Here is a 114,750-nt window from a genome sequence, read left to right on the forward strand (position 1 = left end):
TGCTAAAAGTGTGAGCACAACAAAAGGGAAGACGGAACAATACATATCGGATTATATCTGGAAAATTTTTTTGCCACATACGTAAGTCATTTAAACTTTTGCATTAGTTTATTTTTACACATACAGACTGATTCTATGCCGTCAATCAGTTTTGCTGTTCATGACACTCTTTCCTTGCTTGCATAGCACTGATCGCAGGTTTTTGGCCATATTTAGACGAAAAAACAGTGCCAGAAGTCAGAAGAATACAGATCAAAATTATGTTGTGTTAATATGAAGTTACAGATTCACAACATGTGAATTACACTTACTCAGAGCATTCAAATATTGCAAAAATTTTTTTTTTCTTACACTTGCAACTGTACACCTTAAAACGTTCTGTGGGCATGCAATTTTTACGCTTGTAACTTAATTTATGCTTTTACATGTAAGTCTTTTAGGCACAAATGTACCTGTATATACAGTATATATATATATATATATATAAGTATTTTAAAGCTTGTCTCAGGAAATACTGTGACTGTAACTACATATCTGCTACTGTTAAGATTATGACCTGCAGGTGTCCTTGATGGAGGCTCTCTGCAGAATGACTTCACCGACTCAGAGGAATGAATTTGCTGACTGCTGGTTTTCCATGACGTTTGTGTCCGCTGCTTTCAAGAAGATCAAGGATTCTGAATTTGAGACTGTGAATATGGCCCTCACATGAAATAATTTTTGGTTGTAAATGATATTTTAGAGTATGTTTTTGTATGTGTTTGTTCTGTTTTTGTGACAGGACTGCAGGAAGTTTCTAAATATGGTAAATGGAATGCAAGGAGAAGGGAGAAGGTACTTCCCCAACCTCTTTAGCCAGTTTTAATATTTTTTTTTTTTTTTTTTTTTTCAGATTGTTTAACATATTGAGATATATCTTCTTACAGTGTGTACTCCTATCCTTGTCTGGAAGCATTTTTGGACAAATATGAGGTTAGTTTTTACACAATAATGGTAGCAAGAATGAGTATTGGAATATACAGTATACCCTCTCTACAGTACATTTTGTGTAGTTTGAACCACATACAGTCATTGAATGGCAACTGTAATATTTACAGCTGCTCATGCCAGTGGATGAGAACCTAGAAGCGTTTTGGATTGACTTTAACCAAGGAAGTCAGAGCATTTCTTTTTACTTTTCTGTGACTGATAAGGATGCCCAGGTATTGGATCTTTACTTTTTCAGTCTAACAAGCTATCTATCATTTGGAGACCTTGAAATATAATTATAGAAAATAATAAGAACCTATGAACATAATTATGCTTCAGCTCTATTTTGCAGGGTCATTTAATCAAATTTGCCTCTTTTCTTAAAGATATTTAGTTACCCATAGATATTTTAATAATGTGATATGAAGGGCCTGGGTAGCTCAGTGGTAAAGACGCTGGCTACCACCCCTGGAGTTCGCTAGTTCGACTTCAGCCAGGTCTCTTAAGCAGCCAAATTGGCCCGGTTGCTAGGGAGGGTAGAGTCACATGGGGTAACCTCCTCGTGGTCGCTATAATGTGGTTCTTTCTCAGTGGGGTGCATGGTGAGTTGAGCGTGGATGCCGCGGTGGATGGCGTGAAGCCTCCACATGCGCTATGTCTCCGTGGCAACACGCTCAATAAGCCACATGAGAAGATGTGCGGGTTGACAATCCCAGACGCGGAGGCAGCTGGGATTCGCCCTCCGCCACCCAGATTGAGGCGAATCACTACGCGACCACGAAGACTTAAAAAAGCAAACTGGGCATTCCAAATTGGGTGAAAAAAAATAAAAAATAATTATTATGATATGATGCTGATGAAACAGAATGGAGCTAATTGAGATTGTTAGAATTGTGAAAGTTAGCTGTCTCTTTTTCCTTTCAGGATGGCCAGTGGGACACTCTTTGTATATCTGAAAGTGAGGTTCACAGTTACACAGTGGAAGGTAATTCAGTCAGTGTTTCCTCCTCTCTGAGATCATATCCCACAAAAACAATCAACATCTGATGATTCTGATCAATTAAATTTGTAGTGTTGATTAATACAGATTCATTCTGTGGTCAGGATTACTTTTAAGCTGTATACAAAACACATATCTGATGTGTTTTGCACATATATTCCTCCACAGTGGTGAATGGAAGGAAGGTTCTTCTTCTTACTCTGAATGAGTTAGTCAGCATTGGCAGCTTAGAGGGCTCCATAGTCACCATTAAATTCAGCTCTTCTCTAGACATCCTGCAGGCCACTGAGAAAGTGTATGGTCAGGCTAAAAACAGGGTGAGTAATGTGTCCTTTTTATGCTGATGTTATTTTAAAAGATCATTAGATGTGATGACCCATAAATGTACATCTCAAAGTGAAGAGGTTGTACTTGCAAGGCAATAAGGAATAAAATAAAGCGCAATCTAATATTGATGAGATAGTCTTCAGTGAAGCCTCTAAATGTAGTTTATATTTTATAGCTTGGCACCTGAGTAATCAGTCTAAAATTAAATTAATGGTTTGACATGATGACATGCTGATTAAATGCATGTTTTTATGTGGTCATTAGGATCTTATAATTTACTTGATAAGCCATTGATGAGAGTTGAATTGGAGAAGTTTAAACAGCTTAAACCGATAATTAAATCTGCTAAAGAGAAGGAAACAGTTGTATTAAAGGTGTCATGAATTGGATTTTTATTTTATTTTATAATGTTCCTTGAGGTCCACTTATAATCTTAGTGTGATTTTTTTCATTAAAAGTAGTCATAATTGATTTTCTATCCAGTTTTGTGCCTCTGAATCAAATGCTCCCTTTTTTGGGGGTGTCTTTGCATGTAGATAAGTATAAACGCCCCCCGCCATTACGCGCGTGTGGGGTTGTTTTGAAAACTTCGGATGGTTAAAAAATGACAACCGGAGGAATTCATCCATACATGTTTGAGCCAGAGTCTTATCCCAAATTTGAAGAAAATTAACCCCCTCCACAAATACCACAGATACTACAGTATGTGACAGCGTAGTAAGTAATCACTGTAATTTAATTGTTTATTTGTGTGACAGGTATTACTTTTATTGTTGTTTAAACCAAGATGCGACACAACGGTGTGTATCTTGTTACATAGTTGGGGCATTTTCCAACGGTGAAACATTTCCGTGTTTTACAAATGCTGAGTAATGCATGACAGTACCAAATAAAGTGTAAATACATGGTGCTATCACATTTATAACTGTGAAAGGATACACTTACTGTGCAACATGTAAACGTATACAGGATACATTCACCAGTGTTTGTCGCACTGTCGTTCATCATATAATCATCTTTCATCATATGTTCAGTGTAGTGACAAACACATATGTTGTTCATTACAATGAGTCATGTTTTCATTAAAAAGGAAAGAGATTGCGTAAATATATTGATATCAATACTCTGTAGGTGCAGCTGTGGCAATTGTGCCATCATGCCAACAGAACAAGAAAATACATGCTGCATAGAGATCCCTGTGCATTAAAACTAATACACGAGCATCTAAAATCACTAGGATCAAATCAAATACTCAGTACACATCTAACAGCCTGTAACATATGAAGCAAAAAAAAAATAATGTGGATACTCACACTTGTTTGTTGCGACATTACTATCGGGTCCAATATAGTTGGCACTGCATCAACTTTTAATTTGAGTCTCTCTGTAAAGCCTGCTTCGAACTGTGTCTTGTTTGTAAAAGAATCATCGGTAAAATGAAGCGAGCAAACAAACATGTTCTTACCAACACGATCCGGGACTTCATTAAAAATAAACATCAGCCACTCTTTCTTAATGTTAGAATCCTTGGGAAGCAAATGCAAGAAATCTAGTTTCCCACAACCTGGCACTGCACAACATCTTGACATCTTCGTGGCCATCGTGACACCTCCTGTTGCTCCAAATATAATCTCACTGCTCTAACCGCAAGACCGGTGGGCGGGCCTAAGCAGTGTCGACGATAAAGTAGGCATTGATCTGTTTATGCAGAGGCTGGCCTGTGCTGATGTAATACCTCACTATGATGTATTAGTGAGGAGGAAGTAGAGAACAAGCCATTTTGGCACCTAGGTTTCAATAAAGCCTTTTTTTGGACTAACGAAGAAGTTTTCGGTTCTGAAATTTACAGGATGTTTTTATAGTGCTATGAACTCTTTCAGGGCTCAAAGCTAAGAATTTTTTCTACTGACCCGGTTGGGCCTGGTTGGGCCAGTGCTTCAGATTTTTACTGGCCCTGCCAAAATTTTCACTGGCCCCAACACAAAATGACAAATAGCTGTTTTTACCATCATGGCTTTAAAAAATATGTCCGAAGATAATTATTTTTTACATATCTTATGTTTTTAATACAATGTCCCCAAGGGGCCTAGGTAGCTCAGCGAGTAAAGATGCTGACTATCACCCCTGGAGTCGCGAGTTCGAATCCAGGATGTGCTGAGTGACTCCAGCCAGGTCTCCTAAGCAACCAAATTGGCCCAGTTGCTAGGGAGGGGAGAGTCACATGAGGTAACCTCCTCGTGGTCGCTATAATGTGGTTCTCGCTCTCGGTGGGGTGTGTGGTGAGTTGTGTGTGGATGCCGTGGAGAATAGCGTGAAGCCTCCACATGCGCTATGTCTCTGTGGCAACGTGCTCAACAAGCCATGGGATAAGATGCGGTGGCAACCGAGATTCGTCCCCCGCCACCCAGATTGAGGCATGTCACTACGCCATCACGAGGTCTTAGAGCACACTGGGAATTGGGCATTCCAAATTGGGGAGAAAAAGGGGAGAAAAAATATAGAAATACAATGTCCCCCAAAATTGAATCACATTTATAATTTGCAAGATATGATTTATGCTTTATGTAATCCCATATATGCGCTTTACAGATATAAATTCATAAATACATCATATTAACCTCAGCCGTCCTGCCACTTACACATGTGTTTTTAAGCCAAGAGTTCTGTGGAGGAGATGATGAGTTTTCGGTCACCCGTTTAGTCATGCTGTCATGCAGCTTTTGCCCATGTGTAGTGTTTTCACAAGAAGGATCAAAGATTATTCACTGAGTTAAAGATCTGATTATTGGCTGAGTGAATAGACTTGCTACTAAATCGGTTGTGATGTGTAATATACAGTAGGTAGATATTAGGCCTAATCTGAATTAAGAATGTGTATATAACATGAAATCAGACAACCCAAATAAGACCAACACTGACTGATATACAAAGAACAAAAACAAAAATACCTGTATGGTCCAGAAATGAGACATGTAACAGGTGTTTTATGAGGATGATATGAAGTAGACTGTTTCAAATATTCATCTTCACCCAGCAGCTGAACAGCTCTGATAATAATAGCCTAATAGCCATAGTGATCTTGCTTCTTTTCATATCAAACACCATTATCATGATGAATTAACGTTTACGTTTTGAAACATCACCTAATTAAATGTATACTTACATTTTGGATACTGAGCAGCTCGTGATTTCCAGGCACGTGTATAGCTGAGGTTTAACAAAGTTTATTACGTCTCATTCGGCGCTTCATCTCTAAAGGCGAATAAATGAGAGAAAATGTGTTTGTTTTTTTACAGTGGGAATAAAACTTGCGCTCTGTCCCTTTACAAGAGCACATGCACGTTAAACAGTCTACGCTGCACGGGGAGAGATGATGATGAGACATATGCACGGAGAGGCATGGATTTTCAGTCCTATTGAAAGAAACTGTTGATTTCTTGTGTTCCAATGTGTGGATTACTAATTCTCACCAACATGTAAAAACGAAAAATGTGGGGATTTCGCACACTGTGAACACGGAATGTGCAGGGATACTTAAAGTGTTGCACAAGACGTTAAATCCCACTACGAAATTCATTAAGTGGGTTTTTTTTCCTGCTATTTTCTACACATTGGTAATAACTGCTGCTAAGACACTTGGAAAAGAGCGAGGACAGTGCTAGGAGAGTGCGCTCGGTGTCTGCACGATCTTGTGTGTGCATGTGACTGTGCCTTGGCGCGTCCAGAGTATATTATGCATTTGCGTGTCTTTGCGAGATAAATATACTCGCGCTCGCTCCTCGGTTAGAAGACTTCGTTCGCTCCGTGTAATTTTTGTGCTCTCCCGCTTGTTTTTTGCTTGCACTAATGTTAAAAATGCAGCACTGGCCTGATCGGGCAAGTAACAGTTCTAGCAACTGGCCCGAATCTTTCTCACACTGGCCCCAGGCCATCGGGCAGTCCTTATTGTCGAGCCCTGTCTTATATGTCAAGATATCATGACAACTTTGATTTTCCAGTTCATGACCCCTTTAAATGTGTAATCGCTCCTTTTATGCATCTGTCTCTGCATTGAAGACAACAACATGTTAATAGTCATGTTTTTATACCTCATTACATTGTCAGAAGTCTGTTAGGAAGCCTCCTTCTGTTGCGAAAACACCTATTCAGGTCAACCTTAGTTCACAGGACAGTTCACAGGTGAGTCAGGCTCAAGGTGCAGTGAATTCCGGTATTCCAGATTTACATTCATAGCTAATAGGTATGGGTTTAATAGCATGTAATTGTTTGTGTTAAACAGGTTCTTGTCCTTGAAAGTCAGGCGTCCCCCTCTCAGCGCACTGATGGAAGAAACATATCATCTTTGAGGCTTGGCATTCCCTGCCAGTCTCTCACACATCCAGCACCAGATACAAACAATCTCCAACAACAGGCAAGACCATTTCCCATTCTCTACCAGACGCTGAAAGCAAAAACTTCTTTTTAAAATTGAGTTAAAAATGTCCAAAAAAGTTGTGCGTAAGCCTGTAGATCTTTTATGGCACTTTATGATATTTTGTGAAAGTTTTGAATAGATAACATTATTGTCAAAGCTGAATATTGCTCCCCATCTAGCCATTGGTGAATTAATCAACCTTCTCGTATGATTAAAGTTATTTTCTGTTTTCTATTCCATCAGTTAATGTTGCCTTTTATTAAAAAAATAAAAATTATCTAAATGATAAATATCTTGGCTTCAGTGCTAAATTATTATAATGCTTGTTTGTTATCTTATCCATTTATGTTAAATTTGATGACCTATATAATTAACCTTGGTGTCATAGTAAGTTGTCCTCATTTACCTTATTAAAGTGACAATTCTGTATCTTGAAGTCTGTCTTGCTTGAAGCTTCTAACTGATGAGATATGGTGGCATGCATTGTCATTACAGCTTTGTGTGTACAAGTTAATAGCATCATACATAGCTGAAGTGGTCAGGAGTCTCTTGTTCTTCTATTGATAGAGCTAAGGGGGCAAATCTCTTTTTATTTTCTTAGATGGTAACCCCTATAAAGATGAAGGTATCCGAGTCTTGCATGTACATCTCAGGCAGTGTGGGGCGTAAACAGGGCAGCTGTTCCTCCAGCTGTGTGCTGCCTGCAGGTAGGTCCATTAGTTTTTACTTTAACCTCCTGCGACCCAAGCGTGGCTGCTGTGTGCATTTTCCATTTCCCTTTTTGATTTGTAAGTAGTAGCACCTAATAAACAAGCAATATATATATATATATATATATATATATATATATATATATATATATATATATATATATATATATCCTAGAGCAAATAGTTTTCCTAAAAATATATGTCCACATATGTGGAGAGCAGGACTAAGTTGTGAAATTTTAAATAATTCCAAGCTATAGTAAGTCAGATTTTTTAAACCAAATTGTTTATTATGTTTCCAGGATTGTTGATTATTCATGTTTTTGAGACGTTACAGACATTACAGCTGATTTTCTGTAAAGCTGAATAATTCATTCTGATTCAAAGTAATGGCCAGCATCATCCAATCACTGTCAATCATGTTAAATAAAAATGTAGCATTATAAAAATTCTGAATCTATGTACTGATTATCATTGTCCCATGCCAAACATGTTGAGTGAACCAAACATCATCTGCAGCCTGAAACTGAACTTTTAGTCAGATTTTAGGAGTGAATGCACTTAGCTGCATAGAGAGATAAAGGATGCTCCCTTGCTCCCTATTTAGTGAATGACTTAACCTCCAGTGTGCTGTCTGTCTGCACTGGTCTCAGAACAGTTTGAAATGCACCTTATTTTCATTCTAACTCCGTATAAAGTCTCTGAAAGCAAAATTTTTCAGCTTTTGGATGAGCCCACTGATTCCCAATGTGTGCACAGTAAATTTAGGAATGCATTTACTAATGTTAATGAATAGAATCATATTGTACAGTCATAACAAAATAAAATATAACAACATTTATATTAAAATGAAGCGCAGTAACCCACAGATTTGTTAATGTGAAAAGTTATTTAAAATAACTAACATGTTTTTTCAACTTTTGTGGGAATAATGTCCCAAAATCCATGTATGTGGACATCATGTTATCATTGTACTGACGAAAACTACGAAACTAAAGATGCTACTCTTTACACACAAACAGGTTTCAATGAGCAAACTTAAAGACATTTTTTACCAGAGGCACTTTTGTTGGTTCTGTGTCCATAGAAGCGCTTCATGGAAATTTACCCCATGCTTTTGTGTCACGTGACTCGGTGCATCAGAAGTTTAACCCTTAAATGACAGTCTCAAGTGTTGTGAACTGTATTTAGATGGTTTAAATTAATTTAAATTATATGTTGCTGTAACAGTTAAAGGATGGGCAAGGAGGATGTGGGAACCAGCTGAACAGTCAATATAAAGGTTTAATGTAAAACTCAATTTAAAACAACATAAAACATAAGACGAACACAAACACATGCAGCGCGGCCACATGCGTCTCTCTCGAACTTTATCCTCCTCCCGGCTGATTAGCCCGATTCAGGGCCAACCGTGTGTCCTCAAGGCCTGGCCCTGCCCTCCTCCTCATTACACTCCTCCATCGCCCGACTCAGGCCAAGGAAACCCCCAGCATGACACACTCCCTTCTGGCCATGCCTGCCGGCAGGTCTTCCCTACCTTTCTGGAGCCGTGGGAGAGATGAGGGGAGAGAAAACTGGCTCACTGGTCCCCGGACATGCTGTCGCCCGGCCCTCAACTGCTCCTCCGCCCTCTGGCAGACAACAGCTCGCTCCTCCTCCAGCAGATGGCAGCGAGACCTCCGACCTTTGGCAGACGGAACCGCTCCTCCCCTTCTTGGTGGATGACAGTGGTTCGACGGCAGCGGCAAAGACTCCGCAACAGCGCATCCCGGCAGAATAGTCAACGTAAACTTTAATGACAGACATAAACTTAAAACAACATAAAACAAACATAAACACACACACAGCGCAGACACGTGCGTCTCTCTCTCTCGAACTGGCGCCTCTGGCTCATCTTTATCCCCTTCCCAGCTGATTAGTCCGATTCAGGGCTGGCTGTGTGTCCTTACGGCCCGGCCCCACCCTCCTCCTCGTCACAGTTGCGTATAGCGAAGCCAAAATACAACATACATGCATGTGAATGCAGGGTCGCATGTTAATCGGTAAAGAATCTGTCTGCAGAAATGCTCTCCACATTTCTCCAGGATTGAAAAGCTGTCATTCACAAAGTTCTACTCCTGCCCCTTTTGTGTTTTATATTATTAAAATATGTATTAAATATTTTGGCTTACAAAGTGCTTTCAGCTACCAAATTCTCAGCTCTGTTTAACATGCTTTACAATGTTTAAAAGAACTTTCTGGGTTCTGTCAAGCTCTGTGATTACCACATACAATAATTTTGTCTCCCAGGCATCTCTTAGTTTGTTAAAACAGACAAAATCACACTAATAGTAACAAACTTACAATGGAAGCTTGTGGTTAACTGTATCCCTGTTGTAAAGTCACTGTGACACACTGTATCTTGTGGCATATACTTTATTCAAGGCAAGTGCCTTGATGCTGTTATTTTGGTCGTACCTCAGTGTCAATGCCAAAGGTGAAACCAGCTCTTCAGATGATGAGTTCTTCAGAGAAGAAGCAAGAGTTTCAGCTTAGAGAGCTCATGATGTCCAAAACATCTTCCAATGTGTCTTCACTAAGTGTTCACTGCGAGACCAAACAAAAGCAAGCCAATGAAATTCAAGCACAGGTACAATATCGGTAGACACAAGTCTCAGATACTTCAAATATACTGTTTTCTTGCTAGCTGTTTGCCATTATCCACTTAAAACCCCCAAGTTTACACTGATGTACAGTAGACAAAAAAAATAATAAATTGATACAAAGGTGTATCAAACACAGTTAAACTAATAAAGCCACTAGCATACATGGTTCCATTTGTATTGGTAAACACAGTGAAACTTGTGTGTGTCTTGTTTGTCTACCCCTGCTGCTCAGAATTTGGACCAACAGCGGATTCAGAAAGGCAAGGCTAAAGCAGAGAAGTACCGCAAGGTATTCAAATTTACAAATTAAAAAATATTAGTTCAATATTTTTAATAATTTGTTTCGTTTATATATTTGTTTTTGTTTATGTGACCTCCTCTTTCCCTCTCACTTACTGATGTCTAACCCTGTCAAAATATATATATATATATATATATATATATATATATATATATATATATATATATATATATTATTTTTATTTTTCCTGCAGCACATTACTGTAGACAAAGTGGTAAAGATGGTGCAAGCTGACAAAGAACATGAAGAGGAAACATTTGGTATTGTACTATTATAGATAAATAGATAGATAGATAGATAGATAGATAGAATGACAGACAGATAGATATATAGATAGATAGATAGAATGACAGACAGATATATAGATAGATAGATAGATAGATAGATAGACAAAACGACAAACAGACAGATAGATAGACAGGCAGACAGACAGATAGACAGGCAGACAGACAGATAGATAGATAGATAGATAGATAGATAGATAGATAGATAGACTGATGATAGATAGATAGACAGGCAGACAGATAGATAGACAGACAGATAGATAGATAGACAGACATACAGACAGATAGATAGACAGACAGACAGACAGACAGATAGATAGATAGATAGATTGTTTAATTGTTTGATTGTTTGATTTATTGTTTGATTGATTGATTCCACTGCTGATAATCATTTATATTTGAATGCTTTTATTTCTTTATGTGAAAGATAACAGCATAGTCCCAGACACTCAACCTGTTGTGAAAAAGGGATACTCCTTGTGAGTGCATTTCAATTGCCAATTCAGTTACAGTTGCTCAGCTGCTTAAAACGGATTAGAAGAATAATATGTATTTATAAGGAGGATTCTCTGTGCAAATGCATGTGCATCTTTTCAGTTCACCAGGTCTCTGGAGCTTAAACTCCAGCAAAAGAAGAATCTCTGTATCTGGATCACTGGTGGCCTTGCAGAAGAACTGCTCTAAGAACAGTTTTAAATCAGGTGAGTGAGTGCTATATGAATAAATGTAAGTTAAATAAAGATATGTAAGCCAATTAGTATGTAATATGTTTCAATCAGTATTGACCTTATATTTGAAGACATTAAACCTGCAACTGGTTCTTCCTAAGAAGCCTAGTACTTCCTTGCTGCATCCTAGAACCTTATAAACACAACTGATTTTTGGCAGACCGATCAAATTTGTGCACCTGATTTTAGAAAGTTGCAAAGTAGCTAGCCAATCAGTTTGGGACTGGCAATTTTTGGCACCTCTTCCCATTTTCTGTGTGCAATAGGCTGTGACTAACCTAAATGTTAGTTAAATATTAACCTGATGTTTTTAAATGATTTATTAGTGATCTGCAAGTGTTTTACATTAGAGTACTGATATTTTTCAGTAAATGAATCAGATGTTGCTTTGTGTAACCTTGAATTCTGTGTAACCAATCTCCAGATGGTAGCTCTCATCCCCCTCCTCAGCGTCTGTCCCCGGCCCAGCATGGATTCAGGTTCCTTACCCAGAAGCAGATGCATGCCCAGCTCACTCAGAGACTGGAGGATGTGCTGAGGGAGCAGCAGGGTACAGATGGCCATGCAGCCCAGCGAGCCCCAGAGCGGAGAGGCTCCTCACTAGTGCCCAGAGCTGCAGGTCAGGGGAAGGAGACAGTGAAGATGTCAGTGAGGTCCACACCTGCTAGACCTACACAGCAGAGACTGCAGACCCACGCAGTTCAGGACAGTGCTTCAGACACAAATAAAGACAATGTGAGACTATTTTAGTTGGAGCATATGTCTGTGGTTAATAAAAAAGATTCAACATGTGGGTGATGTAGGTTTAAATCAGACCTGTATCATGTCCTGATCCCTCTTCCCTTCACATTTCCCCATGAATAAAAAACTTTTAAAAAAATACAAGGCTCATTATGTTAAACTGTACCTTTGTTGTTATTCTTCTGAAGATGGAAAATGCAACGGACAGTATGGTGAAGATGATATCCAGTCATTACAAGAAAAGTACCAAAACTGCATCCCCTGAGCCAGGGGCCCACTTTAACATCGCACCTACAAACAGGTGACAAACTGACCACTCATTCAGCCCCACTTTTTCCTTTGTCTTTACCAGTGTCAGAAATGAATTTTTATATTAAGGGGCAATATTTGATTTTCAGGGGCATTCTTTACCTTTATGTGGGTATATAATTTCTAATCATTAACAACGTTGTCAAATACTTCAATTAAATCAATATATTAACATCAATTCTCAAACAGAGTAATTATATCTTATGTTTTATGCCAAAATATTTATGCCTAGAATAGAATATAAGACATATATCAGATTTTACAAATAAAACACAGAAGAAGTTTAGGGGCATTTATGCCCCAAGCCCCGCTAATTTTTGATCCTGGTACTTGCATGCAATCACAACTTATATGCTCTTCTTAATTTCAGATATCTGTTCAATAAGAGCTGGTTACCATCATCCACTGTAAGTCAACTCATAATTGAGTCATAATTGTATGTAGACTTTTAGAGGAAACTGTACAAATGTTGTGCTGTCTTAAGAATTTTTTTTTTCTGCTTGATGTTACAGGAGAAATCTTCCAAGAATTCAGGCTTGCTCAAAACACATGACACATCCAAGAGTGCATTTCAGGAGAATGAGTACTGCATTTTACTGACTCCAAACCTTTAAATAGGGCTATTTAAATAAAAAAAATGGTTGTTGTAAATCATTGAATTATATTTTATCTTTGGTTTCCTTAGGGATGTTTATGCATTTAAAGAGGACACACCAAAAATCAGAGTGGTAAGGACACTCATAATTCAATATGTAAGGTGTTTAATACTATATAGATATGATAAATTGTCATTAATTAGAGGTTATTTCCTTTTCAGAAAAAGAGTGTGAAATCCTCTGAGACATCCAGAGTTGACAGCAGGTAAAACTTTTGATTTATAAAAACAGCCCCCTCTAGTGTTTAAGGGTGAACCTAACAGCTGAGTTCATTATAATAATGCTGGCATGCAGATTCACTGCATGAAACTCTTTAACATTAGCAATTTTGTGGATATGTGACTGCTTATTAAAATATAATGTATAATTACAATATATATATATATATATTTTTTTTTTTACCAGGTATATGATCATATATTTGTTTTATCTTTTTCAGTGCACCAAGGAATTCTCCAACTCGATCCAAGTTTGCTAAGAAACCTCAGCCTTCAAAGGTTTGACATTTCTTTAATTATCTAGTGAACTGCCACTTAATCAAGATGCAGATTTTTAATTAACATATGCATATAATAAATCAACACTTTATACTTGTGTGTGTTTGTGTTGCTGTATTCTAGGCTGCTCCTGCAAATGTGAAACAAAATCTGTTCAGTGATACAGACACAGACAATATGACAGAGATTAGCTGGCTGAACTCAGCCAACAGGAAACCCAAACCTAAAGTAGCAGACTACAGCAGGCAACCAGTAAAAACCACCAAGCCACCAGCTGACTCCACATGTAAACTACACAGATCTCACCTGGATAACTGTTTTACAGATGTTTTAACAGAATATATTATAGATGACAAATGTCTTACATCCCCAGCAATAGTATTTTAAACTCTGGGTATCTATATAGGAAAAATCCACAATGAGAATGGATGGCATATTTTTAATCAAGGACTACATGCATTTAATGGACCATTTACTTTCTTCTCCCTTTTTCATATTCTCCTGGAATTTCTTTTATTGTCTGTTTTAGTTAAATCACCATTTACACCTTTGCCTTCACCAATGCCAGTGAAGGAGCAAGTTAAGCCAAAGCGGGTGAGGCAAAGAGCTCTATAATTTTACCAAAAAGTTGTAAAAAAAAAGATGTCTTAATATTCTTAATATTCTAAATGTGTAGCATTTTATTATTTTACAAGAAAGTCCACATATAATGCTAGTCAACGTTAATTGCACCAAACATTTTAGTTGCACATGACCATTTTCCACCCTCTCTCTGACCCTTAGAACTAAACAAGTTGTATCCTTATAAGTGTACCTTCAACAATTGACTTTTATGATTTGCTAACATCTTTGCATGAAAAATGAGTAACAAAACTCCCACCAAGTTGCTGCTTATACTAAATAGGTGTTCATGTGTAAATGTGGGCAGTCATATGTTAATGCGCTCATGTTTTCTTGGATCAGTAGTATTAAATGTCCCTACACTCATATTAATATTGATCATTCACTTTTCTCCTGGACTGGGCGAGTGATAGAAGAGGCAGAAGAAAGTGGCTGAACAGAAAGAGAATAAACAACAGCAAAACATTACAATTAAGAAACCCTCAGGAAGACCTCAGAGAGTTGCAGCCTTGACCAAAACCTACAGAGAGCTGTCTGGCTCTGACAGCCTTTCTAGCCAATCAGAGAGCGAAAAACCACCACCACCTAAGGCATGTTATTTTTCTCTAAGCACAACTTGTTCACAAGGATCTTTTTTTAGTATTAATGCCTGTGCTGTAGACTTCTTTATTGCATAATGGTAAGAGTCCTGATAAGGTCTGGGTATTGTCCTTCTCCAAACAGAAAAAAACAATTGGACGACTTGAGAGAATTCAGCAGACTGTCCCAGCTCGAACCACAGGACAAGGACAAAAGGGAGAGACAAGCTCTTTAGACACTGCCAAAGGACAAAGCGAAAACAGTGAAAAGAAAAAAGCAGACAAAATCATTGTTCAAATTCAGCAGGATCAGAGATATGATAAAGGCAAGACAGGTTCTAGTCCAGAGCATCTTACAGTGAAGAAGTCTTCATCTGTTCAGGGGTCATCCAGAAGACAGAAAGAATCCTGGGCCGCAAGATTATCTTCAACTTTGGCCTCGCCTCCCTCCATTGAGAAGATGAGATGTAAGATGAACCGCCATAAATTAATTATTTGCTGAACTAAAATGTATGGATAATTGTGCAATTTATGTTCCATTTCTCCCTGTAGCAAACGAAAAGCCAACAACCCAGTTGCGATCCCATACTACACCCCTCCGTTCTCTGTCCATCTCTCCAATTGAACCTGACTCTTTGCTAGAACGTCTCAGCCCTCTTAAAGAAATCCAAGCCTCCTCTTTCTATAAGACAGCAGAGGTTAAAGATGTTGTTAAACCTCCCTCTCTATCGACCATAACACCTGTTTCCACAACCTCCAGAGGCTCAAGGCAGAAGCCATCTTCTGCTCAGGTAATCAGGAAACAACCATAGGACAGATTTTTAAAATCACATTTAAGGAAAGATCAAGTACTAATGACTTTCATTGGTGGTTCTGATTATACAATATTTGGAAACTTAAGCCACTCTTATAAATGTTTGAAATTCATTGCCGTGGGTAATAAAATATCAAACCAAGTTGCATCTGCAAACCAATTATTATAGACCTTCTTTCAAAGCTAACTTCACTTTTCTTAGCCCGTAGTGCAATTACTTTTAACCAGATGGTGCCAGTATTATTTTATTGGATGAATGTAGTCAGTTCACACAGGTGCCCTAGCAGAGTTGTATTTTTCCGGGTCACGCTTAAAAACATCTTTATATGAAATATTTTGCTTGAAAAGTGTGCTTGTGCTTTCTTTAAAATAAATGCCATTTGAGTGGACATTTTGTTATCAAATACAATGACAATCATGCATTTTGGCTAAAGTGCTCAATTCTTTCTGGGACCATTGTAGGTGCAAATAACACCATATACCAGTGCATGCTTTGATAACATTCAGCCTGTTTTAAACATAAAACAACTGCTCAGATGTTTTGATTGAATTTGATCTGTACATCTGTATATTGGTGTAATGCAAGTTCACCCCATGCCAGATCTTACCCTTCCTCTGTCGCACTCCAGCAGGTTGAGCTGAGTCCGGTCCACTCATTACTGACCACAGCTCAGCCCCCTTTCACCTCCACAGGCAGGGAGAAATCCACCCTGCCCTCCCTACTCATACCTGCCGACCTCCAGAAGGAGCAGAGAAGTGTCATTAACAGGACCAGCCCAGCATCTTTTGACAGGAAATCTGTGATTTCTGTGGCGACAACGACCCAATCTTCTCTCATATCAGTGAGCAACATGGCAATGATCTGCACTGAGCTAGAGGTATAGGGATTTCACAGTGTATTGCTGACCACCATTACACTTTCGATAGTAGTACATTTCAGTAACAATGACATTTTTGTGTTGCTTTTAATAGAAAACACCAGCATGCCATCAAGAAAGTATTGAGAGAACAGAATTTAAGTCTGGTGAAAAGATTTTTAATTTACATTATTATTTAGTTTGTTAGTGTTTACAAAAATAAGCATCTATGTATACTTCTTCTGCATAAATTACCAATCAGGTCCAACAATCATCCACAAGCATCCGAGCTCATGCCTCTCGGCTAGTCTTTCAGAGAGAGAGGAGGACAGTGACGAAGACAAAGAGAATAAGCCTCCCTTTCCCTCTCAGCAAGCTATGAACATGAAGCCAAGAAAGCTGTTCAAACCTAATGATAAACACTGGCCTCCTAATAAAGGTATTTATCACATTTATTGTATGTGAAATAACCATCAATAAAAACACATTTAATGTTTAATATACACTCACTGATGACTTAATTAGGAACACCTGTACATCTACTTATTAATGCGATTATCTAATTAGCCAATCTTGTGGCAGCTGTGCAATGCATAAAATCGTGCAGATACGGGTCAGGAGCTTTAGTTAATGTTCACATCAACCGTCAGAATGGGGAAAAAATGTGATCTCTGTGATTTGGAGCGTGGCATGATTGTTGGTGCCAGATGGGCTGGTTTGAGTATTTCTGTAACTGCTGATCTCCTGGGATTTTCACACACAACAGTCTCTAGAATTTACTCAGAATGGTGCCCAAAACAAAAAACATCCAGTGAGCGGCAGTTCTGTGGATGGAAATGCCTTGTTGATGAGAGAGGTCAACGGAGAATGGCCAGACTGGTTCGAGCTGACAGAAAAGCTATTGTAACTCAGATAACCACTCTGTACAATTGTAGTGAGCAGAATAGCGTCTCAGAATGCACAACACTTCGAACATTGAGGCGGATGGACTATAACAGCAGAAGACCACGTCGGGTTCCAATTCTGTCAGCCAAGAACAGAAAGCTGAGGCTGCAGTGGGCACAGGCTCACCAAAACTGGACAGTTGAAGACTGGAAAAACGTAGCCTGGTCTGATAAATCTCAATTTCTCCTGAGGCACACAGGTGGTAGGTCAGAATTTGGCACCAACAGCATGAATCTATGGACCCAACCTGCCTTGTGTCAACAGTCCAGGCTGGTGGCTGTAGTGTAATGGTGTGGGGAATGTTTTCTTAGCACACTTTGGGCCCGTTAATACCAATCAATCATCGCATGAATGCCACAGCCTATTTGAGAAGCGTTGCTGACCATGTGCATCCCTTCATGACCACGATTTACCAGTCTTCTAATGGCTACTTCCAGCGTGATAATGCACCATGTCACAGAGCAAAAGTCGTCTCAAACTGGTTTCATGAACTGTTCTTTAGTGGCCTTCCCAGTCACCAGATCTGAATCCAGTAGAACACTTTTGGGATGTGGTAGAACGGGAGATTCGCAGCATGAATGTGCAGCTGAACATCTGCAGAAATTGTGTGATATAATTATGTCAACATGGACCAGAATCTCAAAGGAATGTTTCCAACATCTTGTGGACTCCATGCCATGAAGAATTGAGGCTGTTTTGAGAGCAAAGGGAGGCCCTACCCAGCATTAGTATAGTGTTCTTAATAAAGTACTCAGTGAGTGTATAGCCATACAGAATGAAGCTGAATTTTGGACCAGTAATATTTAATTATGGGAGGTGTTACCCAGTGCAGCATGACAGAATGTCTTTTCACTTGACACTTGTGGCAGTTGTGGCTGGTTAAGACAAAAACTAAATAACACGGAGGAGATGTGATGTATTGCATGACACTGTGATTCTGCATCTCATTAACTGTATGGGCCAATTTCCTGGACCAGACCAGTCGTGATCCATCTACCACTGGTATTGGTGATTCTCCTGTAATAATCTCTTGACCTTTTCTTAACTTCTGTTTACTAAGAAACTGGCCCAGGTATTGTATTGACATTGAACTCAGTTTGATTCTGGGAATGACTTCGTTGCTTTGCCTCAGGTCCCAATGTTAAAAAGCCTATAAATGATCAGAGCAGCTCCGAGATGGAAGAGGAGGAGACAGATGCAGACAATGGGAGAAGAATGAAAAGTTGCCAGAGAGGCCAGAATAAAAGGACCAGAGCAACAACAATATCCAGTAATTAGATTTCATGGGCAGAAAATTAAGACTTGATTGATATGAACATGCTACTACTTATATTTGCACATATAAAACTGTTGAAATCACATACAGTTGTGCTCAAAAGTTTGCATACCCTGGCAGAAATTTTGAAAATTTGGCATTGATTTTGAAAATATGACTGATCATATTTGTCTTTTATTTAAGGATAGTGATCATATGAAGCCATTTATTATCACATAGTTGTTTGGCTCCTTTTTAAATCATAATGATAATAGAAATCACCCAAATGGCCCTGTTCAAAAGTTTACATACCCTTGAATGTTTGGCCTTGTTACAGACACACAAGGTGACACACACAGGTTTAAATGGCAATTAAAGGTTAATTTCCCACACCTGTGGCTTTTTAAATTGCAATTAGTGTCTGTGTATAAATAGTCAGTGAGTTTGTTAGCTCTCACATGGATGCACTGAGCAGGCTAGATACTGAGCCATGGGGAGCAGAAAAGAACTGTCAAAAGACCTGCGTAACAAGGCAATGGAACTTTATAAAGATGGAAAAGGATATAAAAAGATATCCAAAGCCTTGAAAATGCCAGTCAGTACTGTTCAATCACTTATTAAGAAGTGGAAAATTCTGGGATTTCTTGATACCAAGCCAAGGTCAGGTAGACCAAGAAAGATTTCAGTCACAACTGGCACAAGAATTGTTCGGGATACAAAGAAAAACCCACAGGTAACCTCAGGAGAAATACAGGCTGCTCTGGAAAAAGACGGTTTGGTTGTTTCAAGGAGCACAATACGACGATACTTGAACAAAAATGAGCTGCATGGTCGAGTTGCCAGAAAGAAGCCTTTACTGCACCAATGCCACAAAAAAGCCCGGTTACAATATGCCCAACAACACCTTGACACACCTCACAGCTTCTGGCACACTGTAATTTGGAGTGACGAGACCAAAATAGAGCTTTATGGTCACAACCATAAGCGCTATGTTTGGAGAGGGGTCAACAAGGCCTATAGAGAAAAGAATACCATCCCCACAGTGAAGCATGGTGGTGGTTCACTGATGATTTGGGGGTGTGTGAGCTCTAAAGGCACGGGGAATCTTGTGAAAATTGATGGCAAGATGAATGCAGCATGTTATCAGAAAATACTAGCAGACAGTTTGCCTTCTTCTGCACGAAAGCTGCGCATGGGACACTGAATATGAATCCCATAAGAAATAAAAGAAATGTGTTTTGCTTGTTCACTCATGTTTTCTTTAAAAATGGTACATATATTACCAATTCTCCAAGGGTATGCAAACTTTTGACTGTACAAAGCCTCACCTATACGTTTAAGCTTACTCTTAATATCTATGCTTTTGAATGTGCTGAGATGTTTGACTCACATAGTTGTGTATGTGTGCGTTGCCTGCAGTTGGGGATGTGGAAACTGTATCGTCTTGCATGAGGTCCAGTCATGGGCAGGCCATTGTGGAGACAGACATAGACCTGACCCAACCTGAGATCCCACCTATTCAGGAGGTGGGATTTATCTGCCATCAGTTCAGCTCAGAGCTTAAGAGAAAGATCCAGGTGCTTGTCATCTCACTTCACACCGTTTGAAGATACTTAAGACCTATTCGGACGGGATTAGTTTTATATGGGGTTTTATATGTCAAGTGTTTGACATAAGCACGTTTTTTTTTTTTTTTTTTTTTTGCAGAGAGTGTGAAAATTGTGTTTAGCCCTGCATTTCGGAACATATATTCCAGAGGGACAAATAAAATGACATTGTGAAGGGAATTTCCTTTTTTTTTTAAGTCAAGAGTAATATAAGATAACAGGATTGTTAATGTCACCAGTTCTGTTGTATTTGGACAGATATTCCAATCATTTATTTCTAGTAATCACAGATACAGTATATGCTCATGTTAAATATTTCCTGCATTATTAATCAGCACAGTGTACATTTTCTAATAGGTCTCTTATGTGTGACAGCAGTGTGTAAATGCTGTAGAGTAGACACGCCCATCTCTGCGATTTTTACTGACATCACTTGCGAACACGTGCGAATCGACGGTAAATATTACAGATGTCCCGCAATAATAATTACTTTACGGACATATGTCAGGAAAACTAATACATTCCAAATAGGGCTTTAGTCTGCATCCGGGGGAAAGACTACAGACTGCAGATTAAATCATTCAATGGGTATTGAGTAGCCCAGCATCTTATTTGCATTTTCTACAGGACTCCCACGGTCATGGAAAACCTAGAAATATCCATGAATATTTGTGGAAATATACCAAATCGGGAAAGTAATTAAAATTTCTCTACTGAACATAAATTTTTCTAGCTATGCTCTTCTCTAAAATGTTTAATCGACTAGGTTTTGCTCTTGTGGAGAGTAAAACCTGGTCATAAAACAAGCCATAGTGAATCTAGTGATGCCCTATTCCTGAGTGAATAATTTTTTTATTTTCAATAAATCAGTCAAGGAGGTTCACAAATGTGTCTGAATGATTCATTACTGAGTCTGAATAAAACAAACAAATATTTTTTTCAAAATCTGTATCTAGTAACAGTAAACAACAGGAAAGGTAATTGAAATTCGTTGGTCAAAAAGCGTGGGAACCTTGTCTCTAGTAACTTGTTTTGTGTGTTTGTCAGAATCGCTCCGGAAGAATGGATCTTTACACCAAACAGTCTATAAAGACCTTTCAGCAGCACATGTCCTCTTTTAGTGACCAATTGCACCAGTACAGGTGAGACATAACAGAGGTGATCCTTTCTAAGAGGAGTTCAGAGTCTCTGCCCTATAACAGGTCTGATCTTTATCTCTTTCCTGTCTTTCTCTCCCTTAACATAGTTTTCAGAAGCTGGAAAAAGTTAAGCAAGTTCTGATAGGTGAAATAAAAAGCCTTGAACAAGATGACATTGCTCTGAGGAGCATGGAAGAGGAACTGATGGTAATTAGTTAACCTATTTCCCCAAGTACCAAATGCAAATAAAAATTGACTTTGGAGAGTAAATATAACAAAGAATTACAAAAGGATTGACTGTTAAGAATTGCAAAAATAATGTATTAATTATGACCAGTCCTTAGAAACCACACAGAACTGAATAAAACAAATTTAATGTCAAATTAGGATAACGTGTTAACTGCTAACATTATTATTCTGATAATTGTATTTATTAATGGCCTAATTACACTTTTTTCTCAGACATGCTGGAAAAAGCAGGCCCTGGCTTTCCACACATACCAAGAGAAAGGAACCAAGAGGTGAGAACACACCAGCTTCTTCATAAACATGCTATTGATTTCCAAGGTCAAGTGTAAATGGAACTAATTGGTCCTTGATAATGGTTCTGTACGCATAATCATGTGTACAAGATGTCTGTTGATGACCATGAAAAGATCTGTGGGTTCTGGGTTGCAGCCACCAACAGGATTTTCCAGCCATCCGTAACTAACAAGATGTAACAGAAAAAGCAAGGTTTATGTAATGCTGCTGTTTACTCTCTCTGTAATGTTATTATGGCAAAAATCATGTGATTTCTGCTTCAGAGCTTTAATGAAAGGACCTTAAGTAAAGCCATTTTAATGCAGTCAGTTCAGACACATTTTATAATGTGAAGTGCACATGCACTGTAAGGCATATTTCTGAGAATTTGGCCTATTTCTAGATCCAAACAAGGTGCACTTTGCATCATGTGGAATTTGCTGAATTTTTCTTGTATGTGTTTGCTAAGTTTTTTGGTGTCTCTGTTTCACATAGCATTTGGAATATAACCGCTCAGTTTGCTTGTTTTTTTTTCTTGTGTCAGACTACAGCACTTGAAAAGCAATATCAAGACGGATGTGTGTGATAGTCTTGAGTATGAGGAACAAATCTTCTCCTCTGAGGTGAGGACCTAAACCTTTTCCAGAATAGTTTAATAAAATAGTTTTACTTTGTATCTCAACTAGTTTTTAGCCTTTAGTGTATAGTAGTACCATCTTGTTTACCACTGAGTAGTAAAACTTCCATTTGAAACAATGTGGCTTCTGTTGCAGATGTCTTTGATGAAGGAAAACATGAAGTCAGTTCAGGACCGTTTCTTTAATGAAATGGTGAGAAAGAGCAAAGTCATGCCTACAAGCACAAACAGGGCAAATATTTTACTCTCAGAGTCTTCTAAAGAACTCAATTCTAGTGACGTTTTTTTCTCTTTGTAGCAAGAGGAAGAGTTGCTGAGTGTGCGAAGAGGACTGCAAACCTTGTTCCTCCCAGACGCATCCAGGTTCTGAGTTGAGGAAAAATTGCCCTTTTAAGGACTGCTATATTTTGGGTATTTTTAAAACATGTTTGTGTGCTTGGATGTTACTAATGTTAGGTTCTTTTAAAACAATACAATTTAAAAGGGAGTATATTTGTACTTTATGTTGCTTATTCTAGTCACCTTTCAAAATGGTTTGTTGTACATGGTTTTTGCACACATATTCACATGTGACTTTTAATATTAATAATGAATAGCTGTGAAAAGCCATTTCCTCTCAAAATAAGTAAATGTTAAAACAGGTTACATTTCAGAACAAGAGCATTTATTTAAATTGTTAACTAATAATCTACACATTCAGATTTATGTGTGCTGAAATTCTAAAAGAAAATTTTAAAAAGAAAGTCAAATATATTCACAGCAGCCGGGATTGGGAGCCTTGAGTTTTCTTGAATTCATGCTTAATTGTTTTTAAAAGTGGATTCTGGATTCCGAACTACCTGAACTCATTAACTTTCTTCTCATTTACCAGTAAGGGCCTGATTAATCAAAGCTCCTGGGGATCAACTTACAGGAGAGTCATGTTGAAAAAGAAAGGGCATTGTTTTGTTATTTTTACCATCAGTTAGCTTGTACTCATTTTACAAATATAATTTAGGTAATGTCTGCATAAAATAATATCAGCTTGTGTGACTTAAATGCATATTTTGGCATCCATGTCCTCTGTAAATGCCACATGAAATAGATGGTTTTATGTTTGTGAGAGGAGGCAACTTGCACCATATTCTGTACTACTTTTCGGTTCACGGAATTGAATGGTTGAGAATAACCTACGGACATGCTACGATGTTATCCATATTTACATTATCTAACATTTATATTTATTTACGCCATGTTTAGGACAACTGAGAATAAATATATATTTAATATTTCTCACAGTTTGAAACACTTTTCCTCACTAAAAGCTTTGTCATGTGACACACAGATCGTGACTTCTATTAATATATCACAACTCTCGCAGTCAGTGGGGCCTGCAGCTGTACGGCTAGATGTACTGTGCGTACCATGAGCGCCCCACTGACCTGAGAAATATTTTCACTAAGAATATTTCAGCAATCATGACATGTGTCCTGTATTTCTGTCGGCTGTGTAAAATCAGACCTAGCAATGCCTGATTCGAGAATGAATCACTTTTGAATTGGTTCTTTTCAGTAAATAGGTTTGCAAAATGGCCTGAATCGATGAATCGATCGTGACTTAGTTAGGTTCGGATTGCATATTCACTAAATCAATTGGAGCGTTTTTTTCACTTAGTAAAAAAGTATCAGGGTACAAGAACGCAGAGAACAAACAAAGTGCTGGATGTTGGATATTTACCTACAATCGATTGAAACAAAATACTTTTTTAAGAGATAACAGAGAAACTGTGTCATGTAAATAAGGGTCCATTCACACCGAACACATTTTGACATCCGCCAACGCTGTTTTTGAAATCTTTTCCTATGTAAACCTGTGCTAGATGGATGTTGTTGACTACTACACCACGTTTTGCTGTATTTTCAACATATCTCACAGATGTGCTGCATTTTTTTTAGAGGCCGGGAAAACATTTCTCACAGGGGACCTCCAAGGCTAAAAGGGTACACTTTTTTACTTGGTCAGGTTTCTGTGATACTCTGAGATGAAATCCTGCATGCACCCCTGTTAGCAGTTAACAATGAATTGGCAATGCTGACATTAGCTGCGTCCAAATTCGTGTACTATAGTGTATGTACTGCATTTAATGAAGAACATACTTCTCTGCTGTTAGGCATGCAGGTGAGTAGTATGAATATATTCCTAGACATAATTCATCTGAGAACATGTGCATTGTACCATGACATGAATATATGACGTACTGTAGTAGCAACAACCGTGAACAGTGCAATTTAAGCATAAGGAACCACTTTCTTGGTATATAAAGGGCTTGCAGTTAAGAGCCATCTGACTCATGGTTCTCCACCATTTTTTGTAACACAGCATTTTGAATATGACGTCTCCAAAGCTCCTGTGGGATGATAGGATAGTAAAGTTTTCAGTAGTAGGTCATCCGGGTATTTCCTGCATACTCTTTTATGAATACTAAGGATTCAAACAATACTACAGTGCTATGCTGCTTTTGGCATACTACCTGTATATACATTGATGCATATCCAAATAGGGAAATGTCATTTTACTCCTGCATACAGACAAAAATACTGTACCTATTGTAGTAAATCAGACTTGTGTATTAAAAACACAACACAGGGAGTATTTCCAAAAGTTTTGTATTTTAAAGACAAGTAGTGCTTTCAAAGTTTTTCCCCCCCCAAATGATGATGAACAACCCTGTTCAAACTGACTTTTGTACAGTAAATATGAAATTCATTTAAAGCAGGCTTATTAACCCTCAAGGTTTTTTTTTTGTTAGTTTTTCCTTTTTCCTTTTTTTTTTTTTGTTACTTTTTGAACCTTTTTCACAGCAGAGCTGGTTACATGTACACAAACATTTACCCAGATCGGATTCATTTTTTCTTAGCGGTCAATGAAATGCAGTCTGGTTCAAAAACATCAAAAACTTAAGTCTCCTGCTGCTCCCACTCTATCAGCTTCAGGTTAAATGTAGCCGCAGGTGTTTCTCAGGTTTCTCCCGGCGACCACCCGCAGTGGAGACAGCCTCCAGCATTAACCACACCCAAACCTTGGCCCAGGGCGCTGGAAGAATAAGAGAACCCCATGGACAATGCCACGGCTCTGGAAGAGGTACCTCCAGGATTTTAATATGAATACCACATTCAGTAGTTTCTTCACAGAAGAAAACCCCCTCTTAGGGCCTGTGAAACCTGGTTGAGAAAAAATAAATCAACAAAGGAACATTTCTTACTTAGGACCATAATGTGATTGCACAATGCCTGACTGTAGTGTTATTTTTTGTGACATGCATGAGAGCTCTAAGGGACACTAGTTGTGCAAAACCTTTAGACACAAACCATTACCATTACATATGTGAAGTTACCAGATCCCTGTCATTTTTGACCAGACTGTGTATATTTAGCACTGGACTTTGTTGGATCTAAAAATAGCACAGGCACATCTGTTAGAGATGGCCACACATGCATACTGACCTCGTTAGGTGCTTGCTTGAAGCATGTACCTCCATTTCAGTGCTTTTAAACTCATTCAACTCTTTGCGGATGGCCGCCTGTGGAATCGCAAATAAAAGCCACTTTATTCTCCAGTAAGACAGTCTGCTGAGAGTAAAACCAGGGCACTGTATGATCAGTAAACACACTGATGTCGGCAGGCTGTTTCAGTTTTAAAGGAAGAGGACTACTGAAACTAAATCTACTGCTGTTTATTGATTTACAGTCATATTAGGTTTACCAACTACTAACGACTGGGGACAAGCTTCTCTAGTTTTGGAGGAGCTTCTGAAAACAAAAATAACTTCCTCTGTGTTGTCTTATTGAATAAAGACAAACCAATGGCCACTGTAAAGATTTGCTGACATCAGCTTGTAGTCATGTACCTTGTCAGCTGCAGACAGTCTTGTCCAGGGTTTGTCAGCTCTTCTGTCATAATCCTGGGCTTTGGCCACCTCGACATAGTCACTGAAGCGGATGAGAATCTTTCTTTCCCTAAGTTCATCGACCGTTGGCCTCTGGTTGAGCTATAAGAAAAAAAGTTAAGTTTGTAATGTGGCTGTCAAAGTTAACCTGAACATTTATGAGATTAATTAAAGTGCTGTTCATCATTCTCCTAATTTTACAATACAACTCTTTTTATTTTGTTCTGTGATTTCTAAAGGTCAGAATAAGAGCAGTAATCACAGATCTCCTTGTTCAGTAAACGCACAAAATCAAATAACCAGGCATATAGTAGTGAAGGATGGAGAAAGACCTAAAAAAATTATGCTGATATTAGACGGGGGAATTCACTAAGAATGAATTGTGCCCGGTAAAAGCACTGTTTACCTGCATGCCCTAGCACTTGATTCACTAAAGGAATTATGCAGATCAGGCAATGGCACAAACGTGGCCAAAAACATGTGTGCTAAATGCAGTTAGCAAGTGAAAGTTAGAAAGTGTGCTTGACTGCACAGCGCATCTGTATATATGCCAGGTTATATCTTTCTTCTGCATCATTTAATCATTACTGAATGAATTACTGCTACACATGGATCTCTTTGTGTCTGTTTTTTTGATGAAATAGTGCAATTTCTTGGGCAACATTTTTAAAATAAAACAATCTACTGTAGAATGAGCCTAATTCACAAAGAAATGTGCCGTGTTTGGGCTTGAAGTAATGACAATGACTTGATTTAAACTAGTTAGGTGGTTAGTGAATAAGAAACAGCTTTTTGCACTGAAATAGTGGTGCAACTGTTTAGTGAATTCACCTCAGAGAGTCTTAAATTTGGAGTCGGTGTGGCAGATATTTGCCTTTTGCATTGCACCACCTATTGTACCTGACATAAATTAGCAGATGACAAATATTTGTGTCGCTTTTAGTGTGAAAGTGCCATTTGTCTGCAATTTGTCTCGCTTTTTCATGTCACGCTTTGTGTGACGAGCCTTAGGGTTTGCCCAACAGTAACCAGCACTTAGCACTTTTTTTTTTTTTTAAACATCCTTCGATGTAAACTGCAGAAAAAAGAAAATGTTTTATCGTAAAATAAAATGACACTCCCAAGCTATGCACACCTATTTATGTATTTTGATTTACGCTACCCATGTGTATTAAAGTAAATAATATGTAATGTATTGCACATTAAAAAATTACCGAAAAACGATACAATTCTAAAATGTGATTTGTAAAGCCTATATTGTTTACAATGTACACAAATTAAAAATCATGATCTTATGATGAATATCAATTATATTTACAATTTATTCATTTACTTTTATTTGTACAAAACTCAATATAGACAATGTTTTTTTTACCATTCCCTGGTTCAGCTCATATTTCCGGCTGTCACATCAGTGAAATCAGATCTTTTCTCTTCAAACTCTGTGGTCTGAATGTTTTAGTAGATGCACTTTCAGTATTGAGGGACAGAGTTGAAGGATTCTGAACATTAGTACACAAAAATTAATTGCTTTCCCTTTCTAAAATCTCTACTTTTCCTTTAAGAGTGCATCTTTATGAAGCTTTGTGAGTGTGGACATCACTTTACCAACCAACAGCTTCATTACATTCAGAGATCGTGACTAGTTCAAACAAGAAATGAAATATTGAGATGTTTACCTTTCTGTTTAGCCTCTGTTTGATCTCTCTTCTTTCCTCTTGCTCTGTCTGGTCGTTTCTCTCTGAAAGAGCACAAGAGAAAAGATGAGCAGAGAGACACAATGAGAGTGATCTAATCAAGTGCAGTATGATGCTCTGTTAGTATTCAGATAACTAATTAATTACGTTTTTACTTCAATAACAACAAAACATGTTATTTCTAAGATAAGAACTGAACTGAAAAAATAAAATAGAGAATATGATTAATATATAAAGTTTAAAGAAATGGTACTTGGTGTAAATTACTTCGAAATTTATTACATAAATAAATTAGCCTACTTAAGCATAATAATAATACAATATTTATTATATCACCTAATTGTAATATTAGTAATTGTAATATTGTAACAACAATAATACATAAATAGTATAAAATATAAAAATAGTTTTGCCTTTTTTACTCAATATAAACGTAAATATAAAAAATATATATATATATATATATATATATATATATATATATATATATATATATATATATATATATCAGATTTAGAGTCACACTCACGTTTTAAAATATTTCTGCTCTCCAGCTCTTCAACGGCCGGCCGCTGACTGAGTCTCCTGCGAAGAAACACCAGAATCACGTTTTGAACCATACTGCTGTCCCTTGTTCAGAGGCAGCTCAATGAGATTCTGAAAGGAAGCTCAAAGTCTCTCCGTCCTTTGTGTTGTTCAGCCTGACAGTTACTACTGCACTCAAGTACGCTCTTCATCTGGATCAACAAACGCGGCACCTTTTAAACACCTTTATCTTACTATTAAGATGCGGTGCTGGTGCGCTTAAATGTCATTATGAGAAAGTGCAGTCACTGCATAGTCCGCGAGAGAAGACTCGTGCTCCTTGTTGTCGTTTGTATACGGGCACGCGCTCTTTTGAAAAAACCTGAAAGTTGCTGCACGCGAGCATTGTAGTGCGCGCTCTCTCTCTCTATCTCTCTCTCTCTCTCTCTCTGCCTCCACTCGTCTTTGTTGTATGATCATTTGGTTGTGATTCCTTTTTATGATTTGTGAATTGCTCATTTGAATACAGTCTGAGGGCAAATAGCGTGATCACAGCAACAACTGGTTCATACAATGCATAAGCTCCTGTACATTTTCATTTATCGTCTTATTATATAGTAAACTCAGGATTTTTAAAGTTTGAAATCATGGCTGGCTTTCTTTACCATAACATCACAATTATGTGAAAATGCGGGTGCATTTTGATAACTGCACAAATTTTGAGCGGATGTTGCCATTTTTGCCAAGATTTAAAACTTCTCAAAACAAATACTGTCAATTTATTAAAAAAATATTCCAGGTGTTTATAAAAAACATGTTTACTTGGGAATATGATGTTGTATTAATTGGTAACCAGTTTATAGTTTTTTTTCCCCTACGTGCTGTATGTCCTCAATATTACTTCCATTGTAGTCTTTTCTCTAATTCAACTTGACACCCTCATGTAAACTTGTAATATCTCATTAAACCATTTTTTACTTTAGCTCTTTATTTCCATCCTGTTAGTCTTGCCATTATTAAAGGTGTACTCAATAATGTTTTCCTCATTTAAAAAGTTTTACTTCTGAAATTAATTGATATTTTGAAACATGTATAAAATCATGAGCACTCACATTAAAATGAAGACTCCAGTCATATCAGTAATCTTATTAAAGCTGTTTTACTCTACATGGAGAGGGTCCACACATGGGGGCTGCCATGTTAGAATCACATTCTGTTATTTGACACTTTCACTCATTGATTAAAGTAATCGTGGCTGACTGTAAATACTACATTTCTACAATGATATCTGAAACCGAAAACTATTGATTTTAAATCATGCTTCATCCAAGCCACTAGGTGTCAGTGTAAGTCCAAGATGACACAAAGACAAAAGTTACTGAGTGCACCTTTAATTATAATTTGATTATTTACTGTACATAAAGTTTAAGTTTCTGAGCTTGACCAGAGCATGTTTCTGAAAGTCTGGTATACCTTTTTATGCATTTTCATTTTTAAACATTCACAGAGTTAAGGAATATTCCAGGTTCAATACAAGTTAAGCTCAATCGACAGCATTTGTGGCGTAATATTGATTACCACAAAAAATGTATTTCAACTCGTTCCTCCTTTTCTATATATATATATATAAAAGCAAAAATCAAGGATACAGAGGCACTTACAATGGAAGTGAATGGGGATAATTTTTGGAGGGTTTAAAGGCAGAAATGTGAATCTTATAATTTTATAAAAGCATTTACATTAATTCTTCTATTAAAACTGTATTATTTGGGCCTGGGAAGCTCAGTGGTAAAGGCGCTGGCTACCACCCCTGTAGTTTGCTAGTTCACTAGTTTGAATCCCAGGGTGTGCTGTGTGACTCCAGCCAGGTCTCCTAAGCAACCAAATTGGGTAGAGTCACATGGGGTAACCTCATCGTGATCACTATAATGTGGTTTGTTCTCAGTGGGGTGTGTGGTGAGTGGAGTGTGGTTGCCGCGGTGGATGACGTGAAGCCTCCACATGCGCTATATCTCTGTGGCAACGTGCTCAACAAGCCACATGATAAGATGCACGGGTTGACGTCTCAGACGCGAAGGCAACTGGGATTCGTCCTCTGCCACTCGGACTGAGGCGAATCACTACGCGACCATGAGGACTTAAAAGCACATTGGGAATTCCAAATTGGGAGAAAAAGGGGAGAAAAAAACTGTATTATTTAAGCTGCAAATTTGTTTAAAATGTCATTTTTACAGTTGTTTTAGGGTTTGTTGACATTACATCATAATAGTAATGAAGTTGTAAAATTTGCTGTAACTTTACACAGAAAAGGTTAGAAAGTGATTTATCACACTAAAGTCATCCACACATATCCTTTATGTCTTGTGGCTATACTTTTGAAGAAGTGAGTATTTTAACTTAAAAAAATTGGCTCCCATTCACTTCCATTGTAAGTGCCTCAATGGAACCTCGATTTTTGCTTTTTTTTAAAGAAAAAGAGGAACGAGTTGAAATAAATTTTTGTGGTAATCAACAATATGCCACAAATGCTGTTGATTGAGCTTAACTTGTATTGAAGCTGGAATATTCTTTTAAAAAGGCACTCCATAACAGGAATGACCAAATTTGTATTGAACCATACAGGGAAATCTTGTGTGGGATAAAATTACGCTCATAGGCTCTTGGAAATTTGCTGTACGACTGTTTTCAAAGTGCTATAAATCAGTAATCACGATATTTGTATGAAATACTATCCTATGCCAAGATTTGTATAACAATTTTAAAAACACTGTAGAATTCCACCCATACGTAATCTGGCGGTGTAACACTGCTGTCACTCATATAAGTGGAGTAAGACGGGATTCCAGCAGATGTGGTGGCATTAACATTTCATGAAGTGAAATGGAGATGTACTCCCAAAGCCCCCTTTGGAAGCTGTCTGGATATTATTGACCTGTATCATGAGTTGCCTCGCAACAGCAGCTTCTCTTTGAATACTGAAAACAAAGAAATCTGCCCGTGCAACACTGGAAGCCACTGCATTGGTCTACATTAAATATAGGTCATTAATCAGAAGCATTTACTTAGCAGATGGATGGCAATGCACTTATTCTTACCATTTTTCCATCAATTAAGAGATATTGCAATATGTCCTACAGTAGATTATTACTGTACTTTGTATTTCTGGTGCACAGCAGCATGCAGGGTGGAGATGGAGGAGGGGAACATGCACTAGCATTCATTATTCACCAGTCTGAGCTCTAAAAATAGCTCCTGCCGTGTATTTCTTCTGTGGTAGAGTAGAGTATGGCAAGCCAAAGATAGGAAGGTCATGACATACTGCTGCAGCAAAGTGTCATTGTGCTTATATGTAGCTCAGACAGCAGCCTGTCCTGCAGGTGCAGTGACCGTCACGCTTTTGTGCTGACCTAGTTCAAAATATCAAATGGATTTTGCCATGTTATGCTGACTAACACTAGCTGTAACACTGTTAAATCCTAGCTCAAACCTTTTAATTAAAGATAACTTGTCATTATTCACTGAATCTTTCCCTGCCCCAAAGCTTGCATCTAGCCCGAATTTACTTCATCTTCAGCTTTGTAAATTTAACAAGACTCCTACACTAAAATGTAATAGTCACTGACATACCAAGCACTGAACCCCATGATTCAAATTATAGGATGTAACATGAAAACAAGGATGTTGTTCAAGTGTTCAAGATTGAGTGTAACCCAGATTGACTGACCAAAAAAATAAATAAAAAAAATGGCTAGACCTCAAAGATGGCAAAGCGCTGCAAGAGGTTTTTGACTTTTCTCAACTTTTGACCTAATCCCCTCACTAAAATGCTTAGATTTTTGTACAATCACTTTCATAATGAATAATGTTGCTGTTTTGTTACCAGTTTGGGAGTTCCTACAGTAGCATGCACTGTGGCATTCATACATTTTTTTAAATTTTTCCCTCTGTTTGCCTAGTTTATGACAAAATTTGGGAAAATATTATTGTTGGTCTAACCAGCTTTTTGTATGATTTTGTATGGTTTGCAGATTAGAAGTTATGGATTACATTTCCTATTACCCTTTTAAAGCATAAACCTCATTAAGCATACACATAGCAGCAGTGTCTGATTACAAAGTAATCTGATTACAAAGTAATTAGTAAAGTAATCTAATCACTTTTATTTAAAAAGTAAACACTTTTATATTTAAATTACATTTAATTTTAAATATTTTAATTGCGTTACATCTATTTCTAAAAAAATATTAATGTAAAGCACATTTAAAGGTGCAGTATGTGACAATTTTCATGTAATATTCAATGTGTGAACGGCTTGTAATGCAACTTAAAAAATGAGCCTTTCCCGGACTTCCTAGGTTTCCTATTAAAGCCTGTAGACTGATTTTCATGCGAAGGGAGTGGGTTGCTTTTGCCGGGAAAATCCAAAGGATGTGATGTTTATGCGCGCTCCCGAGAGCCTTATACTGAATCCCATCTGGCTAAGCGGGAATGTGATCGTGGTCGAGTGAAATCTAGAGTGAACATCGGCAGGGCATTTGATTCTAGGAGGGACCTTCGTTCGGTTTTGGGGATCAAAACCGACCCTGAATTGGCGTTCTTCTTATTGGACAGGTAAGCTTACATAACTGCAAAGCATGTGAAATATAGTGCCATAAGGATTGATCTGTGTCATTTTAGATAACTTGATCTTGCCTGCTAACGCTGATGAATTGCAAGCTACCTTGCTTCGTAACTTTCAAATAATTTCAACGATCTTCTCTTTATATTAAAAGTCAGGTATACAGGATCAATTTAAGCAAATACGCTGGTTTCTTGATCGCAGTACAACATATGACATACAAAACATACAATAGTGCAACATAACAGTGCAGTGCAACAGTAATCTGTCTGGTATAGTTCGGTAGTATGTAGCTGTATGTGTGTATCAGTATGCTATGTTAGCTGATAAGTAGTTTCTTTAGTCTCAAAGTTTGTAGTAAAACAATCTTAACTGTGTAATTTTAATTATGCTACCTCATCCGTCAGCATGATGCCGGTGGATCACGTTCAGTCTCTTTGTACGTTGCGTCATTGTTTTGGCAGATGCTCGCTCGTGTCCCTATGGAGTGTGTGCACGAGCGCAAGCACGAGCAACAGGTAGCTGGCTGCAGTTCACTTAACGACAACAGGTGTCATTTATAACAAGGGTTCCTGAATCTTACATACACCTTTTGCACCTTTAAACAAATTATGTTGAGATGTACACTGGCGGCCAAAAGTTTGAAATAATGTACAGATTTGTTTCGGAAGGAAATTGGTACTTCAATTCACCAAAGTGGCATTCAACTGATCACAAAATATAGTCAGGACATTACTAATGTAAAAAACAGCACCATCACTATTTGAAAAAAAGTCATTTTTTATCAAATCTAGACACGCCCCATTTCCAGCAGCCATCACTCCAACACCTTATCCTTGAGTAATCATGCTAAATTGCTAATTTGGTGCTAGAAAATCACTTGCCATTATATCAAACACAGTTGAAAGCTATTTGGTTCGTTAAATGAAGCTTAACATTGTCTTTGTGTTTGTTTTTGAGTTGCCACAGTATGCAATAGACTGGCATCAAGGTCAATATTAGGTCAAAAATGGCAAAAAAGAAACCGCTCTAGAAACTCGTCAGTCAATCATTGTTTTGAGGAATGAAGGATATACAATGTTTGAAATTGCCAAAGATTTTTTTGTGATTAACATTTTTTTATTGATTCACACATCAAACATAGAAAAGCAAAACAGAATCAACATTTAACCTCCACTACCACTCCTCCCCCTCCCAATCCCCAACCCCACCCCGACCCTCAACAAACACCCCTGTGGTCACACATGATCACATACACACACACAAAAAAACAACATAAAATATTATAATCACACATATTAATAACTACACCTCTCTCTCCACTTCCCCACCCCAAGAGCCCTCCAAGAATGCCAAATATTTGCCCTATTTCCCAACAAACAAATCCAAATTCCCCAGTTTCTAGATGACCCTTCTTCGAAAGCCGCCACCCTCCCCTTCTCCGAGCACCACTACTGAAATTGGGGAGCTCCAGCCGACATACATTCCCTTAAAACAACTTGTCTAAAATAACACTGGTTGGGACCCAATTTGTTTTGTGTTTATTCCCTATATTGATGACCGCCCCATTGCCTAAAATACAGAGTCTAGGGCACAATGAAATTTGAGTGCCCAATACGTCACACATAAAACTTTGAACTTTCAACCAAAATTCTTGGATCTTAACACACCACCAAAACACATGGGTTGTGTCTCCATCTTCTGAGTGGCATCGCCAGCAGGTGGGTGTATCTTTAAGACCAAGCCTATACAATCTAGAGGGGGTCCAATAGAATTGATGTAAAATCTTGAATTGCATAAGGCGAACCCTTGTATCTCTAGATGCAGAATTAATGTTTTTTTGGAATCCTAGCCCACACTCCCTCCTCCAATACCAGGTTTAAATCTTTCTCCCATAATCTCTTGACAGAAGTTAAAGCTCCGTCCCCCAGACTCTGAATTAGCAGGGAGTAATACACTGATACCTCATGACCTTTTCCAAAAGCAGTAATCACCACTCCCAGAGTATCTGCCACTTTAGGGGGGTGTATGCTATGCCTAATAATAGTACAGAGTAGGTGGTGCAGCTTTTAATACCTAAAGAACTGAGATCTGGGAATCCCAAAAAGTTTAACCAAATTTTCAATGGATCTCAACACTCCACTCACATATCGGTCACCGAGTGTATTAACCTCCCTCACAATCCACTCTGTCCAGCAGAAAGAGGACTTATTAATACATAATTTTGGGTTCAGCCATATGCTTGAGGCAACATTTAAATAAATGTCAGAATTAAACACTCTGGACACTTTTGTCCATACCGAATGAAAATGCGAGATAATGGGGTGTAACTTAACTTCTCCGATTAGTTTAATAGAAAGGCTTTGCAATGGCGTAATAGGGGCAAGAACTTCCTGTTCAGTACAAAACCAGGGAGTGGCTCTCTCAGGTGGAAGTGACCAATGAGCCAAATGTCTGAGACCGAATGCATAATAATAAAACAAAATTTTGGGTAGGCCTAGCCCACCTTTGTCAATCGGCCTATGCAACTTACTGAAATGTAATATGGGACGTTTACCATTCCAAATGAAGGACTTCGCTATGCTATCAAATTGCTTGAAATAAGAGAGGGGGACATCTATAGGGAGAGACTGTAGCAGGAAGTTGAATTTTGGAATTAAATTTATTTGAATAACATTAACCTTCCCAATCATAGTGTAACACAGTTCAATGGAAAGGAGGAGGTGAGAACCGGCTTGACAATATAAATAATATTTTAATAATGAGCTTAAACCAAAAGACAAACACACACAGGTGTCGAACAGCTGTTCGTAACTCTCTCTCTGTCACACTGCCGTCTCCAGTCGGTCTTTATCCCTCTCGGGCTAATCAGCCTGATTAGGGACCGGGTGTGTAGAATCACGACCCGGCCCGCCCTCCACCCTGCCACATTCCTCCCCCATTCTCTCAGGCCGGGGAGCCCCCGGCATGACGTACAACCCCCCCCCCTTTCCCTGGGGGGGGGCGTGCCTTCTGCCCCATCTGCCGGCAGGTCATCCCCGTCTACCTGGATCAGGGGAGGGGACAAGGGGAGGGAAACAAAAAAAAAAAATGTGGCACCTACACGCCATAACGGCGATCATGCCAAATTAACAAAAACATTTAAAAAGAGAGGGGAAAGGCCAACAAGGAGAGGCAGCAGGAGAGAGAGAGGAGAGAGAGAGAAAAAAATAATTTACTTGCCGGTTTCCTATACACCATAGCCTGGTTCTCGGCCACTCCTCCACCCTCTGTTGGATGACAGCCGCGCCTCCCTGGGTGAATCAGAGGCAGTCCTCCGGCCCCTGGTGGACGGAACGCCCCACCACGTTTTTGGTGGACAGAAGGGGTCTCCCCCACCCCTGGCAGAGGTTCTCCCGCTCCAGGCGGTTGGCCAGGAGACCCTCCCTGTTTCAGCAGCTGGTAGGGATCTCCTCTGCCTCTGGCAGCGGCCCTGACCACTCCAGGCGGTCGGTTAGGAGCCCCTCCTCCCCTCGCGGTCGGCGGCCATTCCTCCGCTTTCAGGCGGCCGGGCTCCTCCGTCCCCCGGCGGATGGCCACGGCTGCTCCGTTGGGGTGGATGGTAGTGGCGAGGACTCTACTACAGCACATCCCTACTCCTTCCCAGATTTCGGCACCAGTGTAACACAGTTCAATGGAAAGGAGGCGGCGAGAACCGGCTTGACAATATAAATAATATTTTAATAATGAACTTAAACCAAAAGAGAAACACACACAGGTGTCGGACAGCTGTCCATAACTCTCTCTCTGTCGCACTGCCATCTCCAGTCGGCCTTTATCCCTCTCGGGCTAATCAGCCTGATTAGGGACCGGGTGTGTAGAATCACGACCCGGCCCCGCCCTCCGCCCTGCCACACATAGATAAATGTAATGAAGCCCACCTGCCCACATCGCTCGAAAAACTTTTTATTAAAGTGTCAAAATTAACTCTAACTAAATCACACAAATTTGCTGGGAATAAAATACCCAAATACTTAATACCCTGTTTGGGCCACTGGAAGGCGCCCGGCTGAAAAGTCGTTACCGGGCAGTACGCTGTCAGAGCCAAAGCTTTGGATTTAGACCAATTAACTCTGTATCCTGAGAATTTAGAAAAGGAATTAATAATTCTGTGGAGGGAAGGCATAGATCTAGTAGGGTCGGAGACGAATAATAAATATAATGTGCATACAGCAAAAGCTTACACCTCCCACCACCACCCCTGGAAAATCATCCTCCTTTCTTATCGCGGCTGCTAATGGTTCTAGGGCAAGACAGAACAATAATGGGGAAAGAGGGCAACCCTGCCGGGTGCCCCTATCCAGAGTAATATAATCTGAAATTAATCCATTCGTTTGTATCGCCGCTACCAGGTGTCTATAAAGTAACTTAATCCAACCAATAAAAGTATTCCCAAACCCATACATTTCCAAAATCTTGAAAAGATAATACCATTCTACCATATCAAACGCCTTTTCGGCGTCAAGTGAGATGGTAGCAACCGGAGTCTGATCATTCGCCACTGACCACATGATACTGATGAAATGCCTAATGTTATCAGAAGAGCTATGGCCCTGAATAAACCCCACCTGATCTATATGTATAAGAGATGTCATAACTTTACTTAATCGGTTAGCCAAAATTGTTGACAATATTTTAACGTCTAGCTGGATCAGGGAAATTGGACGGTAACCCTTACACTCGCTTAGATCTTTGTCCTTTTTAAGAATCAGACTGATCCGGGCTTGCATCAGAATCAAGAGAATTATTTTGTTCAGCCGTCAGTTTAGGAAGTTCTAATGGTACCAGAAAGTTTCTAATATCCTCATCAGTAGATGAAGATGTGGAACTATAGAGATTAAGATAGAATGTAAACATTTCACCACCAGCAGATTTCACTGAGGGGGAATGGTGGGAAAAGACTCTCTCTGCTTTATATATCTAGCCAAAAGCTTCCCTGCTTTGTCCCCTGACTCAAAGTATGACTGTCTTGCCCTGAATAGCCAAATCTCCACCTTCCGCGACAAAATTGTATTATATCTGTATTTAAATCGGGTCAATTCTATGAGGCCATCAGATAACATTCAGCATATCAGATCTGCCTCGGCACTTTTAATATTCCCTTCCAACTCCACGAGTTCTCGTGCTTTGGATTTTTTGGTGAATGAGGCATACTGTATGATCCGGCCCCTAAGAACCACCTTAAGTGCCTCCCAAGCCATGCCCACAGAGGATACTGAGGACCAGTTGGTCTCCATATATAATTTTGATTTCAGCCTTTAACATTTGTTGGAATTCAGGATTTTGCAAAAGGGATACATTAAAGTGCCAACTATATGATTTCCTTTTCTCCATATGTGGCAACACCTCTAAACTCACCAGGGTGTGATCTGAGATTAAATGTTTCCAATTGAACAATCAACAACAGATGAAATGAGGGACTTAGATATAAAAAAAAAAATCTATTCTAGAATAAATCTTATGGACTGATGAAAAAATGTATAGTCCCTACCAGATGGGTTAAAAATATCTGTAAAATCAAGATTTTTACACATCCTGAGAAGCGTCAATGTTGCTCTAGGGGTCTTAAACACTTTTGCTTCACTATGATCAAGGAGTCCATCAAAAGTCTCCTCCCAATATTATATCATGAGGGGTGCCAGCGGCTTGCAACATCCTTTCAAGATCTATAAAAAAGCCCTGATCATCAATGTTAGGTGTATTATATTAGCCAAAATAAGACTTTGTCCCTGAATTTCTGCTAAAACAATAATGACTCTTCCTAATTTATCTTTAATCTCTTTGAGACATTTGAATTGTAGATGCTTACTTATCAATGTAATGACTCCCCTGCTCTTACTTGAGCCAGCACTAAAGAAAACATTTCCACCCCATATCTTCCCAAATTTTTCAGCTTCCTGCAAGGAAAGATGCATTTCTTGAAGAAACACTATATCATATTTCTTATGCTTAAGAAATAACCTTCCTTCTTTTTATGGGGTGCCCCAACCCATTAGCATTCCACGTGGAGAGCGACAATCCACTCATATTAACATTTGACATTTTGACATAATAGAAAAAACAGATTGTGTGTCAAAAACAAAATTATAAAGACCATTAGTGCAACAATCAAACCCCAAACTTTCCCCTGAACCAAACAAAGAGAAAAAAGAAAAACATGTGCATTAACCCTGCGCACGACAGCGCCAACTGGCGTCCATCCCTCTAAACTCAAACAGTCCATGTATGCCTACAAGAGCCCCCGTGACAACTCTGCCGTCGGACTGGTCAAGTCCGGTGTTTCTATACAAATTTTGTGAGACAGAATTACACAACAAAAGATAATCTTTAAAACAAACTCCAGCCAATAGGCTGAATAAACACATAAGAATGTGTAGATTCACCCACATAACTGTCCTGAAGGTGTGTTCCTCCACAAAACAAACTCCAGCCGCTAGGCGGAACCAGCAAAAAAAAATAAAGAATTCCGCTCAGTTTCGTCGGACAGTCAAACGAATGTTCAGTGAACTGACCCATTTGGCTGCTACATGAGTGCAACAAATGACCTAATCACTCCAGTTACTAGCAAGAAATACTCCACAAAATGAACTCCAACCGCTAGCCGTAACCAGCACAAAAAGAAACAAAAAAGGCACTTAGTTTCCTCAGACAGTCAAGTGAATGTTCAGTGAGTCGGTCCACTCGGCTGCACCGTGAGTACCACAGAATAACTTACTCCATTGACTTTATGAAGGACATCTCTAGCTGGGGACATGTGAATGTTTTACGGCCAACCTTAGCATCTATTCTCAATTTGGCCGGGAACATCAGTGCAAAAGCGACCTTCTATTGATGTAAGAGTTTCTTGCATTCCTTGAATCGATCACGTTTCTCTCTTGTCGAATTCGCAAAGTCTGGGAACAAGAAAATGCTGTGGTTCTTCCAAGAATGACTTCCTTTATTCCTCGCCTCACGTAACACGAGATCTTTATCAGATGATCTCAGAAATTTGGCCAGAATTGATCAGGGCCTGTCTTCCTCAGCGGATCGCCGAGCCGGAACCCTGTGACCTCGCTCGATTTCCAGTTTATGGCCTGTTATGTCGAGCAGACTCAGAAAGAGCCCATCCAGGAATTTCACCATATCCTGACCCTCTTTGACCTCAGGAATTCCAACAATACGGACGTTATTCCGCCGGCTACGGTTCTCCAAGTCCTCCAACTTCTCACAGACATGCTCCAAATCCACCTTGGTCGCTAACGGATTAGCAAATAATTCCCTCTCCGATGACTTCAGATAATCGATCCATTTCTCGATATCCCCCACTCTTGTAACCACCTCAGTGAATTTCGTCTCCATGGCAGTGATCGATCGACGTATTACAGCAAGATCCTCCAAGTCAGCAACGACCTTCGTCAGCACTGCCGACATGTTCGAAATTTCTCGCCGAATTTCCCTCATTTCTCCGACCAAATCGACTCCCGGGCTCGGGGCCTCTGTGGGGTGTCAGATTGAGCACGTAAGTGTCTTTTAATGACTCCAGAGCCCAAGGATTTTGAATTCTTTGACATATTGTCCTCCTAGAACAGTTATGGAACAGAGTGTATTGAATCTCACTGGTTTATGACATTAATAGTGTTAAAACTAGCAAAGTGCACAGGGCTTGCCGTTCACACGTCTGAACCTCGCATGGCGTCACGTGTCTCTGATCAAAAACTGAAGATTTCATACAAAGGTGTACACTACAGTCTTCAAAGACAAAGGACAACTGACTCTAACAAGGACAGAAAGAGATGTGGAAGGCCAGATGTACAACTAAACAAGAGGATAAGTACATCAGAGTCTCTAGTTTGAGAAATAGACGCCTCACATGTCCTCAGCTGACAGCTTCATTGAATTCTACCTGCTCAACACCAGTTTCATGTACAACAGTAAAGAGAAGACTCAGGGGTGCAGGCCTTATGGGAAGAATTGCAAAGAAAAAGCCACTTTTGAAACAGAAAAACAAAAAGAAAATGTTCGAGTGGGCAAAGAATCACAGACATTGGACAACAGATAATTGGAAAAGAGTGTTATGGATCTCAACCCCATTGAAATGTTGTGGGATCAGCTAGACTGTAAGGTGCGTGAGAAGTGCCTGACAAGACAGCCACATCTATGACAAGTGCTACAGGAAGTGTGGGGTGAAATGTCACCTGAGTATTTGGACAAACTGACAGCTAGAATGCCAAGGATCTGCAGTGCTGTCATTGCTGCACGTGGAGGATTTTTTGATGACAACTCTTTGAAGTAGTTTAAGAAGATCTGAATTGTAATCTTTCAAATTGTAATAGTAATTTTTCACATTTTTAATGTCCTGACTATACATTGTGATCAGATGAATGCCACTTTGGTGAATAAAAGTACCAATTTCTTTCCATAAGAGCAAAATCTGTACATTATTCCAAACTTTTGGCCGCCAGTGTACGTCTGGTTGCATTTCTATGATGGCTGAAGGGTGTGCACCCCCTAACAAGTCATTGTAAAGGAAAAACGAGAGTGTGACTTGCGTGAAAAATGAACGAGGGAATATAGACATTATTTTGAATTCATTAAGCAGAAAAACGAACAATTTTCTGTTGTGTTTTAGAAAGAAACTTCAAAGTAATTAGTAATGTTATTACTTTTTGTTGAAGTAATCAGTAATCTTGTTACAATTTTAGAGAAGTAATTAGTCATTTGTAATGGATTACTTTCTTTGAGTAACTTACCAACACTGCATGGTAGGCAATTGCTCTTTTACCTAGTGTGACCCTGCATCCACATGCGTGCTTTGCTATATGCAACATATCATTTAAATTAATTTAAACCAACTGAATACTGTTAAGGGTTAAACTTCTGGCCCACTGAATAATTCAGCTTTACAGAAAATCAGCTGTAATGTCTGTAACGTCTCAAAAACATGAATAACCAACAATCCTAGAAACATAATAAACAATTTGAATTGACAACTTCCACATATGTGGACATAATTCTTTAGGAAAACTATTTATGCATAAATCCATAGAATCTACTGTATGTTGCTGTACATTTAGCGGGAAACTGTAAACGCAAGCTCGTTCGAAAAGATTTCACAATCCGCTGTGTACAAAAGTTCAAGTTTGGTGAACTCTGACCTGCGAATCTGGATGGCGAGAAGATGTGTGACCAACAGAAGGTTGAAATGTCACACGATGACCTCTATGCTCAATTCAGAGAAAAACAATTCAAAGCTGCATGTTTTTATTGTTGCAAGAAAGTGAGTAAACTGAATATTTTTTCTTAACATAATATTATTCTGTATTTTTTATGTATTATTAACTAAAACCAGAAGCCTTCATATGACTTCATATCCTGGTCCATTGCGTTGTCCAGATTTTTTTTGCAAAGCCTAGTGTAACCGCCCCTTTAATATTAATGTATTAAATACCTGTGTCAGCACATTGCCTGAGATTCCTTCACATTTTATCTGAAACATATCTTCCTCTTTTGCAAACTAGTTGTAGTTTCTGCATTACATAACTTGCCATGGACACTTATCATGGTATTTGCACATTGCTTAAGACATTTTAGCACCTTGTATCTATCTCTGGCACCTAAACAATTAAGTCTCAAAGCTTAAATTAACCTGGACATAATGTCTGTTTCTTCTAAGAATCAACAGAGGGCCATTCTTACTGGTGAGAAATACAACAGCTGATTGTGTAAGAGTTACTCTGACAAGATCGCCAATTGCCTGAGGCACGTCAACCCACCATTCTGCATGCTTTCTCCACGCTCAACTGTTTTTTCTCACACTTTGATGCAAAGATCAGATATTACACATTACATTGCTTCAGTCAGAAGTCTCTTATCTCAGCTTTATTTTGTTTATATTTCAAGTTGATATTAGTATACTGTATGTTTAAATTCTAAGCCATGATGATCACAGCACACCTAAATAATGTTAGACGTGTGTTTGCATTAAAAAGGAAAATTCTGTTACCATTTACTCATCCTCATGTAATTCCAATGTAGTTGTATGAGAAATATAAAAAAATGTGAGCACAGTACTATGTACTAAAATCAACGTCTAAAAGTCAAAGGCAGGTAACAGTCCCCACTAAACAGCCTCTATAATCAAATATAATCTAATGAAAGTAATAGTGGGATTATCCAAACAGATCAACTCAGATCCACACTCACCTCCGCTCTAAACCCAATCTCCACTATTTACCTTACATCACTAATGCCGAGATTACGAGCCATTTTACGCATAATGACACTACCAGATAGACCACAGCACCAACCTGTTTATAAATCTGTTTCATGATACATTATCCACCATTGGGCCACTTGTTGACATGGATTTGGAGAAATGCATGGGTTAGGGTGTCAGCTGACAGCGAGTGTACATATGCGACTACAGATTTGTTTGGAAAACAGTCATTATTTAGCAGGCACCAAGTCATTCTCATGTATTTCCAATAGAGTCCAGAAGAGGGCAGTGTAATATTTGATAAACACTACACTGTAAAAACATATATTTATGACTTACTTGGCAAGCTTCATTTCGATCTGCTGACGGATCTCCTGTCTTTCCTGGTCACTCCGTGTAGGGAAAATATTCCTGTCCTCCAGCTCCTGTTTGCTGGGGCGGTTCCGAAGCTTTACAGCCAGCAGCTCCTTCCTCATCCTCCTTGGCAATGTACCTGTATACACAGAGATTTTTTGCCATTGACTTTATAACCATATGGCACTACAATCTACCGCAATACATATTTACAGATAGAAATTATAAAGACAGATCTTTCATGTCATGCCACTTATGAAAGAAACATGAAAAATCACTGTGGACAATGATATGGTGCTTCGGAATCTCATCTACTGTAAGTAATAATGATTGCAATGATTGATGACATCTCATATGTAAAGAAATTACAACATACACTTTGATTTACAGAAATATTCTAGATTCAATACATATTAAAATTTAGCATCCCTTAATATTTCAACTCCTGTCATGAGCGTGTAAAGCTGGTAAACACAGTAAGTTTCACAAAATCTATGCAGGGACACCAAAAGGGGACTCTTTACATGGAGAAAATAGGAATTCCCATAGGAACTACATTGTTTACACATAACCAGAAATTCATCCACCTAGAAAAGTAGTCCCAACATATAAATCATGGTTTAAACAACTTAACCGATCAAATAACACACATTAAAAACAAGCGTTTTAACAAAATATGAGTTTCACCTTTCTGCTTTTAAATTCTTTGTAATGTCTTGCCCCTATTTTAAGTGCATTTCTGTAGACAATTTTTGTAAATGGGACAAGTCCAAATAATTTTCTATGGTAACCAACAGCATATCTCAGATGCTGTCCATAGAGTGTTAGGGAAATTCTTTTACTAATATTGTATAATAACACCATCCCTGGTAAACCCACCAGAAATGACAGATTCATTCCAGCTGTCAATGTCATAAATTATTTCTGAAGCATCAGTGAAGCAGTGGTCCTGTCTAACATTTTCCTTGTTTTCGTCTGATTCCTTTCTGTTCTCAGGTTCTCCACTAGACTCCCGCTCGATGCTATAGGCCAGAGAAGAGGGAGAGAAACAGAAACACTGTAAAATGATGCAATAGTATTCATTTTAAAAGATAAATATTGTGTAGAAAAAAAATAAACACTGGAATATGGCGCATTGGAAATATTTTTTTAAAGAAAAATAATTCTTAAACCAACTAAAAAGAGAGAAACAATAAGAAACACTACAACATTTGACCCACTTTATATTAAGTGTCTTTAACTATTATGTGCTTAACATTTGACACAATATACTTGTTATGCACATATGTGTTGTTGCTTTGTACTTACATTTAAAGTACCTGCATTTATATACATCTCTTAACCTTACCCCTAATCCTAAACCTAACCCTAATCCTAATCTAAACCCTAAATTTACCCCTAAACCTACCCGTACCTCAACCTCAGTAGTAGCAAATTTGAATCTTGTGAGAATTTTGCAGAACAACATGTTGCCATACAACAAGTACATTGTATTGTATGTATTTTAATGGTAGTATATATTTAAAGACACCTAATATAAAGTGGGAACTGATTTATTTATATAAAAAAAAATATTCTTAAACCTCGTATAAAGAGATAAATTATAAGAAACACTTTAAAATGATAAACTGGTAATAATTGTTTAAGAAAAATCATTCTAAAACCTAAAATAAGAGAAACCAAGAGAAACATAGTAATACAATGCATTTGTAATATATATATATATATATTAAGAAAAAATCATTCTTAAACCTCCTAAAAAGAGAGAAACAAAGAAAAAAAAACTGAATATTTGATATAATGGTAATACATTTTTAAGAAAATAATTCAATGACCTCCTGAAAGAAACAAAGAGAAACATTGTAATATAATACATTGGTAATATTTCTAAAGAAAAATAATAAAAATAAAAATAAAAAGAGAAACTTTGAGAAACACTGTAATATGACACAATACTGAACATATTTGTAATATTTTTTAGAAAAATAATTATTATAGGAATATTCCAGCTTCAATACAAGTTAAGCTCAATCGACAGCATTTGTGGCATAATATTGATAAAACAAAAAAAGGAAAAATCGAGGTTCCAGTGAGGCACTTATAATGGAAGTGAATGGGGGCTAATCTGTAAATCTTAAAATATTCACTATTGCTAAAGTATATCCACAAGATGTAAACAATATGTGTGTAAACATGATTTTAGTGTTATAAAAGTGCTTACTAACCTTTCTGTGTAAAGTTATAGCCAATTTTACAACTTCGTTGCCATGATGATGTAATGTCAACAAACCCTAAAACCCTAAAACGACTGTAAAAATGAGTATTTAAACAACTTTACAGCTCAAATAATACATGAGTTTTAACAGAAGAATTAATGCAAGTGCTTTTATAAAATTATAAACTTCACATTTCTCATTCACTTCCATTGTAAGTGCCTCACTGGATTTTTGCTTTTTTAAAACAAAAGGATGAACGAGTCTAAATCAATTTTGCGGTAATCAACATTATGCTACAAATGCTGCCAATTGAGCTTAACTTGTATTGAACCTGGATTATTCATTTAAGCCTCTGAAATAGAAGAAAACAAAAAGAAACATTTTAGTAAGATAAGAAAACTAAAACCTCATCTAAGATCATGAGAAAGTAATCATAATAGCTTTAACATCCTCACCTTTCTTGTCTGAGCTTTGTGGCCAGGGCTCGGTGCAGTTCCTCTATTATACAGCTAGGGGGCAGCGGAGGATGTATGCTGCCTATCTGTGGTGAAACCACAGCATTACTAAAAGGCCCTCTTAAAACCACAGGACTGGGGCCGTCAGGGACTCTAGGCAGTTCTTTTGTGAGAAAAGAGTTTGACTGAGGCACAGTTGCGATGATGACTTTACCCATGTCTGCGAAGACAAGCAAATAGTATCACATTCACAATATCAAAGTAGCTTCTGTCTAACTGTCATTATGCAAAAATGAACACACCTTCCTCAGTACTAAGCTGAGAGACGAGATTGCAATGACTGCTTGGAGGAGACTGTTCCTGCGGTTCCTCATCCTCATCTGCCTCTCGGTCCTCTGCATCTTCTTCAACATCCTCATTCTCATTTACACATGAAATGGCCTCCTCCTCCTCCTCTTCCTCTTCCTCCTCCTCATTTGAATTTGGCTCTTCTGTTGCCTCGTCATCCTGTACTGAATCTACCACTGACAGGACACATCGTTTAAACTATTGAGAACACATTTCAAGGCTGAGGTTCCTTGGTATTGCTGTGTACCGTGTACTGTATGCTATGAAGAAATCCACACCTGTGTTACTGAAGTTACTCACCTGTAGGGAGATTGTCTTGTTCTGAGCTGAGGCACTCCATGCTACTGATGCTGAGAATGGGCCCCTGACAGCCAGGCAGCTCTCCCATGCTCTGGATGGGAAAGCTCAGGTCTGGAGAGTGAAGTCCACGGGCCAAGGCCACATCTACATACAGAGGAATATAGTTCAGTCAAGACCACTTCTGTCAAATTAATACTTTCACTCGAATACCTTAAATGAATACTATTCACTTTAAGTAATCTGTTGGTGTTGGCGGTATGGTTCTGTTCTGGGCAAATTCCCTGCCCATCCATGCAGCCATGCAGCGAATAATGAGGAGAAGTTGGTGTAATACATTTCGGTCTTGGTTTAGGGATTCCTAAAAACCCCTGAACAAACTTTGTAGAATAACAGTATGTTGGCTTTGCCAAGCCAACACAAAAAAAGGAAAAACAAAGTATTGTGTTTTTTTAATGACATATAGAAGTAAAACTAATAAAAATTCATGGTTTTAACATGAATATAACATTTAACATCACTTTAACATGTTCTGTTAGGGTTTATCAGAAGAAGGCGATCTTAAAATGACAAATAAGCTACTATACGTTTGTACAATTAAACAATTGATAAATGAAAATAAATATTTGTAGAAAAATCTGCATTAAATTCTCTTTTTTTCGATAAGTACAGTATTGTTTCAACCCTATTACCTTTCTGAAAGCACAATGATGTCCCAACATATATTGATATTTAGCTTGAGATGGTACAATGTAATTTATTACAATTTAAACACATTATTTGTCTGACAGAATGTTTAAAAATATCTGATCATTTAGGGATGTCTGATGAAGGCGGCCAAAATGTCATGAGATTTTGAATCCAATAAATTCACGACTCTCTTTTTCATATAGATTCGATTTTCTTTCTCAAAAACCTTTTTCCTACTTCTGACTTGTTGACTTTTCAGCTAGCACGTTTAAAATCTAACCAAAACAATTGCTTTCAAAATCACCATATCAAACTGGAAATAGCATCTGTTTCATAAAATGACCCAATAGTGTTCTCATCCTTCAAAGCTTTTATCAAATTACTCATTTCACAAACGTTCATCAATATTAATAAGTACACACAACCAGTTTCATTCACACACTCACTAGGCTCCATCTGTGCCAACTTCCAGCTAATGAGATGTGGGTTGGTGTTTGTGACTTGGTGATTCAGGGATGTTATTTTTGATCTTTATGGGGTTCCATCAACCTTGTGCGACCTGCATTAACATGCATGGATGTTGCATTTTGGCTTCGCTATACGCAACGCATAATTCAATTTAATTTAAAACAACTGATCTCAGTTCAGAAGACTCTGTGCTGTCAGAAAAGGGTTAAAATTTCATGTGAAAAAACAACATGGCGCCGATCACAGCGGAGATTGTCTTTGGGAGAAACACCAACAAAACTACATCTGGTAAGAAACCTAATTATGTTTTTACATTAAAACCTGTTTAAGTCAAGATTAGAGTCTCTAGTTTCATCCGATATGCCATTTTTAAAATTGTGCTATTTATTGAGAATCGCCACGCTGCTAAACACAATGCACATTAATGTGCACATTTTTTTCTTTTCTTTAGAAATCCTATATTTATTTTGCATTATCACATTGAGAATCAATGGATGCATACAAAAGCTAGAAAATGTTGCTTTCAGAGGCTTTATATGAAGTTAGGATAAAAAATACGGTGCATTTCGAACTGTTCTGAGACCAGTGCAGACAGACAGCACAATGGAAGTTGTCATTCACTAAATAGGGAGCAAGGGAGCATCTTATAGCTCTCTATGCAGCTGCACTCACTCCTAAAATCAAACCAAAAGTTCAGTTTCAGACTGCAGATGATGTTTGGACCACTCAACGTGTTTGGCAAACATGGGACAATGATAACCAGTACAAAGATTCAGAATTTATAATGTATAATTTTATTTGAACATGACCGTGATTGGTGTCACAATTTGTAAGGAATGGACCCAAATGCAGAGAGGCAACTGTAACAGGGCTTTATTCAAGAAAAACAAAAATACAACTGAAAACGCTCACAACAGGTTAAAACAGGAACAAAAACTCAGCAAACAAGCAAGCAAACTGACTGACTGACTGACTGACTGAGAAATTGGCGAAAACAGGAACCAACCAACCAACAGGGTAACACCCATAAAACAATCTGGCAGAGACATGAGGTAAGAGGGCACAATAAATAGACAGGAAGGCAAATGAGGAGCAGGTGAAACTATTTAACATAACAAGGACTCAACTAGGGAGAGTGATGAGGGAAAAAAAGGAGGCAGAGTTGGGGAAGCACATGGCAGAAAACAGAACATCCCAAAATAACAAAAACAACAAAAGTGTCAGGATCCTGCCACAAAAGTAAAAAAACAAGACTAGACTGCTGACAGGATCTTGACAGATTGGATGATGCTGGCCATTACTTTGAATCAGAATTAATTATGCTAATTGCTGATTTAATGTCCAACCAACACTCCTGGAAACATAAACAATTTGACTCTAAAAAAACTTTCTATAGCGTAATACATTTTCTCAACTTAGTCCTGCTGTCCATATGTGGACATACATTTTTAGGAAAACCATCTGCTCAAGATGGTGCCGAGTATGGCTGCTGCGTTGCGAGCTCCGACACAATATGGTAGTGTTTTGTTTGTTTTGTTCACAATTCTTATGTTTTTTGTCTTGGATGTTGTCTGCCTTATTGTCTACGACAGACAAACACTTCTGGAAATTGGTCCAGCAATTTCACACCATAAACCGGACTTCAAATTCCACAATGCCGACCCGCTGTTTACAAACACGAAAGCGGAGCCCTTTGTCTGCGCTGCTCAGCCGCGGAAACGCAGGAGGAAAAGGGGAAACAACCGGTGTTCTCATCAGAGTAAGACGCCGTGCAAATCGACCCCCGCTACCCAGTATTCTACTGGCAAATGTTCAGTCTCTGGATAACAAGCTCTGCGAGCTGAAAGCACGGATCTATTTCCAACGAGATACAAGGGACTGCTGCATTATCTGCCTAACAGAAACTTGGATGTCTGCGGAGATTCCAGACTCAGCCATTGAACCCGCGGGGTTCTCCGTGCACCGAGCGGACAGAGCGAAAGACCTATCAGGTAAAAGCAGAGGTGGTGGTGTGTGTTTTATGATCAACAAATCCTGGTGTGATCAGAGGAACGTACATTCTATCAAGTCTTTCTGCTCTCCTAATCTGGAATTTCTCATGCATCTGTGTCGACCATTCTGGCTACCGAGGGAATTCACAGCGGTCATTATCACAGATGTGTACATCCCCCCACAAGCCGACACAGACCGGGCACTCAAGGAACTGTATGGGAGTATAAGTGAGCAGGAAACCGCGCACCCTGAGGCCGCGTTCATTGTGACCGGGGACTTTAATAAAGCCAGTTTCAAATCAGTCGCACCAAAATACCACCAGCACATTAGTTTCAACACACGAGGGGACCGGGTTTTGGACCATTGCTACTCTCCCTTCTGGGATGGCTACAAATCCCTCCCCTGCCTACCATTTGGCAAATCGGACCACTCTTCCATTCTGCTTCTGCCCACTTACAGGCAGAAACTGAAGCACCCACCCTCAGAACGATCCAGTGCTGGTCGGACCAATCAGACTCTACGCTACAAGACTGTTTTGATCACACGGACTGGGAGATGTTCCGGTCCACCTCTGATGATGACATCGAGCTTTACGCTGATAGCGTAATGTGTTTCATCAAAAAGTGCGTGGAGGACGTCGTTCCGACCAGAACAACACGGATCTATCCGAACCAGAAGCCATGGATAAATAGCAATGTTCGCGCGGCACTTAATGTTCGGACCTCCGCTTTCAATTCCGGGAACGCGGAGGAGGATAAACAAGCCAGTTATGCCCTCCGAAAAACAGAACAGCAAAACACCAGTACAGGGACAAGATTGAAGGACAGTTTAACACCACCAACTCTAGAAGCATGTGGCAGGGAATTAATATCATCACGGACTTTAAAGGGAATAAAAACTCCGCCATGAACACCACAACTTACTATCAACCGACAGCCTGAATGTCAATACAGTCCAATACAACCTACAGTACATTCTATATATAATATATATACTTTTTTTTAATAATGTGTATCTATATTGTGTGTACTGTATACTGTACAGTGTATGATATTATTTGTATATTGTTGTGTGTAATTATGTGTATATTAGATTTTAAATTGTGCTGTGTTAATTTGATGTTATTGTAAATTGGTATATGTCTCATCACTGTCACGACTGCTATGTTGATCGGAACTGCACCCAAGAATTTCACACACCATTGCACTTGTGTATATGGCTGTGTGACAATAAAAGTGATTTGATTTGATTTGCTCTAGAATTTCTTTTTTTTTTTTTTTTTGCATGTTTATTTGGTGCTACTAGTTACAAATAAAAAAAGGGATATAAAAATGCACACAGCAGTCACGCTAGGGTCTCAGGAGGTTAAGGCACTTAGTTTCGTTGCCATATGTACAGTACATTAGGACTGTTTGTTAAATGTTTCTCTGCATTACACATTACGTGGCCTGTTATTCTCAGCTAGATTCTGCAGCATGTGACCCCTGCAAGGCAACAGTTTGGCATCTGTGTTACATCCTTCACATCTGCTACATCACTCCACTGCCATTGCGATTCCCTCTGTCTGGACTCAAAGGGCAGGCATTCATTATCATGCAGCATCTACTTCATATCGTGGAATAAACCTTAGCTTTGAGAGGTCTCTAGCTTAGGATAAATATCGATGTGAGATTACAAGAACTGTGTATCGTTACGAAATAACTGTGCTATAATTAAATACTGCCGCAGTAAGAGACTTGTCTATAGACAAAATCAGAGATGAAAACCTGGATATGCTTTTGCTCATTGAAACCTGGCAAATACTCAGGGGCATTGCGGCTCGAGCCCCAAATGATTTCATTCTATCCCCAATCATCACCAAAACCTAGACAACCCAGACATTATTAGCAGCACTGACGAGGAAAAGCGGCAATATTGTTCCATAACAAATACTATAATTAATTTTTTAGAAGCATTTACATTAACCTAACCACAGTAATAAGGAGCCATCTATGGTCATACATGTGCTTATGACATTGCACTGCAGATACAGTATAAGGGCAAGTACATAAATGGCTTTAAAATCTGGACCTCCAAGACTTGTGGAGAAATGATGGACATTTTTTTCCTCCTGTGTAATAAACTGTATGTTCTACTCTATGTTTGTTAAAAACAAAACTGGCCTTGTTTGCCTCTAAATGTTTCTTAAGATGACTTAAATAATTGAGAGCTCATTTACATTAACTACATGTTTAAATGGTAAAAAGGATTAAGTCATCTTTAAATCATTAAGAGCCTGATCAGTAAACTCAGTAAAGCTGTCTACAGTCAGAATATTATAACTAGTCCTATAGAAATAATGTTTATTACTGTAAATCAAATTTAGTTTGATTTTCACATAGTAAAAAAATCTGTCAAACTCAAAAGGTTACAGATGCTTAAATATAACAAAAATAGTGAGGTCAAGTGAACACATGCAATTCTAGAGATGCTTTGATCACATGTTTACATTAATGCTACACAAGACCATTTTAAAATGCTGCTTCCAGACACCAGAATCACATGCTTTGGTGCTGTTCTTGTAAAAAAAAAAAAAAATCTTCCAAAACAAAGCATAAATTACACAGTTCTTACAAAAAGCATGCTCTTTTAGTTTTTTTATTATTATTATTATTATTATTAGAATGTTTGAACATAAGTGTGAAGCCCTTTTAGTTTGTACTGTATGTTTTCGATGACAGCTTCACACCTCTGGAAAAGCAGGTTGCTACATGACCCATGCTGCGTCCGAATATCCATACTTCCCTACTATATAGTATGCCAAAAACAGTATGCCAATGGAGTAGTATGTCCGAATCCTCAGTATTCATAAAACAGTAAGCAAGAAATACATGGATGACTTACTATTTCTGTCGAGAAATTGAAGTGTGAACCGACTGGACACTTTACTGTCCCATAATCTCTCAGGAGCTGAGGAGACATCATGATCAAAACACTGCATTTAAAAGAACATCTGTGAACCGCAAGTCGGATGGCTCTTTTCAACTGTAAGTGATATCACTTACAGTTGAAAAGAGCCATCCGACTTGCGGTTCACAGATGTTCTTTTAAATGCAAAAGTTTGGAATAATGTACAGATTTTGCTCATATTGAAAGAAATTGGTACTTTTATTCTCCAAAGTGGCATTCAACTGATCACAAAGTATAGTCAGGACATTATTAACATGAAAAATTACTATTACAATTTGAAAAAAATGTTCAGAACTTCTTAAACTTCTTCAAAGAGTTCTCATAAAAAAAAATTATTCACATGCAGCAATGAGAGCTTTGCAGATCTTTGGCATTCTAGCTGTCAGTTTGTCCAGATACTCAGGTGACATTTCACCCCACACTTCCTGTAGCACTTGCCATAGATGTGGCTGTCTTGTCAGGCACTTCTCATGCACCTTACAGTCTAACTGATCCCACAAAAGCTCAATGGGGTTAAGATCCTTAACACTCTTTTCCAATTATCTGTTGTCCAATGTCTGTGTTTCTTTGCCCACTCTAACCTTTTCTTTTTGTTTTTCTGTTTCAAAAGTGGCTTTTTCTTTGCAATTCTTCCCATAAGGCCTGCACCCCTGAGTCTTCTCTTTACTGTTGTACATGAAACTGGTGTTGAGCAGGTAGAATTCAATGAAGCTGTCAGCTGAGGAGATGTGAGGCGTCTATTTCTCAAACTAGAAACTCTGATGTACTGATCCTCTTGTTTAGTTGTACATCTGGCCTTCCACATCTCTTTCTGTCCTTGTTAGAGCCAGTTGTCCTTTGTCTTTGAAGACTGTATTATACACTTTTGTATGAAATCTTCAGTTTTTTGGCAATTTCAAGCATTGTATAGCCTTCATTCCTCAAAACAATGATTGAATGACGAGTTTCTAGAGAAAGCTGTTTCTTATTTGCCATTTTTGACCTAATATTGACCTTAAGACATGCCAGTCTATTGCATACTGTGGCAACTCAAAAACAAACACAAAGACAATGTTAAGCTTCATTTAACGAACTAAATAGCTTTCAACTGTGTTTGATATAATGGCAAGTGATTTTCTAGTACCAAATTAGCAATTTATCATGATTACTCAAGGATAAGGTGTTGGAGTGATGGCTGCTGGAAATGGGGCGTGTCTAGATTTGATCAAAAATGACTTTTTTCAAATAGTGATGGTGCTGTTTTTTACATCAGTAATGTCCTGATTATACTTTGTGATCAGTTGAATGTCACTTTGGTGAATTGAAGTACCAATTTCCTTCCGAAACAGCAAAATCTGTACATTATTCCAAACTTTTGGCTGCCAGAGTGTGTGTGTGTGTGTGTGTGTGTGTGTGTGTAAATATATATATATATATATATATATATATATATATACACATACATACTGTATATGCACCAAGAAAGTTGTTCCTTGTGCTTAAAAGGTGCTTGTTTAACAAAACCAGAGTAGATTATTTTTGCGGATCCTGAAGCTCAGCTGGTATAGCATGGCTCTAGCAACACCAAGATCATGGGTTCGGTTCCCAGGCAACACACTAACTGAAAAAATGTATACCATGAATGCACCGTAAGTCACTTTGGACAAAGTGCAATTGCATAAATGTAGATGTAAATGTTATTAAGTCACATATTTGGGTCCCGGGTCAATACCTACGTCCCCGGATGAAGTCTGTCCAAATTCTATTCATACTACTTGCATGCATACCTAAAGAACATACTGCTTTACCAGCCGAGTGCATCCTTCATCAAATACAGTACATACTCTGTCAATACACAATTTCAGACGCAGGGCCAGTGTGATTATTAAAACACAAAAGGATGTGATTTAATTAAATAAATATATAGTCTTTACGTGCTGTGTGCTGTAGAGTGAATGCTGCTCTGCTCTCTGTCATATACACACAGAGCATGCGTGATGCTCCTGATAAGGTGTTTTCAGTCTATGGGCAACCAGCTTCACACATTCACTTTGAAGCACGCAGCACATGCAGACTGTATATTTATTTCATTAAATCGCAGCCTTTACAGTTTAATAATCACACAAGGCCATATCGCGATTTTAATTTGTGCACTGAACATTCGTACATCAGATGTATCAAATTTTGGTATCAGACCATTTTTATGAGTACAAGTACAAGTACATGAGCCCAGTATCCTAATTAAAACTGTTTATGAATGTAAACATTTCAAAATCACTTGAATCACTGGCTGCTCCGGGATAACTTGCTAACTCCACCTGAACACAGTAACCTGGCCAACTAAATGGCATCCACCCAATTAAAAGCCAGGCATGTTGGTCTGGCTGCTGTGTGTCATCACAAGCGTGGAAGTCTAGCAATCCTGCCTTTTTCTCTGCTGCCATTTGAGCATCTATCATAACTTCCTCTACTGCATGATGAGATTCTCTCATTATGCAACTAAACTGTTTCTAAAGATATCTATTACACCCATTTCTCACTTGATTAACAGATCTCTTGCCTGTGGCACTCTTTCATCTAAACTAAAAAAAACTGCTGCTGTCAACAATCCTTAAGAAACCTTGTCTTGGTCTTTCTGTGTTGAATAATTACAGACCTATCATGAACCTGCCTTTCTGAAACAAAATTGCTAAAGTGAGATGTTGCCTTTCAACTAGATTTACACTTAGTTTCTAATAATCTCTATGAGTCTTTCCAGACAGAATCTTGTCCTTAGCATAGCACTGAGACAGCTCTCCTCAGAGTCATTAATTACCTCCTCCTTTCTGCTGACTCAGGAGTGCTTAAATTTCTACTCCTCTTTTTGGCCCTTAGGTCTGTATTTGGCCCTTAGTTCTGTATGCTTTACATACTTTTTTCTCCCCAGCTTCACCATTGGTATCAGTGCCACTGGAAAATCTTTTCTGATTCACTTATTCTCTGACAAACAGCAGTTTGTTTCTTTTCTGAAACACAAATCATCCATCTCTCCTGTTGGCTTGGATGTTCCCCAGGGGTCAGTTTACTTTTCTCAATGTAATAATCTTCATGCATCCTCTTGGACACATAATGCAACATCAATGTCAATTGTGTCAACCCTCATTATAGAGCGCTAGAGTGGTTCGGGGAGAAAAAAATCCCATTAATTTTTTTTATATAGGCAAATTGATTTTTAATGATACCTTATAAACATTTAAATACTGACCTACCATGAGCTCAAAGGTTGTTAATCGATGGTATACTGTATGCTTCTGATGAAGCCATCAGTCTGTGTTATTTCAACTTAAATAACGGCTTTGCATGTATGCAAATGACCTTCTAGAAAAGTGCAATATTAATTACATGTCTTAATCCTCTTAATTAAATGACTCAACTTTCCACAGAATATTTATACATACATATTCATCTGTATTACTAACACCACCACATCCACTGTAATATGAGACCACCAAATTAAAAGGCAACAAAGCCCTGCTTGTCTCACCTGTAGAGCTCTGTTTCAGCTTTTCGTTTTTCTTTTTCCTCCATTTCCACGGCCTGAAAATGCGCCCCAGCGTGGCTAACTTGCTGTGGCGACGGATGGGAGGGGTGTGGACTCCACTCACCAAACAACTGGAGCAAAGCACCTTTTGCTGCTCCATCACATCTGTAACACACAAGACAGAGACTGTCAGCATTAGTGAAGTCCAACAGGGCTAAATACATGCACACAGTTCTGACAAATTATATTGATTTATAATGCATCCATAGATGGATAGGGCTCACGAGACTGCAACTTGCTGCTTCATTTAGAAATAAGCACCTAGTTGCTGCAACAGATACCGGGCTATTTGTTTGTGCATTTATTTAGCCTAAAGGAATAGTTTACTGAAAATGTACAATTCTGCCATTTACGAAAGGCTGTAACCATGTCTTGAATATTGGGGGGGACCAAACCATTTTGGGGGTGGGGGGGGGCAGGGGCGTTGAGGATAGAAACATAATGGTCCTCTTTGGTCCTTTAAAATGGTAAAGGCGCAGAATGCAATAATTTCTGAATTAAGGCTTTAAATGCCCAAATTTTGATAAATTTTTGTTTTAAAAGATACATGTTTTTTTTAAGTACAAGATAAGCACTGTGTCTGCATTTCTAGCAATTCAGTCATCTTTTCTTTCTTTTTTTTGTGCTGTCTCAAAGAAAAGACGAATATAATTATAATTTATTTTCATCACTGATGCATCTGCAAAATTACATGACATCAGCTGGCAAAACAAAATTATTTACTGCCCTCAAGTTGTTCCTCATTGTGTGTACCTCAACCTAAAAACACAATGGAAGCAACAAGTCACAGGTCTTACCATGTTCTAGTTCTAATCTGTGGGTGATAACACTCTACTTTGTGAGATCATTTTCTTAGACAAGTGAATTTTCTAAAAAGCTACTTTAAAAGCCTGCCAGACAACCACATTCATTCAATTCCTCTACAATATACACACATTCGCTCTTTGTCTTAAGCCTGATATGCTGAAAACTGCTTTGTTAATGTTTTCACATTCACAAGTATGAATGACATACAAATCAGGTTCTGTACATGATATATTTTAAATTCAAAATGGCGAATTTTGCCAAATCGTGAATAGTTTGCACCCTTGGAAATCTATTTTGGTCTGTACAACATTTCAGTCATAAAACAGTGGTCAAATATTGCATGTTTAGTTAAATACTTACATCATACATGACACTAACACTCTTAACCTGAACTGCCTGCTTATGCGTGGCGCTGGGATAATCCATGAGGTTCCGCTCAGCTTCTTCAATTTGAGTCCCGCCTTCATCGATCTCATATGACATTGACGAGCGGTGTTAGACTACTGAGCACGCTAAAAATTACACTTTTTTTTTAAACCATAATGTTATTCTTGCAACAACTTAATGACAATTAGACAGCGGAGCATAATGGACAGTAGCAGATCAGCAACAAGGATATCAGTTATTGGGAGGGACATTTTGGTCATATCTGATTATGGATTGGACTTGTCCAACTTGGCTATACACACCACAAGCACTCAGGGGTGATCAGCGCTATATCATCTTTTTCTCAAGTGCCGAACACACTTCATTTCCTGCTCTATACGTGTTGCCTCTCTCCCTCGCTATATACACGAAGCATCACATAATGTCTGATTAGGCTACGTAGGCGCGGTTATTTTAACAACAACAGCGGAGACATAGTGAGCAGCAATGTAGATGGAGACTGGCATCTTTCGCTAAAACACACTGCAGAAAATGAGAATAAAGCAAAGTGAAACTATCTTCATCTGTTTGATAAATGACTCGGATGGTTCAGCTAAAGCAGGTTTGTGACAGGAAAAGTTCACGTGTCACCTTTTTAGACTAATGTCTTTTTCCGTCTAAATTTAGCTTTATTAATCAGCATGTTACGTGCCTTTCATGACAAACAGTTTTTTGTTTTAATTTTGTGAAAATTAATTAGAGATGTCATCATCTCTGATTATTAGTTATAATTAACAGAAATGATTAGTTAGCCTGGGTAGTACAGTTCTCTGCTTCTGATGAGAACGTTCCCATTGTTAAATAGTCAGCCTATTTATAAGCTTTTGCTTTACACAGATGATATTTTATTATACGTCTCCGACCCTTCTAGATCTATGTCTTGCCTCCACAGAATTATTCATTCCTTTTCCAAGTTCTCAGGATACAAAGTCAATTGGTCTAAATCCGAAGCTTTGGCTCTGACAGCGTACTGTCCAGTAATGGCTTTCCTGCCGGGCGCCTTCCAGTGGCCCAGACAGGGCATTAAGTATTTGGGGATTTTATTCCCAGCAAATTTGTGTGATTTAGTCAGACTTAATTTTGACCCTTTAATTAAAAGGTTTTCGAGAAATGTGGGCAGGTGGGCTTCATTACATTTATCGATGATTGGGAAGGTTAATGTTATTAAAATGAAATGTTTTCCAAAATTTATCTACCTGCTACAGTCTCTCCCTGTAAATGGGAGGGGGACTCTCTAATTTCAAGCAATTTGATAGCATAGCGAAGTCCTTCATTTGGATTGGTACAGTAAGCATCCCAGATTACATTTTAATAAGTTACATAGGCTGATTGACAAAGGCGGGCTAGGCTTACCCAAGATTTTGTTTTATTATTATGCATTCGGTCTCAGACATTTGGCTCATTGGTCACTTCCATCTGAGAGAGCCCCTCCCTGGTTTTGTATTGAACAGGAAGTTCTTGCCCCTATTTTGCCATTGCAAAATCTTTCTATCAAACTAATCGGAGTAGTTAAGTTACACCCCGTTATCTCGCATTTGCACGCGGTATAGACAAAAGTGTCCAGAGTGTTTAATTCGGACATTTATTTAAATGTTGCCTCAAGCATATGGCTGAACCCCAAATTATGTATTAATAAATCCTCTTTCTGCTGGTTAGAGTGGATTGTGAGGGGGGTTGCTACACTCGGTGACCTATATGAGAGTGGAGTGTTGAGGTCTTTTGAAAATTTGGATAAAAATTTTGGGATTCACAGATCTCAGTTCTACAGGTATTTACAGCTGCGCCACCTGCTCTGTACTATTTTTGGGGGTAGCATACACCCCCTAAAGCGGCAGATACTCTGGGAGTGGTGATTACTGCTTTTGGAAAAGGTCATGAGGCATCAGTGTATTACTCCCTGCTAATTCAGAGTCTGGGGGACAGAGCTTTAACTTCTGTCAAGAGTTTATGGGTGAAAGATTTAAACTTGGTATTGGAGGAGGGAGTGTGGGCTAGGATTCGAAAAAAAGTCAAGTCTGCATCTAGAGATTTGCCTTATGCAATTCAAGACTATACATCGATTCTATTGGACCCCCTCTAAATTAAAGACACACCCACCTGCTGGCGATGCCAATCGGAGGATGGAGACACGGCCCATGTTTTTTGGTGGTGATGTTTTTTTGTTTGTGTGTTTGTTTGCTTTTTTGTGTGTGTGTATTTACTCATGTGTGACCACGGGGATGTTTGTTGGGGGTTGGGGCGGGGTTGGGGATTAGGAGGGGGAGGGGTGGTAGTGGGGTTTAAATGTTGATTGTATGTACAGTATATTTGTTTTTGCTTTTCTTTATTATTGTAAGAATTAATAAAAAATGTTAATTACAAAAAATTAAATTAAAATAAAATGTAAAAAATTTAAAAAATAGTCAGCCAATTTATATTTAACTTAAGCAAACAGTATTTTTAAGATGTAAATCGTAAGTCTATTGTTATTAGATTCTCACGTTAGTAAAATATAAAAATGGTCCATTCAGACTTACATTTTCTAAATTTCACTCAGGGCTTACCCCTGAACCCCCATACAGTAACTATGTTTCCTCAGTCAAAAGTACTCCTATGACCCATACATAGGTATCTGAATGTAAAAATAATTAAAAATAAATATTCAGAATATAAAAATATTCGAATACAAAAACTATACTGCTGTCACCCAGCTTGAAAACAAATGTTGATCTTATCTTGTAATATTAATATCCAAGTGACCTTGACTAATGAACTCTATGAAATACATTAGCCTAATCTTTTGGTAGAAAAGATCTCTCACACCCCACTGCTTTGGCTTTGTCTCTGGGCCAGTGTCCTCATCTCTTCTTTGAAGAGACTATTTTAACTCTAACATTTTTTTATTCTTTTACAAAGTACTATTGCTGCCAATGTGGAAAGTCATAATAACTATTCCAAAAAAAACAAAAACAAACATCATTTCAAAGCCATAATGACTACTGACACCGTGCAAGTTATTATTTTCCGGACCTTTGCTGGGAAGGAAATTTAGAGACAGGACCTCTTGAAAGTTATGTTATTCCAAACTCATATAACTTTCTTACTTCTGTGGAACACTAAAGAAGATTTTAGGCAGTATGTCAGGGTGCTTTCACACTTGGTTCGATTGCTTGGACCGAACCGGAGTTTGTTTCCTTCCCTCTCCGCTGCCCCTGCTGGTCTCTGTTCACATCATATTATTTGGGTCTGAACCATTGTCCAATTACATCATCAACGTGAGTACAAGTGGCAGATGTTTACCACTGTAACTAGGTAACAACTTGAGAAGACTTCACTGTGTTAAGTGAAGTATTAAAGTTTGTCTCTATGGATTTACCATGAAAACTTGCCATGCCAAGAACAACACTTGTAAACACAAGTCTGTCGTGGATGCACTGAATGTGCAATGATGTGAAGAATGTTAGCGTTTGTCTGTCGCGAACCCGCGGATGCGTTGCAAGAGATGTGAAGAATGTGAGCTGCTCTCTGAACGGGATGTATTTGGACAAAAGCAGGTATGAGAAATGCATTATACCATAATAATTGCGATCACGAGCCTGCAAAGACGCAATTTATACATCATCACAAGCGGTTCACTTCTGCGATTTGTTACGATTGCGTTCATATCAGCTGCAAACCATATCCGATTTCACATGAACCGTACCCCAGACCACCTTTTCAAGCGGACCCGGGCAAGGTTCGCGGGTGCACACCTGAGTTCGGAAAACAGCGTTCACATTATCAGAATGAACCGAACCGTGACGTCATTCGACCCTAGCTGCGCAGCAAAGTGCTAGTGTGAAAGCACCCTTAGTCTCAGTCACCATCCACTTCTATTTCATCCATACAATGAAAGTGAATTGGTGCCTGAGACTGACACTCCTTTTGTGTTCCATGGAAAGAAGAACATCATGCGAGTTTGAAACAACATGAGTAAATGATGACAGAATTTTCATTTTAGGGCAAACTTAAAGGGTTAAGACCATTCTAGTTATTTAAAACTACAGAGCAGATTATGAAATGGACGGTGAAAGATTATCACTAACCATCTGATGCATATTGCACACAAAACTGGAAAACACTTTCTCGATGAAACTTCAATGAGTAAAAGCACACAGGACTTTTTTATCAGTCCGCCTGGAAACATTTGTGTTCACAAGGTCCTCAAATCCTAGTGTTCTCCTAAATGTTGACAAAATGCTTTTAGCAAATATACATATTTAAATGTCTTTTTCTTTCAGGAAAGGAACTCTTCCAGGACCCCTTTTCTCTTCCATGAAAATGAACCAAAAATGACTCATCTTGTTCACAGGGGCGTATACACATTTTTGTCTGCTCTCTAGAATGAGAATGTAACTCCCTTTAATACCACCTGCTTTAGAAATTGCATGTTTAAAATAAAAAAAATTCAAAGCTGTGGTGTAAACAATTGCCTATTTAAGAATGTCTCACCCCAGCTTCCTTTTTCAAAAAAAGGCCAACACAGGACAGAAAATTGTGTTTGTGAAACAATTTCATGGGGTCTTTATGGTAAATACTATGAATGTAACTCTCAGAGCTTCAATACATTGAGAAAGAGGCTCAGAGAGTTGTTGGTATTTTTAATAATTTTAACCCTTAAATGCATGGGTTTTTCGCCAAACATTATTACAAACCTTATCAGAAAATAATAGAAGTATATTCAGTATTCTGTTATGTTTTGATGTTTTATTTTTCATATATCGAAGAGATAATGTAACAAATGATAGAATGGGATTCATTACTTGGATAAAGAGAATTTTATGAGACAACTGGCTTTCAAACACATACTGAGCAACACATAAGACACATAACACATAAGCTACACATATATATTTTCTCTGGCACTTATTGAGTCTAAACAGATAGAGAATTTAAGTAGCACACCTAAATGGCAATTGCCATATTGTACTGTTCATGTGTTGTACTTGCTATAGTTTACTGTCATGTTGCTTCGTCAAATAGCAATGTCAAATGTAAATCACTGAAACAATAGCACCACCTTGAGTAACAAATAGCATGTATAAGGTGTATGTGTACATGCATATGGGATACTGATAATTCACCATCATTGCGCAGGAAATCTATAAGATATAGTAGTCATTTGTATGAATATAGCACTCGTTTGTCTTGTAATAAACAAATCAATAGATTTTCTATGATAGTAAACTTAAATAGATGTGAAATAATCATAAAAATGTGCAAATATACATTGCGACACTATTACATCTCTCAGGTCTCCAACTATACACTTTTGTTAATTAAGCATTTTTTATTGTTACACTATTCATAAGAGAAAGGTTGAGGAAAACTTAAGGGTCATAACTCCAAAAAATTAATGAGGTAAAGAGGGTAAAATGAGGTCCTGGGTCACTCTAAAGACCATTTAATGGTTAATCTTCCAGTTTCAATTAATCCTGTAAAGTTATTGGAAATATATTACAAATATGTGTACCTACATATACACACACATTTGTATAGCTCTGAATTAGTCAGGAGTGGTCCATTATCAAAGAACAATTGCATGTTTGGATATACAAAGCCTAATACAACACCCACAACAGCATCATATCCTTTGGCAGGCTAGACCTGATCCTTTTAAATATTCACACAGAGGAAAAGCTCCATTCAAAGAGCAAATGAGTCAACCCTCAGCGAAACACTCTGCTACTGAAATAGTGCAGTGTGGGCAGAGGCAGCAGGCGAGTGCCGTCACAAAGCCAGAGGCGTTACACTGTACCACGTGCACAGAGGTCCTCTGATCATTGACTATATATGAGAAGAGAAGCAGGTCTATCGACTGAGTGTCTCTGCCCAAGTAACCGGCAGAAAGGAATCCAGGTCAAGCCTGAAAAACAGTGTGGTGAGACGAGTCAGCGGAGCCAGGGTCAGCGCCTAGCTGTTACCATGGTTACTGCTCCTCCAGATGCAGTAGCAGCAGAGCAAAGCCCCCTTGGAGGCAGAATTTGAGCGCTGTATGAGGGGCTGCCTGCCACTGTCTTAGGAATGAAGGGAGGATGGGGGAAACAGGGTGGGGTGTGTAGAGGGGAGGGGGGAATGGGGGTATGTTGCTATACGGAAGCGTTTGCAAAAGACCCAAAGCAGCCAATCAGGACCCAGTCTTTCATAACATATAATGTCAAGCATACAAGCCTTTCTTCAATCCAGGGAGGTATGTTACATAGGGCTATATTGGCTGGTGTTGCACTGTACAGTCTGTTGGCATTGAAAAAGGAATACAAATTTAAATGTATCTTATATGATATCATCAAACAGGTAACTTCAATTGCTGTATGCGCAGAGAAAAATGCGTACTACTAAAAAGCATACACTAAAAAAATGTTAATCTAAAAAATGTGCTTCATGTGGTAACTAAATTAACTGGTTTTATTTAAGTCAAAAATATCATTCAACATCACTGAATCAACCGGAACACATTAGATTACACCAACAAAACAAATCTTAAGGGTTAGATCAGGTAGAGTAGAAATAGGTCCTTAAAGGAATAGTTCAATATCATATCAATAGTGATATGATAAGTGTGGGTGAGAAACTGATCAATATTTTAGTCCTTTTGTACTATAAATTCTCCTCCCTGCCCAGTAGGTGGTGATATGCAGAAAGAATGCAAATCGGCAAAAACAAAAGAGGAAGAATGTGAAAGTGGAGATTGATAGTAAAAAAAATTACAATGTTACCATGGATATAACACGTACCTACCTACTTTCAGAAGATCGAAAATGTCCCGACCAATATTTGGGCAATTTTACCACATAGAAAATACTTTTACTTTATACTATGTTTTTATTTTTATTTAAATGACTATTAAACTTTCTCAGTATCATTACTAATGTGTAAATAATTGTCCGACCTCTTCTGAAGCAGCGAATACATGCACAAGGGGAGCATTGTCACGTGACAACTGTTCCTTTTCTCAGCACTTTTCAGGCTGCACCAATCACAGTCACTTGTCATTACTGCGTAAAGATTTTTTGTAACTAATTTCTGGAAGAAACACGGGCGTATATCCATTTTATGATGTACAATCCTCGAAATTAATAGATTCAAACACTTTTTTTGGTTAAAATTTTTCCCATGTAAGTAAAAAAAAAAAAAACGTCCTGAGTTTTGCATGCAGACCATTTAATGAAGGATTCTGCTTTTAAGGCCGGTAAGAGCCATCCTAAGGAAGACGCCTTTGAATTTTAATGACTGTGCTAGGTATGGGGTGGATGGTGGTGAAAGATGTTTAGCTGCTTGTTTAACTGTGCAGAGAACTGATTGCAACTGATTGAAATTACGAATATTTTGCTGAGTGACTCCAGCCAGGTCTCCTAAGCAACCAAATTGGCCTGGTTGCTAGGGAGGGTAGAGTCACATGGGGTAAACTCCTCGTGGCCACTATAATGTTGTTCGTTCTCGGTGGGGCGCGTGGTGAGTTGAGCATGGTTGCCGCGGTGGATGGGGTGAAGCCTCCACACGCGCTATGTCTCCGTGACAACGCACTCAACAAGCCACGTGATAAGATGCATGGGTTGACGGTCTCAGACGCGGAGGAAACTGGGATTCGTCCTCCGCCACCTGGACTGAGGCGAATCACTACGCGACCACAAGGACTTAAAAGCACATTGGGAATTGGGCATTCCAAATTGGGAGAAAAAGGGGAAAAATCACCCCCCCACCCCCCAAAAAAAAAAATTACGAATATTAGTGATGGTCAGTAAGACTGTAAAGATGCAGAAAGCAGAAAACACTAGGCACACTTCTGTGTGTGTGTTCCTATTAGATTGCCTTTCAGCTTGTTGCCGATTTCTCGTATTATGTGACGGTCAAATATGTACTCATGCAATAGTTTTCTATCATGAAAAAAATTGCCTTGACCTACTGTACTCTTCAATTGGTTCTATAAACTAAGCCATCTTGTTTTTTAGAAACCCTTTATCTCTTAATGTACACTTAAGGTGAAGTTTTCCCAACCTTAAGGTTTACATATAAAAATGGCACTTTGGGGCTTTATGCAACACTTAACTTGTTTTAAGGGCATTCTTAGGTAAAAAAATAAATACTTAAGGGAAACTGAAAGGGATTATGACGTTTACTTGTAACAATTAATGGTTATCTTCTGCAACTCCCTTAAATTTCAGGGAAACTTTAGGGTGTTCTTCAGGGAAAACTACACTTAAGGTGCTTTATGCAACTTTATGCACTGGATAATTGTAAAAAGCATTTTAGTGCAATACAATCCCACACTGAACACATCTGACAATATTTTTATGAATATATGTAAAGTTGTTGATGAAGCACAGCATTTTATGAACAGAAAGCAGCCAGCACGTTGCACTGCATGCTGGCTTTGTGCCAGACACAAATCAACACAAATCCTGACAAATTCCCACCAGGACCTCTACATCACACATACAGTGTCTATTACTAAAACACATTACAAAATTGTAGAACAGAACACACCCACTTTTACTGTTGTAGTAATCTTGAAATATTACAGTGTAAAAGAGAAGATCCTCAAATAGATTCTACAATTGTATGATTTCACTGTTAAAACAATCTTTTGCATGTACATTACGATAACATTAGGCAGACACCCTTTTCCAATCAGATTACATTGTATTCAAGCTATACATTGCATGTCCTTGTCATTGCTAACACCCTGCTCTACCAGCTGAGCTACAGAAAGACAGCTTTATTTATTTCTGTTTATCTGATCAACGACAGGGGCGTATTCAGAAGACCATTTGAAAACAATGTTAATTTTTTCAGTTCGGTGGCGCATAAATTACACACATTAACATTAACAAACATTTCTATTACTTATTACCTGGCACTCTGCAATAGTCAATACTAATTGGTCAATTGCAGAATATAGCTGTCTGATATTTCTGAAAAATGATTGCACATCCAGGCATAAAGTTATATCAGACCAGTCATCCGGGTATTGTGAGTCATCTTACTACTCTCTACTACCGCTATGACTCTGTGTTCTCTACAAACAAAATAATATAATTATTTCAACTCAAATCAATATTTTATGTCTAATTATTTATTTATCTGGCCAGTAGTTGTGTAATAAGTGGGATAATGAGCAGTCAGATGGTCCTTTTCACAATGTAAACACCAACAGAACTCCAACGCAAACCAAAGGTGGAATTTAGCTGTTTCTGGAGACTCTGTGCTCTTTCTTCTCACATAACGTAGTTTCAACTATAATCATTATTTCCTGTGCATTTAATTTAATTGTTTAGAAGCCGTGTAATTAGTGATGTAATATACAGTCAGTTGGTGATTATCGCAAAATAAACCACTTACGGTGATACAAGACCCCTCTGCTCCGCGTCAGGGTCCTGACCAGGGTTTATTTTCGATAATGACTGGCTGACTGTAGATTATCACTTACATTACTACAATGCTTAACAGATCATTAGATTATGTACATTAAAGTAGTTAGAAATGTCATGAAACTGTTACTCAAATATATATATATATATATGAATGTACATGAACTAATGATCAGTTAAGCATTATATAATGTTTATTAATGTCGTTACTGTTACCTGCAATTTGAACTGTACTTTATATCATATAATTATCAACATATACAAATGCTGAATGAAATATGTAATACATAATGTTCACTCATTATCAAAAAATAAACCCAGACGATGTAATCAGCATGATCAGGTGACTTTACGTAATCCCACTTACTACATGACTATTTTTTTATTTTATATTTTTCTCCCCTTTTTCTCCCCAATTTGGAATGCCCAATTCCCAATGCGCTCTAAGTCCTCGTGGTGGCGTAGTGACTCGCCTAAATCCGAGTGGTGGAGGATGAATCTCAGTTACCACCGCGTCTGAGACCATAAATCTGCGCATCTTATCACGTGGCTTGTTGAGCATGTTACCGCGGAGACATAGCGCGTGTGGAGGCTTCACGTTATTCTCCGCGGCATCCACGCTCAACTCACCACACACCCCACCGAGAGCGAATCACATTATGGCGACCACGAGGAGGTTACCCCATGTGATTCTACCCTCCCTAGCAACTGGGCCAATTTGGTTGCTTAGGAGACCTGGCTGGAGTCACTCAGCACACCCTGGATTTGAACTCGTGACTCCAGAGGTGGTAGCCAGTGTCTTTAATCACTGAGATACCCAGGCCCCCCTGCTACATGACTATTAACCAAATAGATAAATTGATGACTTGAAATATTGATTTGAGTTTAAATAATGTTATTATGTGAGAAGAAAGAGACCACAGAGTGATATGAGAGACATGAAACTAGCACAGTTTCGAATGCCACTACAAAAAATGTGACCAAATAAATCTGCTATTGACCGTTAAAATCAAGTATTCCAGAGTGTAATAAATATAGATAAAAGGAATAAAACATTAAATGAAATAAAAAAATCAGTCTGGTATCACCCCATGATTTCTCTATGCCTAAACATTTTCAAGAACATGTGGTCCATAATACTTCCTTTGTGGCTGCTTTTAAAATGTTTTTATTTTCAGCCCCTGGTACATGATACATCTAGAGTTTTATACCTGTTACACCAGACAAAGCCTTTCATGTTGAAATTCAGGTTTATTATATCAGATGGAAGCTTTATTTAATAAAGTTCTTTGGCATTGGGAGAGACCTTAAATAAATGTACATAAATGTAACGGAGTTGCTAGCTGTCTGTCCTAAGAGGCTTGTTTTATCTAAAGCATTCAATTGAGTCTTGAAGAGGCTCGCCTCTTACAAACAGGCAGCAGGCAAAACCCATTTGTCTGCAGCAGATCCTAAGAGCTTGTTATTGTAATGTCACACCAGAGATGAAAGTAAGAGATTGAGAATATTATTCAATTCATCAGTGCTTGCAGACTAAAGATGCAATCATGGCAGCTACGGTGAAGGTGGCCTTCATTGTAAGTGGTTAGGCCAAGGGGGCTCTGCAATAAAAGGTGTTGGTGGTGCTTAATATTAAGGGCTGATCTGAGACCGATTTAGCTTTCTTTTATAGCCAAAGTAAACTGACAAATTTTTCTAATGCAGATTCTCATAGAAAATGGCCCTAAACACAGATCAAATCACAGAGACCAGTTTTGTGTTGTATCATCTTGTTCCTTAATTAAGGTCATCAGGTATCTGATCTGTGTTCAGGGCCACTCTCTGCCTGAAGCTGCTGCAGAAGCTTCCATGGTTTTATGGTCTAAATTTTAAGTGAGTTATAAGCACTGGTTACACTGCATTTCTTTGTTTTTAGTTTTTTGCCTGCCAAGGATGAACTGACCTACTGTAGAAAGGTCTAAGGAAAACCTAGTCTCAGCCACAGGAGGCACGCCCATGGACCACCCACAGTCCATTCACTGACCGTCTAATACCTTTTGCACACAAAACTGGAAAACACTTTCTCAATCTGGCAAGATCTAATCCTAAGGCTTCAGGCAACTTCTGGGAGTCAGTGTGCACAGGTGTTTACCAGTTCTCCTGGAAACAGCAAGGTATCGGGTTGCTACAATGAGTGCATGTGCTTTTGAGGAAGAGCTAATCAATGGATTTGCCAAAGCTGGCCAGGTTAGTGTCAGCAAATCTTTGGAAGATTCTGAAATTTTAATTTGAAGGACTATAGTAAACTAGAGATCCACAAGCAGTTAATTATAAGTACAGTATAATCCAACTTGTTTTGTGAAATATGTCTGTCAGTAGGTTTACAAGCACTTTAAAAGTTCAGTTTTAGATGGACTGAAATAATAATTTGTCTTTTTAAAATGTCATGTAAATGGTTTAGTCCATACGATTTAATCGTAACAGTTCGAAACAGTCAGACTAACACATCTGGACAATGTGTTTGTACACATTACACAATAATTGGACATTGGTCATCAGTAGGCCATTTTTAGTGGGGAAATAACTGCTGTGTTTGGCATGCTTTTTTTTACACTGGTCAACTATTGTGGTATCAACTATTTCAGATAAACCTGCCCTTAAACCACATAATAAAACAAAACAACCTGGGCACTGTTTCCCAAAAGCATCGTTAAGTCGAGATTCTAGAATCTATTGTACGATTCATCTTATTTTTACAGCAGTTTCCCAAAGCCATGGTAACTTAAGTAGTACTTAAAAACTTTGACTAATTGAAAGAACTAGTCTCCCCATAGGTTGCAATAATGAATACAGCAATCATGCAGCCGCGTTCACGATTCACGTCAGGGCGTCAATTCCAGCGTAAAGCGCTGCTTTGAACTCCACATGAAAAGTGCTTTGAAACAACGTATCAATCATGATAGTTTTTTTTTTTCCTCCCTAATTTGGAATGCCCAATTCCCTATGTGCTTTTTAAGTCCTCGTGGTCGCGTAGTGATTCGCCGCAGTCCGGGTGGCGGAGGACGAATCCCAGTTGCCTCCGCGTCTAAGACAGTCAACCCGCGCATCCATTGCCACGGAGACATAGCACGTGTGGAGGCTTCACGCCATCCACCACGGCATCCACGCACAACTCACCACGCACCCCATCAAGAACGAACAACATTATAGCGACCATGAGGAGGTTACACCATGTGACTCTACCCTCCCTAGCAACCGGGCCAATTTGGTTGCTTAGGAAGCCTGGCTGAAGTCACTCAGCACACCCTGGGATTCGAACTAGCGAACTCCAGGGGTGGTAGCCAGCATATTTTACCACTGAGCTACCCAGGCCCCTAATCATGATAGTTAAGACTTGAAATGCTTCTGTTGTAATTAAATTGTGCATGACAGGGGCTGCAAAGTACTTGAATTATGTCCAATTTGGGCTTGTTTTGTACAACAAATAGTGTTAACAAAATAAAACTAACAGACAACGTGTGAAAACTAACAAAAACTAAACTAAACTAGACTGACAAATTTAATATAAAATAGAAATAAAAGCTAAATAAAAATCTACAACAACCCTGCTGCCAAACACTCTATGCCAACATTATATCAGCATTACCATAAAATGAAGGGATGAATAAGAGTGGAGTAATGCAGAGACCAAACGACTGAAATACTGAAAATATACTGGTTCACCAATCCGTCAAAGAGTGTCACAAACTATTAGTATAAAAAGCAAGGTAGTAAAATATGCCAGGTACCAAAAAAACATGCTTTAGCTCAGCGCCCTTTAACATACTGTAGCAGGATTTGTGATTTTGCCACTGGCGTACCAAAAAATTTTTTTTTCAATTTTGGAATCGACTGGTACGGAAGAATCAGTACTTCTGACATCCTTAAAGTGAAGTCATCCACAGTTTATCTTGAAAGTTCCTTAGGCCACACATTTACCATTTAAATACAATCTATTGGTGTCCACCAAAGCGGCCAATGTTTGCCTGGTGTGCATGGACCCGGTGTCCACCACCACTGTGGTGGTTGAGGAGAGTCCCCTGTTCACTGTGTAAAACGCTTTGTGTGTAGTGTCAGAAAAGCGCTATATAAATGTAATGTTCATTCATTCATTCATTCATTCATGGTCCAATTAGGCCCTTGTGATAGATGCAGTAACTACACAGTTCTGGGGGCAAAATGCATCTTTCTCTATTTACAGCCTTTCAACCGTAGTAGTGTATTCTCACTTGATTTTTAAGCTTGAAATGGACTTATATTTCATACTTGTTTTGCTGGCTACCATGTCACCCCTCAGGATAGTGGCTAGTGAAGGGCTTGGGACTGTGCACATTCTTGTGGTGCCATTTTTAGCCATATCCATATCTTGCAGTTCCGTTCATTATGCTTACAGTTGTGTGCAATGCAACACTATTTTTACATTATTTTGAATTCAGTTCTTTAATTTATCATTAACAACCCACATCATTATCTCATCAGTGCCTATCTGTGAGAAATTAACACTCAGTGTTTTCTGACTAAAGAAACCCCATAGTTTACCCCCTGGCTCTACAACTGTGCAGCCATCTGTCAGAAGACAACTGCCTGCGGTGTAGCCTCCTCAAGATGCTAAAAGTGGAACGCACTAAACAACAAGTCTCTGACGAGGCTTAAAGGGTACTTGAGACAGCTCAAAGCTTTGGCCAGTGTTGTTTGGGAATAGCAAATGTAGCTTCATTCACATACTGAAACTGAAACACAAACTGGCTCCTGACATCAAACAGACCTTTGCATTTTCTATGACATCAAGGCTTTGGATGTACTCTGAGACTGTGACTTAGAAGATCAAGCTGTGATGATGCAATGTCTCTGAGATAGAAGGTATGAAGAGCTCTGAGCAGTACAGATAGCTGAAAGTATCAAGTGATGCATGCTGGGTATGAGTCTGCGGACATTGTTCTTTGACATTTTTCATTTCTCTCTGTAATATAAAGCTGAAGGTATTACATTGGTTCAAATAACTATTCCGAGTATATCCCAAAGAATTTCTAGGCATCATGGCCTACAAATACTGCCTTCCACACCTACATTTATTTTTCCTTCATTCTTTTGTAATCAAATGATTGTCTCCAAAGTTGAGACTGGTTGCATCTAAAATTTTTAGTTGGCTTATTAAATTAGTTTTGTAAATTAACGAGTTTGAGTTGTGGTGACAATAATATTATGTGGGCTCACAAATACATACATATTTGTGTTTTTGCATCTTTGAGCAGATCTTTAACAAAATCTGAAGAGCAGTGCAATAAATACATTCATGAATTTGGCAGATGCTTTTATCTGAAGCAACTGACAATCAAGTTACACATTTTATCAGTATGTGTGTTTTCTAGGAATGAAACCCATGACCTTGGTGATGCATGCATCATAAAGGTCTTCAATGGAGAGTTTTGCTAAATGTATTTCCTATTGAGCATGCTCATTATAGTCAACATGTCCACTCTTGCTCAGCAAATATAGATTTTTGTTCTAAATTGTGCTGGTAACTGACTAATAATTAAAATGAAATGGGGGGAAAAAAATATTGGTATTTTGGAGGCAAAAATTACATAATGATAAATAAAACCTATTTTCCTATTTTATGACAACTGTTTTCATACATCATATTGTGCTAACATTTCTGTCTTTTTATCCTGTACATTATAGTATGAACATTGTAGTTTAAACAGTTCTGGCAAGCAGACCTGTCAAATGTAATGTTTAGTTTATTCAAATAATTTAAGAGGAATGGTTATTTTTATGCAACTTTTTATGCAATTCCTTCCTTAACTGAATTGTGGATTCTATCATTCCAACTAGGGATTAAGACAAAAAAATCTTTTTGTCATCAAGTAGGCATACTTGTGTAGTAAAGTAAGAAATAATGACACCTGTTTTTCTCCATTCAACAGTTTCTTTCACATAATCCTCTAAAAGGTCAATAGCAATTTCACTTTCCTGATTTACATGTCACAGTCATAGGTCAAGTTCAGGTCATCCTGCTCTCCATGGCTTATATCACAGATTTGTTTTATGTAATGGAAGTCAACTTGGAAATTCTTCATACAATTTGAGGCAGCTAACCTTGACAACACTAGACAGGTTATTGTTTTGGAGATCTCACATTCATGATCATCTTATCAAGATAATCCTTCAACAATTTATTCAAATCAAATCAAATCACTTTTACTGTCACACAACCATATACACAAGTGCAATAGTGTGTGAAATTCTTGGGTGCAGTTCTGAGCAACATAGCAGTCGTGACAGTGATGAGACATATACCAATTTACAATAAACATCAGATTGACACAACACAATTTAAAATCTAATATACACATAATTACACACAACAATATACAAATAATAACATACAATGTACTGTATACAATACACACAATATAGAATACACATTATACAATAAAAAAGTATATATAGTATATATAAAATGTACAGTAGGTTGTTTTGTACTGTATTGACATTCAGGCTGTCGGTTGATAGTAAGTTGTTAAGAGAGAATATAATATAATAATAATATAATATAATCAGTCAAGTGTGAGATGTAAGAGTAAGAGTAATAAAGTAATAAAGTGCAGTGCTGATATATTTTGATCGTGGGAGATCAAGAGTTCAAAAGTCTGATTGCTTGGGGGAAGAAGCTATCATGGAGTCGGCTGGTGCGGGTCCTGATGCTGCGATACCGCCTACCTGATGGTAGCAGTGAGAACAGCCCATGGCTCGGGTGGCTGGAATCTCTGATGATCCTCCGAGCTTTTTTCACACACCGCCTGGTATATATGTCCTGGAGGGAGGGAAGCTCACCTCCGATGATGTGTCTGGCAGTTCGCACCACCCTTTGCAGTGCTTTGCGGTTGTGGGCGGTGCTATTGCCGTACCAGGTGGAGATGCAGTCAGTCAGGATGCTCTCTACAGTGCAGGTGTAGAACCGTGTGAGGATGTGGCGGTTCATTCCAAACTTCCTCAGCCATCTCAGGAAGAAGAGGCGCTGATGAGCCTTCTTCACAACGGCTTCAGTGTGGATGGACCATGTTAGTTCCTCAGTGATGTGGACACCAAGGAACTTGAAGCTGCTGACTCTCTCCACTGGTGCTCCATTGATGGTGATGGGACTGTGTTCTCTATCTCTTCGCCTGAAGTCCACCACAAGCTCCTTTGTCTTACTGACGTTGAGGGAGAGGTTGTGCTCCTGACACCAGTGTGTCAGAGTGTGCACCTCCTCTCTGTAGGCTGTTTCATCATTGTCAGTGATCAGACCCACCACCGTCGTATCATCAGCAAACTTAATGATGGCATTGGAGCTGTGTGTTGCCACACAGTCATGTGTGTACAGGGAATACAGGAGTGGGCTGAGAACACAGCCCTGCAGGGCTCCAGTGTTGAGGGTCAGTGATGAGGAGATGTTGCTGCCTATTCTAACCACCTGGCATCTGCTTAACAGGAAGTCCAGGATCCAGCTGCACAGCGAGCTGTTTAAGCCCAGAGACCAGAGTTTCTCATCTAGCTTGGAGGGCACTGTGGTGTTGAATGCTGAGCTGTAGTCTACAAACAACATTCTCACATAAGTGTTCTTTTTTTCCAGGTGGGAGAGAGCAGTGTGTATAGTAGATGCAATGGCATCATCAGTGGAGCGGTTGTTGCGGTAAGCAAACTGCAAAGGGTCTAGTGAGGGAGGCCGCACAGAGCAGATGTAATCTCTGATTAGTCTCTCAAAGCATTTGCTGATGATGGGGGTCAGAGCAACAGGACGCCAGTCATTTAAGCAAGTTATTTTGGATTGCTTTGGAACAAGCACAATGGTGGACATTTTAAAGCATGTGGAGACTACAGACAAAGAGAGGGAAAGGTTGAAAATGTCCGTAAAAACACCAGCCAGTTGGTTCGCGCAAGCTCTGATGACGCGGCCTGAAATGCCGTCTGGACCCGTGGCTTTGCGGATATTCACCCGTCGGAAGGATCGGGTTACATCCGCTACAGAGACAGAGAGTGAACTAACCTCTGTAGCTTCGGCCGCAAGAGCTCTCTCCGCTAGGGCGGAGTTATTTCCCTCAAAACAAGCATAAAAAGTATTTAGCTCACCGGGAGAGAGGCAGTGGTGTTCACGGCGGAGTTTTTATTCCCTTTAAAGACCATGATGATGTTAATTCCCTGCCACATGCTTCTAGAGTTGGTGGTGTTAAACTCCTTCAATCTTGTTCCTGTACTAACGTTTTGCTGATCTGGCTTGTTTATGCTCCTCCGCGTTCCCGGAATTAAAAGCGGAGGTCCGCGCATCAAGTGCCGCGCGAACATCGCTATTAATACAAGGTTTCTGGTTCAGATAGATCCGTATTGTTATGGTCGGAATGACGTCCTCTACGCACTTTCTGATGAAACACGTTACGCTATCAGCATAAAGCTCGATGTCATCATCAGAGGCGGACCGGAACATCTCCCAGTCCACATGATCAAAACAGTCTTGTAGCGTAGAGTCTGATTGGTCCGACCAGCACTGGATTGTTCTGAATGTGGGTCCTTCCTGTTTCAGTTTCTGCCTGTAAGCGGGCAGAAGCAGAATGGAAGAGTGGTCCGATTTGCCAAATGGTGGGCGGGGGAGGGATTTGTAGCCGTCCCGGAAGGGAGAGTAGCAATGGTCCAAAACCCGGTTCCCTCGTGTGTTAAAACTAATGTGTTGGTGGTATTTTGGTGTGACTGATTTGAAACTGGCTTTATTAAAGTCCCCGGTCACAATGAACGCGGCCTCAGGGTGCGCAGTTTCCTGCTTGCTTATAATCCCATACAGTTCCTTGAGTGCCCGGTCTGTGTCGGCTTGTGGCGGGATGTTCACAGCAGTGATAATGACTGCTGTGAATTCCCTCGGTAGCCAGAATGGCCGACACAGAAGCATGAGAAATTCCAGATCAGGAGAGCAGAAAGACTTTATGGAATGTACATTCCTCTGATCACAAAGAAATTAGATAATAAAATGCCAACATCTAGAGAGCAGGGTGGACAATGGGCGATATAATTCAGATACTTCATAAAGGCTACCTAATGCAAATTAATGACAACAAATTAGACTTTTTTGCCCTTCTGTTTTTGCAAGCCTTTTTAGTAATTGCACAAAGTCATATTGCAATTTCAATCTTAATTCAGTCATTCATGCAGCATAATGAATATCATACCGATGTCTCAAAAGTCAAAGTCTGCTGGTTTTAAAGTGTTTTAAAACTATCACATCCTTTTGTGGTGTTTTTTCAGCATTTACATAGAAAGAGAAATGAGAAATAATAAAAATGTAATATTACATGTTCTTAGGAGTGCCAACCCTTCTACATATTGTGGCAATTATTATTTCTGTATTGTGCATTTGAATTCACAGAGTTTTCACAAAGACTGTTACTAATAAATTATAAATAAACCATACATTTTTCATAATTAGTGTTTTCATGCTTATTACCGATATGCCGATAGTTTAAATTTGGTCGAAAATTGTCCGATAAATATCGGCAGCCGATACATCAGTGCATCCCTTAATTGGCCAGGCCAACATGATTAACGGGCGATAATCAAAAATGTCCTCGCCGATATATTGGTCAATCAATAAATAAAACATTATAGTAAACTACTAAAGAAAAGTCACCAAGTTTTGTACAACCTTACCTTTTTTAGTATTCACAATCAGGAACACTCATATCTTCATTATTTAGCATTTATAAACACGCCTTTATAAATTATTTTTTAACTCTTACTTGTTGCTCATTGGTAACTGAAGCAAGTGAAATCAGGTGGTTTGCCTCTTGTGTACGACATCTATTATTTATCACCATAGTGAACGGAGGCACTTTCAGTAAATACTTAAAATCAGATTTGCTCAATTTATGTTTTGCCTCAAGTATACTCTATAATGAAACACTGTGTCTCGCTATCTTAACTTAGCCTGGAACGAATTCAAACACAGAAAGCAATGAAATGCAGTTAAAGACATTAATTAAGGGCACAAAATCCACAAGAGAGAAGCAAGGGAACTGTGTACTAGATGGTCATTGTGGAAAGTGTTTTATCTCTTGCAGCTGCTGAGCCTCTCTGAACACAGTATTTGTGGCAGTAATCTGGCCCTGTGTGTCGCTCTCTATGGTGCTGAATACATCACTGCTTACCCTGCCATACAGAATGAGCCTTCCATTGGCCCATATTATCCACAATACACATCTACTGCTGCATATACATCAGAATTATTTACAGTAATAACAGTACAGGCCTGTGTTTTTAAATGCTAAAGGTGTATGTAAAATACAGAGATTTATTCCCTATATGCATAAAATGTTTTGTGCTCAAAACAAGTTAAGCTCTATCAAAAGCACTTGTGACATGCTGTGAATTGGCACAGACAATAATTTTGACTCATCCCTCAGATTATAAAAACAATACAGAAACTGTGTTTACGGAATTGCACTTACAATGGAAGTGTATTTAATGGAAGTTATTCTTCAGGGCTTGTAACAGCATTTATATCAATTGTTCTGTACAAAAATGTGGTTACTTGAGCTGTAGAATTGTCTAAACCATCCTTTTAGTAGTGGAACTACTTTTCTAGGGGGATGAACTTCCGTAGAGTACTGTATGTTTCGACCTTTAGAATTACAGCTGTTTCCCAAAACCATGGTAACTTGGGTAGTACTTGAAAATCGTCCTAGATTTACGAGTGCTATGGAGTAATCGTATAGCGCATAAGAGCATCATAAGCAGAGTTGGGGAGTAACACAATACATGTAATGGGATTACGTATTTAAAATACAAAATATAAGTAATTGTATTCCACTACAGTTACAATTTAAATCATTGGTAATTAGAATACAGTTACATTCAAAAAGTATTTTGATTACTGAAGAGGTTACTTTGCATTTTATTGTCATTTGTTTCATTTAATATTTAGTCCTTTCAGATGGAAAACATTTATACATATAAATGATGCGATCCAAAGTGCATTTGAACAGCAGTGAAACACTTTCTTATGATGTGTTACATTCATACGAGCAGACAGAGAAGTAAGTTTGAAGTAAGTTTGGAGCAGGAGAAATAGAAATAAACCTTGTGTAAATTGTAAGCTTTACGCTAAGATAAAATGCTATTTCTAGCCATTTACATGCACATGTTACCAGGCACGATCATAATTTTTTATCAAGAAATTTCACATTGGAACATAATTTCTTTTTTTCTAGGAAGACCTTTGATGTTAGGGCAAAAATCATATTCTTGATGATAATTTTTGTATTGTTTTCCTGTAAAAATATCTAAAAATCCTTAAAACAAGATCAATTTGATTGATCTTGTTTTAGAAACAACACTGCATAAGATATTTAGGTTTTTCAGAGAATGTATTTTTAACATGTGTATTTTGTCTTACTGTACTGGCAGAGTTTTTATAGTCAAAACAAGTGAAAAAATCTACCAGTGCTGAAGAAGTAATCCAAAGTATTTAGAATACGTTACTGACCTTGAGTAATCTAAAATTACATTTTACAGCATGTATTCTGTAATCTGTAGTTGAATACATTTCAAAAGTAACCCTCCCAACCCTGATCATAAGGATACAGACTTGTGCAGTCACCTGCAAGAAAATCACGAAATTACACTTAATACAATTAATAGTCAATGAGATTCTTACACTTTATGCTGTAGAATACAATGTGACCACAATACTTTATTTTTACATTTGTATTTTATTTAAATATAATATAATATAGGTCCACTTATCATTTCAATTATATAGGCCTATTTTTATTATCTAATGTATACTCCTATATAATAATAAAATAATAATATATGTTTAAAATAAAGGCAGATAATAGATTTATTATTAAAATAATAAAACAAAAATAAAAAAAGAAATCCTGAATCAGTAAACTACCTACATGGATTAGTGTACACAGCAGCATGACTGTTTTACAAATTAAATTCAGAGGTAATGGAGATGTTATATTGTAGTCTATCTTGGTTCGTCTTCGCACCTTCCTCCCTCAATTAACTCTTCATCTTCCTCTTAGACACCGAAGGGCGCTGTCGCCCGCAACGCAGCATTGTTGGACAGCACTGATGTCACCATTTTAGGAGCAAACATCAGACCACCTCTTGATCAATGAATGTATGCACATACCCTACATATAAATGCTCTACCGCTCTATTGTGCACTTGCCAACACTGTAAACATTGTACAACTCAATATCATTGTCATTCACATTCTCTGTGGATAGCCGCTCCCATTAACACACTGTATGTCACTGATCCTGCTTGCACCTCGAGCCACAGATGAATTTGTGAAAACATTGCAAATGCAAAAAAAAGCAGTGATTGTGTTAAAATAATAAATCATTCTGCACAAAATTATTACAACTATACATTTAATAATTTAGTTAATTTTCATGAGTATTTAAGGGAAAAACTTAAATCATTTCCAAGCAAGGTAAATAAAAAGTATTTCTAAAGTTACAAGCAAAGCTATATTGAAATAACCATGATGAGCAATACTATACGGTCACATTTCAGCACTTCACTACTGAACAGCGACTATTCAGTAGCACTTAAAGTGCATCAATGCGCATTCTGCAATTCTGGGAAATGCACATGAAAATGGAAAGAACGTTCATAACTTTGCTTGTAGAGAACGCTCGTAAGAGCTAAGATCCATTGTTATCTGAAAACATAGCCCAGTTTAGTAAGCAATTTTAGGTATTCTAAGACTTGTGGCTATATATTCAAAAACAGTGTGTATTTTAACATTTATGCCCGATTCAATGCCCCATAGTCTCAAGCCCCATGTGCATTACTGGGCAGTGACGTGATGCTTTTTTCTTCTTTTTTTTTTGTCCAGATCTATTAAGTTATTCAAAAATGCATAAAAAATGCAAATCACACAAAATGTTTTTTTGAATACACCACCTAATATTATAAACATCTTTAAAAAAAAATACGTTCAGTGTCATTTTGTCATTTGGCTTAACGTAAAGAATGTCTAAGTGGTCTAACTGTCTGTCCGGACACATAAAAATAAATAAATAAATAAATAAAAATCATTAAAAGATGAAATTCATGAAAAAGTATTAGTTTGGAATAATCTTTTATTATTATTTCTTTAAAAAAAAAATAAGCATTGAACATTTTTGTTTTAACATATGAATATTTTATACCCTTTTCTCCAACCATCAAATCAAAGTCAGGTGGTGTAACCAACATGCCATTCTGTTGTCATGTGAGAAGAAAACCATAAAACAGAATGATATTTTGACATTTTTATTAAAAGGCACATTTTGTTCATGTCAAATGAAGTGACCATAAGATAACGTCCTGATATTCCTGACACAAAAATTCATCATATTTTTAAAAGATATTTGTTTTCCTTGAAAACTGTGTTTGAAAACATTTTTGAAATTAATGATTTAGTAGTGTATATGTGAAAGGAGAGTATTTTAATACCTTTTATTTGATGGTCACACTACTTGACATTTTTAAGTCATTCAAAGTCAATCGATTCTTTTAGTAGAAAATGCTATAAAAAACAAAAATCTATGAAACAAACATAGACACAAAGATAACATTTTAACAAGTATGACGCGTGTGTTTTAAACTAGATTTTTTTTTTACACTTTTTTATTTAATTTTATATTTCATGAAATATGAAAAAGTTCATATTTATAATCTCGGAAAACCTTTTTTATCAATGACCCAAAAATGATTCCTGTTTGGTTTTATCATCCAAATGACGAGTTTGAATAATTTTCTACGGTAATTGACAACATGCGACAGATGCTGTCAGTAGAGTGTATAGAATATATATACAGAGTGTAGCCTTTACAGAATCACAGAATGACGCAGTGATAAATGTATCACAACCACATCTCAAAAAAGCAGTTCTGATTCTGATGTGGGTATGTTAGTAATGGTTTAGAATAGAAATATACCCCTGTGTTTGCATTGAATCTCCCCAACCATATATTTGCTCTTTAAAGATTCTACATTGACTCTCTGGTGTCATATCTAAGTCACTTTCACCCCTCTGTGTCTCTTCATTGTTGTTTTTTTCACCTCCCCTCCCCCATTTCCCTTTTCTCACTCCCACTCAATCTCTCTCTTACTCTATCCCTCCCCTGACTCCATCCTATTGCCTATAAAACCGCATTACACTCAGGGTTTCACTTACTGTTTAACACAAACAGACATTTAAGTAACTTTGTCTCGTCAGGCAGCTCTGAAATTCATTGAATCGCAAACGGCACAATAAACCCTGGCTCAGTTGAGCAATGCCTCTCTCCAAAGCAGTTATGCTCGAGCTTATGAATGAGAAATGAGGTTTCTGAAATATTTCAGATGGTTCTGGTATGCTGAATGTGAGCATTCCTAATTTCCTATTCAATATTAACTACATTTCCTCTCCCAAATGCTCAGCAAAACTCACTACAAGCAGAGCCAAGATACTCAAATCTGCTGACTGCACAATACATGACAAAAGTGCAACGATCAGGATTTGTGTAGGACACTCAATAGCCACATTTCCACTGTCTGGCAAAATGAGGGTGTGCTAGTGTGTGCCAAGGCCAGTTGTGTTCCCATTGTCACTTCTGGGGCTTTATCATGCCTTCTCGGGCCTGCCGATTACTCTTGGGCCAAAGAAGGCCAACTGGGGATTGAGATGTGGTGGTCAATGTCAAAGGCAAACGTTCACTGAGTCAGGTCTTGCTTTCCACCAAGCAAAGACCAAAATAAGCAAATATACGGCAGCTTCTGTTTCCACCATGTTGATTTCTAGGGTTAGCTACTCTCCAGAGTCTGATACCTCAGGTTGAGTTTCCCTCTTGCTTGTTAAATGGGTGGAGTGTATGACGCTGGCACCAGGGCGGCGTATTAAGGGTGGGTTTTAGATAAATGCTTTAGGGCTAATGGCTGATGGTGGGAATGCAGATCAATTCTATTCACATGATCAATGATGACTGTGATTCGGATGTTTCATTTTCGCAAGATTACATTTTTACTTACTGAAGACTAGGTTTAGGGTTGGGGTTTGGGTCAGGGGGTAGAGTTAAAGAAATACATGTCCTGTATGCTATGCACTCCTGTTGACTGTATTACATAATTAACAACAAAAAATACAGTACAACTCGCTTTTGGCGCCCCTCTGTGGACATTTCACATGAAATGGTCTATTGGCCCCGGCTGACCAGCTGATAGCCCTGGCTCGCACTGACCCGATAGTGGAAACAGCTATTGACTCTTATATTCACTTCCGAAGGTCTCACGCCCTGCTCCCACCCTCTTTAAAAAAGTTGGATTTACTCAAGACTGAATCAGTCAAGCTAATTCAAGGACTGCCACAGCAGTAATCAAACTATGATTGACTATGATCCTGACTGTGATGTCTAAGCTTTGTACAAATTAAACAGTTCTGCTTCCTTGCGTTCCCGCTCACACACACAAACTCCAAAACATTTAACTTTTTACCTCAGACATATACACAACTAAAAAAAGACACCCTGTCAAACGCCTAATCTGCTTTCTGTTCTATCTCTTGGGAGGCCGTTGAGCTTGTTGCTGTGTTTTGTTTTCAAGCCTGAGGAGAGCTGGAAGCCAGTGAACTGTGGTTGACAAGGAATGGCACCAAAAGGATTTCTGTAAAGGCAGAGTAATTACCGGAAGCATTGATATGTGCATGAAATAAAGGTAACCACGCTGTGGTTGTTTACTATGGGGCCGTTTACACGACAACGTTTTCAACTAAAAATGGAGAACTTTTTAAGCGTTTTGGCTGTTCGTAAAACGCAAACTTTTGAAAACAGGTTTCAAAGTGCACGTTTTTGAAAACGATGCCGTTATCGTCTCGGTGTAAACATACAAAAACACAAATTTGTGAAAATGATGACGTCATGCGCACGCGTATTACGTGTTCGGTCTATAGGCATGTGCACGAGTACTTCAAAACAACGCGCGAGACATTCAAAACTACAATGGCAGACTACAGGACTGTGTTTGTGCTGCTCAAGACTTGTAGTAATAAAGCAACATCATCGTATGTCCAGACAAAATTGCTCGATACTTTCACCATCTTCATTGTTTGTATTCACCGCTCTGTGGAAGAATGCTTATATGCGCAGGCACGTAGTGTTTCTTTACAAAGTGACATCGTCAACTACTGGCCTGGCATCCATAATACAGCGTTTTTAGTAGTTTTCGCGGATCCGTGTGAACGGGGATTGTTTTAACAACGTTGTCGTCTGTACGAGAAACTTTTCAAAACGCAAAGGAAAAACTTTTCTGTTTTTAGTAGATCGTTGTCGCGTAAACATACCCTAAGGCAAGCATCATTATTACTATTGCTCATACTTAAGGCCAAAGTATACTTGGGTTTTCCACTTTCCAGACTGGATCGCACACAGTATGCGTGATGTAAATTTTGTCATCAGCACAGTCTGAGCGGACTGCCTGCTTTTGACTACTAAAAGAGTATCACAAAGCACTCGTAGCGTTCATATTCGCTCGCAGTCAATAGAGTATACTTTTAAAGATGATCCGGCATGCGAAAAAATGAAGTATACTGAGCCTTTAGGTTAGGGATTTGAAAAAATTGTGTGTTTGTCCAATTTTCAAATAAGTTTGTAATGTTGCGACTCACCTCAGAGCTGGATGGTTTGGTTCATGGCTTAGAACTCTTTTATGAAACCCCTATGTAAGACATTAATGGGAAAAATACTTCTGGACCCAAGATGACTAGACATATGGACAGGCACTGTTGCACTCTATCAGTCAATTCTAAATTCTCATTCTGTGCAAGCATGTATATGATGCATTATCATTAAAAAACATATCCTGATGGTGATGTTAGTAATTGTTCAAAGGAAAGTGGAATGAAAAACAAGCACATTCCTAACAAACTTCTTAATTATCTCATGCTTTTATTGCTACATGGTATGATTCTGCCTTTAAAACACTTAGGCCCTAAGATCTCAAATAACGTGTGCTAATTTGCTTGTGCAATATATGAAATTGAGTGTGCGTGTCATGGCGTTTTGCGTGTGATTTACTAAGAAAAATCGTGCAAATATGTTGGACACACTTTCCAAAAGGAGGCTTTTGCATGTGGTACTTGCACCAAATGCAATTACAGTTCAGCTCTCACTAAATATCATTTTATTTATATTCAATATGGCATTTACACGTTTATTTATAGGACTGTATAAAATCCCTGCTATTTAACAAGTGCAAGAGTAGTTGATGAGAATGCACATGAAATGTACATGAAATGTTCACTTGAAATGTTCATAATTCACAAAGAAAATACAATAGATTATGTACACGTGAAGCCATTGCATCACTGATATATACTTAAATTAAATCTGAATTTCAAACCGCTATTATCTTGACCATGGCAAAGTTAGCAGCACACAAGACAGACATGGGAGCTCCATGGTACAGAACTTGCGCTCCCTGTTCGTTTCACAGGATCAAGACAAAACCTGTTCAGTGTACACGTGCGTATTGACCAGCCTACTGGAAAGAACCGGCACTTAAAATATTTCCAATATTTCGGCAGTTAAAAACAATGTTTAAAACATTAAATTACGACATAATTTGGGCATAAATTGTCAGTAGGCTTATGATGTTATCAGTTATGATATTTAGTTTTAAAATAATCAAATAAAACAATTTTGTCATGAGTATTAATTTAATTTCACATTTATGTGTGTCAATAAAGCGTGTTCTATGTATTATCTGTTCTCAAAGTCTCTTTTTTGTTACAATGACAGTATGATGCACAGTGCAAATCAGATTAATACCTGCCTTTCATTCATATTAACTTGCTCTCGTATAGTTTCCAACTCTGAAATGACTTTCAGGCTTGATAAATCACTTTGCGGATGCAATTTGATTCATTTGCATCTAGATGAATCTTATGTGCATTTGGAGGCCCGCCTCTAAATTGCATATTAATTTCGGGGAAACATGCAAAAATTGCCAAGATATGCTATTTTGCGCATCTGAAAGACGCAATCTTTCAAAAAGTAGAAAAGACTATGTTAGTAAATCAGGAGGTTGAAAATTCTTGCTGAAAACAGTCTGTGCTTACTGAAATTTGGACCACTGCCCCCAGAGGCTGAAGCTGGAGTGTTGTTGAAAGTATGGGCAAATGTGAGCTCCAGTTTCCATGTGAAATGGCCACAGAGGGGCGCCAAAAGCGAGTTGTACTGTATTTTTTGTTGTTAATGATGTAATACAGTCAACAGGAGTGCACAGCATACAGTACATGTATTTCTTTAACTCTACCCCCTAACCCAAACCCCAACCCTAAACCTAGTCTTCAGTGAGTAAAAATGTAATCTTGCGAAAATGAAACATCAGAATCACAGTCATCATTGATCATGTGAACGTGATAACTTCGTGGTTACCACTGGATCAGAACCCAGATCTCTGAGGCTGCTCTCGCAATGTGTTATCAGTCACGCCACAGAAAAAGGGAAACACATTTGAATTGATGCAAAAAGGTCTGATGGTAGATGGCGCTTGTCAGTAACTCGGCAGAATGGAGTCGAAGTCAGGGTACATGTCGCCTTGTGTGATCATTTTGATACAAGACAGCTCATATTAGCCTGACAGCATCCCTTAACAACTCATATCATCAATGACAAAGCCAATAATGAAAGAAGCTTTATTGAAACACTGCTACTGCCCTTCAAGCTTGAGAGAAAGCCAAAAGCAGAATTCAACCCTTTAAACGTACAAGCTGGCCACCATCTTCAGAAGAAACAATCACAATCTAAAAACTGATATTTTACGCACATCCTACTAAAGACGCAGAAGATGCATGAAAGCATGAAAGCAAAGAAATATCAAGGATATTTATGGGCCAGACCCTTTTCATCAGACACTCAGGCACTACACAGAGCTTGGTGAACAAGTGCTCGCACCAGCCAGTAAAAGAGAAGCTGATGAGTCATAGTCGACCTCAGAAAGAAGAACTTTGCACGAACCCCAGTGCAATGCTGTGTGTTATGGATATACTGTAGCTCAGTAAGAGGAAGAGATTTTAAATGTCGTCATAGTTGTGAAGTACATTTTTTTCTTATTTTACTATTAAAACAGTAGTGCATATTCTTCACTGGTAACACTTTACAATAAGGTTCAGTTTGTTAACATGAACTAACAATGAACAATACTTTTACAGCATTTATTAATATTGATAAATGTTCATTTTAACATATACTAATACATTTTTTAAATCAAAAGTTGTGTATGTTAACATTAGTTAATGCACTATGAACTTACATGAACTAACAATGGGCAATTGTATTTTTATTAACTAACATTAACAAAAATGTATCAATGCTGTAAAAAAATACATTGTTCATTGTTAGTTCATGCTACCCAATGCATTAAATAATGTTAACGAATGGGACCTTATTGTAAAGTGTTACTGCTTCATTCAAAGGGCATAAATAAAACTTAAGAAGCCATTTAAAGAAACTATTAAAATGTGGTTATTTCGGTAGTAAAGACTTAATTAAAAAAAAAAAGGGTTCATTTTCATTCCTTTTATCAGGGGCAAGAATGTTATGCAAACTGAGAAAACAGTTTAAATGTGCAAAGAGGTGTGAAGTGATTGGGGCATGTGGTACATCAAACTGTAGACACCCAATTTAAGGCTAAATCAACAGTTATTGTAATTAACTTAATTGCTACACTGTGTTATGGCGAAAACCTGAAGGATAGAGAGCCTCGAATCCATTTATAAGGATCAAATCACATTCATGATTACAAATATCTTCCCGTCTTCTTATTCAGACATAGTTCGGCAGAGCTTTTAAGTTTAGCTCAACTCTGTGAGCTATGAGAAGTGTACATAGAGAATTATATGTTAGCAGTATAGACAAATTAGTTAACCCTTTGATGCATGACATCCACTTCAATGAACAGATATTTCTATATTCAGGCTGTAATCCATCCAAACCACAATCAGTGATTATCAAAGATAATTCTATTTGACTGTCCTCATTACATGCAATTTTGTTTGAAGTACAAAGAAACATTCAAGTTAAAGTGTGCAATGTTTTATAAGTTAAAGGTGCTGTATGTAATATTTTTACTGTACTAAATCATAAAATGACCATATTATGTCTTTTTTTTTTCTTTTTTTTCTCCTCTTTTTGTCTCCAATTTGGAATGCCCAATTCCCAATGTGCTCTAAGTCCTCGTGGTGGTGTAGTGACTCACCGCAATCCGGGTGGCGGAGGACGAACCTCAGTTGCCTCTGCGTCTGAGACCGTCAACCCACACATCTTATCACGTGGCTTGTTGAGCGTGTGGAGGCTTAACGCTATTCTCCGCAGCATCCACGCACAACTCACCATGCACGCCACTGAGAGCGAACCACATTATAGCGACCACAAGGAGGTTACTCCATGTGACTCTACCCTCCCTAGCAACTGGGCCAAATTGGTTGCTTAGGAGACCTGGCTGGAGTCACTCAGCATGCCCTGGGATTCAAACTCGCGACTCCAGGGGTGGTAGTCAGCGTCTTTACTTGCTGAGCTACCCAGGCCACCCATAATATGTCATCTAGGAAACATGCTAAGTTGAAATACTGGCTTCGCCGATAACAATGCTACAGCCAGTAAATTCTACTTTGAAGTTTCCATTCCAGGCCGGAATTTCTGTTTATGTTTTGGCCTGTGTGATCCTGCCCACTGCCCACTCACCAATAGTATTTCGACAACGCCGGTTTGCCAGATTTGAACAAGTTTGCAGGCAAACAACACTGCGTGCTGCAGCCATGGAAGCCAGCAAACGAACTGGATCAGAGATAACAGATTCCACCCGACCTAAAAAGCCATGCCATCCGTCTAAAAACCACCATGACCAGAGGCGTAGTAAAACAAGGATAAATACTGGAGATGCCTTTGAAAGATGGAGACAGCTTAAAGCCCAGAAATCCTTTAAAACAGATGCTGAGTTGGCTAATTTGCGTTAACATTCTGGCAACCCGCATGAGCTTCGAGTCTGGGGCAGGGCAGACAACTCTCCAGTATTTTGAATTTGGACTGCAGTACCCATTTCAAATGCTTGTTGTCAATCTTACATATAGCACCTTTAAAATACCTGAATACTTTCTTCTACCCCAGCTTAATATGCACTCATAAAAAGAATTATTGCTGCATGTTCAATTTAATGTTCTGTTTTATTGGTATTTAAAAAGAGTGTCTGTTATGCTGGAGTTTTGGGGGTTACCGTTGTGATGAAGAATGGCTCTTGTGCTTAGTTTGAGGATGGATGTTCACTTTAAATTGACAGTGCAACAGTTTCACTGTTCTTACAACTTGTTCACCTGGCATATGTTAATAAAATGTATTAAGTTGGACCAACAAACCAAAATGTATTAAATAAACCTTAGTAAATTGAGTTTGACGAACAAGATGAAGTTGAGTTAAATACTATACTACTATAGTTTTACAGCCCGACACAGCAATGTTGACTCAACCAATAGCATGAGTTTGGGATGGGACTATCTGTTTACTGACCAATGGCAGAGTGGGGAGTGTTAGGGAAACCTGTTTGAAAAAATAATTATTTTTGCAATTCCATTTGGTGAGGCTAGTGGCATAGAAAATACACACTTCAAGCTTTAAGATTGAATAATTCATGCATCATAGGGTTCAATTAAACAAATCCGTCCATGACATTTAGATTTCCACAAAGATTAACAGTGCAATGACAAAGCAATGACAGATCATCTTCTGGAGAATCAAGGTGCGAAAACAGCATCAACACAATCCAGTGTGTTAACAAACATCTGTGAGCGGTGAGATTTTCCACAGTCTTAAATTGTGATGCAGTCTTCTCCTGGCTTGATGTGCATTAGAGAGAAACACCACATATCGTTCAGGCATTTAATTAATGAATATTGAGCTCAGGAAGAGGATGGTGCCTCACCTACTGCACCTATAGTACCACTGGCGCTAGTCGATGAGTACCAGAAATCATTAGTAAACCCTGCCAGACTCACTCAATTACTCTCTCTCTCTCCCTCTCTTTCTTCATTTCTGTCTTTTTCTCACTCTTTCTCAGCTTGCAACTCTTTCTTAGCTTCATTGGTCTTCCCAATTTTAGTATCTGGATCTTGTCACCTGTTCCTAGTGTTTCTGTTTTGGTCTTGTGTTTTCTTCCCATGTGTTCTCTGTCTCATGTTTTTACTAGAGGTGGGAAAAAATATAGTTATGTTAAAGTTTAACATAAATTTTGTATCGATATTTGCACGCCAAATATCGATTTTATTATTTACATTTTTCCACATCAATATTGTGGTGATGGGAAAATGTTTCTCTTTGCCAGATCGATCTAAGAATTCAACAACAGTCCCTTAGAAGGTGCAGTTATCATGCTTTACACATAATCACCCTCCCTTACTAAAATTATTACGATTAGTAGTAACATTAACTGAGGCATTTTGACAAAATGTTAAAACTGTTAGTGTCATATAAAATAGGCAAACCTTTTAGGTGAAATCTATTATACTTTTGTGTATTGAAACTGTGTTGTAATAAATAATGTTTTTAAAGAGTATTGGCTACTACTGTATTCATAAATACTATAGTTTATTTTTAGAAAGACTAGCTACATTGACTTATGGAGAAACAGGGAGCCAATATGGTCTCATAAGCTTAGTTCTTTGCATTGTACATAGATATTAGGAAATAAAATAGCCTTGTTTTGTGAACTGGTTTCCTTAAATCTGATGAAGTGAGAAACACTGAGTGAAATATCACAATATATCTTAGTTTTGAATTGTAATAAACAAAAAATAATCGAAATAATATTGTATCATGACCTAAATATCGATACTGTATCGTATCGCCAGTTATCTTGTGATTCCCACACCTATGCCCCGCCCCCCTCGTTTGCCTTTGCCTCCTGATTTCTCCCTCTTTATATTCCCCTTGTGTGCTCTGTCCTGTGTTGGATTCTTCCTCTTGGCCTCCTCCTGTTCAGTGGTGTTTTTTCCCCTGTCGATCTGGTTAGTTCTCGTTTTCTATGTTTATTTTGTATATTTGGTCAGTGCTAGTTTTGGGTTCTTTAGATAAATCATCCGATTCGCTGGTCTCTCATTGGCAGAGTGGATCTGCAGTGGTAACTGCACATGTCATATTGAATCTGGTTTTTCATCACTAAAAATAGGAAAGGTTAACATGACACTTGCTCTCATCATTGATTGTTAGCATAGCCATAAAACGGAGGTCCCTATAGAACAAACAAACTAAAGGTAGCACAGTAAGGGATTCATAGAAATGGTCTTATAAAAATTTAACTTCCAGACTGAAAAAGATCAATTCCCATTTTCTCATTCTTTTTTTCAGAGGGGAACAGTATTGCTTGATCATTCTGCATTATTTCCAGTTCACTACAACATGCAGGATCATGAATTTCTCTGTCACATTAGAAGCAAAAGGCTTCTGGTGGCTGAAGCATCACAACTAAAGCTTGATATGTACAGGTGAATCTCACAAAAACATGCCCAGGTCACATTTCATCCCAAAATCAAAGGAAAGTAAATTAGAAGTTATATTTTGCATAAAGAAATTGACACCAATATTGGATCTTTAAGATTTTAATAACACTTTACAATAAGGTTCCATTCGTTAACATTAGTTGATGCATAAGGTATCATGAACTAACAATGAACGATGTATTTTTAGGTCTGTTCATAATGCATTAACTAATGTTAACATATGCAACTTTTAATATTTTGAAATTAAAATTAACCAACATAAAATGTAAAACTGTAAATGTATTGTCCATGTTAATGTAGTACTGTAAATTGTTACCAAGATGATTTGCATTGTGACATTATTTTCATGACAATAATAGGAAGAGTCCGGGTTCAATACAAGTTAAGCTCAATCGACAACATTTGTGGCATAATATTGATTACCACAAAAAATTATTTCAACTAGTTGGAAAAAGTTAAAATTGAGGTTACAGTGAGACACTTACAATGGAAGTCAATGGGACCAATTTTTTGAGGGGTTAAAAGACAGAAATGTGAAGCTTGTAATTTTATAAAAGCACTTACATTCATTCTTCTGTTAAAACTTCTGTACTATTTGAGTTGTAAAGTTGCTTATTCTTCGTTTTTGCTACAGATTACTGTTCTAGGGTTTACATAGTAGCAGAGTTGTAAAACTGAATATAACTTTACACAGAAAAGATTAGTAAACAATTTCATCACACTAAAAACATGTTAACACACATATTGTTTATGTCTTGAGGCCCCATTCACTTCCATTGTAAGTGCTTGCTGTTTTTTAAAGGAGGGACGAGTCTAAATTAATTTTTGTGGTAATCAGTGTTATGCCACAAATGCCGTCAATTGAGCTGATCTTGTTTTGAACCCGGAATATTCCTTTAAGCACATTTCCACTCAAATTATCATTACCGTGACATGTCCAAACATTTTACAAATTTTTTTGTTGAGTATTTTCAATTATTTTCAATGTGGATTCTCATTAGCTATTGTAAAACAGCTTTTTTTAATTTATTTTTTATTTCAGTAATTCTTTAATTTAAATCAGCATAAATTAAATGCTGCAACAAATACGAATACCATAATTTTTAAATACTTTACAATTTTAATAATATATCATCATGTTACTCGCACCACAGTAATGAGAATTATTTGGTAAAGAGAATGGGGAAGCACTTAAATACCATGAAAATAATGTCACATGCAAATAATAATAATAATAATAATAATAATAATAATGGTCTTAGAATTAGGCTTCATTTTGTTATCATTATATACATAACAAAATATTTTACTCTTTTATTTTGGGGTGAAATAGGACGCAGACATGTTCTTGACAGGTGTCATGAGATTCACCTCTACTATGATGACAATAAAAACACAAGCTAGCCTACTTCAGATCCACCAGATCCTCTATAGATTACATGAGATGTGCCTTAATAAAATATCTATATGAGTTTCTCCCTGTTACAGGAAGGTGCTGAGGACACCACTGACCTGCTCTGTTGAAGAGGCAGCAGACAGTGGATGCGCAGTCTCAGTGCGGAATGAAGGCCATCGGCACATAGTATCAAACACGCCAAGTCAATGTTGCCAAAGATCTCGTTTGAAACCTGTATCATATGTGCATTGAAGGATGTGGCTCTGTTGAACGTGAGACAAAAGAGCTTATCCATCCTGAATGAAAAATAACATCTTTGTGGCTGCTCATTTTGAATTGTGCCATAAACCACAGTTGGCACACACTCTGTGTTTTCCATCGCTCCCTTTATGTTTCGTTTTACTATAACAACTCAGATCAATAGTCTCCTATGGTGCCCCGATGCATTTTATCGTATCCGTCAACAGCGAGTCGGCAGACAGAGAATCAAATGCGGCGTAATTTGATTGATCTCAATCGAGTAGTCCGTTTATTCTAATGGCATCTCTAGACAATAAATGCATCATCTTACCTGCGCTGTGCTCGAGATCAATGCCAGTCTCGCTGAGGATGTTCGGGTCACTTTGTGATCTGCCTCTGTGCAGAACACATTTCTCTATTCCACCCGATGAAGCCATGAGGATAAAGAGACGGACCGATGAATGCAATGTTGAAATCCCTTTCAGACCCGACGGTGAGGTGGATGCGTCGGTCTAAGAGCATCCAGCGGCAAGCATGGTGAATGTTACAGTGACTTTGTATTGTGTGTATAAGAGAGGGAGACTGACTGAACGCGTGTGTGTGTGTGTGTGTGTGTGTTGAATCCACCTTTATCTTTCCCGCTGACAGGTGAGTATCATTTCCGATTAACAGTGTGTCTGTAAATGGCTTGTTTTTACAGTGCATCGTAAAATTAATCCATTCATTTTCTTTGTACAAATATTGGTCCAGCACCCCTAACGGCAGTTAAGAGCGCCACCACAGGCAGAGTGGTGTAGTTACATTGAGCTGATGATGATGATAACCGAAGGAGTTTTAGCAGTGTTCTTGTAAGAATAAACGCCTCATTAACTGCAAAATTATTATTAATATCTAAATTATACTTCATAACATCGGAACCCGAGTGATAACGTCATTACAATTTATCAGTCCAGCAGATTTTATAGAAGTCGTATCTGAATAATAAAAAAGTGAATTCAAGCGAGACTATTTTGCCTGAAGTGTTTTTTGTCCATTTGAATAGAATTTAAAAAGAGAAAATGTATTTTAAATTAATTACTGTCTAGTTATCCATAAACAGATTTCGATCATGTTCTCCTATTGGTCAGTTTTTCACATCCCCGTCTTCTATTGGTCAATTTTTTACATCCCCGTCTTCTATTGGGCAATGTTTTACATAACCGTCTTCTATTGGTCAATTTTTCACATCCCGTCTCTCATTGGCCTAATCCGCCACATGCAGGAAGTAGTAGCAAAAATGGCAGCGCACAGGTGCGGTTTGTCTCTTGTATTTATTTGGTTTTTATTTTACTTTCTAGTTCAGTCTAGTAGCTGTGATACTCTTGAAAGAATAGCTGATAATGCAGAAGCAGAACAGAGCGTTTCAGGCGCGTTGCGAGGGGTTAAGGCCGATGGAGAGGATCAGAATGAAAGGCAATGGCAATCGACTGATGTTGGGGTGGACGGAGGCGATGGCACGAAAGACAGCGAATTCTTTAGACCAGCACCGGCGAAAGATCAGTTTCAGGAGGAGCTGGTGATCCGGCCCCTGCACTCAGGAGACATCTATGCCAACTTCCAGTTCCGCACACTATGGGACACAGATTTTCTACAAGAGGGAAAGAAAGGTGGGTGAGCATTACTGTCAGTGACCCAGTGGCGGATCCTGGCATAAGCGATATAGGCAGCCGGCTAGCGCTCGCAAGATCACAGTGGGAGAAGGGTGCCCCAAACGTGCCACCCCGCGCCTGCTCAGAGCTCGCAAGTTTGCTATGGGAGAAAGTTGCCCCGAGTTGTTCCTGACAGGCTACTCAGCCCAAAAGGCTCTATATGGTTATGATTATGGATGTTCATAATGCATTCTTACATTCTAAACTAGGAGGGGAGGGTTAAATTTTAAATGAGGGATTAGATGTAATAGTACAAGCAGCAATCTGTAAGGATTCTGCGTTCTTTTTATTTATTGACTCTATAATTTCACTGTGCAATTTACGTTATGTATATATAATGTAAATGTTAATATAATTTGCCATTATTTATATATATATATATATACAGGTGCATCTCAATAAATTAGAATGTCGTGGAAAAGTTCATTTATTTCAGTAATTCAACTCAAATTCTGAAACTCGTGTATTAAATAAATTCAATGCACACAGACTGAAGTAGTTTAAGTCTTTGGTTCTTTTAATTGTGATGATTTTGGCTCACATTTAACAAAAACCCACCAATTCACTATCTCAAAAAATTAGAATATGTTGACATGCCAATCAGCTAAACAACTCAAAACACCTGCAAAGGTTTCCTGAGCCTTCAAAATGGTCTCTCAGTTTGGTTCACTAGGCTACACATTCATGGGGAAGACTGCTGATCTGACAGTTGTCCAGAAGACAATCATTGACACCCTTCACAAGGAGGGTAAGCCACAAACATTCATTGCCAAAGAAGCTGGCTGTTCACAGAGTGCTGTATCCAAGCATGTTAACAGAAAGTTGAGTGGAAGGAAAAAGTGTGGAAGAAAAAGATGCACAACCAGCCGAGAGAACCGCAGTCTTATGAGGATTGTCAAGCAAAATCGATTCAAGAATTTGGGTGAACTTCACAAGGAATGGACTGAGGCTGGGGTCAAGGCATCAAGAGCCACCACACACAGACGTGTCAAGGAATTTGGCTACAGTTGTCGTATTCCTCTTGTTAAGCCACTCCTGAACCACAGACAACGTCAGAGGTGTCTTACCTGGGCTAAGGAGAAGAAGAACTGGACTGTTGCCCAGTGGTCCAAAGTCCTCTTTTCAGATGAGAGCAAGTTTTGTATTTCATTTGGAAACCAAGGTCCTAGAGTCTGGAGGAAGGGTGGAGAAGCACATAGCCCAAGTTGCTTGAAGTCCAGTGTTAAGTTTCCACAGTCTGTGATGATTTGGGGTGCAATGTCATCTGCTGGTGTTGGTCCATTGTGTTTTTTGAAAAGCAAAGTGACTGCACCCGTTTACCAAGAAATTTTGGAGCACTTCATGCTTCCTTTTGCTGACCAGCTTTTTAAGGATGCTGATTTCATTTTCCAGCAGGATTTGGCACCTGCCCACACTGCCAAAAGCACCAAAAGTTGGTTAAATGACCATGGTGTTGGTGTGCTTGACTGGCCAGCAAACTCACCAGACCTGAACCCCATAGAGAATCTATGGGGTATTGTCAAGAGGAAAATGAGAAACAAGAGACCAAAAAATGCAGATGAGCTGAAGGCCACTGTCAAAGAAACCTGGGCTTCCATACCACCTCAGCAGTGCCACAAACTGATCACCTCCATGCCATGCCGAATTGAGGCAGTAATTAAAGCAAAAGGAGCCCCTACCAAGTATTGAGTACATATACAGTAAATGAACATACTTTCCAGAAGGCCAACAATTCACTAAAAATGTTTTTTTATTGGTCTTATGATGTATTCTAATTTTTTGAGATAGTGAATTGGTGGGTTTTTGTTAAATGTGAGCCAAAATCATCACAATTAAAAGAACCAAAGACTTAAACTACTTCAGTCTGTGTGCACTGAATTTATTTAATACACGAGTTTCACAATTTGAGTTGAATTACTGAAATAAATGAACTTTTCCACGACATTCTAATTTATTGAGATGCACCTGTATATATATATATATATATATATATATATATATATATATATATATATATATATATTAGTTACTTCATTTCTATATTCATTGTCTGGTTATGTTTATTTAAAGAGATAGTTTACTCAAAAATAAAAATTCTCTCATCATTTACTCACCCTCATGCTATTTTGAGATATTCTTCTAAAAATGTTTTGCTTGTGTTCAGCAGAAATCTGGGATGGCATGAGGGTGAGTAAATGATGAAAGAATTTTCAGTTTTGGGAGAATTATGCCTTTAATATATTTTGTGTGTTAAAGCATAGTTCTGTAATAAAAAGTTGTCAACACTGTAGGGGTGTTAAAGGGGGCGCCACGTCGGATCTTTCCTAGGGCACCAAATAAGCCAGAACTGCCACTGCAGTGACCATTAATCTAGCTGCTGTTGCATAGACTGTGTGGATCTTAATACACAATGTATATCTTTGCAGACTTCCAGTCTAAGTTTGGACAAGCATTTTCATTCTTTATGTTTAGCCTACTGTTTTCCACATATTAGAATAGAAGTATTCATCAAAACTATATAATGAGACAAGTGGATGTGTGGGAAATATGTAGTGACCAAAAATGTTAACCGAACCAAAACTATCTCATATTTAACCTCTTAAAAGTAGCCACCCATAGCTAGATAACAGCCAATGAGGAGCCACATGAGTTTTAAAAAAAAATATTATTAAAGGAATAGTTCACCCCAAAATGAAAATTCTTTCATCATTTACTCACCCTCATGTCATCCCAGATGTGTATGACTTTCTATCTTCTGCAAAACACAAACAACGATTTTTAGAAGAATATTTCAGCTCTTTAGGTTCAAACAATGCAAGTGAATGGTGACCAAAACTTTGAAGCTCAAAAAAGCAGATAAAGTCATCATATAAGTAATTCACATGACTCCAGTTGTTAAATCCATGTCTTCTGAAGCCATCCAGTCAGTTTTGGATGAGAAAAAGATCAATAAATAAGTCATTTTTCACTATAAATCTTGACATCAGTCTCCTTGGTCATCCTGATTTCAAGCTCGATTACACTTCCAAGTGCTTGACGCAAGCACAGAGTGCTAGATGGCACTATAGGAAGTGTAATCATGCTTGAAATCATGATCACCTAGGAGACTGATGTCAAGATTTATAGTGAAAAATGACTTATTTATTGATCTTTTTCTCACCCAAAACTGACTGGATCACTACAGAAGTGACCACTGGAGTCATGTGGATTACTTTTATGATGAATTTATCTGCTTTTTTGAACTTCAAAGTTTTGGTCACCATTCACTTGCATTGTATGGACCAACAAAGCTGAAATAAATCTTCTAAAAATCTTCATGTGTTCTGCAGAAGAAAGTCATACACATCAGTGATGTAAGAATTTTAATTTTTGGGTGAACTATCTCTTTAAAGGAAGGAATTATTCCCATTTGCTGGGCACATGGTGGCTGCTTTTCCTTCACTGTCTGGTCTAATTAAATGTAATACAAAAAAAATATTACATTTTTTGCACATAGGCACAATCTACAAAACCAATTTCAAACATTTAAGCATAAGCCTTTTAGATTAAAAGATTTGTAAGATCATGAAAAACATATATTCAATCAAGTATGTCCAAACTTTAACTGTTCGTGCAGGTATATATGACATCTGATCATCTAACATAGTGCATGAAATAAATAATTAGACTTTAACAGACTATTAATAGTTCTGTACACTATGCAAATAATGCTATGTTTGCAGTAGAAGTAAAGAGTTGTTCTTTGTTTGTACATTTTATTAAAGCAGGGATTAGACCTGCAGAGTATAATCTGAAATTGCAACTTTTTATTTTTATCAATGGTCCTTCAAAACATTTTTGTCTGCAGTTTCCCATTACCAGCTCTTCCCTAAATCCCTCGGTCAAGTGCTCTCGAAGTTTTCTGTGCAGGAGCTGCACATCTCCTTTACCCAGGGTTTCTGGAGAACGATGCAGTGGGGGCAGCCCTTCATCCCCTCTCCACCTGGAGCAGAGCTTTGGGTGTGGTTCCATCATACAGTCTCTGAGTGAGTGGAGTTATAATATTCTTATATCATTTGTGTTTGCAGAGCATCAATTAAATATGTAGTTTATATTAGGGATGCACCAATCTATCGGCTGCCAGTATTTATCGGCCAATTATTGACCTAATTAAAACCATCAGCAAATCGGTAATGAGTATTACAATACCAATATGAAAAATTATGGTTTATTTATAATTAATTAGTAACATACTTTGTAAGAACTCTATGAATTCAATCCAGAAATAATAATAGCCTCAATATTTAGAAGGGTTGGCACTGCAAAACGCACAACACATTTTATTATATTTCTTCATGTTCTTATGTTAATGCGAATAAAACGCCATGAATGGATGTGATAGTTGTGAAAGTGGCACTTACCTATAGGCTACATGATGAGGAAAACGATTCAAAATGCTTTGAAACCAGCATACTTTGACTTTTGAGACATCAGAATTAGTGGTCGACCGATATATCGCAGAGGCCGATAAATCGGCCGATATTCCAGGGTTTTTTATTTTTTAATCGCCCGATTTATCGGCCTCTATGATATATCGGTCGACCACTAATTCCGATGTCTCAAAAGTCAAAGTATGCTGGTTTCAAAGCATTTTGAATTCAATTTATCGGCCTCTGCGAGAGAGAGAGAGAGAGAGTTATATATATACATTTAGAAAATATTGTTTCTTAAACCGCGAGGGCGCCAAGAATTGCCTGCTTGCACGTGAAGGAGCCGTCAGAGACATGTAAACAACCAATCACAGTTTGTTTTGTTGTTACGTGCCATTGTATTACTACAATAATAGACCGGCGTGCAACAGCTAATTTAAACACTCTGCGTATCAAAGCTGTGACAGACAAGTTTGAGCTCATAATGTTAGAGTGCTTGCGTGTTTCATTCTCTCTCTATCCTCAAAAGTTTCCTATATATTTTAACTGTCTCATCTAATGATAAAAAAGCAAATATCAATTAAACTAATATCATATACTGTCTGCAAATATGCAGATATCTTGTTTAAAAGATATAATTCACAAACCTCAAAACTTCAGCAAATCCAACGCCCTGTGAACGCTCATATTTCTTCCTCTAAAGCATGTATCAGCCTCTTTTCAACAGTTCCCTGTGACTTTAACTTTCTTGTCTAATGATAAAAAGGCAAATATCATACTTTTATCATGTACCGTCTGCAAATATGCGGCTATCTCATTTAAACAGATGTAATTCACGAACCTCGTGAAAATCCAGCGTTTTTTTTTTTTTCTTCTTCCTGTCGAGCGCTCGTAATATCTTTCTTCTGAACTGAAGTGCATGTTCTGTCAGTCTGGATCAAAACTCAGTTCCTCTGATTTACGAATGTTACATGACAGTCAGTCCAGTGACAATCCAAGCAGGCAATCTGAGCCGTTTTAACTGAGAGCTGTCAGTAGATTGCTGTTCACTGGATCCGCACTAGTGTGTGAGAGCAACTTCAAAGTAAAAGCGCTTCATGTGTGCTATAAGTAAATGTCATATTCACTGTGCAATGTATGTACAATTGGTTTGATTTGGTCTTTTGTGAGAAAATGCAATTACTAATGCGCACATGCCATCCATGGTTGCTAGACTACTGTGTGTACTATTTCCTTCTTCCTAATATATTACACAATATATTTATTTATGTGCAAATAAATTGCTTAAATTGGATGACTAAACAGAAATGAGAAAAAACTGCTATGTACCATTTAAAACACAATCTTATTTTTTGTAAGATTCTTTTTTATATAAAGTTTTGTGGAATTTTGAGTAAGTATAGTGCTAAATAAGAGTTTATTAATTTTTTTGAAGCAATGTTATATGTTATTTACTGTATTAAATTGTGCAATATATCGGCCCATTGGCCACCCTGCTCTCCGGATATCGGCATCGGCCATTAAAAAAACCCATATCGGTCGACCTCTAATCGGAATGATGTCCATTAATGCTGCATGATTGAATTAAGATTAAGATTGAAATCGCAATATGGCCTTGCATGATTACTAAACCTTAAAAGGCTTTGTTGGAAATATAGTCTGCATTTAGCTCTCCAGTCAGTGCTGTGTAAGCTAGTGACGCCCTCTAGTGGTCTGGACAGCATTATCCATTATACCACTATAACACAGAATTTAAAAAGGGGGTTTTGTTCCATTGCTTAACTTTTTATTTTTCCATGATGTGGTTGGCATTTCCTTGGAATTGCCCAACATATGCATTGTATGAATTTTTGATGTTCTATCATATACAGTTCATACATGTCAAATGTTCTGTTGTTTTGAACTGCAAAACCAGAAGTGCAAAAATTGTTAAGATGTATAAAATTAAAAAAAAACTTTTAGATCAATCATCATGCTCTCATATTTAGTTTTTTTTTTTTTTGTATCTTTTGTTTTTTTTTTTACCTTATTTATCTTTCATTCTGGATTAAAATCTTAAAATATTTGGCCTGTGTTCAACATATCCAGTCCACCTTTTAATGGAAGTTATTTATTGTTAGAACAGTAAAAAAGCTTTTGTACCCCTTTGTACATTTTTAAAGCATAATTCTTAAGTAAAACAGTGATCTGATGACAAAATAAGGTAAGTGGCAAAATATCGGTATCAGCCTATAATTTTCTGTTAAAATCGGTATCGAATCGGCCAAACATTTTCATATTGGTGTATATCAATATGAAATGAACACCATAATGGAAGTAACAGTCCACTTGCTTCTGTTTTGTTCTCAGTGTGGATGGAAACTGGAAGGAGCTTACGAATGTGCTCTCCGGAATCTTCTGTGCGTCTCTGAACTTCATTGACTCAACCAACACAGTACAACCCAGTGCATCTTTTAAACCGCTGGGGGTGGGAAATGGTTAGACCCTTTTGTTTCATCTTCAAGCCCATTAAAGCTCTCTAAATTACTTTATTCTGTTTGGTCAGCCGAGGCATCCTGCAGTCAAGTATTTGTATAATGCTGCTAAACTGTAAAAAAACAGTTTCCTACATAGCTGTTTTATACTTCTCACATGATAAAAATAATTTCAAATAAAATCAATTTCATGATCATTTATTTACTTGGTTGCTAGGTAGACGTGTGTTAAGCAGAATAATGTACAATCAGCCTGTCATCATAGCAGAATAAACCCCTTTAGGGCAAAAGGGTAGAGTTGAGTCCTGATCACCTTGTCAGTGTTTATTTTGCGATAATGACTAGCTGACTTTACATTGTTCGTTAATTGTTACTTAGCTCGAGTGTAAAACTTTGTTAAAATTCAAGCAGTTTGCTCAAAGAAAGTATATATTTTGTAAGAAATTAATTATTGATCCCAGGCCTGTTTGTTCTTTCATTTCTGTATCCTTGATGATGCAGCTTCAGATCACCGTTTTTTGCGTTACGCAACTTTACCACGTGAAATAGTCTGCACTGAGAACCTGACCCCCTGGAAGAAGCTTCTCCCTTGTGGGTCTAAGGTACTGAACATTGCCTCTGAGTTTATTAGATTTAATAGGTTATTTTATACTACACATTAAATGTCTTTGTTTTTTTCTTTTCTGTAGGCAGGTCTGGCCGTGCTGATGAAGTCAGAGAAGCTGTTTCACAGCAGTTTCCACTCTCAGTCTGTTCACATCAGACCTGTCTGTCAGGTGAGGTTCTTTTAAAACGCTTCTTAAAATACATTGAAAAATTGATTAATTGTATTCTGGCACAGACTAACTTTGTCTGGTACATTCCTTGCATTCTGATAATAAGCATTCAGATTTTTTCTCTTTCAGGATGTGCAGTGCACAAATACAGCATGGGAGCTGAGACAAACACTCAGTGTGGTGTTTGATCTCTACACTTCAGGCCAAGGCAAAAAGGGTGAGCAATAAATACTTTCTCCTATTCCAGTTTAATGTGACAACTATAAGTAAGCTCGTAATTTGACTTCCTGAAGAGTGTAAACACTGACTCTGCGGCACTTTCAAAATATTGCTCTGTTTGTTTGAGTGGTCTGACATGTCAACTTTTGGGTAGAACTCTCTTCTTTTCTATACATGGCAGAGGGGTGGTGTTTGAGAAACCATATTTGTACTTTTGCTGTTCTGTTTGGTGGCATTGCTTGCAAAGAAGTACACACTTCACTTTTAATAATATTGATGCAATTCTGTGCCCAACCCTTTTGTATATTAATTATTATCATTGTCTTTTTTCAGAATGGTCCCTTTTTAAAATGTTCTCTCGAACCCTGACAGAGACCTGCCCTCTTGCTTCCTCTAGTAAAGTATATGTGGATATAACAGACAACCCTGAGGTGAAAAAAAAATATATATTTTTTTTTCTCATATGTGATGATTTCCTGTTAAAGGGGTAGTTCACCCAAAAATCATTTACTCGCCCTCATGCCGTTCCAGATGTGTATGACTTTTTTTCTTCTGCAGAATACAAACAAAGATTTTTAGAAGTATATCTCAGTTCTGTAGGTCCATACAATGCAAGTGAATGGTGGCTAGAACTCCAGAAGTTGAATCCATGTCTTCAGAAGTGATATGATAAGTGTGGGTGAGAAACAGATCAGTATTTAAGTCGTTTTTACTATAAATCTCCACTTTTACTTTCACACTTTTCTTTTGTTTCTGGCGATTTACATTCTTCGTGCATATCGCCACCAACTGGACAGGGATGAAAATTTGTAGAAAAAAAGGACTTAAATATTGTTTCTCACCCACACCTATTATATCGCGTTTGAAGAAATCGATTTAACCACTGGAGTCTTATGGATTATTTTTATGCTGCCTTTATGTGATTTTTGGACCTTCAAAGTTTTGGCCACCATTCACTTGCATTATATGGACCTACAGAGCTGAAATAATCTTCTCAAAATCTTCATTTGTGTTCTGCAGAAGAAAGAAATCATACATATCTGGGATGGCATGAGGGTGAGTAAATGATGAGAGAATTTTCATTTTAATGGGAGAGGGAACTGTCTATTAGCTTCTTATTTTTATTCTTAGACAATACTGTGAAAATCCATTTAGTCTTTTTTAAAGTAGTTTACATTATAGGACAACATATCAGCCAGGCCGATTCATCAGATATATTTAGTCATTTTAAACTGTGTCTACTTGGCCATTTGTCAGTTCCAAAAGCTACTGGCAGTTTTTATTTATTTATTTATTTTATTTAATATTCTGTACTCTTGTGTAAATTTTATTTGGTGTCATTAAATTGAATTAAATATCTGCATTATATTTGTCATCCACATCCCTGTTCTCTAGATATTAGCATCGGCCATTAAAAAACCCAAACCAGTCAACAACTATTAGTACTTTGCATTATTTTACTGTTGTTTGAGTGACTGATGTTAAGTTTTGTGGTGTTTGTCCAACAGGGGGAGCTGTTTGAGCTGAGCCCTGCCACTCCTCTCCTTAGCCAAGCTGTGGTGCTGGGAGATCGCAGAACGTATTCAGTATATGACCTAACCAAAGCAGAAACGTTTGGGCAGACACGTTCACTTAATCTCCTACTGCGTTGGAAAGAAGACAGCGGTATGATTGAATAAATGAATACGAAAAAAAAAAAAACGGAAATCAGGAGAGTACATAAGAAGCACAGTTTTTACTGTCTTTATTCTGATTAATGGCTATCTAATTGTAATCAATGATACAAAATATCAAGTTCAAATTACTTGAGCTATTTACATAACTGCATGGTGTCACTGTAGGTCCTACAGTGTAGGATGTACTTGGTGATCATTTGGAATATATACGCTTTCTCAATATACCCACTTTTCTTTATATTCCTCTTTTACATGCATTAATAGACCAATCATTCACAAACACTTTTGTGGTCTGTCTGTGCTGTAGGTGATATGCTGCGCCCTCTGCTGCATGCAGAGCGCTATGTGGCGGGGTTTGGGCTGCAGACAGGGGAAATCCACACGGTCATCTATAATAATCACCCATATAGATCTTTTCCAGTACTGCTACTGGATTCAGTGCCTTGGTACCTTCGAATGTACATTCACACCTTGAAAGTCACCAGCAAATTCCGTGATAACAAGCCAAGTGAGTTGACATACGCCCTTGATGCCAGCATGTATATGTAATGACTATTTTTGTTTTAATGATTTTTGGTGCATAGTAGCACTTAATATAGACTCCGTTTTCCACTAACTTTGGTCGTTTCTCCTATCGAAGGCTACACTCACTACCAGCCCTCTAAAGACCGCCAGCGTCCTCATCTACTGGAGATGCTGATCCAGTTACCGCCTCACTCTATGACAGAGGTCACTGTACAGTTTGAGAGGGCCCTGCTCAAATGGACAGAGTACACCCCTGATCCCAACCATGGCTTCTACGTTGGGTAAGACTTTTCGTTGACTTTTACTGTAAAACATTTACCACGTAGCATCTCTTTTAGGGATGCACCAGTCCAACTTTTTCAGTCCCGATACCAATCCAATACCTGGGCTTTGGGTATTGGCCGATACCAAGTACCGATCCGAAACCAGTGTTAAAGTTTTAATAAGCTGTATTCCTCACTGTGAGGAAGAGACTGGGAATTATTCTATTACATGTAAGGATTCAGGCTTGACTTAATCATTGCTTTCCTAACACTTTAAAGCAAAATGTAAATAAATACATATATTCAAATTTACTGAATTGTTATTTATTATTTAAAATAATCATGCACCAGCAACCTAGTAAAAAAAATATTCAAAATTAACAGGAATTACAATTCAAGTGTAAAACATTTAATTATAAAGCAGTCTCAGAAAAATATTTCCGTGATGGCAAAGTGTACCGTGGTTCCAAGTGTTCAATCAGCCGGCGGAAGCCCTCGTTTTCAACAACTGTCAGGGGTTGCTCATCCAGAACAATGAATTCAAGAACCTTTTCTGTTTTGTCGCTTTCACACCATCACTGGGAAGTTTCTCGCGTCTTTGCAATACACCCGACAAAGTTAACTGATTTTTCAAAGCGTCCGCTTTTTTTTTTTTTTGATTGGTTGAACTCAACGTGTTCTTTAGCATTATGCTTCTGGAGGTGCTTGATTAAGTTGGTTGTGTTATATTTTGTAGTGTTACCACCACCCCTCCAATCCCTCCATGCTACGGTAGCTAGCTCTCCTTCTAGCAAAATGTACGGGTCTACCAGCGCACTGCTGATGCATGACTTTATACGTGCACGTTCTTATATATGTGCGCATACTACGTTGTGTAGAATTGAATAGATCGGCCCCATTGTCACAGATACCCGATCCAGCTATTTGAGTCAGTATCGGACCGATATCAGTATCGGATCGGTGCATCCCTAATCTCTTTGTCAGGATTTGCATTTTCTAGTTGTATTTATTTACTTAATCAGGGACAATACACATTAATTAACATGTTAACATAAATGTGCCAGATTTAGCCAAGGTGGCAAATTTTTTCCATCCCTGGGTAGGTTGAAGTTGTTAAAAAGGGAAAAAGAAGGGGGCCTGGGTAGCTCAGCGAGTATTGACGCTGACTACCACCCCTGGAGTCACAAGTTCAAATCCAGGGCATGCTGAGTGACTCCAGCCAGGTCTCCTAAGCAACCAAATTGGCCCGGTTGTTAGGGAGGGTAGAGTCACATGGGGTAAGCTCCTCGTGGTCGCTATAATGTGGTTCGCTCTCGGTTGAGCATGTGGTGAGTTGTGCGTGGATGTTGCGGAGAATAGCGTGAAGCCTCCACATGCGCTATGTCTCCGCGGTAACGCGCCCAACAAGCCACGTGAAAAGATGCACGGATTGACGGTCTCGGACACGGAGGCAACTGAGATTTGTCCTCCGCCACCCGGATTGAGGCGAGTCACTACGCCACCACGAGGACTTAGAGTGCATTGGGAATTGGGCATTCCAAATTGGGGAGAAAATCTGGAAAAAGAAAAACAAAATACACAAACAAAAAATATCAATACAAACTATACATCATCTTAAAAGAGAGAAAAAAAAATCAACATAAGAATCAAAGGGATTTTGTCTTCCTGACTCTATGATTCTATTTCTGAAATATATTTTATAATTATGTTATTATAGATCCTCTGTGATCAGCGCCCTTGTGCCAAGTATGGTTGCAATGGACACCAACTTCACACAACAGCAACCATTGTTTAGTAGTTTGTAAGTATGAGTTGGTTGTAGTGTTACTACTAAATAAAATTTTTTATTTTTTTTTGCTCTTTATAACTTTCAACCTCTGATTTCCAGCTTCCCAGTCAAAGAGGAGTCTAGCTACTTCATACGAGTGTATACCGAACCCCTGCTGGTAAATCTACCTACTCCTGATTTCAGCATGCCCTACAACGTCATCTGCCTCACCTGCACAGTGGTCGCGGTGGGCTATGGCTCCTTTTACAATTTACTGACCCGCACGTTCCAGGTGGATGAACCAAGCCCACCTCTGGCAAAACGATTGGCCAACCTCATTCGTCGCATAAGAGGAGTGCCACTGCTGACCTAAGAACTGCCAAGAACATATCTGAGGCTTAAAACGTCCATATTAGGCAATTGAAAGGATTGAAACTCTAAAACAACAGCTGCTGAAGTTTTAAGATGCTTTTTGGCCATGGTAGGAGTTGAAGCCAAATGATTGGTCTAAACATATGGAACAAATGAGCTGCCTACCAAGACGGACAGATTAGCCTCATTTTTTTTTATGCTTTTCTTTGTTTGTTTTCAGTCACATCAGCAAAAAATGTTTTTAGAAAACCATGGCTTGCAGTCAGTTGAAGATTTCTCAAAGGAACAGCTGACAATGCATGGTTGATTTCCTCCGGCATAGTTTGGGCATCTGAGAGAAATCTAAACGGCAAAGCGTAATGTTAAATTATCCCAATTTACACAACCCTTTGTAAGCGTGACCAAGCCTTGGAAGCTCAGACACTACAACACATGTAACTACTGAAAATGGAAATGATATTTTCCACAAGCTGTAATGCACTGATATTTAAATAGATTGTTTTGAAGAATTGCTCTCTCTTTCAGTGTTTGTTGTTTTTTTTCCCCCTTTATTTAGCATCGGTTTGACCATATAATGACCACTAGGTCATTAAAATGTGCTATTATATGTGCATATAAAGTGCTATTAAATTAAAATGACAAAACAGATCTTTTACACTGGCTAATTTTCCAGAAAATATATATATAATTAATTAAACTGAATGAAATCCAACAATTTGTGCTGAGAACAGTTTGTACATGTGGTCGAGCTCCTAGAGCAGCATTTTTTCGTTCGTGCCTCAAGGGATTTTGAGAGGAATGTATTTTATTTTTTCCTGAAGGTTTTGGGAAACTATTTGGCAGCCATTGTCCCTCTCAGCTGTACCAGTCGGATTTAATTATGTGAACGAACCTCTGCATTGGCTGACTCTGTATAACTATATTGTGTGTTTTTTGACTAATGTATGGCTAGTGTAATACACAGATGCTGGTAATTTGAATAAACAGTTAACCCATTGGTTCTTAAACTTTCAGACCAAGTACCATACCTGATCAAATCAGATAATAGTATCACCAGTTTAGCTATTTGTTCCCCAACCTGCTGATATATGTAAGTATAATGAGTGCATGTTGGAGTGATCAGATGCACAAATCTGCATTAAAATTGTAAATACATCAGAAATTGTAAAACAAAACTACCACAGTTTGAGAACTGCATGTCAAAGGAATATATGAGGCAATTATAACAGAAGTGAATAGGGGCAAATCCGTAAATGTTAAAATCCTCACCTTTTCAAAAATATAACCACAAGACGTAAACAATATGCGTGTTTACATGTGTGAGATAAAATCACTTACCAAACTTTTTTGTGTAAAGTTATCCAATTTTACAACTTCATTGCCATGACAATGTAATGTCAACAAACCCTAAAACCCTCAAATAAATTTACAGATCAAATAACACACGAGTTTTAATAGAATAATTAATTTGTGCTTTTATTTAATGTTTTTTATAAAATTATAAGCTTCACATTTCTTCCTTTAAACTCTCCAAAAATTGGCCCCATTCACTTCCATTGTAAGTGCCTCTGTATCCTTGATTTTTGCTTTTTTTTTAAATCAATATTGTGCCACAAATGCTGTCGATTGAGCTTAAATTGTATTGAATCTGGAACATTCCTTTAAGGTCTTTGGATTTTAGAATTTAAAAACTGTATTACAGTCACAACTTAGGCCATGTCAACACTAATACATTTTCAGTTAAATAAGCATTTATTTTATTATGTTTACACCTTTTGTCCACACTACAACAAAGTTTTCCTCCACTGAAACAAGAGCGTTTCTAAAACGCTCTCTCCATTACCGCATTGGATAACGGTTAGAAAAATGACAATGGAGTTTTCAAACAAAAAAGGATTAGGATCAGTTTGCACACTGTTATCAGTTGTAAACACATTGATTTTGTTATGTTTAGAACTTTAATTCAAACTAAAACAGTGTTTTCCTCCACCAAAATGTTTCGAAAATGCTCTCCAGTAGCGCATACTTTTGAAAACGTTGACGTTAGGAAACAGAAAATGGAGTTTTCAACTGAAAACCATTTAGTGTTGATCTGTTTTCAATTGAAAACTCAGTTTTCAGTTTCCTAACATTTATAGTTTTCCAAAGTATGCGGTAATGGATAGCGTTTTTTCAACATCCTAATTAGTGTAAACATAAGAAAATCAATGTGTTTAACTGAGAACTTCTTGGTGGGGTGTGCTTTAGGCATCGTCAACACCAATCCTTTTTTGTTTAAAAAGTAAATTTTCTCTTTCCTAACGTCATGGTTTTCCATAGTATGTGGTCAGGGAGGGGCAGTATTTCAGATACATGTATTTGAAATACGTAGTTTAAATAAATTTTGAAAAAACATCTAATGTAATTTTTATCTAAATATATTTAAGTTTGGTATTTGTGTATTTTCAAGATACATATTTTGTGCCAGTCAACCTCTTTATCAGGCTGTTGATTATTTGTATCAACTAGTTCAGGCATGCCCCCCAACTTTCATGCACACGAGCTGCAGATGTCAGAGGGAACGGCTCCATCTAGCATTGGGTCTTGCCGTAAATTCGCCACTGATAATTTTCCCATGCAAATGAGCTTTGCTGCAAACTTGTGGCAAATTGTCCATTGTTGCCAAAGGTTTGCCGGAGGTTTACCATTCTGACAAAATTTGCAGCGAATCAAAAGTTAATTTGCATGTGAAAATAACGAGCGGCAAATTTGCAATACCAAAGTTTAGATTTTTTGTAAGGCTGAGTGAATTTTTTGCATTCCTGCAAGGAAATATGGAGTAAGATAAGGTGAGGATTTGATTGTTGATTCAACTAGTTGCAAAAATACAATAATTGCTGGCAACTGTTATTTAATTTCCATTAAAATATTAAAGCTATGATACTTCTCGCCAGCCAATGCAATGCGTGTCAACAGTGAGGATATGAAAACTAAACAGCAGCCAGCTAGCAAGCTAGTCTAACTATCGTTAGCAAGTTTACTAGCTATCGTTAGCTAGATCACTAGTTAGCAAGCTAAAATTGAACCTCATACAGATTTGCCTTCTGTTAACATGAAGGAATAAAACAGCACTGGCAAGGGGAAAATAGCATTAGCCCTAGCAGTGGACATTAGCACTAACTAAGTCTTGCTAGCTAATCGGTTGTTAGTGTTAGCAACTTCTTTTGTATTTATTAGCTAGCTAGTCAAATGTGTAAAGCATTATATTTTGATTGTAATTCCACCAAATTCTGTTGCATTGAAAGAAAATGTTATGTTTGTTACTGAATAAAAGGGGTCAGTGTAAAAATGTGATGGATTTTGGAAGTAGGCTACATGAACATAACGTATATGTTGCATTGCAACATACTTTTTGGTACCACAACAAAATGTTCTTTGCATTCAGAATCAGTCCAGATAGATTTCAGCCTAATACTGATACTTCATTAATTGGCTAATTTTACATGTATTTTCAAGATACAAAATACTGTATTTTATTTTAATACATTTTTACGTACAGTAATTGGTATTTTATTTTAATACATTTAAACTGAGGTATTTTGTATTTTTATTTTAAATACATTTTCATGTATTTGTGCCATCACTGTATGTGGTAATGGAGAGCATTTTCAAAATGTTCCGTTTTTTTTTTTTTCTTCCTGTGAATGAGAGGCATAAACATATCAAAATACTTTTTCAAACAAAAACGTATTAGTGTGGACATGGTCTTACTGCCCCTACGAAGCATTTGGAACAGAAACACAAAGGAAACAAATTAAAATGTTTTCACTAGTTAATTTCTAAAGAACATAAACTTTGCTCTTTTTTCCTTCAGACAGAATTCAATGTCTGTACACATTCCTGGAAGGTTGGAGAAGCATGCTTAGCCAGGTTCAACACAAATATTATACATTTTTGCATTATGCCGGTCTATTCCTTACTGTACGTGTGACTGTTCTTTTATCAGTTTAGTTTTATTGTATTTTTTTTTTTTTTTTTTTTTTTTTACAGCTTAGAACTTTGGTGGGGCTTTTGCGTCACTATGGTTTTGAGAATGGAAACAGAGGTCTCTTTCATTACAGGAAGTAGTCTGCACTTGTTTGGTTCATGGTGAGGGGGGCCTTCACGTTCCTAAGCACTGATGCCAATGAGCTGATGTGAGAAGAGAACCAGCCAGGCGTACACTGGCATACTAAAAATACTAACACTTCATTAAAGGAATTTTATACCCTTTTTAGTAGGCAACAAACTCCACTAACAAAACAAGGTTTACCAAAACAATTAGATTTATTTGGTGCTACAAACAGGCTCTATGGTTAAAAAAAAAAAGATGTAAGAACTCAAATCTGTTTTATTATGCAAAAATCAATTTCACTCATGCCTCTATACAGTGATTAATTCAGCATGGCTCACTGCATGCATGACCACAAGTGGTTGGGCAGCATTTCTGTTCGGCAGGACACTGGCCATCATGGTAACAGTATTCCGCACACACTGGAGTTCCTTTCGGTTTGGCACATCGACCAGGTTTCACTGCATGGTTAGAGATGAGCTAGTTCTTTTAACTGCATTCATCTTCATCACAAAGTACTATCAAATCATAAATAGTAATAGGTTTTACTTATAGGGTGAATTCAGGTCAGTTGGGTCACTTTTTTTACATTCGTTTCAATTTCAAAAAGTGGCTCAATTTACCCCATAGCTTTTGGGACAAAACATACTGAAAGACAATGTGAATGCTTACCCAGATAACATTCAAAACAGCAAGAGAACAGACATAAATAAGAGCACAATGACACAACAGCATAACAGATAATAGAAATATTTAATAACTGATATTACAAATAGAGATTAAATAAAAGGGACTCAGATGCTGTGTTGTGATGAGCGCCCTAAAATGTTGTTTCCTACCTGTATATGGAGGTGTACAGTTGTGTCCACACCCATTGCTGCAGCATTTCTCATTGTTCGGGCAGTCGCTGTCATTGGCACAGTACTCGGCACACACTCCTGCTCCAAATGTTCTGCGTGGACACACGCCTGGCTTTGCTGTGACAATAAACACAACAGAGTAACCACACCATTGAAAATGTAATATTTTATTCCTTTTGGAAAACCTGTGACATAAAGTTGTTCATAGATCTGCTTAGGGTGTTACTTATTGTTTCGATGAGTGTAATTTAGTGTTATTTGAACTCACTAAAAGCAGGTGGCACACACACAGCCCCACAGTCAAAGACACAGCATTTGTGTTCTCCAGCACAGTCTTTATCAGAAACACATCCTCGACTGGACGGCATGACCGTCAACTTCCGCGGACAGTGACCGACCACTAAAGAAGAGACACACTTATGTGTCATATATTGCTAGCATCTTAACTCCAGGTTTACATTTGTGTGTTATGGGGAGCAAAATCATCCCATTGCGGGATGGAATATTGATTTGTCATGTCTGATTAATTTGTTAATGTACACTGTAAAAAATGTCTGTAATTTTAACGGTAATAACTGTAAAAATGTTGCAGAAAAAAAACGTTAATTGTTTAACTGTAGAATATACAGTAAACAATTGTAATATATTTAAAAAGACAATACAGTAGTTTTTACAATAAAATGTAAAAAAATTAGATGTAAAAAGTATGATTTTTATGTATAATTAATGGTAAAAATTTACATTGTTTAACGAGAGAGTACATTACTTTTTACCGTAAATTATTGTTAAAATTACAGTAAAAAACAATAATCAGGCGTTCCCACAATTCCCTGCATGACCCATCATATTTCATTATGTTTTATGGGAATAGTTATGTTTGCGCTTATTTTTAATATCAATTACGTTGGGGTGTTCTGTGTTATATCTGTTGTAGTTTAGTTAATGTTTACTGTATTATTTTAATTTCACATACGTTACACTGATGGTGTTTAGTGTTTGTGTGAGTGACACAGAGCACTGTCTCTACAAGTTTATTGTCATTGCTCCTGGAAGAGCCACTATTGGTGAACTTCATGTCATCATGTGCTCTTATGTCATTTTTACAGTGATTAACTCTACCTTATAAAGTAAAAAGCAGATTTCTTTACAGTTTCAGAAGTTTAATATCAAGTTTATGAGGGGGGCCTAGGTAGCTCAGCGAGTATTGACACTGACTACCACCCCTGGAGTCACGAGTTCGAATCCAGGGTGTGCTGAGTGACTCCAGCCAGGTCTCCTAAGCAACCAAATTGGCCCGGTTGCTAGGGAGGGTAGAGCCACATGGGGTAACCTCCTCGTGGTCGTGATTAGTGGTTCTCGCTCTCAATTGGGCGCATGGTAAGTTGTGCGTGGATCGTGGAGAGTAGCATGAGCCTCCACATGCTGCGAGTCTCCGCGGTGTCAGAAGCGGAGGCAACTGAGACTTGTCCTCCGCCACCCGGATTGAGGTAACCGCGCCACCACGAGGACCTACTAAGTAGTGTGAATGGGACATTCCAAATTGGGAGAAAAGGGGATAAAAATAAATAAATAAATAAAAATTGAGTTCATGATGTTTTTTTTTACAGTAAATTTAACAGATTTTTTTTTTTTTTTACAGTGCATTCCTCAAAATCAAAATTTGGAACCAATTCAGTATCCCAATCGGAATTCTGTGTTGGATTCCAACATAACACAAAAAGATATTTTAGAACACACAGTTCCCAATATGAATATTATGATTACAAATAGGATAAAATACCTCATATGACATCAAAAGAAGGTGTTTGAGTATTTTAAATGCTTCCTGTATGATTTCCTTTACTTGTATTTGAATAATGTTTTGTTACTGAACAGTTAAATTTCAGATGAACACTACTCGGTAACACTTTACAATAAGGTTTCATTTGTTAACATTAGTTAACAACATTTGTTAACTTTAGCAATGAACAATACTTTTACAGCATTTATTAAATTAGTTAATGTTAATTTCAACATATAGTAATACATTTTATAAATAAAAAGTTGTATATGTTAGCATTAGTTAATTCATCATGAACTAAAAATGAACAATTGTATTTTTTTTTAACTAGTATTAATAATAAATGTTGTCAAAAATATATTGTTCATTGTTAGTTCATGATTCCTAATGCATCAACTAATGTTAACAAATGGAACCTTATTCTAAAGTGTTACAGACTACTTAAAGAATCAAATACATACTTAAAAAGTCGTGTGGGATTGATCTCAACAGGAAATTTTAGGATTAATAACTAATTATGAGAGAAATACTCAAAGAAATACTGTATATATTCCTTTAAAAAAAGAGGAGATCTTATCACCTGTGGAGTTTCTTCCTGGAGCAGCGACTGTTGGGCTCAACCATCCAAACAGACACAAAAAAACAAAACTCACCAAACAGTAGAATTGAGCTTTCATCTTCTCGACCTACAGTAACACACTGAACTTGGTAGGATATGCAGAGAATTATTGAGTCATGAGGGGCGGAGAACAGAAATATAAAAAGAGCCCGTTAGTCCTCAAGGTCCTTGTGCCAGGTATATAAAAGAACAGAAAATGATAAAGACATCTGGAGTAGTTACGTGAGAGTGAATCCCAGAACTAATATAGAATACACGGTTCGATGCATTCGTGTCTGTTTAAATCGTCTCACATTCGATGTGATGCTTTTAAAGATATTGTAAACATTAAAGGTATAGTTCACCCAAAAATGTAAATTCTCTGATCATTTACTCACCCTCATGCCATCCCAGATGTGTATGACTTTCTTTCTTCTGCTGAACACAAACAAAGATTTTTAGAAGAATATTTCAGCTCTGTAGGTCCATACAATACAAGTGAATGGTGACCAAAACGTTGAGGCTCCAAAAAGCACATAAAG

The 114,750-nt window shown here is 38.0% G+C and overlaps 3 protein-coding genes across 4 annotated transcripts; 1 reads left to right on the forward strand and 2 right to left on the reverse strand.

The window, feature by feature from the left end:
- Positions 1 to 25,185: 25,185 nt before the first annotated feature.
- On the reverse strand, positions 25,186 to 93,580 carry LOC127420523 (phosphatase and actin regulator 3-like). Of its 2 annotated transcripts, XM_051662886.1 has the most exons (13): positions 93,042 to 93,580; positions 92,587 to 92,733; positions 56,827 to 56,988; positions 47,229 to 47,372; positions 46,883 to 47,104; positions 46,581 to 46,800; positions 44,789 to 44,931; positions 43,895 to 44,048; positions 28,708 to 28,763; positions 28,161 to 28,222; positions 26,443 to 26,583; positions 26,039 to 26,115; positions 25,186 to 25,756 (listed from the first exon to the last, which is right to left on the reverse strand). In XM_051662886.1, the coding sequence occupies exons 3-13, from the start codon at positions 56,981 to 56,983 to the stop codon at positions 25,741 to 25,743; spliced, it is 1,392 nt and encodes a 463-aa protein (XP_051518846.1). In that variant the 5' UTR covers positions 56,984 to 56,988; positions 92,587 to 92,733; positions 93,042 to 93,580; the 3' UTR covers positions 25,186 to 25,740. The 2 variants fall into 2 exon arrangements, with proteins under 2 accessions (XP_051518846.1, XP_051518845.1); XM_051662885.1 differs by lacking the exon at positions 92,587 to 92,733.
- Positions 93,581 to 93,952: 372 nt separating this feature from the next.
- Positions 93,953 to 107,891, forward strand: LOC127420521 (GPI transamidase component PIG-T-like). Its single transcript, XM_051662883.1, has 12 exons — positions 93,953 to 94,356; positions 98,246 to 98,423; positions 101,157 to 101,284; positions 101,783 to 101,883; positions 101,971 to 102,057; positions 102,187 to 102,274; positions 102,610 to 102,707; positions 103,785 to 103,941; positions 104,260 to 104,460; positions 104,593 to 104,758; positions 106,458 to 106,541; positions 106,629 to 107,891. Exons 1-12 carry the CDS (start codon positions 93,966 to 93,968, stop codon positions 106,879 to 106,881), a joined length of 1,932 nt encoding a protein of 643 aa, XP_051518843.1. The 5' UTR covers positions 93,953 to 93,965; the 3' UTR covers positions 106,882 to 107,891.
- Positions 107,892 to 111,178: 3,287 nt separating this feature from the next.
- LOC127420534 (perlwapin-like) lies at positions 111,179 to 114,339 on the reverse strand. Its single transcript, XM_051662898.1, has 4 exons — positions 114,191 to 114,339; positions 112,099 to 112,230; positions 111,810 to 111,947; positions 111,179 to 111,431 (listed from the first exon to the last, which is right to left on the reverse strand). Exons 1-4 carry the CDS (start codon positions 114,285 to 114,287, stop codon positions 111,298 to 111,300), a joined length of 501 nt encoding a protein of 166 aa, XP_051518858.1. The 5' UTR covers positions 114,288 to 114,339; the 3' UTR covers positions 111,179 to 111,297.
- Positions 114,340 to 114,750: the final 411 nt, after the last annotated feature.

This window comes from Myxocyprinus asiaticus, chromosome 29 (genome assembly GCF_019703515.2).
Source record: "Myxocyprinus asiaticus isolate MX2 ecotype Aquarium Trade chromosome 29, UBuf_Myxa_2, whole genome shotgun sequence".
NCBI lineage: Eukaryota > Metazoa > Chordata > Actinopteri > Cypriniformes > Catostomidae > Myxocyprinus > Myxocyprinus asiaticus.

Bases quoted from the DNA above. Each gene is read 5' to 3' on its own strand.
- LOC127420521 (XM_051662883.1), top strand. From the start codon at position 93,966: ATGCAGGAAGTAGTAGCAAAAATGGCAGCGCACAGGTGCGGTTTGTCT. The intron at 101,884-101,970 runs GTACTGAACATT...TCTTTTCTGTAG, and splicing joins TTCTCCCTTGTGGGTCTAAG to GCAGGTCTGGCCGTGCTGAT. The intron at 102,708-103,784 runs GTGAAAAAAAAA...TTTGTCCAACAG, and splicing joins ATATAACAGACAACCCTGAG to GGGGAGCTGTTTGAGCTGAG.
- LOC127420523 (XM_051662885.1), bottom strand. From the start codon at position 93,147: ATGGCTTCATCGGGTGGAATAGAGAAATGTGTTCTGCACAGAGGCAGA. The intron at 26,584-28,160 runs GTAAACATCTCA...TTTTTCTTATAG, and splicing joins AACAGAGGCTAAACAGAAAG to CTCAACCAGAGGCCAACGGT. The intron at 26,116-26,442 runs GTACATGACTAC...GCGATTCCACAG, and splicing joins GACTGTCTGCAGCTGACAAG to GCGGCCATCCGCAAAGAGTT.
- LOC127420534 (XM_051662898.1), bottom strand. From the start codon at position 114,287: ATGAAAGCTCAATTCTACTGTTTGGTGAGTTTTGTTTTTTTGTGTCTG. The intron at 111,948-112,098 runs GTGAGTTCAAAT...TTATTGTCACAG, and splicing joins GTGTGTGCCACCTGCTTTTA to CAAAGCCAGGCGTGTGTCCA. The intron at 111,432-111,809 runs GTAGGAAACAAC...CTAACCATGCAG, and splicing joins CTGTACACCTCCATATACAG to TGAAACCTGGTCGATGTGCC.